The sequence below is a fragment of the Lemur catta genome, chromosome 19, assembly GCF_020740605.2.
Source record: "Lemur catta isolate mLemCat1 chromosome 19, mLemCat1.pri, whole genome shotgun sequence".
Taxonomy (NCBI): domain Eukaryota; kingdom Metazoa; phylum Chordata; class Mammalia; order Primates; family Lemuridae; genus Lemur; species Lemur catta.
In genome coordinates this window covers 24,986,586-25,114,667 of record NC_059146.1, presented here as the reverse complement: position 1 = coordinate 25,114,667, position 128,082 = coordinate 24,986,586, and the positions used below count along the sequence as shown (strand labels likewise).

General features: G+C 51.7%; 6 protein-coding genes and 1 non-coding gene across 16 annotated transcripts; 5 read left to right on the top strand and 2 right to left on the bottom strand.

The window, feature by feature from the left end:
• Positions 1–9,029: 9,029 nt before the first annotated feature.
• BBC3 (BCL2 binding component 3) lies at positions 9,030–18,003 on the bottom strand. Of its 3 annotated transcripts, none has more exons than XM_045531325.1 (4): positions 17,826–18,003; positions 13,677–13,965; positions 12,048–12,238; positions 9,030–10,116 (listed from the first exon to the last, which is right to left on the bottom strand). In XM_045531325.1, the coding sequence occupies exons 1-4, from the start codon at positions 17,911–17,913 to the stop codon at positions 10,016–10,018; spliced, it is 669 nt and encodes a 222-aa protein (XP_045387281.1). In that variant the 5' UTR covers positions 17,914–18,003; the 3' UTR covers positions 9,030–10,015. The 3 variants fall into 3 exon arrangements, with proteins under 3 accessions (XP_045387281.1, XP_045387282.1, XP_045387283.1); XM_045531326.1 differs by lacking the exon at positions 17,826–18,003 and adding an exon at positions 16,545–16,570; XM_045531327.1 differs by lacking the exon at positions 13,677–13,965 and having other exon boundaries at positions 17,826–17,990.
• A 16,302-nt stretch (positions 18,004–34,305) lies between these two features.
• CCDC9 (coiled-coil domain containing 9) lies at positions 34,306–46,374 on the top strand. 4 transcript variants are annotated; one of them, XM_045531320.1, is made up of 15 exons: positions 34,306–34,454; positions 36,103–36,176; positions 36,321–36,425; positions 38,035–38,136; positions 38,261–38,509; positions 40,046–40,129; positions 40,220–40,393; positions 41,102–41,283; positions 42,729–42,778; positions 42,877–43,012; positions 43,393–43,486; positions 43,566–43,971; positions 44,317–44,409; positions 45,580–45,629; positions 46,204–46,373. In XM_045531320.1, the coding sequence occupies exons 2-15, from the start codon at positions 36,174–36,176 to the stop codon at positions 46,219–46,221; spliced, it is 1,746 nt and encodes a 581-aa protein (XP_045387276.1). In that variant the 5' UTR covers positions 34,306–34,454; positions 36,103–36,173; the 3' UTR covers positions 46,222–46,373. The 4 variants fall into 4 exon arrangements, with proteins under 4 accessions (XP_045387276.1, XP_045387278.1, XP_045387277.1 ...); XM_045531321.1 differs by lacking the exon at positions 34,306–34,454 and adding an exon at positions 35,374–35,452; XM_045531323.1 differs by lacking the exons at positions 34,306–34,454; positions 36,103–36,176 and having other exon boundaries at positions 36,387–36,472; positions 46,204–46,374.
• A 481-nt stretch (positions 46,375–46,855) lies between these two features.
• INAFM1 (InaF motif containing 1) lies at positions 46,856–47,816 on the top strand. The gene has a single exon (XM_045531324.1). The coding sequence runs from the start codon at positions 46,920–46,922 to the stop codon at positions 47,451–47,453; it is 534 nt and encodes a 177-aa protein (XP_045387280.1). The 5' UTR covers positions 46,856–46,919; the 3' UTR covers positions 47,454–47,816.
• Positions 47,817–54,970: 7,154 nt separating this feature from the next.
• Positions 54,971–55,074, bottom strand: LOC123624873. Its single transcript, XR_006730239.1, has one exon. It is a non-coding gene; the product is annotated as a U6 spliceosomal RNA (small nuclear RNA).
• Positions 55,075–71,796: 16,722 nt separating this feature from the next.
• Positions 71,797–84,924, top strand: C5AR1 (complement C5a receptor 1). The gene is made up of 2 exons (XM_045531318.1): positions 71,797–71,895; positions 82,805–84,924. Exon 2 carries the CDS (start codon positions 82,811–82,813, stop codon positions 83,855–83,857), a length of 1,047 nt encoding a protein of 348 aa, XP_045387274.1. The 5' UTR covers positions 71,797–71,895; positions 82,805–82,810; the 3' UTR covers positions 83,858–84,924.
• A 6,048-nt stretch (positions 84,925–90,972) lies between these two features.
• On the top strand, positions 90,973–96,731 carry C5AR2 (complement C5a receptor 2). 2 transcript variants are annotated; one of them, XM_045531316.1, is made up of 3 exons: positions 90,973–91,057; positions 91,847–92,277; positions 94,814–96,731. In XM_045531316.1, the coding sequence occupies exon 3, from the start codon at positions 94,829–94,831 to the stop codon at positions 95,846–95,848; it is 1,020 nt and encodes a 339-aa protein (XP_045387272.1). In that variant the 5' UTR covers positions 90,973–91,057; positions 91,847–92,277; positions 94,814–94,828; the 3' UTR covers positions 95,849–96,731. The 2 variants fall into 2 exon arrangements, with proteins under 2 accessions (XP_045387272.1, XP_045387273.1); XM_045531317.1 differs by lacking the exon at positions 91,847–92,277 and having other exon boundaries at positions 90,974–91,057.
• On the top strand, positions 91,000–125,017 carry DHX34 (DExH-box helicase 34). Of its 4 annotated transcripts, none has more exons than XM_045531315.1 (17): positions 91,000–91,057; positions 101,241–102,233; positions 102,986–103,297; positions 105,637–105,891; positions 106,980–107,082; positions 108,523–108,740; positions 111,736–111,910; positions 116,009–116,202; positions 116,874–116,975; positions 118,407–118,649; positions 118,901–119,074; positions 119,403–119,520; positions 120,427–120,533; positions 122,764–123,042; positions 123,521–123,697; positions 123,928–124,066; positions 124,706–125,017. In XM_045531315.1, the coding sequence occupies exons 2-17, from the start codon at positions 101,529–101,531 to the stop codon at positions 124,837–124,839; spliced, it is 3,435 nt and encodes a 1,144-aa protein (XP_045387271.1). In that variant the 5' UTR covers positions 91,000–91,057; positions 101,241–101,528; the 3' UTR covers positions 124,840–125,017. The 4 variants fall into 4 exon arrangements, with proteins under 4 accessions (XP_045387271.1, XP_045387268.1, XP_045387270.1 ...); XM_045531312.1 differs by lacking the exon at positions 91,000–91,057 and adding an exon at positions 97,528–97,567; XM_045531314.1 differs by lacking the exon at positions 91,000–91,057 and adding an exon at positions 97,532–97,558.
• The last annotated feature ends 3,065 nt before the right edge of the window (positions 125,018–128,082 follow it).

Genomic DNA, 128,082 nt, shown 5'->3' with positions numbered 1-128,082 from the left:
ATGATTCAGCTAAATAGTGTCTATTTCAGTGGCAAGAATTATAATAAAAAGAAATAAAACAGATGATAACTGATACTACCACCTATTTTTTTTTCTTTGTTTTTTTACTACCATCTATTTTGTGAGTTCTCTATATGTCAGGCATTGTCCAGAGTAAAAGTGGGTGATGGCCCCATATGAGCTGGGTGCGGTGCTGGCAGGATTGTTACTCAGGAGGCTGAGGCAGCAGGATGGCTTGAGCCCAGGAATTTGAGATCAGCCTGGGCAACATAATGAGACCCTGTCTCAAAAAAAAAAAAAGTGACGCTTAACATGCCCCAAAGAGCAACGTGCATTGGAACACCAAGTTTGTCTTGACTGGGCAGCCAGAGTGCGTGCCGTTCCCCTCAGTCTTGCTCATGTTTCTCCTTGATGTAAAATGGTGCTTGGTTTAAATAGTCCCTTTCCAGTTTCAATCCTGCTACAGTCAGTGGGGAAATATTAATAAATGAGTCTCCATGGGAAGAAGGAACTTGATTCCCCAACCTTCCATCACCCGTGCTTCTACCCTGGGTGGGGCTGGGGCTGCATTTCTGGAGGAGGTCCCTGTCTGTGCGCCATTAGTGCCGGGGTCAGCAGTTTCATCGCTGTGTGAATCTCCTGTGGTCTTTGAATTTTGAGTTAATTACACTCTTGACTTTGCAATGTGTGGCCTTGGTCACAAGGGGGAGCAGGTGGGTCTGGATGGATAAAAACAAAATTGTCATTGTAGAATCTTCTCTGAAGCTTTTTAAACTTTTCCACCCTGTACCTCTCGTGGCACGGTTTGAGTCATCCAGAGAGGACCCCTCGGGACTCAAGGGGAGATAAGAGGTAGTGCTTGAAGCGGCCAGCCCAGGCAAGAAATGAGTCTAGTTTCTTCAAATGTCATAAACTCCCATATTACATGTTTGTTCTAAGAACGGATTTCTGACTGGGCGCGGTGGCTCATGCCTATAATCCTAGCACTCTGGGAGGCCAAGGTGGGAGGATCACTTGAGCTCAGGAGTTTGAGACCAGCCTAAGCAAGAGTGAGACCCCATCTCTACTAAAAATCGAAAAATTAGCTGAGTGTGATGGAGCCCAGGAGTCTGAGGTTGCAGTGAGCTATGATGATGCCACTGTACTCTAACCAGGCAACAGAGTGAGACCGTCTCACAAGAAAAAAAAAAAAAAAAAGAGCCAAGCATGGTGGTGCATGCCTGAAGTCTCAACTACTTGAGAGGCTGAGGCAGGTGGATCGCTTGAGGTCAGGAGTCTGAGGTTGCTGTGAGTTGTAATGACACCACTGCACTCTAGCCCAGGCAACAGTGAGATCCTGTATCTCCACCCCAAAAATGGATTTCCATAAGTCTTCAGCAGGGTACACAATGATTTATCCTGTGGTTTCTAGTACCTCCAGGAGGTATGTAGCCCACTTGGGAAGGAGGACCTAATCTGCAAAGGTGAAAATACTTTTGGGATGCTGGCGTCACCAAATGAAAGCAAAAGTGACCTGCCTTTGCGGCTGCCAGGTTTCTCCAATCCATACCACAGCTCTGTTGTCTCTGGTGTGTGTAGTAGCCAAACTCTGCCAAGTGCTCACTGTGGTGAGGTCATTGAAGCCTCAGAACATTCTAGGGGAATAGGTGCCACTCAAGTAAATAATACAGAGCTATAAAGTTACAACACAATGAAAAGTTCTCCGTCCCATCACAGCTCTACATTCCATGGTTTCCCTTTGCCGTGCAAACCCCTTTGCCACTTTTATTATTATTATTTTTTTTTGAGGCAGAGTCTTGCTCTGTCACCCCAGCTAGAGTGCAGTGGTGTCATCATAGTTCACTGCAACCTCAAACTCCTGGGCTCAAGCAATTCTGCCTCAGCCTCCCAAGTAGCTGGGACTACAGGCTCGTGTCACTATGCCCAGTTAATTTTTTCTATTTTTTGTAGAGAGGGGGTCTCACTCTTGCTCAGGCTGTTCCTCCAACCTCAAACGATCCTCCCTTCTCCAGGCCTCCCAGAGTGCTAGGATTACAGGTGTGAGCCACCGTGCCCGGCCTTTTTTTTTTTTTCTTTCTTTTTTGTGGTAAATATAAATGGATATCTATTGACATATGTCCTGTTAGCCCATTACAGGTGTGGAAGTGGAGGCGTAGGTTGCAGCTGACAAGTCAAAAGTTCAATAATAGGCCAGGCGCGGTGGCTCATGCCTGTAATCCTAGCATTCTGGGAGGCCGAGGCGGGAGGAACGCTCGAGGTCAGGAGTTCGAGACAAGCCTGAGCAAGAGTGAGACCCCGTCTCTACTAAAAATAGAAAGAAATGATCTGGACAGCTAAAAATATATATAGAAAAAAAATTACCTGGGCATGGTGGCACATGCCTGTAGTCCCAGCTACTCGGGAGGCTGAGGCAGGAGGATTGCTTAAGCCCAGGAGTTTGAGGTTGCTGTGAGCTTGACGCCACGGAACTCTAGCCCGGGCAACAGATCAAGACTCTGTCTCAAAAAAAAAAAAAAAGTTTAATAATAATAGCTAACATTCATTATAGCCATGCTACCTGCCTGATAGCTTTCAAATTCCTTATACTTCAAATTGTCTGAATGCCCACAGCAACCCCACGGGGGCAGATACCATTGTCTTGCCCATATTGCAGACAAGGAAACAGCCTCACCCCACAAGTAGGGGCTGGAATGGGGGCTGACTGGGGAGTCTTCTCTGCAGGATGCTTAGTAGATATTGGTACTCCGTGGCACTGCTTCTGATAGCTCAGTGAAAACCAGGAGATTCGGGCATTACTTTCACAAGGCCCTGAGACCCAGTAGTCACTAGAAAACATTCAGGCCCAGGTGCTGAGAGAGGGTCTTCAACCTGGTCCAGAAGGGCAGGTAGATTTTACTTTTAAGCTTTTAAAACATTCAAGCAATCTACAAGCCTAACGAGTAAAAGGATGCCTCTCCAACTTCTTCTTGCAGCCTGTCAGCTCAATGTTAGCCACAAAACAGGAGCAGCTGATTTCACAGCTAAACTCTGTTTTTGGAGAGAAACATGAGATGCTTTTTGAACATGTTAGCTGTATCCCCTTTCATACGTACTCCTGGAAGTCAACCTCTGGCAACTGTTGAGAGTCAATCCTTCCAGACTACCAGGTTCAAACGTAGACTCTACCACTTAGCTGTGTGACCTTAGGAAAGTGATGTTTTTTTTTGTACTTTTGTTGCCCCATCTGTAAAACGGGGTTAAGAGCAGTACATTCCTCAAATGTGTGGGGATTAAATGAATTAATTCATTCTTTGAGTAGAAATTGCTCAATGTTAGCTACTACGATGCATATTCATAAATAACTATTTTTCTGCAACATGTTTGTTTCTCAGTATGTCTTGGACATCCTTGTGAGTGCCTCACGCATCAAATTCCAAAACCGCAGATGAACCATAAGCTATTTAATCAGTCTGCTGCTGAGTGATGTTGAGCTTGTTTTCTTTGTGCATACTTAGGAAAGACTCCCCAAAGCCAAATTCCAGGGTTAGAGAGTATAGAAATGTGTTTTAGGTGTTGCTTTTCAAAAGGCTGTAAGGTGGCAGCATTCGCAGTGACCAGTTTTGGTTTTTGTTTTTTGGGTTGTTTTTTTCTTTACATTTTTGTTGTTGTTTGGATACATAATTCATGTGGTACAGAACTGAAAGGTTGACAGAGATACACAGTAATATTTTTTAAGGTGGGAAAAGTGAACGGTGAAAAGTCTTTTCTTTCCAGAAGCAACCTTTGCAGATTGGGAACATTTGGAGGCAGACTGAGGGTGCTGGTTCCAAGGTGGGATTGGTTTACTCGAGGTTGCGTGGTTTGCAAGTGGTAGTGGCTTAGCTGAGGGCCTCACTGCCAGGTCCTCTGCGTGTCAGCCCTACTAAGTTGCAGAACCACTCAGCACCTTGGTTCCAAGGGAGATGGCTACATAGATAACCTAGGTGTTTCCCTTTGGAACAACTGATCCCTCCTTTTTGTTTTTCTAGGAGCCTTTTGTTTTTATTTTTTTGGTTTTTTTTGAGACAGAATCTCACTCTGTTGCCCGGGCTAGAGTGCCGTGGCGTCAGCCTAGCTCACAGCAACCTCAAACTCCTGGGCTCAAGCGATCCTCCTGCCTCAACCTCCCCAGTAGCTGAGACTACGGGCATGCGCCACCATGCCTGGCTAATTTTTTTCTATGTATTTTTAGCTGTTTGGATCATTTCTTTCTATTTTTAGTAGAGACGGGGTCTCGCTCTTGTTCAGGCTGGTCTCGAACTCCTGACCTTGAGCGATCCTCCCGCCTCGGCCTCCCAGAGTGCTAGGATTACAGGCGTGAGCCACTGCGCCCCGCCTCTAGGAGTCCGTCGGACTTATAAAATGTGGCCTTCTGTGGCTGTGACTGTCCCTGGATCTCTGCCTCTTTTTAGCTAACCTAACCGGTGGGGTGGGATTTCCCACTTTTAGTCCTAGAATATGATAGGTTCCATTCTATAAAAAAGGAAGAGGTAAAAGTTCTATTTCTGGTATGGTAGAGCAAGTTTCTAACAGACAAGCACTCCTGCAGATAACTATAAATTCTAGACAAAAAAAAAAAAAAAAAATCCAGGTATTTGACAGCTCCAGAAAGTGAAAACAAGCAGGTAGATTTTGGGAAGGAGTTGAAAACTGCAAGAGCCCAACACCCGACGAGTTTCTTTTATTTGTTTTTCTGACGGTTTTAACCTGAGGACTGTAGCCCCAGCACAGTACCAGGTAGCTAAAACTCAGGTAGAAAACCAGCTATCTTACTAGCCTGAAGAACCAGAGGACAGAGCCTGGAGTAACCATAACTACTAGAAAAGCAAGGTAGACCTGGAAAGGATAGCTCCAAGGACGGGAAACCCAAGTTATGTGTATACATTCAGGCTTAGTATCTTGTTGACTCTCGGACTGGGAATGCTTGGGGCAGATTCAAAGCCAGACTGATGTGGACTGGGATTTGGGCTGTCATGCACTGCAGGAGTGTGCAGTTTGAGTCTAACAAAAATATTAACACTCTTTGGAGGAATATAACAGCATCCAGAGGGCCTACAACATAACATGCGTAATATCCAGGATATAATCCAAAATTCCCTGATATACTTAGAATCAGGAAAATGTGACCCATTCTCAGGGGAACTGAGAGGACCAAGAAGACCCAGATGCTGGAATTAGCAAGCGCTTTAGAGCAGTTATTACTACTATGCCCATGAGGTAAAATAAAATATGTGTGTAGTGATGAGAAATAAGTAGTCTCCACAGAGAAATAGAAAAAGTTAAAAAAAAAAAAGAACCATATGGATGTTCTAGGACTGATAATTTTTACCAAATGAAATTTAAAAATTTACTGAGTAGACCTAATATTAGAATGGAAATGAGAGAGTAAAGAATCACTGAACTGGAAATAGATTAATAGAATTTGCTAGTCTAAAAGGAGGGGAAAAAATTAAATATCAAGAGCCTCGGGGTCTTGTGGGACACTATCAACAGGTCTAACACCTGTAGTCAGAGTCCCAGAAGGAGAGGAGAGAATGGGGAAAAACAAATATTTGGATAAATAATGGCCCCCAAACTTCTGATGTTTGGTGAAAGAGAAATTAACAGATTTAAAAGACTCAGTGAATCCCAAACAGGATAAATAGTAAGAAAACCATATCTAGACATATCATAGTCAATCTAAAAACCAAAAATGGAAAAAAAAAACCTTGAGAGCAAAGTAACAAAAATGACATCACAAACAGGGAGCTCTGATTCAAATGATCCTGGATTTCTTGTCAAAAATAATGGAGGCCAGGCTGGGTGCCATGGCTCACGCCTGTAATCCTAGCACTCTGGGAGGCCGAGGCAGGAGGATTGTTTGAGCTCAGGAGTTCGAGACCAGCCTGAGCAAGAGTGAGACCCCGGCTCTACTAAAAAAATAGAAAGAAATTAGCTGTAACATTAAAAAAAAAAAAATGATGGAGGCCAGAAGACAGTGAAACTGTCTACAATGCTGAAAGAAAACTGTGTCAGCCTGTGAAAATGTCCTTCAAGATGTTGAAATAGATACTTTCAGATAGACGAAAACTAAGAGAATTTGGACAGCAGAAATACACTGTAAGAAATGCTAATGGAAGTTTTTCAGGCTTAAGAGGATGACAATGGGAGAAACTTGGAACATTAGGATGGACTGAAGAGCACTGGAGATGGAAGATTAAAAAAAAAAAACAAACTTTTGCCTGTGTTTCTTTCTTTTCTTTTCTTTTTTTTTTTTTTTTGAGACAGAGTCTCACTCTGTTGCCTGGGCTAGAGTGCTGTGGCATCAACCCAGCTCACAGCAACCTCAGACTCCTGGGCTCAAGCGATCCTACTGCCTCAGCCTCCCGAGGAGCTGGGACTACAGGCATGCGCCACCATGCCTGGCTAATTTTTTCTGTATATATATTTTTTCGCTGTCCAAATAATTTCTTTTTATTTTTAGTAGAGACGGGGTCTCGCCCTTGCTCAGGCTGGTCTCGAACTCCTGACCTCAAGTGATCCCCCCACCTCGGCCTCCCAGAGTGCTAGGATTACAGGCGTGAGCCACCGCGCCCGGCCTTGCCTGTGTTTCTTGGAAATTTATATGACTATTTAAAGTAAATGTTATTACACTGTCCTGTAATAATGTGTATAGACATGGACTGGGTGTGGTGGCTCATGCCTATAATCCCAACACTTTGGGAGGTGGAGGCGGTAGGATTATTTGAGGCCAGGAGTTCGAGACCAGCCTGGGCAATATAATGACATAATAAGACTGCCGTCTCTAGCAAAAAAAAAAAAAATTAGCTGGGTGTGGCGGTAGGTACCTGTAATCCCAGTTACTTGGGAGGCTGTGGCAGGATGATCATTTGTGCCCAGGAATTTGAGGTTGCAGTGAACTATGATTACACCACTGTGCTACAGCCTGCGTGACAGAGACCCTGTCTCTAAAAAAAATGATTATGTAGATGTAACTCATATGACAGGTATAACATTAAACAAAGGATGGGGGAGCAGATGGTAAACAGACCTATACCATCTAAAGGTTTCTACGCTCTAAGTGAAGTGGCACCATATTAACTTTAAATAGACCTTGAGTCGGTGAGGATGTGTTTTTGTAACTCCTAGTGCAGTACTAAAAAAGAAATGCTGGCCGGGCGCGGTGGCTCACGCCTGTAATCCTAGCACTCTGGGAGGCTGAGGCAGGAGGATCACTCAAGGTCAAGAGTTTGAGACCAGGCTGAGCAAAAACGAGACCCTGTCTCTACTAAAAATAGAAAGAAATTATATGGACAACTAAAAATACATACAGAAAAAATTAGCCGGGCATGGTGGCGCATGCCTGTAGTCCCAGCTACTCGGGAGGCTGAGGCAGGAGGATTGCTTGAGCCCAGGAGTTTGAGGTTGCTGTGAGCTAGGCTGACGCCACGGCACTCATTCTATCCTGGGCAACAGAGTGAGACTCTGTCTCAAAAATAAATAAATAAATAAATAAATAAATGAAAGAAATGCTAAGAGATATAGTTAAAACACCAAAAGATAAATTTAAATGGAATTTTCAAGTAATCCAAGAAAAGGCAGAAAAAGAGAAATGGGACAAATGGGAAACAAAATGGCAGACCTAAATTCACCCATATGAATGATTCCATGAAATATTATTCGGAATGAGAGGCAGTGATGGTTACAGGTTGCATCCTCTACCTAGGGGACAAGCATGTGTCACAGGGAGGACCGAGCAGGTCTTTGTTGCCAGGTATCCTGGGTGTGGACACTCGCTGTGGCCTTGGCCCTGTTTACAGTGCTTCAGCATGAACACAGACAGAAGGCATGATAAACACCCAGGTTCCCACCATCATTTGGCCGCTCGCATATTTTTGATTACCATTGTTTGTTTTCTCATGTTGGTAGAGTTCTAGGTCATTCCAGCTAACTACTGTCGTATGACTCGATCAGTCATTCTATCGTATGACTAGATCAGACTTTACCCTCTCAAGTGACGTTGGATACTTATATGGTTGGTTTTGTGTGTTGACAACACTTGGCTACTCGTACACATCCATTTTTCTTGTAAGGGAGACACCCAGGAAGGCATTTCCTGGTGCAAAGTATGTGTATTCTCAGCTTGACGCGGGGTGTTAGTCTGTTTTGTGCCGCCATAGCAGAATCCCACAGACCGGGTAGTTTATAATGAACAGAAATCTACGGGCTCACGAGTCTGGAGGTTGGAAAGTCTGAGATCGAGGGGCCAGCATTTGGTGTGGGTCTTCCTGCTGTGTCATAACGCGGTGCAGGGCAGCTCCTGGGAGAGGGAGGTGGGGGATTAAGTTTTCAGCACATGAACTTTGAGGGACACACTTAAACCACAGCACATGGTTTTGTCAAATTCCTGTCCAAAGTGGCTCCTGCTTACCGTGCCCTGGCCTTTCAGACGGCCCATTTCCCCTGAGCACCCCATGAGCAGTGAGACAGCCAGGAAGGGGCAGAGCTGGGGTCGGAACCTATGTCTGTACATATTACACGCCCTGCTGCTCACTGAGGTCTGTGCCCATCAGCTGTGGGAAGGGCCCAAGGACAGCACGTGGCCAGTCGCCCTGTTTTCAGGAAGGTAACAGTAGGCGCTGCCCTTTCTGTAGTCACTCAGCACCGCGTCCTCTGCCAGGTGGGTGCGAGGCCTCGCTCTGATCTTGGCTCCAGGTGCCCCTCCAGCTGGACAGGCAGCCCAAGACGGATCCCAGAGCAAGGCCGGATGTCCCCTTCTGCCCCGTGAGGGGGGGGACGAGGTCTGTCTCCTGACCAACACATCTCCAGCACTTGTCACAGTGGTGCCTCTGAGTACATTAAGGGTCATTCATTCATTCACTCAACATCAAGCCCCCTTTGTGCTCCTTCACCTTCCTTTAGCTACAGCTAGGGCCACCTGGGGAGCACCTCTCCCCCACCAACCTCCCCCCACCGGGCTCACGGAGCCTCCCCAAGGCCGTGCCGTGCGCAATGTGAGCAGAAGGAGTATCCACTGTTCCAATCTGATTTTATTGAAAAGGAAACATACAAAAATCATGTACAAAAAAAATTAACCAAACATGTACAGAAAATTCATTCCGGTATCTACAGCAGCGCATATACAGTATTTTACAGGCTGGGCCATCCCTCCCCGCTCCCAGACTCCTCCCTCTTCCGAGATTCCCCCCTCCCTGACTCCCGGTCTCCCCCCCAGCGCTTTGCCCTGGGGACTAAGGCTGGGGCGGCTTCCGCCAAAATCTCCCACCCCCCAAATGAATGCCAGTGGTCACACGTGCTCTCTCTAAACCTATGCAATGGGACTGATGGGGCGGGGGGTGGTCACGGGCAGAGCACAGGATTCACAGTCTGGGCCCCTCCTGGCCACCCCCCATGAAGGTGAGGCAGGCATGCCCACCACCCGCCGCTGGCTCAGGGAAGATGGCTGGGCGCTGGGCTGGGGCAGCCGTCAGACGCACCCCATTCTGTCTCCAGGAGGCTAGTGGTCAGGTTTGGCTCATTTGCTCTTCACAGGCCCCCTCCCCAGGAGGAGGGGGCAAAGCACCAGGGGCCTGCGGCCAGGCCCGAAGTGAAGGAACACTGGGAGGAGACCCCCCCCCAGTGTCACCCCTGCAGCTGGAACGGGCAGCCAGCACCAGCAGCCTTTCCTGAGATGGTGGTGGGCGGCAGAGGCGGGCGGCTCAGTCCCCACCCCCTCGGTCACCGCCGCCTTCAGATGCTGAATCCGTCAGCCCTCCCTCCCCTGGCTTCTTGCCAGGGACCCAGGAGTCCACATCTCCGTCAGTGCACCCCAGGCTGGGCTGGGGCTGGAGTGGCTGTCTCGGCCCGCCCCTGGGACAGGCAGGGCTGGTAGTCCAGTATGCTACATGGTGCAGAAAAAGTCCCCCGTGCTGGCCAGGGTGTCAGGAGGTGGGAGGGTCCTGCCCCCCAAGTCTCCGACGTCCACCGGGCGGGTGCAGGCACCTAATTGGGCTCCATCTCAGGGGCTCTGTGGCCCCTGGGTAAGGGCAGGAGTCCCATGATGAGATTGTACAGGACCCTCCAGGGCGAGGGGCGGTGTCTCTGCTGCTCCTCTTGTCTCTAGGGAAAGAGAGAGAAGGGGAGGTTAGCGTGGGCCTGGGCAGTGACAGAATGTGGGTGGTCACGTCGAAGGGCAGAGAGGGGCAGGTTACACCCTCACCAAACTTATCCCGGCTCCTCTGCCCCCCTGGTGCTCCGCACATGTTAGCTGTGACCACTGTACAGATGAGAAAGCCACCCACCCGAGTCATGCCAGGGCTGAAGGATGGGGCTGGACTGCAACCCGTCCTGCCCTCCCCTCAAAGGCTGGTGAGATGGGAAAAAAGGAGCAGGGAGCCCACAGTCTCAGCAGTTCTAGAACAATCTCTGGAAGGAGGTGAACAGGGAACAGTTCACCCACCACCTGTGCTGAGGCTTCGCACAAGGACTTCCAGGCAGAGCTGGGATGCGTGTGACCTCTCGGAAACCCCTGCCCTGTCCCCAGCGGCAGGATGAAGACTATGGGTAGGCCCTAGGACCCGCTCAGCTCGAAAACGCCAGGCAGTGGGAACGGAGGAAGGAAGCCAGGCACGGGGAAAGATTCCCCACCAGTAAAAATGAAAAATACTAAGGAATGTCCGAATAGCTCCAGCACTCTGCCAACACAGGACACACTGAGTGCAGAGCCAGGCCCTGTGCGAGGCAGGGTCCACCTAATCCCCCTTGGGACACAGAGCAGAGGAGAAACCCATTTTACAAGACAGCTAAATGTCCTAAAGGTTCCTGCAGGCCTGGCAGTGAGAGGATTCCTCAACACTCCCACCAACTCTTGCGGCCACAGGGCGGCCATGGGGCCAGATCAGATCGGCAGAACTTCAAAAACCTGCCAGTCACGCTGCTGCGGGCTGCCACCTGGCATCGCCACCCTGGCGAGCAAGCCAGCAATGGTCTAGTAAGGCTGATGGCAGGCAGGCCACCCAGGGGTCCACCCTGGAGACACACGCGGGGGCTTCCCCCAAGATGTGCATGGGTTGGAAGGCGAAGAAGCCCATGAATCAAATCTGAAATATATTTTAAACTATATCCTAAATATCCATCGACGGGGATCCTGTGCCCATCCAGCAGAATACTACGTAGCAGTGAAAATGGATGCCTGAAGGCGCCTCGGCCCACAGGGGTGAAGCTCAAACACGACTCCCAGGGGAGAAGCAGCTGGCAGAGAACAAACACTGCAGCTTTGCACGTTCAGCTAAAAGTGCCCCGTAATCCTACGCATTGTTCCCGGCCTGGTAAATGCGCAGTAAGAGAACCAGCACCTGCAGGGGGCCCAGGCATGCCAAAAACTTGAAGGTTTCCTTTGCAAGGAGAGAGGGGACAGGGATGGGGAGGGGCACAAGGAGCTTCACGACATCCGTATTTTTGTTTTGTTTTGTGTCTTAGGGAGCAAGAATGCGGCTGCAGTGCAGCCCGGGCGGAGCGGGGCGGTGGGCTCAGGCTGTTTGTCACTCTCCGCCGCTGCAGGCTGCCGATGTTGTTTTAAAGAGGCTGCCGAGGGTTTGGGGGGAGGGGCCCTCGTGGGGCGGGGCTCCCGGGCCCTCCCCGCAACCCCCCCCGCCCGCCCGGCGCCCGGGAAGCCGAGAGCGCGCTGCGGCCGCGCGGGAGCGGGAGCCGGGGGCGGGCGCGGCCACGCCGCCGCTGCTGACTCACCGGCTATAAATAGCCCGGGATATATGAGCTGCTCCGCCGAGCGCCGCCCTCAGTCCCCGCGGCCGCGGGCCACGGGCGCGGCGCGGCTCTCGCGGCGGCCTCCGTCCCCGCTAGGGCCGAGCCAGCCGTGTCGCAGGGCCCACCGGCGGCTCCGCGGGCCCGCCGCCCCCGCCCCCCACCTGCCCGTCCCCGGCGCGACCCCCGCCGCGCAGGGCAGCAGCTGCCGCACATCTGGCGGGGCCCGCCTGCAGCCCCCTCCCCGGCGGGAAGTCCCACCTGCCGTCTACCCCTCCCCCAGCACTTACCCGCCGCTCGTACTGCGCGTTGAGGTCGTCCGCCATCCGCCGCAGCTGGGCCCCGATCTCTCGGGCCCACTGCTCCTCCTCCCCCCGGACTCCCGGGGCCGCCTGGGTGGGACCGCCCGCCAGGGCCCCCGGGGCGCTGGGGACGGGCGACTCCAGGTGCTGCTCTGCCAGTGAGAGTGATGGCTGAGGACCTTGGAGAAGCAGAGGGGCGTGGTCACCACCCACCAGCCTTCAGGCCCTGGGGTGTCCAGGAGGAACCCCGGTACCTAGGGCCTGCTTCTCCCTTTCCCGGCCACCTGCGTTCTCTGTTCCCCGCCTCATTTCTAGCGATTCCTTTTTTCCCCTCTTGGAGCCAGATTTCTCGGCTCCTCCTCCCCAAGCACTAGAAAGCAGTAAGGGGACCTGGGAAGGCCTCTCTGGGGTCACCTGTCTGACCCCAGCTGACTCCCCACTGCCCGTGTCAGGCTGCAAGTCCTTTGTCTTCTCCGACCTAAGGACCTCTATTCCACAACGGGAGCATATGTTGCCTGTTCCATTAGACAGACAGGGAAACTGAGGCCTGTCGTTAAAAAGTGTCCCAAGGTCATTCAGGGATACAGCGACTGACCCCACCCAGAGTCACAAGCCTCAGGTCTCCTTCCCTCTGGTGTCCAACCACAGTGAAGCCACACCCCCGGATGTGGCAGAGTCCTGGAGACCAGAAAGCCAGACTGTGGCGGCTTCAGAGCACGGGCCTGGGGGCTGGGACCCGGGAGAGGCCTTCCTGCCCCACCCCCACCCCCTTCTGAGCTCCCCAGAGGTCTCTCCGCGCCATCCCCGACTCCCCGGCTTGCGGCTTGTCCCACCACACCAGGTCCTAGCATGAGGGGTCACTAAGGCCCAAAACCAGGGCCTCAATTTCCACGTCTGTGACTCTGGTCTGCAAATCGGGGTCCTTATCCCCCGCAGCCAGTAACTGAGTTTTCTCTTTTCTTACACCCCTGGGCTCCGGGGACAGGATGGGGGATGGGGGAAACCAGGACAATCGTTCCCCTGCTGCAGTGTGTGCTGGCAGGGATGAGGCTCCCCGGGCACCACGGGGTTAACAGCCCATCAGGCAGGGGACCTTTAACCCTTCCCTCCCCAAGACTCACCCACTCCCCGAGGGGACTTTCCCAACACAATGGCCCCCTCCCCCTCTCCTTCCTCCTCCCGGACCCGGGAAAGGGCCAGCGCGGGCCAAAGAGATGCAAATAAAGGCCGGGGGCCCCTCGACCCCTCCCCAAAGTCCAGAGGTGACAATCCTCCCACTCTGCCCACACTCTCTTCCACTGCAATCCTCCAGGGGGTCAAGGGGACCCAGACTGGGGGAGGGGAACTGGGAAACAGCTGTTGCCTGAGGCCCGGAAAAGGCAGCGGGCTGCCACTCGGGGACTGCAGTCAGATTCCAAGAGGGACTTCCCACTCGACCTGGCCCCTCCACCCCCAGCCTCCCACTCCGTCTTCCTGCTTCTTGCAACACAAAGACCACATTGGCCACACCCTCCCAGTGGCCCGGCCGGGCTCCCCCACCCCCCTCCGCTCCCACTTCTCCAGTTCCTCGGTGGCTTCCCCAGCTCCCTGCATCCCGGGCGTGGGGCGGGCACTCACCGTCCGGGCGTGGGCCTCGGGGCCGGCTGCGGGGACCCCCAGGCCAGCGGGGGCCCCCCAGGGCGGCGGTGACGGCGGGCGGGGCGGTGGGGGCGCAGAGGTAGGCAGCGGGTAGCAGGGCGGGGGCGGCGGGGGCAGCGGGCAGGCCGGGCTCGCAGAGGCCGCAGGACACTGCCGAGGGCACCAGGCGGCCGAGCGGGAAGGGGCGCGGGCCGTCGCGGGCCAGGCCCTCTACGGGCTCCGGGGAGCTGCCCTCCTGGCGTGCGCGGGCCATGGCGCTCCCTGGGGCCTGCGGGACACGAGGGAGGAGCAGGTCAGCAGGGAAGTAAGTGCAGGGGCGCCAGGGCCCCACGGTGCACCGGACCGGGCTCAGATCCTAGACGGAGGGAAGGGCAGGTGTGTGTGATGCGGAGGGGTGATGGCCCCCCCAAGACACACCCAACTGGGATGACACGGGGATCGGGCTGGCCAGGACACACGGAGATGGGCACACGAGGGAGCAGGAGGTACAGGACCCGGACGGAGGGGTCTGTCAGGTGTGTGTGTGTGAGGGTTGTGGCAGCCCCACAACACAAATCCACTCTACCCAGGACCCACACAGGGCATGGGCTGGTGGGACTAACTTCCCAGACACAGTGATGGGCACACAGGGAGGGCGGGAGGCAGTGAGGGCTCCACGACACACACGGGGGCTCACACAGGACCCAGATGAGAAGACTGTTGGGGGTGTGTATGGGCAGTGTGTGAAGAGTTCACAACACATACACACAGGACTCGCAACTGGCCAGCCCTCCCACCCTGTCTCCCACTTGCACAGAAACGCTGAGATGATCCCATCTTAGACATTGCTACTGACTACACAAGACACACACACAGAGACCAAAACAGGGACATGCACACACAGACAAACCGTCACAAGCACTCTAGGTACACTGCACACTGGCTGGCACAACCCATCCCCTCTGACCCCCAACACACGTATACAAACTGTCAAAGTCTCACACACTGACCCACTATGGCCATGCCCAGAGACACACAAACACACAGAAACCCACACAAAATAGGCACTGCCCGAATTCTCCAACAACATGCCCCCCCCCACATACAAACCCGAGAGGTAAGACCTACGACCCTCAGGACTCACCTACATATCAACACGAAACAGACACCCATGGACACACACAGCTCAACACCACCAAAACACAGCCACATGCCACCAACTCTCGGAGCTCAGGACACAGGTAAATCGGGCACACAGGGGCACATGCCATCAGACACCGACGCATCACCAATGACACGCAGACACCAACCCACCCTCCTCTCCTAACCCCAAATCACCATCAGCAACTGTCAGCACGGACACACACATGCACACACACACACACACACACACACACACGCGCGCGCGCGCCCGACAGCCAACTCTAATCCCACACAGCCCAGCAGCACACACACCTCGAGCTCCGACAGAAAACACTGGTCTCACGTGACTGACATAAACACTACACACACGCAGCCCACATGACACACATGAGCCAGCGAGCACAGAGACAAGCCCCTCAGACCCAACACACACACACACACACACACACACACGCACGCACAGGGACTCAGACACAGCTCCATCCAGGAGCCTGTCAGCAGCACCCACCGCCTGCGCTGCACAGACCCCACAGAGCCTCGGTCCTCAGTTCCCAGACGCTGGTGCCAGACGCACCAGCCAAACACAGACTGAGACAACCCCCCGCCACGCACACACACCTGACAACTCACACAGTCACCTGGACAGAAGACAGCCAGCGGCATGCAGCAGGTACACCATCAGATACACCATCAGAGAGGAAGGGCAGAGGCACATGCCCCGGGGACAGGCACAGGGAGACAGCCACAGACAAGCCAGTACACACGGGACAGGACACACAGGCACACACACACAACACACTCAGGAAAGACACACACACATAAACACACAAACAGCTCACTCAAGCAACACACAAACACACCACGATCACACACACAGGCGACACGGACTCACAAAATCACCCCCGAACAGCACACACAGACAACTCTGACGGAGAACACACACACAGGTACACCCACCCCGCGGGCACGGCATGCGCGGACAGAACCCCACACAAACACACGCGGGGACTCACGCCTACACCCCGGCGGGTCAGAAACCCCAACATTCCTCCGGATTGACACAACCACTCCCTGCAGACCCCAGCACAAACTCGGAGCCAGACGCACGCACACACCCAGGCGAGACACCTGCAGATCCACAACCCCGCACACGCGCGCTCCCACGGCGGTCCCAGACGCCCCCCTCCGCTGTCACAGCACCCCCCCCACCGCCGCCACGTGCGCCCGCCCCGCCCGCCAGGCGAGCGCGGGGCCAATAACCGGCTGTTGCTGGGGCGCAGCCCCCGCCCGCAGAAGCCGCAGACTCCGCGGCCCACGAGCCGCCCCCTGTCGCCGCCCCCAGCGGGTGCGCGCCCTGGGTGTGGCCGCCCCTCTGTGCCGCCCCCCCCGCCCCTCCCGGACTGGGGGGCTGGGGCAACCTGGGGTCGACTCTCTTCCCCGGGCCGCACTGGCCACCAGGGGGCGCTGCCGAGCCCGCACCCCATTGTTTGTAAACAAACCCGCCAGACCGCTGAGGCACCTGTGAGCCCAGACTGGGCGCCCGGCTGCCTAAGTGCCTCCCGCCCAGCGACCCCAGTCCAGGCACCCTCAAGGGGGTGGGGGGAGGCAAGGTGTAGGAATGCAGGGCGCCCGCACTGCTATGAGTGCACTCCCGTCACCTCCTCCAGGGAGCCCACCGGGCCTTAACGATCGCCACCGGCGGGGATTCCGGGTGCTCACACTCACCCCGGGGGCATGAACACGCTGGAGGGGGCGGTGATGGAGGGCGGGCGGCTTCCTTCAGGAGGGCGCGCCCGCCGAGCGCCGCTCGCTGCGGCGGCTGCTGCTGCTGCTGCTGCTGCTCTAACTGCAGTGGCGGCTGCTGTTGCTGTTGCTGCTGCTGCTGCTGCTGCTGCTCTCCGGGCCGCAGGCGCGTCCGCGTCGTGGCCGCCGCTGCTGATCTCGCTAGTGCTGCCGCCGCTGCCGCCAGCCGCCCGCTCGCATGTGGCTCGCGCCGCGTCTCAGGCCGCCCGGCGGATCCCGGGCCCGCTCCGCGGCCGCCCCGCCCCGCCCCGCCCCTGCCCGGCGGGTCCCACGCCCCGCCCCCGCGTGACGCCACGGCCCCGCCCGCCGCCGCGGACAAGTCGGGACTTGCAGGCGCGCGCCGCGCCCCCCCGCATCCGCGCGGGGGGTTTCCCTGCAGCCGGGGGCGGCCCGGGGCCTGGCCCGGGGCGAGGGGGACCGAGGCGCGCTGGCAGGGACGCCCGGACACCGGGACAGTCGGACACACACGCTGACACACTGACACACTGACTGGGACCCACAGATCCACACCCCCAGAGACCAGAGGCGTGCACACCGACGGACCGACTGGCGCTCCAGGGTACACAAAGTCACGTGCTCACAGAGCCAAGGGGACATACCGATTCACAGACACAAGGCCACAGTCACACAAATGCACCCTATGGACAGGGCCATAGCACACAGACTCACACACTGATGGGACCCACAGCTAGACCAAATACACAGACTGACTAGCAGACAGGGTCTCCCAGACAGGCAAACTGACCCAATGACAGGCCACAGATAGTTGTACAAACGCCCAACTGATGAGCACAGGGAGACCCACAACCGTGTTCACAAACATCCGCGCTGAGCACTCACGAAACACACACAGAGTGATGCACCCGCACAGACTCTGGCTGCGTGCTTACCAGGAAATACAAACTTCCTGATAGGCGCAGCTGGAGACAGGCGCACACACACACACACCTGTTACACGGGACACCTGGACACACAGCCTAATCCAAACCATACTCCCACAGGGACACGCACAAACACACCCCTGCAGTTTCCGTGCTAGCACATTGAAACTATCAGAAAGTGACACTCAGAACGTAGATCAAATCAGACATAGAAGAAACTGACCCCCGACACATAGTCACAAAGTCACACCTGTGATGGGTTCCTGCTAACTGGCCCACCGACAGGACACACTCTGGAGCATGCACACCTGGCCACACTCACCACGAATATGGCCCGGGACCCATCGCGAGAAGGAAGCCCCGGGCACCTGGCGTGGACATGCCCGGGCAGACCCCGCACCAAATTTCATTCTGTCTCCTGGCTTTCTGTTCCCTTTTCCTTTTCAGTTTCTCACACTGTCACTTCCCTCCCCCGGTCTGATTCTATGACTTTTGTCCTTTCTTCCCCCAAAGCCCTGGACTCCTGCCTCCCCTTCACTCTATTTTCCCTGGATCTCACCCAAACCAAATCACCTCAGGAGAGGGTGAGTCACCCTGGAGTGCCCAGCGCTGGGCTGGCTGAGAAAGCAGGTCGGATCTCTCGAACTTGGCTCCTGCGGGACCAGACCCTTAGATTGCCTAAGAGAAGCAGGAAATCCAAATCTCATGTGAAATCTCCCTAATTTAAATATTGGGGACTGATCCACTTTCCTCCCTCCTTCCCTTTACTCATTCATTCATTTCCCTTTCCTTCCTCCCAGTGTTTTCCAAACTGTGGGTCATAAGTAAACCACGGATTATGAAATCACTTTTGCGGATCTTGCTTTTATTTGAGTTTATTGAGATGTACTTACACACAATACAGTTCACTTTTTTTTTTTTTTTTGAGACAGGATCTCACTTTCTCACCCAGTCTAGAGTACAGTGGCTTCATCGTAGTTCACTGCAACCTTAAACTTCTGGGCTCAAGCGATCCTCCTGGTTAAGCCTCCCAAGTAACTAGGACTGCAGGTGCGCACCACTACAGCTGGCTAACTTTTAAAAAAAATTTTTGTAGACACAGAGTTTCACTTTGGTGCCCAGGCTGGTCTTGAACTCCCGGCCTCAAGGGATCCTCCTGCCTTGGCCTCCCAAAGTGTTGGTATTACAGGTGTGAGCCCCTGCACCCAGCAAATTCACTCTTTTTAGGTGCATAGTTGATGAGTTTTGACAAAAGCCCACGTTGCATACCCCCACAATTGAGGTAGAGACTATTTCCATCACCCCAAATAATTCTCTTGTGACCATTTCTAGTCAGTCCCTTCTATTTGTGACTTTAGTGGCCCTTGAGAATTTATTTATTTATTTATCTATTTATTTATTTTTGAGACAGAGTCTTACTCTGTTGCCCATGCTAGAGTGCCGTGGCGTCAGCGTAGCTCACAGCAACCTCAAACTCCTGGGCTCAAGCAATCTTCCTGCCTCAGCCTCCCTAGTAACTGGGACTACAGGTGTGCACCGCCATGCCCGGCTAATTTTTTCCATATATATTTGTAGTTGTCCATATAATATCTTTCTATTTTTAGTAGAGATGGGGTCTCGCTCTTGCTCAGGCTGGTCTCGAACTCCTGAGCTCAAACGACCCACATACAGTGAGTACACACCGGGTTGCAAAGCAAGTATATTTCTGACTGTTGATCGAGTTCAAAGACCTTTCTTTGAGCAATGCTGCTTTAAACACTTGTTACATGAGATCATGCGTGGAAGTTATTTAGTGTAGAATTGGAAACGTAGTCAGTGCCTAATAAATGTTAGCTATTATCACTAATATAACTAATTACTGTTGGTGTTCGCTCTGTGCCTGACAGTGGGGAGGGGGCAGGCTCTAGCCCTCTGCTAGTTCATGGCCCAGTGTACACCCTCACTCACCGATCAGTGCCCTCAGGCTGCCCAGTGCAGGGCTAGATACCAGGAGGCCAGATGTGCTGGAGTGTTCTTCTGAGAAGAAAATGAGTATGAAGGACAGTGAGAATCTGGCTTGATGGCTAGAGGTGGGAGAGATGGGTAGAGGCTCAAGAGTCTACTAGGCCTTAAGCATTGTCACCAGTCAAGATCCTCCCCATTATCTAGTTCAGACCCCGTCCCGAATTCTGGCATCATATCATGCCAGACGAGGGTCTCAAATGCAAGAGCCATCATTAAATGAACGAGAGAAATGAGTCCAATGTGAGACAATAGGGAGTAGTGGGGATTGTGGCTAATTGGAAAGTGTGTTCCTTGTAGAGGCATACAAATTCAAAATTTCAAACTGTGTGGGCAAAGAAAAAAAGTTTATGGCTGGGTCAAGGGCTGCCTTTTTAAGACCCCTCTACCCTAGTGGCACAGGGAGAGAGCAGGCATCTTCCAGGTTACATCTCCCCACCCCTCCCCTAGCAGGTCTCCTGAGGGATCTAGGGACTCCCTACCTAAGTTCCTGGAGGAGCATTCTGGGCCTCCCTCCAACCCTGCCTCTTGTCCCTGCTCCCTGGAGAGGGCACCAGGGGCTCTGTAGTTTTAAGGGGTCACAGACATCTCTGAGAGGTTGAGAGACAGAGGGAAACAGACGTGTAGACAGAGAGGAAGACTCAGATCAGGGGAATGGAGTGAGTCCCAAAGAGCCTCAGAGACCAAGGGGCCAGAAGATAAGGGGCGGAGAGGGAGAGGGTTGGGCTTAGCTTACATCAGGGTTTCTCAGCCTTAGCTGTATTGACGTTTTGGGCTGAATGACTCTTTGTTGTGGGGGGCTGTCTTGGCCATTGTAGCATGCAGAGCAGCATCCCTGACTTCTATCCAGTAGATGCTAGTAGCACCCCTTCCCTTTGTGACAACAGAAAATATCTCCAGACATTGCCAAATATTCCCTAGAGGAGGCAAAATCGCCCCAGACTGAAAGCAATTGCCTAAGACAAATCAATCAGAGTCCCCAGCTGTGACCCATCCCCCCAAGCCTGCATGCAGACCTCACTAAAGAGCTTGGGTTCTGAGTCTAGATGGCTTGAGTTAGAATTCCCAGCTCTGCCACCTGCTGGCCGTGTGTGACGTTGGGCAAGTGGTCCCATCTCTGTGCCTCAGTTTCCTTATCTGTGAGTTGGGACAGCAAAGGTCCCATAGGATTTTGCAGTGTAAAGACAATAAAAATAAAGTACTGGGGCATACTGGGTGCTTAATACATGCTCCTACCACCAGTGGGAGGTCCCCTGACTCTCTGAGAATCCAAACATGGACCCGGAGCTAAGATCCTCAGGTTGGGGCAGGGGGCTAAAACCGGTGGCCCGCGGGCCAGCCACTAGTGTGTTTCTTTAATCTGTATATTTCTCATTTTGAGTCTTGATGCCTCTCACCGGGGCTCACGGCACAGAGGAGTGATAAAGCACCCAGACTCTGGAGCTAGTCCGCCTGGGTTCAAATGATGACCTTGAGCCAGTAGCTTGCCCTCTCTGTGCCTCAGTTTCCTCATCTGTACAAAGGGGCTCTCCATGGGACCAAAAATACTGTGATGATTAAATGAGTTAATATTTGTAACAACAGACTTAGAACCGCGCTCGGCAGTAGTGGGCCCGGTTGTGAAGTGCTGGTTAAAGAGAATAGATGTCCTCGCTAGTTTACTGCAGACCAACGACCGTCCCCAAGATCTTGTCTGCCATTCCGGGGAAGGAGATTTCGCAGCACGGGAAGAGGGAGTTGGGAAGGACTTAACTTTTCACTGCAGGGCCTGAACCTGAGTCCCGGCTTTCCGCGGTGGGGAAGGGGCCTCCTGGGTCCCCCCTCCGCGCGGCGGCCCTGCGGGCCTGGAGGCCGGACCGGAGCCGGGTGGGGGCTGGGCGGGGGCGCCGGCGTCCGCAGGGTCCGAGCGGCCGGCGCGCGTGTGAAGGTTACCGCTTCCCGGCGGGGCGGGGGCCGCGCGCTGTTGCTGGGGTCTGCGGGGCCTGCCTGCGCCCGCGCCCCCCCTCCTTCCCGGCCAGCCAGTGAGCGGTACCCGCCGCCGTTGCCAGGGGAAACTCGCCGCCCCGTTACCCAGCAACAAGCCTGGCCCAACCAGGCGCGAGGACCCTCAGGCCCCGCCCGCCGCTGCCCACTGCGTGCCCAATGCCAGGCGGGCAGAGCCGGCCCGGCTCCCGGAGACGGCGAGCGCGCTCATTGGCCGCCGCTGCGCCCGCCCGCCCGTCCGGATCTAGGGGAGCCCTCGGCGCGGGGGGCGGGGAGCCGGGCCCCGGGGAGCTGCCGGGGCGCGGCCTGCAAACCTGCGACCGGCTGGGGTGAGACCGGGGCTGGGCACCGTCCACCTCCCTACCCCCCGGTCCCGCACCCTTGGGTGAGGATGGGCACTTGGGATGGGCTGGAAACGGGGATGCACATCCTGTCTCTAACCCCAGGAAGTTGGCCTTGTGAAATAAGACACCAAGTGTCCCCCTTCCAGAAGGAGACCTGGGCATCCTGACCCCAGGAAGACGGGGACTGGTTGTCCCCCAGAAACAGGCTTCAGGCGTCGTGGCTCTTGAAAATAGGGGCTGAGGATCCTTCCCAGGAGAGAACCCAGGCGTCTTGACCCCATAAAAATAGGGTGCCCCTGCCCCCTCTAAAAGAAACCAGGCATGTCTGCACCTGTGAAAACTAGGATGTAAGCCTGCTCCCCCAGGAGATGCTGATGTCCCGGCCCCAAGAAACAAGGACTGCAGGTGCCCCCCAGAAGGGAACCCAGGCATGTCTCCTCCTGTGAAAATTAGGACTGAGCATGCCACCCCCACAGGAAACATGGACTCAGGCCTTTGAGCCCCAGGCCCTAAGATGCCTCAGAGCTCCCTGGCATCCTGGTCCTCACCATGTTGATACTGGAAGACACTCCTGCCCCCAACAGCCACCAGACGCTCAGGTGTCCAATTCCTCCAGATGACCACCTGCCCAGCCCCAAGGTGCAGACCTGACCACTTCCCCTCCCTCGGAGCCCTTTCCTCCCCAGGGTCCGGTTTGTTCTTCTCCCAGGAACTAGGCGTCTGTCTTCAGAGCCACTTTCTCTACTCTACTCCTTAGCACCTGACCTCCCACCCTGTGCCAGGGTCCCAGGCCTCATAGTGCCAAGGATTCTGTAGTCCAAACCCAGAGTCTCAGATCCTCCAGACACTTGGCAAGACAGTGGTGTGGCAAGGGAGGGAGGAAGGGGGCACTGGGTTTCCCCCAGTCCCAGACCCCTGGGATGCCCAAGACCCCAGGTCTGGAAGACCCAGCCTCCTCGCACCGGTAGGTGGCCACCGTGGATCCAGGGTTGGGAGCCCTCAGCCTCAAGAGACCTGGGTATGCGTCCCTAGGTCACTTCCCAGAGGCCCAGATTCCTCAGCCCCCTCCCTCCCCAGGGAGACCCGAGGCAGCAGCCGAGCCAGCAGCTCCAGACCCCAGCTCCAGGCTTGGTGAGCCCAGGTGCGGCCCGCCCCTACCCTGGTACCTGGGGGGGGGGCGGAGTCGAGGATTACTCAGCCTCCAGAATGAGGCGATGACATCATCCTGGGGGGGGTTGACTAATGGCCGCGATGGGGGGGGCGGGGAAGTTTACCCGGTAACAGCGGCTGCCGCACGGCCCCGCCCCCGGGGAAGGGCCAGGAGGGGGAGGCAGAGCACACACACACACACACACACACACACACACACACAAGCCCACCCAGCATCGCTCCCCCAGCGTCCCACATCCCACAGTTTCCTGGGGCAAGGGCAGGGATGGGGGTGTGTGTTTGCGTGATTGTGTTTGTGTACTGGAGAGGCCTCTGTAGGTCTGTGGTCAGTGTGCTGTTGTGGCAGGGTGTTGGCATATCAGAGTGGTGGTTGTGTCAGTATGCTATTGTGTATCACTTGATTGTGTGTCCGTGTGATGGTGTCAACATGCTACATTTTACAATGCTACATGTGTCATGGGGCTGCTGTGACCATGTGATTGTGTGTCGGTGTGCTATTGTGTGGTGTTCTGGTGTGCTGTGTGTGAATGTGATGGTGTGACAAGTGTGCTGTTCTATGCAGTGTGCTGGTGTGTGTCCACGTGGTTGTGTTTGCGTGACACTGGATTGTATGTTTCAGAGTGGTGTGTGTTAGTGGGAAGGTTTATGAAGCGCTGTGTCACTATACTGTTGTGTTAGTGTAGTTGTATGTATCTGGGTAATGCTGTGTGTCAGTGGCATTGTGTGTATGTCATAGTGCTGGTGTGTGTGCGCTCAGTGCTGTGTGTGCATGGGACTGTGTGTGCCACTGTGTGTGTCGGTGGTATTTGTGTTATGTTGTGTGTGGTGGGACTGTGTGTCACTGTGACAGTGTGTGCCAATGTGCTTTACAGTGTGTTGGGGAGGATTTGCATGCATGTTACTGTTATTGCGTGTGTCTGGACAACGTTGTGTATGGTGGGATTGTGTGTGTGACATTGTGATTGTGTCTGAAATATGTGCCTGTGGGACTGTGTGTCACAGAGGGTGTGTGCATTTGTACAATGGTGTATGTCACTGTGGTTGTGTGCCACCTCTGTGTGTCTGCACAGTATTGTCTCATTGTGATTGAATGTATCATTGTTGTGGTTGTGTCACTGTGATAGTGTGTCAGGACCAGTTGGCTGTGGGATTGTGAGGGTGTCACTGTGTTGATTGTGTGTCACTGATATTGTGTGTCTTAGGGTGATGTGTCCTAGAGACTGTGCGTATGTCATGAAGATTACGTGTGCCTGGGCAATGCTGTGTGTCACTGTGATTGCGGGTTGGGCAGTGCTGTGTGTGCTGGGACTGTGTCTATGTCACTGAGATTTTGTGTGTCTGTGTGATGCTGTGTGTCACTGCATGTTCCTGGGGCCGTGTGTATGTCACTGTGTGTGTCATTGTGATTGTGCGGGGGGTGTCCCTGGGACAGTGTGTGTGTGTGTGCGCGTGCGCGCCGCTGTGATTGTGTGTCGGCGCGCTTCTCTGGGTGTCGGGGGAAGGTGCGCGTGTCTCCAGGCCTCCTGCCCGAGAACAGCAGCGCTGCTCTCTGATTGGCTGTGGCCTCACCAGTGAGAAGCTCCCGAATCCTGCGGTAACTTGGTAACTCGGTAACTCGGCCCGCGCCGCAGCCGCGGGGCTGGGGGCTGGGGGCGGGAAGGGCCCCGCCCCGATCGCACAGGGTCCGCCCCTGCGGGCGACCCCTGGCCCAGGTGCCCCTCCCGGCCCTGCCTCGCCCCTGCCTGCCCTCCTCACTCTGCGTCCCAGTGCCCTACTCTGACTCCATCTCCCTCACCTCTGCGTCGCTGTCCCTATCTCTGCCACTCGCTTGGTCTCTCTGTCTCTGTCTCCCCCTTGTTTATCTCTCCCTATCTCTGTCTCCCTGTAGCTCTCTGTCTCCCAGGTCCCATCTCTGTTTCTTCCTTCTCGGTCTCATCCATCCGTCGTGCCAGGACTGTCTTTCCCTTCTCTGCCTTCCCTTTTCTGTCTATCTCTGTCCCCACCATCTCTGTCTCTGTCTCCCTCTGTCTCTGTCTTTCCATCTGACTTTCTTGGTCTGTCTCTCCCTGAGTCTGTCTCTGTCTCCCACTTCTCTGCCTCAGTCTCTCCACCTTTGTCCCCTCTTCCCACTTCTTGTCTCTGTCTCTCCTTCCCACACTCTCTTCCCCCATCCTCTCTCTCTGTCACTCCCATAGGCCTGCTCTGAATTCACTTTTCATTCTTTGGAGACAGCCAGGGGACCGTTCGCTACTTCATCCTCGCCCACAGGCCCGGCCGTCTGGCAGCAGGCCCCACGCAGGGTAGACTTCAGGAAGGACTTCCCGCCCTGGTTCAGCACCCGAGCTTTATCGCTTGGGCCAGGCGGAGGCCAGGCGGCCCCATGGCTTCCGGAGCGCCCGGGCGGGATGAGCTCACTGCAAGTTGGCTTGGATTTCATCAGCTTCCTCTGGCGGAGGTGCCCCCACTCCTCTCCAGGCGCGGGTCGCGCGGGCGGATCCGCCAGGCGCCTGCTGCCCCCGAGCGGCGACAGGCAGAAGCGCAGGCGCCACGCAAAGAGCCACCTTTGCTCCGGAGGAGGTGGCCAGCTCAGGAATGCCGCAAACACGAGCCCAGACCCAGTTAGTCCTCAGCTCAGCACCAGGAGACACACTGTTTTCAATCCCGTTTGCAATTGAGGGTGTGAGGTCGGAGAAGGGAAGCCGGTCACCTAAGGTCACATAACTGCTGAACCCAACCTTTCCGGGCTTATGAAATGGGGGGCAGACGGGATGCTTGTTACCCCCAAGATGTCTCTGGGCATTTATTCTTATATTCATTCATTCGGCGTCTACAAGCGAGGCCTCCTCTGTGCCAGGCCCTGGGGATACCGCTGTGAGCAAAACAGACAAAAATCCCGCCGTCGTGGGCTGGGAGGGGACAGACAGTGAAGCACATGGACAACAATACAAAGTGAGTCTTCAAATAGGAAAAAGAAGCAGGGGAGGGCGCTCGGGAGTGTTGAGGGAGGGTCTCCCTGAAAAAGTGATATTTGGGTAAAAGCCCCAAAGGAGGGGAGGGAGGGAAGAGTGCTCCAGGCAGAGGGAAGAGCAGGTGCGAAGGCTCCGAGGCCAGAGTGGGCGTGTCCAGGATAGTGAAGGGACACCGCGCTGGAGGGGCTGGAAGGGAGTGGGAGAGGGGAGAAGGGCGGGAGGGGATGCGGGAGCCCAGGGCGGCCTTTGAGCGGAGGAGGGATGCGCGCTGACTTAGGTTTTAACAGGCGCCCTCTGGCGGCCAAGTGGGAAACAGGCTGTGGGGCAGAGAGCGGGGAGCCCAAGGACCCTGTCGTGACTCATGGCTGGAGGTGGCGTCCACTGGACGAGGGTGGAGGCTGTGGGGTCAGATTTGGGACATATTTTGAAGATGGAGTTGATAGGACTGGCTGAGGCCCTGGGTGTGGATGTGAGGGGCAGAAGGGAGTTTAGGGGGCTCCAGGTTTTGGCTTGAGCGGCTAGAAGGATGAAGGTGCTGACAGACCAATCATCGTCGTCACCATGGTTGCACCTCTCACATTCTGTGCACCTGCTATGTGCTGGGCACTGTGCCAACTCGGTGCTTTACATGCGTGACCTGGTCAAACCCGTAGGACCATCCTGAGAGGCAGGAGGTGGAGCGGGGAGATGTGGTAGGATTCGGGGTTTGTTTAGATTTATTCATGTTGAAAGCAGAGCCTACGTGATTCGCTCGACAGTTATTTGTGGACTAAATGGATAATAGATAATAGTAATAATAGCGGGGTGCGGTGGCTCACACCTGTAATCACAGCACTTTGGGAAGCCAAGGCAGCACTTGAGGCCAGGAGTTTGAGACCAGCCTGGGCATCATAGTGAGACTCCGTCTCTACAAAAAATTTTAAAAATTGTCCAGGCATGGTGGCGTGCGCCTGTAATCTCAGCTACTTGGGAGGCTGAGGCGGAGGATCGCTTGAGTCCAGGAATTCGAGGCTGCACTGAGTTATGATTGCACCACTGCGCTTCAGCCTGGGCGGCAGAGTGAGAACATGCCTCTTAAAAAACACCCCCCCCAAAAAAAACCCCAGATAATAGTAGATAGCACACATAGCATTCATCTGGCATTGTTCTTGGCACTTTGTTTCATTTAACCCTCAAAATGTGCTCTCATTAGTGCCGCTTTACATGGGGGAAACTGAGCCACAGAAAGGTTAAGTACTTTGTCTAGTCACAACACTACTAATAACTATAATAATTTATTATAGAGGCAGTGTAGTGGGCTCTGGGAATCAGAAAGACTGTTCTGGGTTCAAATTCCAGCTCACAGTATCTCTGGGCTTTGGTTTCTTGCTGTGTTAAATGGGGATTAGAAGCATATCCTTGACATGGACTTGCAGGATGGGTTGCCGAGATAGCACACGTCACAAAAGTGAGCCCGAGATCTGGAGAGTGCTCTTTAAATGTCGATACAGACAGGGCTGGGGATACAGTGATAATCAAGTCACACAGGACCTTAAACCAATCATGATAAAATAATACACTCATTCAATCACCTGGAGAAACCTGTCAGCTTTGAGTCTCGGGCTGCCTCCTCCAGGCAGGACTGGAGGATTGCCTCCCTGCCTTCCCCCCCGCCCCCAGCCTCATAGGAGCTCATCTGCTTTGTACCCTGCCCTGAGCTGTTTCTGTTGGAGAATGTGCTGCCTTTTGCCTCCTGCCTGCCAGGCCTGGCAGGGCCTGCCTCAGTCTCCCTCTCCAGGTGAGCCCTAAGGCACTGCCTCTGTCCTCTCCACCTCCCTCGACTGTCCCCTGGCCAGGCCAGCATCCTCAGAGCCTTGGGAAGGCCCATATTCACCTGGCTTGTCCCCGTCTTTCACTCAGTTCTGTGCCCCAGTGTCACCTCCTCAGAGAGGCCATCCCGGACCATCTCTGTCCCCCCACTCTGCCTTATTTCACTCCACAGCGCTCCTACTTCATATTCATTTCTCTAGCTATTTATTGTCTGTCTCTTCCTGGAGAAAGTGAGCCCCATGGTGGGGGAGACATGCTCATTCCCATTTCACAGATCGGAAAACCAGAAGGAGGCCTGGCACAAAGTGGGTTTTCAGTTTCAGGACCGTTTGTGGAACAAACGAACGTCTCCCTCTCAGGCGGCAGGGAGAGCGCCGCACCGCCCCCTGGTGGCGGCGGGAAACGCTTTCGCCCGCAAGACTCAAATTTCCCCCCAGAACCTCAGCAGATACGTACTTTTTTTTTTTTTAAATGTATCTCTGACCAAGGAAGAACTGCAACTATGTACTAATGCTAGAACTTAACTCCATTCCATGAGCAAACACAAAGTACTTTTTATGATTATTTCTTGAACTTTTATTTTGTAGAGTCCTGAGACCATTATTGAAACTCAAGCATAACTTACATGCTTCTCTAAAGCCCCCTAAATTCTTTTTTTTTTTTTTTGAGACAGAGTCTCGCTCTGTTGCCCGGGCTAGAGTGCCATGGCATCAGCCTAGCTCACAGCAACCTCAAACTCCTGGGCTCAAGCGATTCTCCTGCCTCAGCCTCTAGTTGGGACTACAGGTGTGTGCCACCATGCCCGGCTAATTTTTTCTATTTTTAGTAGAGATGGGGTCTCCCTCTTGCTCAGGTTGGTCTTGAACTCCTACCTCAAGTGATACTCCTGGCTTGGCCTCCCAGAGTGCTGGGATTACAGGCGTGAACCACTGCACCCGGCCTGCGGACATTTGGGGCTGGACGAGTCTTCATTTTGTGGGCTGTTCTGTGCATTGGGGGCTGTTCAGCAGCTGCCCTGGCCTCTCCCCACCAGACGCCAATAAAACCCTCTCCCCAGTCGTGACAACCAGAAATGTTTCCAGACATTGCCAAGTGTCCTCTGGGGGACATCATCAACCCCCGTTGAGAACCACTGGGTGAGAACATGGAGTGTGAGGATCTGAGAAAGGGAGCGAGGGTGGCCAGAGGGGTCAGCAGATGTCACACCACACAGTGCCAAGATCCAGGCACAGGCAGGACAGCTCTGCCCAGGGCGCTCTGGGCAGCCTCTTTCCATCTGAAGGACTCTGTGTAGGGCTGGGCCAGGTGGAGGCTGGCAAATGTGACCTCATCTGGAATAGGGCTGCTGTCGTCTGAGTGTGTCCTGCAAAATTCATGTGTTGGAAACTTAATCCCGAACACAACAATGTTGAGAGGTGGGGCTTAGCAACAGGTGGTTAGGTCATGAGGGCTCTAATGTCATTATTGTGGGAATGGGTCAGTTACTGAGAAAGTCTGGCTCGCTCATGCACATGCTCTTATACCCTTCCGCCCTTCCGTCATGGGATGACACAGCAAGAAGGCCCTCATCAGACGTGGCCCTTTGATCTTGGACTTCACAACCTCCAGAACTGTCAGCCACGTAAACTATTGTTTATAAATTACCCAGTCTGTGGCATTCTGTTACAGCAACAGCAAAATGGACAAAGACAAGGGTCTTTGCAGATGTGTTTAAAGTAAGGATCTTGAGATGACATCATCCCAGATGAGAATGGGCCCTAAATCCAATGACTGATGTTATTATAAAAGACAGAAAAGGAGAAGACAGAGTCACAGAGAGGAAGGCCCTGTGAAGACAGAAGCAGATATTAGAGCCATGTGTCTACAAGCCAAGGAATGCCAGCACTTGCTGGAAGCCACCAGAAGCCAGAAGGCATGGAATGGATTCTCCCTCAGAGCCTGCAGAGGCGCCAGCCCTGCTAACACCTTCATTTCAGGCTTAGCAACAGGCTCCAGAACCGTGAGACAATACATTTCTGCTATTTTAAGTCACCCAGTCTGTGCTGATTTGTTACAACAGCCCTAGGAAAGTAACAAAGTCACTCAGTGGCTGTGCTGACTTGGGCAGGGGAACCTTGATGAACCCGTTTCCCAATCTGTAAAATGGGTATAAACTAGGCACTTACATTTTAGGACTGTGATGCCAGTTGAAGGAGAACATCCCTTTCCCCAACACCTTCGCAGACATTTGCGGCACATTGCTTACAGGCAATGAGCTGGAGTTGTTTGGGCTTCAGGTAATAATAATCATAACAGTTAAATGCACTTACTGTGTGGCAGGCACTGTTCTAAGAGCCTGTTTCTGCCATAAAACAACACACCATCAATTATCTTGCAGGTCTGGAGGTCACAAGCCCAAAATCAATTTCACTGGGCCAAAATGAAGGTGTTGGCAGGGCCACACTTCCTTGGGAGGCTCCAGGGAAAAATGGGTTTCCTTATCTTTTCCAGTTTCTAAAACTGTATTCTTTTGTTCTACATGTTTGCCAGAAAGGCAGGGAAAAAAAAGGAAAAAAAAAAAAACCCACAAAAAACAACAACAAAAAAAGGATAAAGGTACATTCTGTGCATTCCTTGGCTTGTGGCCCCTTCCTCCATCTTCAAAGCCGGCAGCCTAGCATCATGCTTGAGTGTCACGTGGCCTTTTCCTTTCCTTTTTTTTTTTTTTTAAGACAAGGTCTTGCTCTGTCACCCAGGCTAGAGTGCAGTGGCGTCATCACAGCTCACTGTAGCCTCAAACTCCTGGGCACAAGCGATCCTCCTGCCTCAGCCTCCCATGTAGCCGGGACTACAGGTGCAGACCACTCATGCCTGGCTAGTTTTCCTATATTTTGTAGACACAGAGTCTTGCTATGTTGCTCAGACTGGTCTCAAACTCCTGGCCTTAAGTGATCCTACCACCTTGGACTCCCAAAGCGCTAGGATTACAGATGTGAGCCACCACCTTCACATGTCCTTTTTCTTCTGTGACAAGTCTCCCTTTGCCTCCCTCTTACATAGATCCTTTCGATTCTGCTGGGCCTAGCTGGATAATCCAGAATAATCCCCCTTCTCAAGATCTTTAGTTTAATCATGGCTGCAAAGTTCCTTTTGCATATAACATTCACAAGTCCTGGGATCGGGACATGGGTATCTTTGGGAGTCATTATTTAGTCCACTACACCCCCCACCAATAACCCAATGAGGTGGGCACTATTATTATCCTCATTTTATGGCAGAAGACGCTGAGTCCCAGAGAAGTTAAGTAAATTCCCCAGGGTCCCACAGTACAGGTGGCAGAGCTGGGATCTGAACCCAGGCAGCCGCGACCTGAGTCCATGAACTCACCTGCTCCCTACGGTGTCTCTCTGAGGTCAGGCAGACCTGGGTTCAGATTCTGGGCTGGCTGCTGAATAGGTGGGTGACTCACGGCCAGTGCCATCCACTCTCTGGGCCTGTGCCTTCCTCTCTAAGACAGGCATGACAGCGCCCACCTCCTTGGCTGGCTGGGAGTGGCAAAGAAATGGAGAGTGACACTCCAGGTGCCACACTTCCACTCTGTCCAGCAACCAGGGAGATGCCCTTGTGGTCTTATTTTACTTCTTTATTCTTTTTTGTCCAAGAGTGCTTCCAAATTTGATAAGCTTCAAGCCCCACATAACCTGGGTCTGTCTCTGTCCATTCATTGAGAACTTATAATGCGTCAGGCCTTGTACCTAGTACCTTATGTGTATTAATTCAGTAATCCACTGAATTTTGCACACTGCATTTCAGAGAGAGGTGTTACCATTTGTATGAGGAAACTGAAGTCCAGGAAAATTTTGTACCTTATGTTGCCCAAGGTTACACAGCTGGTAAGTGACAGAGTCGGAATTCAAACCCAGGACTTCTGGCTTCACAGTCCGCACTGTTAAATTTGACATTATGTGCCTTTAAATAAAAGTTTTTATTTTATTTTTTTTTTTACAGACAGGGTCTCTCTCTGTCGCTCCGGCTGGAGTACAATGGTGTGATCATAGCTCACTGCAGCCTCCAGCTCCTGAGCTCAAGTGATCCTCCTGCCTCAGCTTCCAGAGTAGCTAGGACTACAGGCATGTGCCACCACCCCTGGGTAATTTTTCTGTTTTTAGTAGAAATGGGATCTTGCGATGTTGTCCAGACTGGGCTCTCCTGGCCTCCCAAAGTGCTGGGATTACAGGTGTGAGCCACCATGCCTGGCCATATTTTTATTTTTATAGAGACAGAGTCTCGCTATGTTGCCCAGGCTGGAGCACAGTGATGCCATCATAGCTCACTGCAGCCTCTGTCTTCTGGCCTCAAGTGATTCTCCCGGCTCAGCTTCCCAAAGTGCTGGGATTACAGATATAAGCCACCATGCACAGCCTTACGTGCCGTTTTGAGCAAGGTTACAGATCATGCTCTCAAAAAGATGTGTGTCTACAGAAGTTCAATGCAGCATCGTTGGCAGTACCCCCAAATTGGAAACAAAGCAAATGTCCATGAGACGAAGTGGGCCAAATTATGACCAATCTATAAGATGCAATATTACACAGCAGCTTAAAATGTTGTCAGCCATCCATTGTTAAGTTAAAGATATGGAATTCCAGTATATATATGTTTTATTTTATAAAAGGGGAAGAAAACAGTAGTAATAAAGATTCATTCATTTAACAAATATCTTTTTTTTTTTTTGGAGACAGAGTCTTGCTCTGTCCCCCGGCCTAGAGTGCCATGGTGTCAGCCTAGTTCACAGCAACCTCAAACTCCTGGGCTCAAGCGATCCTCCTGCCTCAGCCTCCCAAGTAGCTGGGACTACAGGCATGCACCACCATACCTGGCTAATCTTTTCTATATATTTTTAGTTGTCCAGCTAATTTCTTTCTATTTTTAGTAGAGATGGGGTCTCGTTCCTGCTCAGGCTGGTCTCAAACTCCTGACCTCAAGCGATCCACCTGCCTCGGCCTCCCAGAGTGCTAGGATTACAGGCGTGAGCCACCAACAAATATCTTTTGAAAGTCTACTATGTGTGCCAGACCCCGTTGGAGGCACGGGGGACATATCATGTATAAAACAGATAACATAGTGGAGGAGACAGACGGTGAACAAGATAAATAAATAAAAGATATGGTAGTTTAGAGGACGAATGGTAAAATGGAGAAATAAAGCCGCGAACAGGAAAAGGTATGGGAGGTTTTGTGATTTTTAAATGGGTGGTTTCACAGAAGGCCTCTTTGAGGAGGTGACCTTTGAATAAAGGGCCCAGGTAAGTGATCTAGTGAACTTGGCAGGTATTTGGGCAATTATAAGAGGATTAAGTTGTATGTGTAGAGATCTCTCAAAGGCTGTTAACAGTAGCCATATAAGGGGCAAGGGATTACCAGGTACTTCCACTGTCAATGTTTTAAATCACAAAATAAAATTACCACCACCTCTGGGACTCCACTTATAACTGTTATCACCTCTGGTGAAGATATTCCATAGCATTGATCATCTGTCATAATGGGTTTATTATGTCTAAGTTTAGTTAATGCATGCAACCCCTAGGGATTCTGTAGCCAAATCCAGCTGCTGCTTTGAATGTCTTCCAGTTCCCGGAATGCACCAAGCTCACTCACCACAGGGCCTTTGCACAGGCTGTGTGCATTGCCTGAACAGTCAGCCCCTCTCACCCTCAGGCCTCTCCTCCTGCTCCTCTGGTAAGGCATCTTCCACGGTAGCTGTTATTTCACATTTACTTGTGTCTTCCCTCATGAAGGTAGGGCTAGGGTCTCCCTTCCTCCTCATCTTTTTTTTTTTTGAGGCAGAGTCTCACTCTGTTGCCCTGGCTAGAGTGCCGTGGGATCAGCCTAGCTCACAGCAACCTCAATCTCCTGGGCTCAAGCGATCCTCCTGCCTCAGCCTCCCTAGTGGCTGGGACTACAGGCATGCGCCACCATGCCCAGCTAATTTTTTCTATAGATTTTTAGTTGTCCAGCTAATTTCTTTCTATTTTTTTTTTTTTCAGTAGAGACAGGGTCTTGCTCTTGCTCAGGCTGGTCTCCAACTCCTGAGCTCAAACGATCCTCCCAGAGTGCTAGGATTACAAGCGTGAGCCACCGCGCCTGGCCCTTCCTCCTCATTTTGACTCCCTCTCCACCTTTTCCCCAACACAGAGCCTGGCACTTAGTGTTGATTTAGAGAATGAATGAATAATTCTAGCGGTTGAAAATTTTTAACTTGTAAAACTGACTCCAAGGTTTTATTGGTAGGAGGGGGTCAAACCAAGTCAGGCTTCCAGTTGTCACCCGCCCAGTGCCTGGCCCCTACTTATTGGAACCAGGAATGAGGGTCTAGAGGCGGAATTAGCTTCAACAAAGAGGTAGAGGGCAAAGAGTGATGTATGTGTCTTCTCTTCCTGGAAGGAGGTAATTCAGAAAGAAGGAAGTTGAATAAGCTTCCGGATCCCCAGAGGAGACCAGGTCTATCCGCTCCGGCCTCCACCCGAAGGGGCGCGGCTCCTTTAAGGCTTCCGGAAACGGGCCGGCAGGGCCGGAAGTGACCCTCTTTATTTCCCCTCCTCACGTGGTGTGGGCAGGAAATGACGCAAACGGCCCGGGAGCTGCGGACGCAGAGGCCGACGGAGCCGGAGTCGCGGACGCCGCGGGGTCTCCGGGACAGGTGACCGGGGGACGGGGCCAGGAGCGCGCCTAGAGAGGGCGGGGCCTAAAACCCCACGTGGGGGGAGCGGGAGCAGGCGCGGGCGGGGTAGTGAGCAGCCGGCGGGGGCGGGGCCAGAATAGTCTGCGGGGGGCGGGGACAGGACGCCCACATGGGAAGCTGGCGGGGTGCGACGGGCCAGGCTGCGGGCGGGGCCAGGGTATGGGTGGGCAGCTGGGGGCGGGGCCTAAAAGTTGTGTCCGTGCTGTGGGCGTGTCCAGGACGCCGGCCCAAAACGCTGGGGGCGCGGCCAGAAAGTTTTGCTTCATCGGGAAGTGGATCCAGATCATTGGCGGGAAGTCGGGGGTGGATCCAGAGCGTCACGCAGAGGCGAGGGCGGGGCCAAAATGTGGCGGGGCGCCAGGGGGCGGGGGCGGGGCCAGGGTCTTGATGGGGAATGCTGGGGGTGGAGCCAGAAAGTTGTGCCTGAGCAAGGGACGCGACCAGAGCGTTGACGGGTAAGGTGGCAGATGTGCCGGAACATTGGCTGGAGAAGCCGGGGGCGGAGCCAGATGCTGGCGTTACGGGGCGGGGGCGGGATCGGGGGCGTGACCAGAAAGTTGACAAGGCAAGTCGGAGGCGGGGCCAGGGCGTGGGCTGAGGAAGCCGGGGGCGGGGCCGGAATAACATGAGAAGGCGGGGCCGGGCTCAGTCTGCGCCTGGGGAGCCTGGGGGCGGGGCCTGGGAAGGCGGAGGCGAGGCCAAGCTAAAGACGCAAGGGTGTGGGCGGGGTCCGAAGTCTGGCGGGAAAGGCGGGGCCAGAAAGTTTTTTCCCTGGTGGGGGCGGGGCCAAAGCGGTTTCCAGGATGCCGGGGGCGGGGCCCTGGCGTTCCCAGCAGGCTGGGCTAGGTTGGAGCTTTTCACTGAAAATCCGGGGGCGGGCCCAGGAAGTTTTGTTTTCGTTGGGGCGGGTGAGGTATTCACTGGGGAGGTCAAGCCAGGTCCTGGAAGCCTCGCCGGTGGGTACTGGGTCCGTTTTCAGTATCTTTTCGAGGGATGTGGGAGGCTGCCGTAGCTTTCTCAGGATGCTGGAGACAGGGCTGGGACAGAGAGTATGGAGTTTGAACTTTGAGTATAGGATTGGGGATGGTTCTGAAGCTTACCAGGAAGAGCTAGAATGTTCACTGGATGTGAGCGACACCAGAATGGACACGGGAGGATGGGTTAAGAACTTGCTTGTGCAGGTTGGGAGGAACTTTCTTGTGCAGGTTGTGCAGCTTGAGCTCTCCTGAGGTAAGGAACCCAGGCTAAAACTCTTACCACAGGCACGTGGAGGGCTGGACTAGAGTCTTCCTTTGGAGGAGAGCAATGTGGGATGTTTCCTTAAGCGGTTGGGTGGGGCCAGAACATTCCCAAGGTGGGTTTGACAACGATGTTTACAAGGGAAGTGGGTGAGTCCATAAAGATCATGAAGGAGCGGAGTCTGCATTTTTCCAGGGGCAGGGCTAGCTCTTGAAGAGGGAGTGAGAGTGAGGGCTAGAATTCTCTTGTAGTATAGGGTTTTTTTTGTTTGTTTGTATGTGTCTATGTGAGGATCTCCCAATACCAGATAGGATGAAGCAGATAGAGGGGCCATTGGCCTTAGTCCTTCTGTCCCTTCTGCCCTCAGGAATCCTCAGTGCTGCATCCTGATTCTGCAGGGGAGATTTGCTGGGACCCTGGCCCTGCCCAGCCATCGGAATGGTGAGACTAAAAGTGGGGTCTCTAGAATTTGAGCTTTGGGGAAGAGGACAGTATGTAGGGGACAGACTCTCAGATTCTGGATTGAATGGCCCTGGTGTGGGTGGAGGGTTTTTTCCCCATCCCTCAACTGCCTCCCGGTCTCAGGCAGCCACACTGGATTTGAAATCAAAGGAGGAGAAGGATGCTGAGTTGGACAAGAGGATCGAGGCTCTTCGGAGGAAGAATGAGGCCCTCATCCGGCGCTACCAGGTGCCCTAGCCCTGCCCTGGGAGACCCCATCCCCTCTCTTCCCCGCAGTGAGTTTTTCTCACCTCTCCCTTCCTTAAAACCTTTTCATGGCTCCGCATCATTGTCAGGATAAAAGCCAAAGGCCTTAGCCTGTCATTCCTTCCTTCATTCCATTATTCATTCATTCATCTGCAAATGTTCACCAAGGTGTCACTGTACCAGGCCCTGTGCTGCTAGGGATATAGCCTTGACTGAGACAGCCCTAGGCCTGCTCTTCCAGGGTTCAAGTCTAGTCAGGGAGACAGCCCTGTCTTCATTCATTAATGAGCCACCATGGACAAGGCTGAATAAGGGACTTTGCGGGTGTTTGGGAGTCCAGAGGGGGGCTCCTGACCCAGCCTGGGGACATGAAGGAGGGCTTCTTAGAGGAGGGCACTCTGAGGCCTGTGTGGTGAGTAGACATTAGCCAGTTGAAAAGGAGAGGGGAGCGTGTTTCAGGGAGGGAACAGTTTGTGTAAATACTTGGAAGCAAGAGAGAGCTTAGAGCTTAAAGTTGGAGCGTTCGTTGGGGGTAATTGCCTTGTAGAGGTCAACAGGGCTGGGCCATGGAGGGCCCTGAATGCCACCAGGCTGAGAGTTTCGGACTCTCCTGAGCACACTATGGAGCCATGGAGGGCTTTATCAAGGGGGACTAAGTCAGAATAGCTTTTTAGGAAGACCTCTCTGGCCTGCTTTATGGCAGTGGATGGGAGGAGGCAATACTGGAGACCAGAGACTAAGGAGGAAGCTGGGGCAGAAACCCTAGGGGAAGAGGTGGTGTCTGGCTCAGGACAGGGCTGTTGAGGGGGATGCGGTTACCGATGGGCAGCTGGGGGGAGAGGGAGGGTCCAGGACAAGGCCCAAGAACAGGTGGTGGGCTGTCCCTGAGCAGGATCCAGAAGGAGGCATGGGTTTCATTTATTCATTCTTCATGCATTCATTCATTAAAAAACAATTGAGTTTCTATTGTGTGTCAGGCAGTGTTTTAGTCTTGGAGTATATGTCAGTGAACAAAGTAGACACATTCCTGTCTCAGGTAGATTGTCGCAGTGGGGGAGGCAGACAGTAAGCAAAATGCACATGATGCCGGGTACTGGATGAGAACAGCGAGAACAGTGGGGAGCTGGATTCTACAGGGTGGCTGGGGAGGCCTCGCTGGGAAGGCAGCACTTGAGCAGAGACCCGAGGGAGGGAGAGGTTGAAAGCTCTCTGGGGAAAGGGTGTTCCTGGCAGAGGGATCAGCCAGTGCAAAGGCCCAGAGGCAGGTCTGAGCCTGGTGTGTTCTGGGGAGAGTGAGGAAGCCAGAGTGATCAAGGGGGAGAGGCTGAGAGAGGAGGTCAGGGAAGTAACGAGGCCAGGTCTTGGAGGGTCCCACAGGTTGTGGGGAAGGCACTTAACTCTGAGGTGGGCACCACAGGAGGGTTCTGAGCAGGGGAGCAACGTAACAGAGGTTGAGGGACAAAGCTGAAATGACCAGTTTTGAGAGAGGCCTGGGCTGGGGTCAGACTTAGGAGGGATTTGGGGAGACTGTGGGAGTCCAGATGGCAGACAGGGTACCTGATCCCTGCCCCCCACCCGTGCTTGCTCCCAGGAGATTGAAGAGGACCGCAAGAAAGCTGAACTCGAGGGAGTGGCAGTGACAGCTCCCCGGAAGGGCCGCTTGGTGGAGAAGGAGAACATGGCCGTCGAGGGGGTGAGCTCATCTCCAGGGCCGGTGGGTGGCCTCAATCCTGGTAGCTGCCCTCTCTGGGCATGGGGTATCCCATCCCAGTCTCTTTGCCCCAGTGACCGTACTTTTTGCCTTTCCCGTCTTCCAGGAGAAGAGCCTGGGTCCTTCCAGGAGGTCTCCTGGGAGCTCTCGGCCCCCGGGGGCCAGCAAGGGAGGCCGGACTCCTCCACAGCAGGGAGGCCGGGCAGGCATGGGCCGGACCTCCCGCAGCTGGGAGGACAGTCCCGGGGAGCAACCTCGAGGAGGAGCTGGGGGCCGTGGCCGGAGGGGCCGTGGCCGGGGGTCCCCTCATCTCTCTGGAGCTGGAGACGGCTCGACTGCTGACCGCAAGTCCAAGGTAGGAGCTGGGCAGGGCTTGAAGCCCTGGGCTGGGTCTCCCTTGTCTCGTTTTTCTCTGTTCCTACTCTCAAGTGGACTGTTTTTCCGTTTGTCTTTAGGGGGGTGTGTGTCTTTCTCTCTCTCCCCCTTCCTCTATCTCCCCACCATGTCTCCTTCCCTCCCCCTCCCCCCACCAGTGCTCTGTGCTCTCCCTGTGTCTCCTTCTTTCTCCCTCTCTCTGGTGTGTGCTCACTTGCCTGTCCTCTCTGCCCTTCTCTGTCTCCTCTGTCAGGCGCCCGCTGACTGCTGTGCTCATGGCAGTGCTCTTTCTGTGCCTGTCTCAATCCCTGAGGATTGTCTGTGGGGAGCAGTGACCTCACCAACGTCACTCCCCATGAGCTTCGGTTCTCACACTTATGCAGAAATAAGAATGAGATTTAAAGATATTGTAAGCGTTCTGTGACATCGGGCATCAAAGGGCTCAGAGTAAGCACTCAGTCAGTGTGGATGTTTGCTGTTTGGGCACGCTAAGCTGCTGTCACAGAAAGATCCCAGTGTGACGCGGCCCAAGTAGAGTGCAAGTTTATTTCCCTTGTGTGTGTTGAGCCCTGTGGTGCGGTGAGTGGTCCAGGTGGGGAGACCCTGCTCCCTGATGTCCCTCAGGGACCCAGGTTCCTGCCTTTTGTTGCTTGTTGGTCCCCTAGGGCATGGTCATTGTTTGCATGGGGAAAACTGGGTCCGCTGACACAACTGAGGTCCAGTTCCCAGGGAGGGGAAAGAAGGGTTTTATCACTTCTCTCGGGCTGTTGGTGAACTTCAACACCTGGCCACGCCCAGCTGCAGAGGAGACTGTTGGCCTTGTGCTCATCTGAAATTGTGTTGCTGTGGAGGCAGGGGTTGCCGGGGGTCCCTCAGCCATCTGCCAGGTTGTTACTGTTATTACCACCATTACTACCGTGGCCACCATGGTATGTCCCCAGCACCCTGACGCTGAACTCCCAGGTTCAGTGATTTGCTAGAAGGACTCACAAGGCTCAGCATGTGTCTGAGTCACGACTTAGATTTGTCACAGTGAAGGGGCACAGAGCAGATGCAGCAAGGGGGAAAGGTGCCCGGGCTGCAGTCTGGAGGAGAGTAGGTGCGAGCTGCCGAGTCCTCCCTGTGGGGTCACAAGGGATACATTTAATTCTTCTAGTACTGCATTGTGACCACACGTGTCTACCGGGATGCTCGTGAGGAGTTTTTAATTGGAGACAGTGGCGCAGGCTCCCTCTGCCTAACACATACCAACGTTCCAGACCCCAAGGAGGACAGCGGGCGTGCAGTGTGTACCGTGCTGTAGGCACAGTCTGGGCACAGTGAGCTGCCCTGTCAGGTCACCGTTGGCTGGGAACACCGTGTGGGCACATTGCCAGACGCCAGCCAGGGCTCGCCTTGCCAGCAGGCCTGTCCCAGGAGAGTGGTCTCGGGCCTCCTGTGCCAGCCCTCTTCTGCACAGGGGCTGAGTAGTCTCCTGATGCCAGGCGTCTCCATCTTTGTCCCCCCTGCCCCCCAGGAGTGGGAGGAGAGGCGCAGGCAGAACATCGAGAAGATGAACGAGGAGATGGAGAAGATCGCAGAGTACGAGCGTAACCAGCGGGTCAGTAGTGCAGGCGTCCCTGTCCCTGAGGCGGGGCAGAGCTGCCCGAGCTCCTGGGGAGCCCGCCAACCCCTCCTCCCCCGCCCGCAGGAAGGGGTGCTGGAGCCAAACCCCGTGCGGAACTTCCTGGATGACCCTCGGCGACGCAGTGGGCCCCTGGATGAGCCAGAGCGGGACCGCCGGGAGGGCAGCCGCCGGCACGGGCGCAACTGGGGGGGGCCTGACTTCGAGCGGGTGCGCTGCGGCCTCGAGCACGAGCGGCAGGTGGGTGCTGGCAGCAGGGGCACCCTGGGCACTCAGTGTTGTGACAGGGCCTGAGTGCACAGCAGACCGAGACAGACGGGGACCACAGTGTCTCTCTCTCTCGCTGGTAGCAGAGTTTTAACTGTTAAGGATTTGGGGCATGCTTTGATTCCTGGTAGGGGGAGTCTCCCTCATCGTTGATAATTGGAGCATTTATGAGGTACCCTCCATGTGGCTTTGTGAGGGGTAGGGATCCGGCCTAGGAGAGGAGGGACAGGCACCAGTGGTTCATCCCCAAGTTGCCTGTCAGCTCTTCCGCTGGTACCACACTGCTGCAGTTGTAGCTGTATGGTTTTGGGGTTTTGCCTTGTTACCAACTAGGCACCTACTGTGTGCCGGGCCCTGTTTGGGATGCTGGGGATGAGAGTTATGGGGCAAAGCCCCTGCCCTGGTGACATCTGTCCCGGTGGGAGCTAAGTAAGCGAAAATGCAGTGAGATGTCAGGCAATGCCAAATGCTTGAAGAAAAGTCTGGCAGGGTGAGGGGGTGGAGGGGTGCTTCTTAAGAAAGAGAGGGCTGGGAGGGCCTCTGTGAGGAGGTGCCACTTGAGTGGACCTGGTTCTGGTTTCTGCTTTGTGACGCTGAGTGAGTGGATCCATCTCTCAGTTGAGGGGTGGGCTGGGGTGGGTTTGGATCCCCCGGTGACTGCCTGTCGCTGGGGTGGGGCAGGGCCGCCGGGCCGGCCTGAGCGGTGCTGGAGACATGACGCTGTCCATGACGGGCCGGGAGCGCTCAGAGTACCTGCGCTGGAAGCAGGAGAGGGAGAAGATCGACCAGGAGCGGCTGCAGAGACACCGCAAGCCCACCGGCCAGTGGCGGCGGGAGTGGGACGCTGAGAAGACCGATGGGATGTGAGTCTCCTGCTGGCCTGCGTTGGGCTCCTCCTTGAACTTGGCCCCGACCCCTAATTCCTTTGCCTCTCTCTGGTCTCTTCGCCTGTATGGCAGTGAGTGAGTACGACATCCCATTGGTGCTGCATGACAGCCACCAAATCTCAGTGGCACGTGAAAGCATTTCTGTCCCACATGCTCGGGGTGAGCTGGCTTCTCCTGTTAGCTGTGGGTTAAGCTGTGGGTCCCACTGGGGTTGGTCCCTCCGGTCAGGTTGGACACAGTCTGCTCCTTTTCGGGTCCCAGGAAACATCTCAGTTATTGCACCATTGTCCTGAGGATCAACTTCCATAGTCAAGAAGGTTCTGGAAGAGCCGATGAAAGGCAGTCTTTAAAATTCGGCAACTTTTGGTTTAAACCCATCCTTTATTTTTTGCTGCCTTGAAAGTTTGCTTACACCTATAACTGCTATTTTTGGCTCTGGTTAAAGATAAGGATTTTGTCTGTTTGCCTGGTGGTCAGGAGCATTTTTATTTTTTTCCTTTTGAATTGTGAGCCAAGCACACGCAGGTGGGAGAAGTATTTTGCACAGATACTATAGCCATTGTTTCTAAGGAATAGCTTTTTGGGGGAATGCTCTCAGGGTTTAGGATGAGAAAGTCATTGTTTTTCTTTCGTGTCCCCAAAGCAGTCTGCAGCAAGTCTAATGAACGACATTGCTTTTGTCAGCAAATATTTTTTCTTTTAAAAAATTTTTTTAAAAATCTTTTTTTTTTTTTTTTTTTACCATCAATACCATGATGCTTAATATTGTCAGCAAATATATATTGAGTCTCTTCTGTGTGTCACGGAAGGTTCTAGGTGATGGAGAAACAGCAGTGAGCAAAATGTTTCTGCCTTCATGGAACTTAGTGTCTGATGGGAAGGACGTGCCGAGTATCAAAGCAGAGTGAGGAGACGGGGCCGGGTTGTTATTTTAGATTAGGTAATATATGTAATGTTATTTTAGGTGGGGTTTCAGGCAGGTCTCTAAGGTGGGGCCTGACAGGTGAGGGAGCAAGCCTCACCAAGCCCCTGAAAGGTTGGGGAAAGAATGTTCCAGAAACAGCAGGTGCGAGGGCCTGCGGCAGAGAGCCTGCTTAGCAGGGGAGCTCAGAGGGTGACAGGGAGTGAGGTCAGGCAGTGAGCTGGGGGCCATGCACCTTGGCAAGGGTCTGTGGTACCCCCTCCCAAATTTTTGGTTTTGGGACCAGTCAAATCTTTTTCTTTCTGTTTGTCACTTGGATGTCATACTTGCCTTTCCACCTGGTCTCTTGCCATGTCTAACCAGTGTACCCTGTCTAGCTGATCTTCTGTCTCTCTGATCTGATTATGGACCCTGATCTCTCCCCTTCTCTCTCCCCAACCCTCCTGCTCCCTTGTCCCCCCAGTTGCCTACTCACCCTGCTTTCTCTGTCCCCCCGCAGGTTCAAGGATGGCCCAACCCCTGCCCACGAGCCGTCCCACCGCTATGGTGGTAGGTTGGGTGGGAGGAGGCAGCTGGCTGGGCTGGGCCTAGGGGTGGAGAGGTGGCTGTGCCATATCCCCTCCCCTGATTCTTGGGTTCTGTTGCAGATGACCAGGGCTGGGCCCGGCCCCCCAGGCCCCCAACTTTTGGGGAGTTCCTGTCCCAGCACAAAGCTGAGGTCAGCAGTCGCAGGAGGAGAAAGAGCAGCCGGCCCCAGGCCAAGGCAGCCTCCCGTGCCTACAGGTGGGGGCACCCTTCTCCAGCATTTTCGCCCCTCCAGGGCTGTCCCCAGGGTGTTCTCTGACTTGCCTGTGAATGTATGGGTCCATCTGTCCCTGTCTTGGTTGTCTCTCAGGGACTGGGTTTTAGGGGGTTGGGGTATGGCTCTTGGCTGTACCCTCATTTGTCCTCTTTCCCCTTCCCACCCATCTCCCCTCCTGCCACCTGCCCCCCTTCTATTTCTGTCCTTGACACTTGGGGACACACGTCCACCACTCCCTCAGCGCTCCAACATGCTGGGTCCTGTCTGGGCAGCTCCTCCACGGGGAGAGGTGGGAGGTATGCAGCCCCTTCCTCCTGTCCCTCTCCACCTGGGCCTCACCCTTTTCCTCCGTCCCCTCCAGTGACCATGATGACCGCTGGGAGACGAAAGAGGAGGCAGTGTCCCCGGCCCCGGAGGCCCCACAGCCCACGTCCCCCACAGAGACGTCCACGCAGGTGAGGCGGGGCTGCTGCGGGGCAGGGGTGTGTGGAGGTGCCTGGGGCTGCGCCTCCCTGACCCACCCTGTTCCCACAGCCACCCGAGACCCCTGCCCCTGCCCACCGGCCTCCTGAGGATGAGGGGGAGGAGAATGAGGGGGAGGAGGATGAAGAGTGGGAGGACATGAGTGAGGATGTGAGTGAGGATGAGGATGAGGAAGATGTCGAGGAGGAAGTCGAAGAGGAAGACAACCGTGAGGAGGAGGAAGAACCAGCCCAAGACCACCCCCCCCAAGAGGCTGACCCCGCTGGGAACCCCACCAGTGAGCCCGCTGACAGAGCGTCCTCCAGCCCCGAGGAGCCCCTGCCGCTTCCCCAGGCCCCTGCCACACCTTCCAGCCCCTTCTCACCACCTGGCGGCCACCAGCCTGTGTCCGACTGGGGTGAAGAGATGGAGCTGAATTCTCCCCGGACCGCCCACCCGGCTGGCGCCCTCTCTTCGGGTGAGGCCTGGCCTTTTGGGAATGCATGAAGCTTGCTGCCTGTCGCATGTCCCAGGGGTGTGGCTGGAGGTGGGGATGCTTGGGGGCTGGGCCCCAGGACCCTGTATGCCCCACAGCCCTGGCGGCTGGGGAGGACAGTCCTTTGTAGTGTTATGCCCGTCTCTGGAATGCCCACTCCCAGAGCCCGCCCTGGGCCATTCAGAGCCCCCTCCCCAATAAAGAATTCACATCCTCAAATGACATTCCCCTAAGTGTGTCCTTCAGCCCCCTCTAACTCCCCCTGGGCCTTCTCTCTTGGGGTGGGGAGATGTGGGAGGGGGCTTAACTGGGCCTCCTCTTCCCTAGGAGGTGACCAGCCAGCCCCTGCCTCCCTGGAGAGTGGGCCCAGCCTCCTAGGAACCCAGAAAGCTGAAGAGGAGGGGTCTGAGGCAACTCCAGGTGGGGGAGTGCATGGGGTGGGGGGAGGTGGAAGTGGCCACCTTCCTCTTCCTCTGGGGCCCAGGGGCAGAAGGGCTTGGGTGAGGCTCCACCAGGAGTATATGGGGGTAGCATTTGGTGAGGTCTGAATGGGGGCCACGCTGTGGATGGGATTGCTGCAAGAGCTAAGGCCACGGGGGTGGGGCTAAGAGGTGGAAGCGGTGAGGAGGTGGAGGGAGGATGGCATTAGAATTTAGAGGTCCAGGCTACGCAGAGGACAGAGGATTGAGACAGCGGGAGACCTTGTCTCCACAAAAAATAGAAAAATTAGCCAGGCGTGATGGCGCGCACCTGTAGTCCCAGCTACTTGGGAGGTTGAGGCAGGAGGATCACTTGAGCCAGGAGTTTGAGGTTGCTGTGAGCTATGATGATACCACTCCACTCTAACCCCAGCGACAGAGCTTGTCTCAACAACAACAAAAAATTGACCCCAGGGCTTTTTGGAAGCAAGATACAGGTAATGGGGTGGGGCTGGTACTAGGGTAGGAGCTTAGGACTGGACTTTGAAATTTGAATTGGCCCATAAAGGTTAAAAAAGGGCGAAGGGATGGAGGAATGGATTTAGCCCTGGGTGGGATTAGAGTTTTGAGGTGCAAACAAGTGGGGTGGCTAAATTAGAATAGATGCTGACCCCATTAGAATTTGGGACCAACAGAATGGGAGCAAGAGGTGGAACCCCTAACCTCACTTCCACTGGGCAGGGGCCAGATTTTGAACCAGGGACCCCCCCCCACGTGGGATTAGGATTGGGGCACAGCGAGGAAGGGCTGGTTAGAATGTCTGGTGGTGGGGAAGGAAATGGGAGGGCACATGCTGTAGGGCCCGCTTCATGGAAGTTAGGACTGGGAGATGGGGCTGGGATAGGAGGGGACATCTTGGGTAGGTGGGTGGGCGAGGGCCCCAAGCTCTCTGCTTTTGGCCACGTGTTGGCTGGGTGACGGCTACCCCAGCGTTTCCTCGGGGGTGTATGCTGCTTCGTGGATCCACTGAGAGGATTAAAGGAGTCTGAGGCCGGTAAACCGCTTAGCGCGGGGCTGCAACAGACTCGATTGGGATGGGCGTGGCTAGATGGGGGAGGGGGAGAGGTGGAAAGATTGTTCCTCCTCTTCTGATCCTCCCTTCTTTCCCCAGAGGCAGGCCCCGAGGGCCAGGAGACAGCGGAGATCACCGACTTCCAGAGGGTGCGTTTCTGCAAGGTGGTGGCGGCCGCTCCGCCCCCGGGGGCCGCCCGCTGACCGCGCCCGCCGGACCACGGCCTCCGGCCTCCGCGCTCTGCACTAACCTCCCGCCGCCTCGCTCCTCTGTCCTCTGCTTCTGCCACACTCCAGCCAGGAGAGGGTTAAATGTAAGGGGGGAGGAGCCAGGGTCAGTGAACGGGGTGGGGCCAGGGCAGTAGTCTGAATTTTGTGAGGACTCGGTCCAGGCCCTACACGTGGGGGACATCGTCTCCGTGTTAGCCTCCCATGGAGGCCGTGGGGGGGGGGGCTAGGTGCAGTCCCCAGGCCTAGTTTCCCGCCTCCAGGAGCTTACATCTGGGGCATGGCAAATAGCCGGCGACTCTTCCGAAGGGCTTGAATCACTCGGGCGTCAGCCTCGTCACTATTAAACGCAGTGCTTCCGCTAACCCTCGAACTGTGTTTCTGGCGGGGGCAGGCTGGGTTGCTGTGCTTGGCGGGCTTTTCCGTGGCGGATAGAGGCGGGAGGAAGGGGTCTTCCTTTCTCCACCCACCCTGATACGTCTTCCCCCTCCCGCAGGCCTCCCCGAATTCCTGAAGACGCTGCTGGGAGGGGACTGAAGCTTCCCCGCCTTGATGGGGAGGGGGCGTCAGGAGGGGGTTAATCTGGATTTCCAGCCTGTGTTCTTCTCCCCAGTCCTCACTCTGCACCCCATGTCTCTAAGGAGAGGGAGAAATTGAGGGGAGTGGGGGAGGAGCTGGGGGAAGGGGCGCGCTTGGGGCGAGGGGCGGAGCTGGAACCTCTGGAGGTGGGGTTAGATCTCGGGACCCCTGAGAGGGCCGCTGACTGCGTGGAAGAGGAGGCACCTAGTACCAGGAGGGGCGGGGTTAGGGTGCATGGGCGGGGCCAGAAATCTGGCAGGCGGAGTTAGAACATGGGGCGGAGCTAGCATGTGGGGGTGGGGCTAGGCCTGTACGAGCCGGTTTGGATGGGGGCTCCTAACGCTGATGGGGGTGGCCACCGGTGGGGGCGTGGCCAGGATGCTGTGCGGGAGCCTGTAGAGTGAGGAGGAAAGGGGGGCTCGAACTGCAATGTGTTGAGGCCAGAGGGGGAAGAGGGCGGGTTCGAGTGCTGGAGTTGACAGGTTCATGGGGAGAAAACGGGGTTGAGGCTGAGGGGCGGGGCTACAGCGCTGGGCGAGGCTTGAGAGTGTAAAGGGGGTGGGCTTGGAGGCGGGGGCGGGGCTGGGGCGGGCCCATGCCGCAGGGAAGGCCCGCCCCCGTGGGGGCGTGGTCATGCCTAGCGGGGGCGGAGTCGGGGGCTGTTCAGACCGCGAGGCGGTCCTGGGGGCCGTGTGGGGCGGGGCCTGTGCGGCCGTGGTGCTGGCCGAGTGGGCTGCGGGGATGCGGGGCACGAGCTGTGTGGGCGGTGGCGGCGAAAGCCCCGGCAGCGCCGGGCTGAGCGAGGGCCCGCGGGGCCGCTGGCTGCGCCTGGCTCCGGTCTGCGCCTACTTCCTCTGCGTCTCGCTGGCTGCCGTGCTGCTCGCCGTGTACTACGGTCTCATCTGGGTCCCCACGCGGCCCCCAGCGGGCCCCGCCGGTCCACTGCCTAGCGCGCCGTCCCCTCCGTGTGCTGCCCGCCCGGGCGCGCCGCCTGCCCCGGCGCCCGCCGCTGCCTCCATCTCCTGCCTCCTGGGAGCCCCTGGCGGGCCGCGACCCCAGCTCCAGCTGCCACCGAGCCGCCGCCGCCGCCGCCGTCGCCGCAGCGACCCTAGCCGTGGCCCAAGCCGCCAGACGCCCAGAGAGACGCCAGAGGCTGCAGGGGGGTGAGGACCCGGGTAACCCTCCCTTCCACCCCAACCCGGACCATCAGCCCTCGAGAGCCCGGCGCTCCATGCCATGGATGCGCCGGCACCGGGTGGGCCCGGGCTCCCTCTTAATGACATCGCCCAGCGTCTCCGGAGCCGTCATCCTGAAGAATGGGGGGTAAGGGGGTGTCGGCTCGGGGCCTCACCCCTTGCAGCTCCTCTGCTGTCAGGCCGGGTCCTCCACCATCTGGCGGACCCCATCCCGACTTCTGCCTCCTATCCTCCCACTCTAGGATTCTGAGCACAGAGCCCGCAGCTCACCCTTCTCAACTCCCCGAATCTCTGTGTCTGTCTGTCCATCTGCAATAAACTCCAGCCCCAGGTGCCTCGTGCTGTGTCTGTCCTGTTGTCTGCAGAGATGTCTCCTCCCACGTTTGTGAGGGGAAGTCCCTGGGGTGTAGCCTTTGTTTTTCTTGCCCCTGGTGGGCTGTGTGGGCTTTTTCCTTTCCTTAGGAAGCCGTTCTCTTTCATCGCCCTCATGTAATTTTCGGTTTGGAGCGGGGAGAAGAGGCTTATCAACAACAGGGCCTTTGAAGGTCAGACAGTATGAAGGACTTCTTAGTGTTTTATGTGCTTGGGGCAGAGGACAAGTGTCTTTCTGGAGAGAAGCAGTTGTCTCTGTGACATGTTACTTCTCACTGTAACATGCCCTCGTGTTACAGCGTGGGAGACAGGAGGAAGGTGGGATGATTTGGGGGCAAGAACTGAGGTTCTGGGGGTTGCTGTTAGTATAATTAGCATGACAGAGGGTAAATCATCCTGAGATCTCAGTTCGCTGTTATGAGGGAATGATACTTGTCTTCTTTCTGGGGCTAGAGAGATGGAGGTAGACGAGGGTGGTGACACTTCTCTGCCTCTGGAAACCTCAGAGCAAGTTACCAGAGCACTGTGCTGCCTTTGAAGATTAGTACAGCCTCTCTGGCCTGCAATGCGGAGTAACCAAGCCTGAGAAACTCAGGTCTAGCTTCTGGGGAAGGAGTCAGAGGTAGTTGTGTCCATATTCTTTTCTGGAAGACTGAGGCCTGGCCCTGGGCAGGGCCTGGGATCTGGCATGCAGGAAGCGGTTTTCGTGTCCAGCCAACCCCCTTGAGCTGGAGCCTCTCCAGGGAGAGGGAAGCTGAGCCTCTTCTCTCAGACTGGGAGAGGTGACTGTAGACAGTGGAATTTAGGGAGCCAGCACCTCTTTACAGTCAGTAATAGGTGGTGGTTAGGAGCACTGACTTTGGGGCCAGGCTGCCCAAGTTCAAATCCCAGCTCTTTTTCTCATTGCCTGTGTGACTTTGGGCAGGTCACGCCATCTCACTGGTCTTGGAAAATGAAGACAGGGAGAGTGCTTAGAGAGAGGCTCCGAGGAATAAATAAGCTAGTGATCTAAAGCCCTGAGAACGGTGTCACATGTCTCTCCACCACCTCTGTCCCTCAGGACTTTAAAAGCCCCAGCTTGGATCTCAAGGGATATCAAGTCGGCCCAAAGCCCTGGACATCAGTACAAGCTGAGTTAGAGGGAGGGACCTCTCTGTTTGTTCCCACGCCACCCCTTAGAGTTTGCAGCTGTCCCCACCCAGCCCCATTTTTCCTTTTTTTTTTTTTTTTTTTGAGGCAGAGTCTCACTCTGTTGCCCGGGCTAGAGTGAGTGCCGTGGCATCAGCCTAGCTCACAGCAACCTCAAATTCCTGGGCTCAAGCCATCCTCCTGCCTCAGCCTCCGGAGTTGGGACTCCGAGCTGGGACTACAGGCATTGCGCCACCATGCCCGGCTAACTTTTTCTATGCATTTTTAGTTGTCCAGTTAATTTCTTTCTATTTTTTAGTAGAGACGAGGTCTTGCTCTTGCTCTTGCTCTTGCTCTTGCTCAGGCTGGTCTCGAACTCCTGACTTCGAGCGATCCACCCGCCTTGGCCTCCCAGAGTGCTAGGATTACAGGCGTGAGCCACTGCGCCTGGGCCCCATTTTTCCTAATCGTTCTTTTCTTTGTTTCTGTATCTCTTTTCTCTTTTTTCTTTCTGTGTTTGTCTCTCTGCATCTCAGTGTTTGTGTGTGTGTCCCTGCGTCTGTCCCTGACGTCCCTCAGTGTTCTCTGTCTCTTCCACCATCTGTCTCACCTCTATGCTCGCTTGCTTTTCTCTTCCACACTTCTCTCTCCCATCTTGCCTGACATCTCCCAAGTTGCTCTCCCTTTCCTGTCCCCAATGCCGCCCACTTGTGTCCCCACCCCTTTCCCTACCCCCCGCCCCAGTCTCAGCCTCCCTGCCCTTCCCCTATCTCCTTCTCTTCCTTTTCCTCCTCCTGTTTCTCTGTCTCTCTTTTGGTCTCCATCTTTTAATCTTTCATTTAACAAATATTTTTTGAACACCTATTGTGCACTGGGGTTATTTTAATAAAAACACCAGGGACATGGCAGTGAACGAAACAGGCAAACATTTCTGCCCTCAACGGGACTACATGTTAGTGGGGTAACAGACAAGACATATAGTTAACAACTTGAATATATGGTATGTCAGTTAGTTATAAGCACAAAGAAGAAAAATGAAGCAGGGTCAAGTGTAGGGAGTGATGGAAAAGCTGGTTTCTGGCTAGATGCTTGAGGCAGGTGAGGATAGGGCAGTGGGAACAGGAAGTGCAAAGGCCCTGAGGCTTGTTCAGGGACCGGTAAAGAGGCCACTGTGGCTAGAGCAAGACGAGTGAGGGGGCAGGGGGCGAGTGGGAGGAGGAGATGAGGGGAGAGATAATGGCACTTTGGTCAGGGCTTCATGGGCCATGGTGTGGACTTGGGTGTTGGCTGGGGAGGAGGGAGAAGTGGTTGGTCAACATGTATAGTGGTAAAATGCACATAGTGTAAAAGTTCCCATTTTAATCAATGTAAAGCGCACAGTTCGGTGGCATTAAGTACAGTTACAGTGCTTTGCAGTCATCACCACCAGCCATCTCCAGAATGTCTTCATCTGCCCAAAGTGAGACCCCATACCCACTGAGCACTAACTCTTCCCTCGGCCGCTGGCAGCCACAGTCTGCTTCCTGTCCATGGGAACTTGCCTATTCCGGACATTTCACATAAAAGGAATCATAGATTATAGAGCTTTTTGTGTACGGCTTCTTTGACTCAGCATTGTGTTTTCAGGCTCCATCCATGCTATAGCCTGTATCGGTGCTTCACCGCTTTCTGTGGCTGAGGAACATTCCATCGGATGTGTATACCACGTTTTGTTTATCTGTTCACTATCTGATGGACTTTTGGGTTGCTTCCACCTTCTGGTTGTTGTATATAGTGCTGCTATGAACATTTGTGGACAAGATTGTGTTTGAACGCCTGTTTTTAATTCTTATGGGTACCCAGGAGTGGAATTGCTGAGTTCTTTGATAACTTGTGTTTAATTTATTGAGGAATCACCAAAAACAATATATATTTTGAAGATACACCCGACGGATTGGCTGTGGGGTGTGAGAGAGGGTCACCTGGGGGGATGGGGGAGACCCTTGCTGGGTGCATCGAGAGACTGGGGAGCATCAAGTTTAGGGTGTTCAGTGCCTTCTCCTTTTCAGGTCTCCCCGTCTCCTGCAGACTCACTGTGTTTTCTCCCCCATGCTTCTATGTCTCTCTTCTCTCCCACCTCCAGTTCTAAATTATATTGGTTAAAAGGGACATGCCCCTCTGCAGCCTCTCACTGTCTTCCCGCCTTTAACAGTCCAGGGGAAACTTGAAGAGATCCATGCCTGCCCTTCATGGATTTTCAGATTTCAAAAAGGTTCCAAAAATTCTCTTGTAACTTCACTTCTCTGCCTCAGTCTCCTTATCCATAAAAATGGATAACAACAGTCCCAGCTTTCAGGGGGATTGTGAAAACTCAAGGCAAGGCCTGTATCTACCTTTAGCTCAGGGCTGGGAATAGAGCCCCGAAGATGGTAGTGATTCCTTGGTGTCACTTTGAGCGCAGCCCTGTGGGGGGCAGTGCTGGGGACATGGGGTGACCATGACAACCTTGGTCCGGCCCTCATGGGTTTCACATTTCAGTGGAGGACAGATTTGTCCCCAGACGTTGATCCAGAATGGGTGGGGCTGGAATGAGGGAGTTCAGTGGGCTGAGGGAGCCCAGAGGCAGGGGTCAGGGAGGGCTTCCTGGGGGAGGCTCCTTAATCATATTCTTTGAGTTGTTCTTTCAATCCAGGTAGCTTGACTTGGGGGCGGGCAGAGGGTAATACATGAATCAGGAAGGGTTTGGTTACAAGTAACAGACATGCCCAACTCTACCTGGCTTAGACAACAGGAAACTCTATTGGCTCACGTACCCAGAATGGGCAGAAGATGGGCAGGCTTTGATAGAGCAACCAGACCTCATTCCAAGCGCTTCATTTATCTAACTCTTGTGACTAGATTATGAGGCAAGTAATTATTATCATCTCCCATCTACCAATTTGGAAACCGAAGCTCAGAGAGGTGGCGCAAACGAGTGGCAGAACAAAGACTTGAGGGTTGGGCAGTCTGATCCCAGATCCTCTGCTCTTAACCTCTATCTGGTGTCAGTGGGGACTTCGTTATGATAGTTCGGGTACTGTGGAAAGCAGATGGTAAGACCGGATTAGATGTGCAAAAAATTTGTTGAGGAAAACACTTGTGACAGTTAAAAGGGAAGGAGGGAGAGTGTGTGTGGCAGGGAGAACCTTCGGAAATGGCACGGGCGTGGGAAGGAGGGACTGTGTGGACGAGCCTCAGGCTGCAACACAGTGCTGAGAAAGCCTGGCGGGGATGTTTACGAGTGGGGCCCTGAGCACCTGAGTCCGCGGCGGGCAGCAATGGCTGCACTGACAAGCACCCGTGTTCTGTCACTGGCTGAGAGCAGCCCAAGGGAGGCATGGGTGGCCTTGGCACCCACGCCATGGGGCTGCCAGACAGCTGTGATCAGGGCCACAGGATCTCTTTAAAGGACAGCTGAACAGGTCCCCAGCATGGGGATCTAAACTGTTTCCAGTCCTTTCTGTGTGCAGAGTGGGCCTCATCGCAAGCTGCTTCCCCTCAAGGCAGCAGGCCAAGCGCCCAGAGATTCGGAAACCTGAGAGCGGCTGTGAGATAAAGAGGCCTGAAACCTACCGGTGACCAAAAGGGCTTTCCTTCAATCTGATTGGATCAACGTGGGTCACATGACAAGCTCGGAAACAATGCCTGTACCAGGAGACTGTCAGGTGTTGGTTGGTTAAGGCTTAGGTTCCTGAACCACTCACAGGCAAGTGAAGGCGGGATTACTATGAAGCTTTGGACCAATCAGGACCCAGCGGGACCCTGGATCTGGCAGCCCGTGGACATCCCAGTTTGGCAGCCCAACTGCAAGGGCCGGGGCTGCCGATAGAGGGCGCTCTAGGACCACCGTTTCCCTGGATCCTACCCCCAGCCCTACCCCCACCCCCGCTTATCCCCCACCCCCAAACCTGAAATGGAAAATTTACAATTAAAGCAGGGGTATATGTGGATGTAAACGTAAGGAGCCTGCTAATCAAATCTCGTGTCCAAAATTCCGCATTCCCAAAATCTCTGACCACGAAAAATTCTTTTGGGGGTAATTTTGCTCCAGTCTCACATGGTGGCAAATCAAATAATATGAGCTATTTATACTCTTTATTTATCTCCTTTACTGTGAATATTCACATACTTTGCTGCAAAAATATTAACACGTCTGATGGGGGGGTGCCTGCCATAGGCCTCTGAGATCCATAAATTACATAATATACGGCATTTGCTTAGAATCACCTTTCTAAAATTGGAACGATTCTTTTTCGTTTTTTGACTAGTCAAGTGCAGTAGTGGGAAGGGGAAAAGAGTGGCACAAGGAGTTCAATCTGCGACTGACTGTGAACAGTCACTTGAGATAACTCACTGCCTTCTGACCAGCCTAACACTGGAGCAATTCTGAGTTCTGAAATACATCTGTCCGCAGGGACTGCAGCTAAGGGATTGTGGACTTGTCATTTGGCCCGTTGCCAAACCTAGATTCATCTTAATTATTTGTTCAACATTTATTTAATGGCTTTGGGAAAAAAACCAATTTTCCATTACAGTTTTTTAAAAAATAGACAATGACATTGATTTACTAAGTTCGCTTTGTTAATGACATGCTCTTTTTAGTGTTGTGTATGTGAAAGTGTGTCTGTGTGTTTGTATGAGTGTGTCCGTGTGTGAGAGTGTGTTTCTGTGTGACAGTATTTCTGAGTGCATACGTGGGTCTTAGTTTGTGTGTGTGTGTGTTTCTGTGTGTGTCCGTGTGACTGTGTGTATGAAAATGTGTACGCATGTCTAGTTGAGTCTGTGTGTGATTGTGTGTACATGTGAGTGTTACACTGTGTGTGTGTGTGTGAATGTGCATGAGTGGAGGCATGGTGCAGGTTTAAAGTTTTGTGGGGGATTTTGTTTTGTTTTGTGTTTTGGTGACAGGGTCTTGCTCTGTTGCCCCCGCTATAGTGCAGTGGTGTCGTCATAGCTCACAGCAACCTCAAACTCCCCGGCTCAAGCGATCCTCCTGCCTCAGCCTCCCGAGTAACTGGGATTACAGGCGCGCACGACCATGCCCAGCTAATTTTTCTACTTTTTAGTAGAGACGAGGCAGAGACGGGAGTGTCTCCTTCTTGCTCAGGCTGGTCTTGAACTCCTGAGCTCAAGCGTTCCTTCTGCCTCAGCTTTCCAAAGTGCTAGGATTACAGGCGTGAGCCACCGCGCGGGGCTGGTTTAAAGTTTATATGCTCAAAGAAAGTCTTCATTTCAGCAACCATCTGCACCTCTACTTGGGAATTTCAGCGAACTGTACAAAATGACTTATTAGAGAGATTTTGTGCTGTCAAGCAATACCTTTATTGCCACTAGAGGTCGCCCGTCTACTCCTGAGGAAACTGACCTACGTTTTTGCATTTAATTCCTGGGAGTTTGCAAACTCTTCCAGAGATGGTGGGTGGGGGATAGGGGTTGGGGGTTGGGGAATTGGGAGCGGGTGGAAGTAGGTGGATGAGAGGTGCAGGAGTGGAGGGTAGCAGGGTAGCTTAGCCGCTGCCTTCAGACTTACCCAACTGTACATAAAGCAGTGGTCCTCAAACTCTTGGTCATAGGATTCTTTCATGTTCTTGCAAATTATTGAGGTCCCCAAAGAGTTTTATTTTATTTGTTTATTTATTTTTTGGAAACAAGGTCTCGCTTTGTCACCCAGGCTGGAGTGCAGTGGCTTGATCGTAGCTCACTGTAAACTCGATCCTCCCAACTTGGCCTCCCAAAGTGCTGGGATTACAAGCGTGAGCCACCAGTCACGGCCAGGTCCAAAGAGTTTGTTTTTAATGTGGGTTGTAGCTATCAATATTTAGGTATTAAATTAAGACAGATACATTTTTTAAAATTATCAATTCATTAAAAATAATCATAATAAATCCATTGCATTTTTTGGTGATTTTAAAGATTGTGCTAAAATATATATAACATAAAGTCTATCATTTTAACCATTTAAAAACAATTTTTTATATAGAACACTTCATGAGTTTGCATGTCATCCTTGTGTAGGGGCCATGCTAATCTCTGTATCGTTCCAATTGTAGAATATTTGCTACCAAAGTGAGCACTAACCATTTTTAAGTGTACAATTCAGTGACATTAGTGCATGCACATGGCTGTGCAATCGTCACCACCATCCAGCTCCAGAACTTTCTCACCTTCCCAAATTGAAATCTTCAATCCGTTAAACATCAACTCTCCATTTCCCCTTCCCCCAAGCCCCTGAGAACCTCTAGTCTACTTTCTGTCTCTGTGAATTTGCTTATTTTAGGTACTTCATGTAAGTGGAATCATACAGTATTTATTTTGTGTCTGGTGCATTTCACTTAGCATAATGTTTTCAAGGTTCATCCATGTTGTAGTGTATGTCAGAATTTCCTTCCTCTGAATGTTTGCTACGAGATTGTTATACATATACAGAGGAGAGGTGACACATCACCAGTGGAGTGAGGCCATTAAAAGTGTACATGCTTCCTCCACCTCTCTCTCCTAATGCACCAACATCTTTTTATTTTTTATTTTTTTTTATTTTAGACTTCTGGTTTGACTAAACCACCATCTTAAAGGCCACGTGTTCCTGAAGGCATAGCTACATGGTGGAGAAGGCTGCAGGACCTGCACCCAGCTTTACATAAGTGATAAACAAGTCTTTACTTTTATTTTAAGTCTTTGAGACTTGTGGACTTGTTTGTTATAGCCGCTAACATTAAGGACTCTAAGTAATGTGTATTAAACAATTTAGCCTGGTTGCCTACTGGGGCTAAAAGACAATAAATTCAACAAGAGAGAGGCCTTGCTTAGGCCAGTGAAGCATGCCATGAACTCAACTGTCCACACTTGATGCACTATTGAAAAAATTCAGCAGTGGATGAGGGGATTGCTGCTTTAAAGAAAGAAGTATAACTCCTAGTATCAGCTTGCTACTGTTGTGTAACAAATGACCCTAAAACTCAGTGGCTTAAAACAATGAAGTATTTTTTATGAGTCTGTATGTGGGGTGGGGGTTGGCTGAATTAGTTGGGCTCAATTGGCTGTGGCTCTGCTTCTTGTATCTCTCATTGCCTTCTGGGACCAGTGGGCTAGACTGCACATGTCCCTCTTATGATTACGAGAGAAGTAAGAGAATGCAAGTGAAAGTGAGCAATGCCCCCTGAGGCCTGGGCTCAGAATTGGTAACACTTTACTTCTTTCTCTTTCTATTGGGCAAAGCTAGTCACATGGCCAAGCGGTGTCAAGGATTGGGAAGAGGTACCACCCACAAAGGGAGGGCCCTGCAGAATTACATGGCAAGGGTGTGGATACAGGGAGGGGTGAAGAGCTGGGGCCAATAATGTCACCTACCCTAAACCCCATATGGAGCAGTTCCACCATCTAGGTTACTGTCCTATCATAACGGTGCACAAAGGTACATGTACAAGGATGCTCATTGCTTCGTGCTTTTTCTCTCTTCTTTGTTGTTGAGATTGTTTACCAGAATGTATTTATGAATCACTTGACTAATTTGTAAAAGGAGAAATGCCCTGTTAATTGCTAGATATTCAGTTTCTCTTTAACTCCAATAATGCAAAAAGAATAGCAGGAAAATCAAACTCCTGCTGAGAGGATGCTATTCGCAGTTATAGGAGATGTCTGGTGAAAGACTTGGATATGGGCTGCTCAGATTCCCACTGGGGGTTGCCATGGCTTGAATGTTTGTCCCTCCAAAACTCATCTTGAAAGTCGGTTGCCACTGCGGTGGTTCGGGAGGTGGGACATTGGGAGGTGGTGGGGACATGAGGGCTCTGCCCCCATGGGTGAGATTAATACCATTATAAAAGTGCAAGTTTGGCCCTCTCTGGCCCCTCTGCCCTTCCACTGTGGCGATGTAAAGATGAAGCCTTCCTCCCCTCCAGAGCATGCAGTGATCAAAGAGCCATCTTGTTTTTTTTTTTTATTCTAGAACAGAGAAGCACTCATCCCTCAGATAAGAGAAAGGTAGATACACATCTTGACGTGGAAATGTCTGTCCTGGGTAAGGTAATAAAATGATTGTGTCTTCTCCTTCCTGCTGGAACAGTCACTCTGTTTCCCCCTTCGGGGTTGACCGTGACATGAACACACAGCTGATCCACGTCTAACTGAATTATTTAGGATATAGATTCAATTGCTGTCTTGGAGACTCAAAGTAACAGTGGCTTAAACAAGATAAAGCTTTGTGTCTCCCTCACCTCACATCTCAGTGGAAGCAAGATGGCAGGATGGTGGCTGCATATGATTAGAGCCCCGCCTACCTTCTGTCGCGTTGCTGTCTGTCTGTAGGGGAATGCTTTCATCTACGTGGTCCAAGACGTTTCATGGATGCAACCAGATACCAGCCAATATGAAGGGGAAGAGTGAACCCACTCAGAAGTTGTTAACATCATTTCTGCTCACATTATATTGGTCCTACATGCTTCAATGGCCACACCTACTTGCAAAAGAGGACGGAAGATGTAATCTTTGGTTGGGTGCCCGTGTGTTTAGCTGGATGAAGGGGAAAATGGAGACTTATGGACCATTATTAATATCTCTCCATCCCCAAGTGGGGTTTGGTGCTCTTGGATTGTTTGAACTGATAGTGGGATTCCATACTATTAGAGCCCGAACAGGGTCCCCTGTCCACCGCCCAGTGAAGGCGGATATACTGAGACAGCAGGGTTTGCAGCAGAGAAAGAGTTCTATTTTGCAAGGTGCCAGGCAAGGAGATGGGAGTAATTTCACAAATCTATCTCCCCAAGAATTTGAGAGAAAGGGATTTTAAAGATAGTTTGGGGACAAAGGGCTAGGGAATTGGGTCTGCTGATTGGCTGGGAATGAACTCATAGAGTTGGGAAGCAGAGATTGTCTTCTCAGTTGGGAGATTTCCTGGGTAGGGGCGTCTCAAGGCTGTCGGATCCGTTTCCACACCTGTCCATAGGTCGATTGGCATCAGTGGGTACCCCCTCCGTCCCCCAGAATGCAGAGTCTGAAAAATACCCCAAAGACCCAGTTTTGGGTACAAGTCCTGGGATTTGTGACAGCAATGTTATCCGTACATGTAGTGAGGGAGTCACAAGCCTTGTGCCTGTCAGGGAGGATGGTGTCATTAAGGAGTGACCAGTTACAGCGGCAAGGAAGTTAGGGAACAATGACTGGTTAATTCTGGCTATATCTATTCTTTTATAAAAATCAGACTTTGATTACTATTAATATTTATACCTTGTGGCTCTACATTATTTTAATATGGATTGTTTCAATATGAATACCACTGAGTCTCGAAATTGATGGGGAGTGATGTGGCAGCAAAAGTCTTTTGAGTGGCCTCTCTTCCTTGTGTCCTGATTGGTAGTTGAAAGAATCTAAGTAAAAATCTGGCTCAGCGTTGGGGGCCAACTTTTCTAATTTTGGCATGGTTGCAAGTCATCACCCCTGGAGGGTGCCGGGGCGGGCAGTTGGGATGATGTTAAAGGAGAATGGAAGCTTCTGCAGCAGAGAACTGGCTGATCGTAGAAATCAGATAGGATTGCAGAATGCAGAAGTAAAGGTTATTGAGCATTGAGTGAGCGTGTCACCAAACTGTCCCGCTGTCATCCTGTGTACATAAGCTGTCTATAGAGAGTATACTTTCTCATCTCCCTCCCCCCAGGCCAAGTCTGATATTAGTTAGTGTGGGTAAGTGTAGAAGCTGTAACAGATACATCTCAAAGTCTCTGTGGTATAACATAACAGGATAGAGCCGATGCTAATGCTCCCGGTTGGCAGGGGACCTTCCATGTAGTGACTCAGGGACCCAGGATCTTCCATCATGGCTCTTGCATCTCATGGGGCCATGGTGGTCTCCACTAGATCCTCTGTATTCAGGTATCAGAAGGGGAAGGTGTCATGTGGGGGAGATTCACAGGAGGTTTCTAATGGATGAGCCTGGAAGTGGCATATATTACTTCTATTCACGTTCCATTGCATGGAACTCAGTCACATGGCCACACAGAACCGAAAGGAAGGCTGGGAAATGTAGTCCAGGTGGTGCCCAGGAGGCAGAGGAAACAGGTTTAGATGAACACATAGCAATTTGGCTCTGCCAAACCCTTTCCTTCCACTCTATGGTGCATCCAAACTGGCCTAACCAGTTTTACAAACGCCCTACCTATTACCCAATGGACTCCTTTGAACCCTTATATTGCTTTGTTTCTGGGAGTTTTTTGGTGTCATTGATCTTTCCTTTTGCCTTGACATTCTTCTGCTAGTGTCTAAGGTCCATTGTGATTTTCTCTTCCCCTCCAAGCTCTTTCCTTCTGATTATGATTGATTCCCTGAGAACACACAAGATTATGCCTCTGCCCACTGACCAGCTGAATAATAAGTTTTTCTTATTATAATAATAGCTTCCAATTATAATAATAGCTTCCAATAACTGAACATAACCACGTGCCTCACACCACCACTACTCCTATCCCTCCAGCCGTGCGATCTCACTCGATGTGACAACCACCCCATGGCGTAGGCTTCAATATACCCATTTTAAGAGTGAAGAAACTGAGTCTCAGCGAGGTGAAATAAATTGCCTAAAGGTCATGCAGCTCATAGGTAGAATCTGAAGCAGGCATTCTGGCCCCAGAATCTGTACTTTCAGATTTTTGAAAAAACATTTTACTTTTATTTTCCAGTTTCTGAAGCAAAAGAAAGAAAGAAAAAGAAAGAAAGAAAGAAAGAAAGAAAGAAAGAAAGAAAGAAAGAAAGAAAGAAAGAAAGAAAGAAAAGAAATTAAAATTCACAGCACAGTAAACCCAGTTTTTTGTTATCTAACATTTTATCAAGCCTGACATTTGGAAAAAATAAGATGACTCAATGTAGGTGTTTTAAAACTTCCTCTTTTAGAACATTTTTCTTTAGAGAGAAAATGGCCCACACATATGTCCATATACTCATGTCCTCTAATGAGCTGTCTTCTTTTATTATTTTAGTGTCTGGTATGACTGACATATTACTGCCTCTCTTTTGAGAGGATTGAATGATTATAGCTGGAGTCACCAACTTCACCACTGAGGAATAAAATTCAACTTTGTTCAGCTAAAATACATGATCATCCATCACATAAAATTCAATGCAATGTGCAGTTTAGAAAACAAAATTTTGGCAATAATTGAGGATACGTTCTAACTGTGGAGGAACATTCTAGAACAGCATTGTCCAACAGAAACAAATACAAGCTACTTAGGTAATTTAAAATTTTAGTAGCTGCATTAAACAAACAAAAAGAAAAGGATGAGGCCAGGCATAGTGGGGTGTACCTGTATCCCAGCTACTCAGGAGCCTCAGGTGGGAGGATTGCTTAAGCACAGGAGTTCAAGGCCAGCCTGGGCAACATAGCAAGACCCTGTCTCTAAAAAAAACAAAAAACAAACAAACAAAAGAAAAGTGTGAAATTAATTTCAATAATATGTTTTATTTAATTCACTATATTTAAAATACTATCTTTTAAATAGGTAATCAATAAACAATTATTAAGGAGATATTTTGAATTTCTTTTTAAACTAAGTGTTTGAAATTCAGGGTGTATTTTATACTCACAGCCGATTTCAATTTGGAAAAGCCATATTAGCCATTAATGTGACACTTGAAATGTGGCTAATGGCTGTCACATTGGACATCACGGAACTAGAAACTGCCTGGAAATGTTTGGGAAAGTAATTAGCCTGTGCTGTTGGGTTTTTCCATCTCAGAGAGAGAGAGAAATGGCTGAGGTTGCATGGCAGGACCCTGGAAACTCACAACAGCTACAGAAACATTTCTGCTAAATTAATCAAAATGCATTATTGAATTCTCAATTCCTGGAAAGCCAGCTGTCTTGTTCCACATCTGGAACAAGTTAATCTTAAGCAATTAAGAGACTCTGGAAGTGAGAAAAGTTCATTACTGTTAGGTGATATTGTATTTTGGGTAAATGTTTACTGAGTATGATATGCATACAGAAAAGTGCTCACATCATGAAACTGACTCAATAAATTTTCACAAGCTGAGCACTCCTGTGTAATCAGCACCCACATCAAGAAACAGAACTTGAACAACCCCCAGAAGTTCGCTTTGTCCTCTCTTCCAGGCTGTCCCCTACCAATGATAACCACTAACCTAACTTCTTTGTGTGTGTGTGTGTGTGTGTGTGTGTGTGTGTGTGTGTTCCAATAAAACTTTATTTGCAAAACAGGCAGTGGGCTGGATTGGGCACATGGGTGACCTCTGATTGATAGTTTAGGGCTGATGGTAGAAGATGGTACAGAACTGAGCTTACCAGTAGCACTGAGGGTGATAAAATTCTGAAGTAATAGAAGCCAGGCAGTGGCATTTAAAAATCAGAAGCAAAGTGAATGCAATTATCCAATAGGGCCTGGCTTGCAGAGAGGTTTGGAGATGGTTAATAAAAAAACCACGTACCGAAGGGCAAGGTGGATGGGGAGCCTACAAGGGTTTTGCTCAATTTATACAATCAAGAGAAATCAAAGATAGATCTTCAAGAGACTAGGAGCAGCTGCCCTAATATACAATCATGGTGCCCTGCCCATTTAAAAAATTATTATGGGTACTTAATAATTGTATATCTTTGTAGGGTACATGTGATGTTTTGAAACAGGCATACAATGTGAATTCATCAAATCAGGGTAATTGGCGTATCCATCACTGCAGGCATTTATCATTTCTTTGTGATCACTAACCTGACTTCTGACGCCATTGATTAATTTTGCTTGTGTTTGTACTTCATAAATGGGATCATGCAGTGTAGACTACTTTTGAATAACTGGTTTCTGTTGCCCAACATAATGTTTGTGAAATTGGTCCATGTTTTGTGTTTAAGTGTAGATCATTCATTCTCATTGTATAATATTCTACTGCGTGATATATCCATTTATCCATTCTGTTGTTAATGGATATTTGGGCAGCTTCCAGTTTCTGGTTATTACAAATGAATTCTGTGAATTATAAACTATGCTGTGAACATTCAGTACATGTCTTTTGGTGCCCACAGATGGGAGGTCTTCAGAAAGTTCACGGAAAATGCATACTATGAAAAAAACCATGCAAGGATTTAAAAAATGTTTTGCACCAAAAAAAAAAAAAAAAACCAAAAACTCATACTAACTTGTTATAAGACGTCTGAACAGGATCTAGTTGGAGGCATTAAGAAGGATAAGGCATCAGTTTGAAAAGTGTCCCTATCAGAGCAACATGAATTCTGCTAAAATTGAAGCAAGAACAAACATCAAATTGATGGTGAAGCCTGCATGGAAGAATGGTGAAATCATTGATGCTTTACAAAAAATTTATGGGGACAGTGCCCCAAAGAAATCAGCAGCTTACAAATGTATGACTCATTTTAAGAAGAGATGAAATGATATTGAAGATGAAGCTTGCAGCAGCAGATCATCCACATCAATTTGCAAGGAAAAAATTAATCTTGGTGCCCTAATTGAAGAGGATTGAAAACAGCAGAAACAATAGCCAACACTATAGGCATCTCCATTGGTTCAGCTCACACAATTCTGACTGCAAAGTTAGAAGTTGAGCAAACTTTCCACTCATTGGGTGCCAAAACCATTGCTCCTAGGTCAGCTGCAGACAAGAGCAGAGCTTCCAATGGAAATGTTAAACAAGGGAGATCAAGATCCTGAAGCACTTCTTCGAAGAATTGTAACAGGAGACAAATCATGCCTTTCCCAGTATGATCCAGAAGACAAAGCACAATCAAAGCCATGGCTACCAAGAGGCGGACGTGTCCAGTCAAAGCAAAAGTGGACCAGTCAAGAGCAAAGGTCATGGCAACAGTTTTAGGAGATGCTCAAGGCATTTTGCTTGTTGGCTATCTGGAGGGCCAAAGAACGATCACATCTGCTTATTATGAAACCGTCCATATTAAAATAATGTAGAGCTACAAGGTATAAATAGTAATCAAAGTCTGATTTTTATAAATGTATAGACATAGCCAGAAGTTAACCAGCCATTGTTCCCTAACTTCCTTGCTGCTATAACTGGTCACTGCTTAATGGCACCATCCTCCCTGACAGGCACAAGGCTTGTGACTCCCCCTACTACTTCTATGGATAACATTGCTGTTGTGAGTCCATAGACTTGTGACTCTATAGATAACATTGCTGTTGTGAGTCCTAAGACTAGTCTTTGAATTATTATTCAGACTCTGCATCCTGGGGGCTGGGGGGTACCCACTGATGCCAACCGGACCCATTGACAGGTGTGGAAATGGATCCAACAGCCTTGAGACCCCCCTACCCAGGAACTCTCCCAACTGAGAAGACAATCTCTGCTTCCCAACCCTATGAGTTCATCCTCACCAATCAGCAGACCCAATTCCCTAGCCCTTTGCCCTCAAACTATCTTTAAAAGCCTTTTCTTCCAAATTCTTGGAGAGATGGATTTGAGAAATTACTCTCATCTCCTCGCCTGGTGCCTCGTGAAATAAAACTCTTTCTCTGCTGCAACCCCTGCTGTCTCAGTGTATTTGGCTTCCCTGGGGGTGGGCAAGGGACCCAGTTTGGGCTATAACAATTATGAGAGTGTTTTGAGAAAGTTAGCCAAAGCTTTAGCAGAAAAACACGTGGAAAGCTGCACCACAACAATACTCCTGATCATTCCTCTCATCAAACAAGGGCAATTTTGTGAGGTTTTTTTTTTTTGAGACAGAGTCTCGCTTTGTTGCCCCGGCTAGAGTGCCGTGGCGTCAGCCTAGCTCACAGCAACCTCAAACTCCTGGGCTTAAGCAATCCTCCTGCCTCAGCCTCCCAAGTAGCTGGGACTACAGGCATGCGCACCATGCCCGGCTAATTTTTTCTATATATGTTTTAGTTGTCCATATAATTTCTTTCTACTTTTTTAGTAGCGACGGGGTCTCACTCTTGCTCAAGCTGGTCTCGAACTCCTGAGCTCAAACGATCCACCCACCTCGGCCTCCCAGAGTGCTAGGATTACAGGTGTGAGCCACTGCGCCTGGCCAAGACCCTGTCTCTTAAAAAAAGAAAGAAAGAAAGAAAGAAAGCCCCTGTACGGCCCCCCAAATCTCTGTCTCTGATAGTCTTTCTTGGGAGATCTTTTGGGGCATAGAACCCTTGTTCTGCTCTCCTGGTGACAGTGAATTTTGTCTGAGCTATTTTCTGCTTAAAATTTGCGGCAGGGACTGGGGCACTCTATTTGCCTCCCTGTCCCTGAATCCTGGAGGACACCCCAGACTCACGGGACTCCCAAGACTCATTTTCCCTCATCACCTATGTTCCTTCCTTTAAATACCACAACCTAGGCCACACAGAGACCGTCCCCAAATCAGAAAAATGGCAAAATCAAAGAGAGAGCTGAGGGCGGGGCGTTTCCTGTTGTCTCCCCTTTTTACCTGCTTGGTCACTCTTTGATACCCCCTATCTCTTCCTATCACCCCCCTCCCACCCCGTCACCTCCCATCTCTCGTGACCTCTTTTTCTGGGTCTCTTCTCTGCCCTCCCTCTAAAGACGGCATTCTGATTAATGTCCTCACGAGTATACAGTTTCCCCTAAGCACCTGTCTAGTTGCATGTGTATATTTTGATCAGATTCTTATGCTTTTGTAAGTAATCCATTTTTTTCCTTTCTGGAGTCTTTTGTGATTTTCTCCAGTTCTTGGATATTTTGAAATATTACTAATATTTGTTTGGTTTCGTTATTTCCCCCTGAATCTATCTTGTGCATCATGCAGCAAACATTTCAGTATGAAGGATTGTGTCCTTAGTCCTCAGAAATTGTTAGTTAAATTTTTTTTTTGCATACTGTTTCCTTAGTTACCCTCTCTTTGCCCTTTCTCGGGGAGATTCCACTGGATGGAAGTTGGAACTTTTATTTATATCATTCACACATCTGGATTTTTTTCCTTTCCGTTTCCCTCCCTCTGTCCCTTCCTGATGCTTCAGGGATAGTATTGTCACCTTGCTCGTTCATCTTTCAGCTCTGTCTATTCTGCTATTCTTCACAGTTATTGAGTTCTTCATTTCAATAATTATACTTTTCCTATCCCTTAACTCCAGTTAGGTTCTGCTTCATAACTTCCCCTTCTTGCTTCAGGTTGGCAATATCCTCCCTTATTTCTCTAAGGATACTTATTATGCTTATTTTACACGCCTTGTTAGCTCTACTTCATTGGGTATAGTTTCTCCTAAGCCCAATTGAGATATTTCAGCCTCCTGGGCATGCTGACAATTTCGTGCTTCAGAAAATGTAACAATTCAGTGCTCCTTAAACATAATAGTTTATATATATATATTTTTTGAGTATTGATTTAGAAGTGAAGTAGAGAAACTGGTTTCTATTAATTAAAAAAGAAAAACTATGGGCAAAAAGAGAATTACTACTTCTGGCCAGAGCAGAGATGAGTTTCTGGCAAAAACGATTGTCAAGGGTTGTCCTTGTGTGGTGGACACTGTTGGTGCCCTTCTGCACGACCCTTTGGCCGGCCTAGGTTCACCTGCACCTGGGGCTGGCAGTTTCCAGCCCATGGGCAGCCTCTCAGCCTCTCAACTCAGCACCCACATCTCTGACACTACTGAACCTACCTGGACCCCAGATGCATCCCAAAAGCGTGGGGGAGTTTGATGTCCCGTGGGGCAAGTCTTTCCCAAAGGGGGGTGGGAATTGCTGTGTCAATTCCCCAGCCTCCTCATCCTCCCGTGGGAAGATGCCAAGGCGTGTTCTGCCTGGTTCGTCCAAGGATCTCCCAGCAGGATGGAGCCACAGTTGCCCCTAGCTGTAGCCCACTAATTAACACACTCTTTTATGGCTTTTTTTTTTTTTTTGCGATGGAATCTCTGTCACCTGGGCTAGAGTGCTGTGGCGTCAGCCTAGCTCACAGCAATCTCAAACTCCTGGCTTAAGCAATTCTCCTGCCTTAGTCTCCCGAGTAGCTGGGACTACAGGTGCACACCACCACATCTGGCTAATTTTTCTATTTTTAGTAGAGACGGGGGTCTTGGTCTTGCTCAGCTGGTCTCGAACTCCTGATCTCAAGCGATCCTCCCATCTCGGCCTCCCAGAGTGCTAGGATTACAGGTGTGAGCCACCACACCCGGCCCCTTTATTGGCTTGTCTTTATTCTCTGACTCAGTTCTCTACTAAATCCCTCCTGTTTGCTGGTCACCCCCCAGATAAACTGCCATCACCCAAGTCATTGTCTCAGAATCTGCTTTTGGGGAAACCCAAGCAAAACTGCCATTCTTCTGCAGATCTTGTTCTATTTTCATTTTTGTCATGTGGTATCCACCCCCGCCCCCCGCCCCCGACCTTGTCATCTTCTCGGAGGGCATATTAAACAGTTGAAAGTGAAAGAATAATATAAGTTGCTTATTTCCAAGAAAACCTCTCTGCTTTCATTTCAGATTTTCAGCTGATTGCAAATGCACGCGCCCACGGTCAAACTCAACCATAGAGACAGACCCCCGCTAAAAAAGGCGAGAGCTTAAAACATCTCCACAGGGGGGCGCCGTCTGCACGGTGAGAGCAGGACAGGGACCTTTGGATCAATTTCTCCCAGTGACGTTCTCATGCAGTGTGCCTTAGCCTTTAAGGTGACCAGAGATCACCTGGACATCTTGTTAAAATGCAGGTTCTATAATAATTCAGCAGGGGCGGGGCCTGAGATCTTGCATTTCTAACACACACTGGAGATGCCCAGAGGACTCTTACCAGATCCGGGAACCACATTCTGGGTAGGCAGGGGCTATGGCCTTAAAGTTGGACAACCAAAGAGAATGTCACCCCACCTCACCCTGACTCATTTCTCCTTGTTCCCCAACCCAGTTCAGTTTATGACCTTGTTTTTTTGAGACAGAGTCTCACTCTGTTGCCCGGGCTAGAGTGCCGTGGCGTCAGCCTAGCTCACAGCAACCTCAAACCCCTGGGCTCAAGCGATCCTCCTGCCTCAGCCTCCCGAGTAGCTGGGACTACAGGCATGTGCCACCATGCCTGGATAATTTTTTTCCTCTATACATATTTTTTTAGCTGTCCAAATCATTTCTTTCTATTTTTAGTAGAGACGGGGTCTCACTTTTGCTCAGGCTGGTCTGGAACTCCTGAGCTCAAACAATCCACCCGCCTTGGCCTCCCAGAGTGGTAGGATTACAGGCGTGGGTCACTGCGCCCGGCCCTGCATTGTGTAAATTTTAAGCCCCTCCGGACTACTTTTTTTTTTTTTCCCCTAAGAGAGGGTCTAGCTATGTTGTCCAAGCTGGATTCGAATTCCTGGGCTCAAGCAATCCTCTTGCCTCAGCCTCCCAAGTAGCTGGGACTACAAGCACGCACCACCATGCCCAGTTAATTTTTTCTATTTTTAGTAGAGATGGGGTCTCACTCTTGGTCAGGCTGGTCTCGAACTCCTGACCTTGAGCGATCCTCCCACCTCAGCCCCCCAGAGTGCTAGGATTACAGGTGTGAGCCACCGTGTCCCGCCCTGTAATAGAGTTTTAACAGGACACAGAGTCACCCAGCTAAAACCTGTGCTTTCCAGCCTCCTTTGCAGCTAGGTGTGGCTACATTCCAGCCAACGGGCTGTGAGTGGGAAGCAAGGTGTGACATTTTTGAGTCTTACTTATTGGACATCTCCCTTTTCCCTTCTGTTGGCAGAGAAGGAGAGCTCAAACAGCCAACTTCGATTCAACCCCAAGGTGGAAACCGTGAGTTGAGCATGGTATGTGAGAAAGAAATGAATTTGAATTTAAGGTAAAAGTCAGAAGTGGCTCTCCTTGTGACATCGTGTGTGTGCCCCGGGCTCTGGCAAGGGCACCTCATTATAATTCACATGAAGGCTCCAGGTGGGCTGACGGTGGCTCTGGGGCAGAGCTGTTCTGTTGGAATCCAGTACACGTGTTCTGCTTCCAGCCCATCTAAATTTGGACTCACTGTATTTCCAGCGCTCTGTGGCCACGTGTGTCTGGTGGCAGCACAGGTCTGGATCTTGGAGACAGGGATGAAGGGACACCAGCATAAATCGTAGAGAATGGTGCGGACACACTCTGCCCCGCCATTTCATTTCTGGAGAGTCATCTGCAATAAATGTCTGTGAGTTCCAGGATATACGTGCAAGGGTGCTCGCAACGGTATAACCAGAACACTGGAAACTACCTAAAATTCTACCAAGAGGGAAGTGATTAAATAAATACTTTTCAAACTAACAAAGGATTTATTACACTGTTAACACAGAACAAGGGGTTTAAAATGTATTTACAAAAAACATTCCAAAAAGAGTGGTAAAAGGCCGGGCACGGTGGCTCATGCCTGTAATCCTACCACTCTGGGAGGCCGAGGCAGGAGGATCACTCGAGGTCAGGAGTTCGAGATCAGCCTGAGCAAGAGCGAGACTCCGTCTCTACTAAAAAATAGAAAGAAATTAGCTGGACAGCTAAAAATATATAGAAAAAATTAGCTGGGCATGGTGGTGCATGCCTGTAGTCCCAGCTACTTGGGAGGCCGAGGCAGGAGGATCGCTTGAGCCCAGGAGTTTGAGGTTGCTGTGAGCTAGGATGATGCCACGGCACTCTACCCCAGACAACAGAGCGAGACTCTGTGTCAAAAAAAAAAAAAAAGATAAATAAATAAATAAATAAAAAGAGTGGTAAAGGACATTGTTGGTACAGTTGATGAAGTTTCAGTGAGGGTGCAGATGCCTTATTGTGACCATTATACTGTGGTGGTGACAAAGAATAGCCTTGCCCTTAAGAGATACACAGTGAAAAATTTAGGGTAAAGGGACATGACATTTCCAACTTTCAATGATTCAGGGGAAAATACAAGTAGATACATGATACAGACATAGATACACACCTCCTCCACTGGTTTCCTAGGGCTTGCCAGCCCCTGCAATTGTGTGAAATATTTAAGATATTTTTTATAATCTCTCTATCTCTGATTGGTTCTGTTTCTCTGGAAAACCCTGATTTCTAACCCCCGCCCCCGCACGCCCAAATACACAGGCGAAGCGTAGTAACGCGCGTCATCAAGTGGTAGCAACGAGCCAGTCTGGACAAGAGAATGCAGCAATTGCTTTCACTATACCTGCAAGGTCTCTGATTTTGACATTCTATCAACACAAAAAGTTACAAAAAATTATTCTGAGAAAGGGTTCGTAGCTTCATCAAAGGTCCAGGGCACAGAAAATGTTGAGAACCCATGATTTAAGGCGGGATGCAGCTTTGGTCCAAAGTCCTAAAAGTCAAGTGGACGTAGCCTGGCCTCCTGAGCCTCCCCGCTCAAGCGCCCCCTAGAGGTCAAGGTCAGAACAACACCATATTCCTATGACGCCCCCAAATCCCACAAATTGACCTTCAAAATCCTGCTGAGTAATGTATACATGGCTTCATTAAGCGGAACTAAAACTTGCTGAACATCGCATCACGCACCTGCGTGTCCATCTCCCACTACAAACACCACATTTGTGAAATTCTGGGTAAATACACTCCAGACTGAATTCAGAAGAGTGGTGAGTAGGGACTTTTCAGCATTAGTCTTTTCCTTCTTTCTTTTTTTTTTCTTCCTTTTTTTCTTTCTCTTCTTTCTTTCTTTCTTTCTTTCTTTCTTTCTTTCTTTCTTTCTTTCTTTCTTTCTTTCTTTCTTTCTTTCTTTCTTTCTTTCTTTCTTTCTTTCTTTCTTTCTTTCTTTCTCTTTCTTTCTTTCCTTTCTTTTTTTTGGGGGGGGGCAGGGAAGGAGTGCATTTCTGGATTGGTTGCATGCTTGCAATGAACATAGATTGCCTTTGTAATGAAAAAGAAACCAGATTTTTAAAAGTTGAAGGTTGTGGTAGAAAAGTACCGTGGGGGAAAGATGTGGGTATACTGCAAAGTTGCAGAACAGCATGGAAAAAAATAAGACTGTTTCTTAATCATCATAAGTTTTGCAACTCACCTGTGGGAGGGTTCTGAGCTAGGGTTGCCAGATAAAATGCAAGACCCCCAGATAAAACTGAGTTTCAGAAAAACAACAACGATACAATTTTTTTAGTATAAATATGTGCTAGGCAATTTTTGGGATATGCTTATACTAAAAAAATTATTTGTTGTTTCTTTTTATTTATTTTATTTATTTATTTATTTATTTTTTTTTTGAGACAGAGTCTCACTCTTGCCCGGGCTAGAGTGCCGTGGTGTCAGCCTAGCTCACAGCAACCTCAAACTCCTGGGCTCAAACGATCCTTCTGCCTCAGCCTCCCGAGTAGCGGGGACTACAGGCATGCGCCACCATGCCCGGCTAATTTTTTTTGTTTCTATATATATTTTTAGCTGTCAATATAATTTCTTTCTATTTTTAGTAGAGACGGGGTCTCACTCTTGCTCAGGCTGGTCTCGAACTCCTGACCTCGAGCGATCCTCCTGCCTCGGTCTCCCAGAGTGCTGGGATTACAGGCGTGAGCCACCGCGCCCGGCCTGATTTAGATTTTAATAGCATCCCTCTGGTTGCTGGTGGAGGTTAGACTCTAAGGGGGAGTGGAGCGCCCAGTGGGGAGGCTACTGCAATGGTCCCAGCAAGAGGTGGTAGCAACTTGGATCAGGGTAATATGGCCGAGGCGGTGAGGGGTTGACAGATTTGTGGATCTCTTTCAGCTTTTTAGCTTTTAGATTTATGGATCTATTTTAGGCTCCTTAGCTTGTCACACAGGGCTTTTTGCTACCAATGGGCACACTTGTTCTGTACCCTCTCAGACAGAATAATGGCCCCCAATGAAGTCCATGTCCTAATCCCCTGAACCTGTGAATATGTGACCTTACATGGTGACAGGGACTTTATAGATGTGATTAAGTTAAGGATCTTTCGTCGGGGAGATGATCCTGGAGCACCCGGGCAGGCCCCATTTGATCCCAAACGTCCTTCTATGAGGGGGGCAGAGGGAGATTTGCGACACACAGTGGAGGAGGGACGGTGTGACCACAGAGGCAGAGATTGGAGTGAGGCAGCCACAAGCCAAGGACCCCAGCAGCTACCAGGAGGTGGGAGAGACAAGAAACAGATTGTCCCCTGGAGCTTCCAGAGGGAATGTGGCCCCGCTGACATCTTGATCTTGGACTTCTGGCCTCCAGAACTGAGCAAGAATCAATATCTGGTGTTTTAAGCCACGCGTTTTGTGGTAATTCGATACAGAAACCACAGGAAGGAAATATTGCACCCTGCCTTGCCCAAGGCTCTAGCCTGTCTCTAGAGGACGCAGAGTAAACATGGAAGGGATGACATGCGGATTTCGTTTCCAAGTCAGATGGTTGTGGCTTGGCAGGAGGAGTGGATGGGGGGGGGTTGGTGGCACCTTGTCCTGCCAGCTTCAAAACTCTAAAAGGAAGATTTATTAATAACAACAAAATGTACCCTAGCGCTGTGCCATCTCCACAGACCTGCTTGGCCTCTCTGAGCTTCAAAGCAGCCTGGCTGGGGGGGGGCTGAAGGTCACAGTCCCTGCTCTCCAGGAGCCCCAGGGGTATTTTGGCCAACTGGACCCCTGAGCTTTTCCCCAGAAGCTTGGGGCTCTAGAAGGAAAGAGAGCTATGGCCCCAAGTGGGGAAACTAAGGCCGGGCGAGGGGCCAAGCCTGGGCTGGAGCGCCTTGCACCCAGCTTCCTCGCTTCTTGGAGCAGGAACTTCTTCAGTTTTCTGCACCTTGGCTTCGCTTCTCTGACTGGGAGGAGGTGTTTCGAGTCCCCTGGGTGTGTGCCCCACGGAGGGAGCCCCGGCCGCAGGGCCCAGTGCGCGGACCAATGAGAACTCCAAAGAGGGAAGACTGGTCATTTCCTCTCTGGTGTCTCCATCTTCCCTGCGGCTTTAAAAACCACAGCCCATGGGCAGGAGGGACCTTCGATCACCCATCGATCATCTCTTCGGGAGCCCCGAGCCCAGAAGACGGTGAGTCTCGAAGGGGAGTGGGTGCAGGAGCCCTTTTCCCTAGTCCCCTGTCTCTGCCCCCGGGGGCCCTTTTCTCTGTCCCCAACTCTGCCTTCTTGCTCGTGTCTCCCGTTCCTTCCTCCCTCTCCTCGTCCCCCCTCTCCTGCAGCCCAGACTCTCACCTCCAGGGCTGGGATGTGGCCGTGGAATAAGACCGTCCAGGGTTTACAAGAGCCACAGTCACCACACAGGGCTGGGGACCCAAGAAGGTTCCCAGGAGGGGAGACCCTTGAGTTGAGTCTAGAAAGATCCACCTTGACTAAGAAGATACAATGAGTACGAATTCCAAAGACACAGAGAAATCCAGAAAGGCCTCCCAGCCTGCAGGCATGGCAGGGTCTTTAGCTGAGTTGGACGAGAACAAGGTCAAGGTGAAGACACGGTACGTAGGAGAACAGAGTAACAGTGGCCAAGCTTTGCTTTAAGGAACGGAGGAAGGAGCTAGTTGGGAAGGATGGTAACGTAATTCACATGGCATTTCCGAGGTTCTGAATGAAAGAGGTGGGGAAACTGAGGCCCAGGGAGAAGCAGAGCTGGCCTGGGTCCTGCCATGGTAGGGGCAGAGCCAGGTCGCCCATCCCAGGCTAAACGAGGGTCCCCCTTCCACCCAGAGCTGCCAGTCAGCACCTGCAGTAACACGGCCTCTGGCCTTGCTTCATCCACATGAAAGGGGAAACGGAAGACGAGTTGGAAGGACCATGAAGGGGCGTGAGGTTGCTCCATCCCCCTCATCCCGCCCTGAGATCTGATTTGGGCCAACGAGACTTTCAGCTTCTATTTTTATTTCTTTCCATAAAACATTCCAAAGTATCAAGGAGTATTCAGCAAAAACTCCCTCTTCCTGCCCTACTGCAATGGTCCCACCCCGGAGCCTCTTTGACTGCTTGTCATTGTCCCCAGAGGCACCATGGGGACCAGTGGATCAAGGTGGATCTTTCTAGAAATAGTCTACAGATGCCCAAGAATAGATGCTTAGGGAACAAAGTGAGGACTAGTTGATATGGGGGGACCCCAAAGCCAAGTTCAACTTCTGCTTCTACCGTGTAGTAGCCAAGGAGACTTGTGCATTCTGGGCTTCCTTTTCCTTATCTTTAAGGCGAGGCTAATACTAGAACCCACATCAATCATGGGTTAGCAGAGAGAATTAAATGAAGTAATACATGGAAAGTCTGTACAACAGTGGCTGGCATACAGTTGGTGCTCAATGTGTGTAACATGTCAATGCTTTCTCTTGCAAATAGCAGTGTGCTTTATACATTATTTTGCACCTTGCTTTTTTCCAGGAGTATTGGTATTATTAACCAGCATTTATTGAGTGCTTACTGTATGCCAGGCATTGTGCTAAGTAAGCACTGTACAGAGCAAATTTCATCTTAAGCAACCTATGAAAAAGGTACTTCACCCGCATGTATTTCAAGGGAGCTGCCTCTATCTTTTGATTAACTGTGAAATATTCCAATAGGAGTTTTCACGCCCATCATTGGAGATTTAGATTGCTTCCAATATTGTCTTTAAAACTAAAACTGTCCCTCTACTTATGTCTTTGGACTAATGATTTGTTTTGTCTTTGTCAACTTGAGAGGGAGTTCATCACATCCCCCAAAGATCTGAAGGCTTGTGTTTTTCACTTAGTTTTTTTTTTTTTTTTGACAGAGTCTCACTCTGTTGCCCGGGCTAGAGTGCCATGGTATCAGCCTAGCTCACAGCAACCTCAAACTCCTGGGCTCAAGCAATCCTCCTGCTTCAGCCTCCCGAGTAGCTGGGACTACAGGCATGTGCCACCATGCCCGGCTAATTTTTTTCTATATTATTTTTAGCTGTCCAGATAATTTCTTTCTATTTTTAGTAGAGACAGGGTCTCGCTCTTGCTCAGGCTGGTCTCGAACTCCTGACCTCGAGCGATCCTCCCGTCTCGGCCTCCCAGAGTACTAGGATTACAGGCGTGAACCACCGCGCCCGGCCCTTTCACTTAGTTTTTAAAATGTGAGTGTTTCTGTTTTTTAATGCTCAGGGAGCTTTCATTGCTAAGATCATGGCAATTTAAGAAAATAAATGAGTCAAAGTGTCTGACCCCACCTTTGAACCCAGTGTCTCGGGGGTCACAACCTATCATGGCTTTATGTGCTTCTGTGTGTCGTGTGGGAACAGGGAGCAGGGATTTTCAAGGGAAAAGCAGACCTCACCTTCTTTGTTATTACTGGCTTGGAAAGTGTTCCTAGGTGGGTCTGTTATCCTGATTTTAATGGCGGACCATTGACAGAACTTTCCTTATTGGAAAGATGGGGAAACCGGAGCCCAGACAGGAGGGAAGAGGCTGAGGTGAAGTTTGTCAGCTGCTCTTTCCGTACAGCCGCTGCCCACATGTGGCCAGTCGTGCCTCTTTTCTGTGATCTCCTCTTCCCACTTTTCTTCCTTCCTTCGGCCATCAGCCCCATCCAGATCCCATCTTCACTGGCCCAAATCACAGCCCCAGCCCCCTCTCCGGTCCTTCTGCCTCTGGTCTCGTCTCCTCACAGTGGCTAGAGGGACGTTTGTAAACTGAAACTCTAACCCAATCCCTCTCCAGCCCAAAAACCATGCATGGCTCCCCATTACCCCAGCATAAAATACACGTTCTTTAACATGGCATCTGCAGACATGTCAATCTCATCCTGGCCACCTGCCAGCCCTGCTGACCTTTCATTTTCTGGTGTGGGGCTTGTGGCTTCCCTCTTACCCGAGAGCATTTCTACCTAGAATGCTCGCCTCTCACTCCCACTGCACTTTAGGCCTGGGAGCTACTCAAACAGAGGGCTCTGCAGGTCGACTTTCAGGAGATCTCTCCCATCTCTGTGCTTGCTAACTGTGGGGACTTGGAAAGGTCTCTTAACTTCTCTGCAGCATCAGTTTTCTCATCCATGAAATGGGTGTTGCAATTGCAACAACCCTCCTAGGGTTATTATGTGGATTAAATGAGATAATATATGAAAAGGGCTTAAAGCAAGGCTCGGCAGCTATTACTGCTGTTCTCATAAGTACCTCTCCTTCACCCTGTTCTCATCTGATCCATTTGTGTCTCCTCACTGCAGCCACCCTATTCTAAGCCACCATTGTCCCTCGCCTCACCTGGACAATTCCAATCTCCTCTTCCTCCCAGCGTCTGCTCTGCACCCCTTTTTCCATGACCAGACAAGGGTTCTTCTTAAAATGAGCACGTGAACTTAGGAACAATGGTAGTACCCCTCTTCATGTTGTGCAACTTAGATATGTATTGTTATTAGGAAATTAATGAGGCAACACCTGGGACACACCTGGAACAATGCCTGACACTTAGGAATCCCTAAGTAGCTCTAGACCTGCACTGTCCAATATGGTAGCCACTATCCACGTGCGGCTCTCTACATGTAATTAAAATGACAGAAAATTAAAAGGTCAGTTTTCCAGATGCACCTGTATTTCAAGCACTCGGCTGTCACACGTGGCTGGTGGCTGCCATCTAGGACACACAGATATAGAACCTCTCCGTCATCATGCAGAGTTCCATATATTGGGCAGCACTGCAGCTGTATAGTTGTTTTTTTTTTTTTTTTTTTTTCTGAGACAGAGTCTCTCTGTGTTGCCCGGACTAGAGTGCCGTGGTGTCAGCCTAGCTCACAGCAACCTCAGACTCCTGGGCTCAAGCGATTCCCCTGCTTCAGCCTCCCGAGTAGCTGGGACTACAGGCATGCGCCATCATGCTCGGCTATTTTTTTTTCTATATATATTTTTAGCTGTCCAGCTCATTTCTTTCTCTTTTTAGTAGAGACGGGGTCTCACTCTTGCTCAGGCTGGTCTCGAACTCCTGACCTCGAGCGATCCTCCCGCCTCGGCCTCCCAGAGTGGTAGGATTACGGGCGTGAGCCACCGCGCCCGGCCATAGTTTTATTTCTTCAGGATGCTTTTCCTGACCCCCCACCAGGCCGGACTCTCTATTAAACACCCTCCGTTCTTGGCACAGTTGATTAATTTCTCTCTCCCTGTAGACTGGAACCTCTCTGAGGGCAGGGGCCAGGTATGTCATGAACGAATCCCCTTTCTAAGGGAGCTAAGACCCATTGGTTCTTACAAATAAAGAAATGTTCTTAGAATCTTTCTTAGACCCGTAGTGTTGTCGAACCACAGGCTGTTTGATATATTTTATGTAATAGTCAGTTTTTTAGAATGGGCAGCACACTCATGTCTATTCATTCAAGAACAAAAGCACATGTAGGGAGAAGCTGATGGCAGTGCTTGTCCCCTGGTCCCCCACCTCCCTTCCTCAGGGGCAACCACTGCTACAGGTTTCCAGAGCTAGTCTGTGCATACACGGAAGCAACACACATGCACACACACACGTGCACACACTCAATCTATCTATGTATCTATCTATATATTGAGAGAGAGAGAGAGATGCCCCTTTTGCAGGTAGAATACTTTACACACTCTTCGGTCCTATCCTTGCTTTTGCTGTCCCCTGTCCCCCAGATCTTGGAGATCTTTCCACATCAGTACACAAATCATTTCCTCATTCATTTTGATAGTTGTGTAGTATTGTCACCTGGATGTGCCAGCATTAATGCAGCCAGTCCCCTCCCCTCTTGCTGGCCACTTCAGTCATTTCCAGTCTTTGTTGGGTGCAGCACTGGCAAAACTTTGTGAGCCATTAGCATCTGGAAGATTCTGGAAACCACAGGGTGTTAGAATCAGCACTTTTTTCCTGCCTCCATGAAGTCAACCAGAGGAAGATAATGGAGTGAGCTCATGGCAGGAAAGGAGCTCTGTCAGCTGATGAGGGGAGGGACAGGGCAGTGAGGGATCGGTGGCTGAGGGGCCTCCTCTTTTGGGGAACTGAGTTGTTACTTCTGCAGCCAAGGATTGCTGACAGCTTGTGAACCCGCAGAGGCTTCATGCGTCACATCCAAGGGGGACGTTCCAAATATTTAACAATCTGCTAAGGTGCAGAGTCTGGGGCCTCCCGCTGTGCTGAGCATTAACCATTTAGTGACTTGAGCCTGGGGACCTTGAGTTGGGAGTGTCCCCAAGTAGGAAATGGGAAGCCAGGGTGCTGGGGTGGGTGGCTGAGGGCAGGGGCTACTTACTAATAGAAATATTCCAAATTTTAAACTGTCTGTTTGGAAATATTTTCAAACTTGTAAACAAAATTACAAGAATAATACAAAGAACTGTCATATAGTTTTTATGCAGATACTTTAAATTTACCGTATCGATCATTTATTTATCCATGAACCCATCTGCCCATCCATCCATCCATCTGTATCTGTCATCTGTGTATCTCTCGTCTTCTTTCTGAACATTTCTGAGAGTAAGTTGCAGGCATGAACTCCCTTTACCTCTACACACTTCAGTGTCTGTTTCTCAAGTACAAGGACATTCCACTACACGAGCACAGCAGTTATCCATGTCAGGAAGCCTCCCCTTGGACACGACTCTGTCATCTAGTCCACACATCATCGTATTCAACCACGCCTGATGGTCCCCTTACGCCCACGACAGTGGCTTTGTTTCCTCTGCTCCAGGCTCCGGTGCAGGACCCCATGCTGCCTGTGGTTGTCCCGGCTCCTTAATCTGGAACGGTTCCTCAGCCCTTTCTTGGCTTCGTGACATTGGCATTTTTTATTGAGCAAAATGAATCGAATGCTATAATTCACCATTTTAAAGTGTACAACTCAGTGGCATTTGGTATGTTCACAGCATTGTGCAACCACAGCTCTATTTCCAAAGCCTTTCATCACCCCGAAAAGAAACCCTGCACCCATTAGCTGTCACTTCCCCATTCCCCTGTCCCCAGCCCCTGGCATCACTCCTCTATTTTCTGTCTCTATGGATTTGCCTATTCTGGACGCTTCCTGTGCGTGGGATCAGATGACATGTGTCCCCTTTTGTCTGCACTTGGCATCAGGTTTTCGAGATTCGCCCAAGTTGTAGCATGTGTCAGTGCCTCATTCCTTTTCGTGGCTGAGTAATATTCCACGGCACGGTGAGACCACGCCCTGTTCATTCACTCATTAGCTGTCGCTGACATCCTCCCTCTTAATAATTAATGACAGGTATGGCTCACAATAGGCCGGGCGCGGTGGCTCACGCCTGAAATCCTAGCTCTGGGAGGCCGAGGCGGGTGGATCGCTCGAGGTCAGGAGTTCAAGACCAGCCTGAGCAAGAGTGAGACCTCGTCTCTACCAAAAATAGAAAGAAATTATCTGGCCAACTAAAAATATATATACAAAAAAATTAGCCGGGCATGGTGGCTCATGCCTGTAGTCCCAGCTACTCGGGAGGCTGAGGCAGGAGGATCGCTTAAGCCCAGGAGTCTGAGGTTGCTGTGAGCTAGGCTGATGCCACGGCACTCACTCTAACCCGGGCAACAAAGTGAGACTCTGTCTCAAAAAAAAAAAAAAATTAATGACAGGTATGGCTCACAATGATTAATCACTGGCATGTGCCCACTGATCACAGCTTGGCTGAACTTGGGACAATGTAAGGGGACAAGAAATAAAAAAAAAAAAAAAGACTGGTCCAGAGAAAGATGTGGCTCCGAGCTTGTCGATAACCAGAACATCGATAAATAATAATAGCAGTGGCTGAAGTTTCTTGTCCCCATCCTGTGTGCCAGGCACTGTGCTAGGTACTTAGGCATTGTTTATCTTATAGACCCTTCCAGGTGGGTGTCTTAGGGCTATAAACCTCAGTCTGCAAATTCAAGTGCAAATTCAACTATTTAGAGCTGTAAATCTAGCTCTAAACATTTCTATAAGGATTTCTATTTCTTGCTGTCCCCTTTTCCCTGGCTTGGTGTCAAAGTGGCCTTCAGGGATGAGCTAGCTCCATGGGTCACAGAACTCGCCCCTGAAGTGTCCTTACCTTGTCCACAGCCCCCCTTGGAGGCGGTCAGGGGCAGCCCCTCTGGGTTTGCATCCCAGCCTGCATGGGTGTGAATTCCTAGCTACGTGACAGTGACGTGGAACAGCCTATGTCACCTTGTGGTGCCTTGTGCTTCCTGATCAGTAACATGGGCGTATTAATAGAACCTGCTTGTAGGGTTGGGATCAGGATTGCAAGAGCAAATGCCCTGCCCGACACGGACAGAGCAGGTGCTCAGTAAGTACTGGCTGCTTTAGTATGATGGGTCATTCAGTGGGCTGCATGGGGGGCGGGGGGGTGGAGTTTCTATGTCATATGGTGCCTCTGGGCACAGATTTGCCTGTAAGGCTCTGGGCAGCCCAGATGCCACCACCAGCAGCTTTTCTCTCCTGGGGGCATGACAGTGTCCTGCAGCTCTGTTTGGGAAGACGTGCTAAGGACCTTTCTGTTCTTTATTTTACTATGGAAAATTTCAAACACGCGAAAGTGGAGAGAACGATAGTACGTGCCCCCATGTGCCCATCCCCCAGCTTGGACAGTTAACACTGCCATCCTTAGTCATCCGCACCCTGCCCTCCTCCCTCCCTCCTTCCTTTCTTCCTCTCCCCTGCCCCCCTACCTTGCTCTCACTCCCTCTCTGCCTCTCTCCCCTTCTCTCTCCAGCCATTTCTTTTGCTATTTCTTTCGCTGGAGTGTTTTTTTTTTTTTGAGACAGAGTCTCACTTTGTTGCCCGGGCTAGAGTGAGTGCCATGGCATCAGCCTAGCTCACAGCAACCTCAAACTCCTGGGCTTAAGCGATCCTCCTGCCTCAGCCTCCTGAGTAGCTGGGACTACAGGCATGAGCCACCATGCCCGGCTAATTTTTTCTATATATATTTTTAGTTGTCCAGATAATTTTTATTTCTATTTTTAGTAAAGATGGGGTCTCGCTCGGACTGGTCTTGAACTCCTGACCTCGAGCGATCCACCCGCCTCGGCCTCCCAGAGGGCTAGGAATACAGGCGTGAGCCACCACGCCCGGCCTCGCTGGAGTGTTTTAAAGCGAACCCAAGACATCCTGTTTCACCTGCTGGTAGCTCCATTGCAGAAGGACCTTGCCTGTTTTTTTTTTTTTTTTTTTGACAGAGTCTTATTCTGTTGCCTGGGCTAGAGTGCTGTGGCGTTAGCCTAGCTCACAGCAACCTTAAACTCCTGGGCTCAAGTGATCCTCCTGCCTCAGCCTCCCGAGTAGCTGGGACCACAGGCATGTGCCACCATGCCCAGCTAATTTTTCTATATATATATTTTTTAGCTGTTCATATAATTTCTTTCTATTTTTAGTAGAGACAGGGTCTCGCTCTTGCTCAGGCTGGTCTCAAACTCCTGAGCTCAAACAATCTGCCCGCCTCGGCCTCCCAGAGTGCTAGGATTACAGGCGTGAGCCACAGAGCCTGGCCTGTTTTTTTTTTTTTTTTAAACATAAACACAATACCATTTCACACTCCTTAAAATTAGCACTGAATTTTTACTGTCATCAACTATCCAGTCCATTTTTAACGCCCTCAGATCATCTAAAAAAATGTCTTATTTTCCCATTGATTATTCAACGATACGCTTCTTAAATCTCTTTTAATCTACTGCAGTTCCCCCTCGTTTTTGAAAATGCCATTGATTCGTGGAGGAAACTAGACCTTTTTTTCCTTTAGAGTTTCCCACAGTCTGATTTGGCCGATTGCGTGTCCCTGTTGTGTTATTCGACCTGCTTCCCCTCTCCCCGGGTTTTCCCGTAAAGTGGTAGTTTGAGGTCTGGAACCTCGACTAGATTCTCAGGTAGTGCCATGTCCCTCCTTCTGCCTCACATCAGATGGTGCAGAATGTCCGGTCGTCTCTCTTCCTGGGATGCTAAGTGATCAGTGAGTTCATGGTGCTAGCCAGACCCATTTATTATAATATGAAATTTCCTGCTAACTCTTCACCTAGATGGTTTTACCAGACATTGGTGATCATCATGCAGATCCATGCTTTCATTAATTCTGTCACCCCCCCACCCCCTGTATATGTCACTTTTAGATTCCTCTTTAAGAAGAGCTTTCCCACCTTGACTCTATTTTACCCCGAAATTGACTTTGTGCAGAAATGGCAGAATAAATGATCCATTCTTTTCCTTCCCAGAATAAGAAGGCGGCCAGTGAGTTTGCTTGTTTTAATATCATTATGAACTCACAGATCTTTATATACTGATGTATTTCATTCCATTACACTTGTATTATGTGATGCTCAAATTGTCCCATCTTTGGCTAGTGGGAGCTGTGTCAGGCTGTCTCCTGTGTCCTTTTGATGTGATCCCATCATTTTAAAAGAATTTCCTCACCAGCCTGAGCAAGAGTGAGACCCTGTCTCTACTAAAAATAGAAAGAAATTAGTAGGACAACTAAAAATATATAGAAAAAAATTAGCCGGGCATGGTGGCACATGCCTGTAGTCCCAGCTACTCAGGACACTGAGGCAGGAGGATTGCTTGAGCCCAGGAGTTTGAGGTTGCTGTGAGCTAGGCTGATGGCATGGCACTCTAGCCCAGGCAACAGAGCGAGACTTTTTGTCTCCGGAAAAAAAAAAAAAAAAGAATTTCCTCATGTTCTAGCACAAGATGTCGTGGGCTCATCTTGTATATTTCCTGTCTCAGAACAGGAATGAAGCTTTCTCCAAGGAGCTCTGGTTCCTCTGAATGACAAATGGTATTTAGAGACCAGATCTGGGTGCTGAGGTCCCTTTTGTTCTTGCATTTGCTATTCTTCTGTCTTCCTTTCATCCCCCCAGCAAGGAAAAATCTGTTTCTTATTCCTGTTTCTTAGTCTTCCTCTTGCTGCCCACAAACATTTTGTCTCTGCCCAGACTGAAAAGTCCTCCTAATGGCTTAGGATTTGGGAATGATGACAGTTAGAACTGTTGGCCTGCTAGGTGCTCTACGGGAGCAGTGAGGGGACTTGCAGAAAGGCCACTGCAGGCTTCACGCAGGGCAGTGAGGATCTGAACCCCAGGGGACTGACTCCAAAGCTAGTGCACCTAAGCCCAGAGCCATACTGAGCCAGAACTAGTGCCCACGGCAAAAGCATACATCTTGTGCCCCCCATCTACACTTCCAAAATATCTTCCCCTAGTTTGAACCAAGTAGAAAAAGTTAATAAAACTCTAGCCCCTGTCAAACCCACAAAACAGCCATGACTATACATAAACCCCCCAAGTTGCCCAATATGTTTGCATGCGTGGTCACATTGTGACCCTCCCTAAACCTGCCCAGCTGGGACTGCAACCCGTGGCCTGATGGGAAATGACCCTCTCCAATTGCATGATAATGCAGGGTTGTAAAACAAACAAAAGCTGGCTTTTGTTTGAAAATACAATTTGGATTTTTTTGCATTAATTTTGATTCTTCAAAATATTGTATTAAAATGTTATTTATCTTGATGACTGAGTGTTGAGATGCCCTTCCTTAAATTTTGTGCCCAAGACGAGTGAGGCACGGCCAAACCACTGTCTTCTCTGGGTAGCCACTCGGACATGGGACACGGAGCTGACCGGTGGCTTCAGCGGTGGAAGGCAGGGTGAGGGGGTGGGGGTGCGTGCGTGGGGCAAGCTATCCATTCATATCATCCCCATTTGTAGATGATATTAGATATATCTAACAAGCAGCGTGTCATGTGCACTGGCCAATCGGAATGGGTAGCGGCTACAGGGTTGCAGCAGGGGTAGGATTTAACCACTGGCTTGCTGGATTTGTGGGGAAGCCCAGGGGCTTTGTAGGGAAGGGACAGGGTGACAGGGACCCCTATCAGCACGGAAGCGTTTCAATATTTTAATGAATATATGACATCCCAGCTGACTCTCAGCCCTCAGCATCCCCATTTCCCTGGAGAAACGTGAGGCTCATGTGGGCAAAAAGCCACATGCTTGTGACAGGCCCCTCAGCAGGGGTCTGCAGACTTACCCTCTCCCGGCCTCTCTGATTCTACTTAGGACCCCATGGAGAATAGCACCGGTTTTGATTATTCCTCCTATGACAACTTCGACCTGGACCCGAACGTCTCTGTGGATAACCGTTCCGACACCCTGCACCCTTTGAACATCTTGGCCTTGCTCATCTTCGCAATTGTCTTCCTGGTGGGAGTGCCAGGCAATGCCCTGGTGGTCTGGGTGACGGCATTTGAGGTCAAACGGGCCGTCAATGCCATCTGGTTCCTCAACCTGGCGGTGGCCGACCTCCTCTCCTGCCTGGCGCTGCCCATCTTGTTCACGTCCATCATCCAGCACAACCACTGGCCCTTCGGGGAGGCTGCCTGCCGCGTCCTGCCCTCCCTCATCCTGCTGAACATGTACGCCAGCATCCTGCTCCTGGCCACCATCAGCGCCGACCGCCTGGCACTGGTGTTTGACCCCATCTGGTGCCAGAACTTTCGGGGCGCCCGCTTGGCCTGGGTGGCCTGCTCCGTGGCCTGGGGCCTGGCCGTGCTGCTGACCATCCCGTCCTTCCTGTACCGCACGCTGCACGAGGAGCACTTCCCCCCCAAGACGATATGTGGCCTGGACTACGGCGGAGACGGCAAGCACAAGGAGCGCATCGTGGCCTGCGTCCGGCTGGTCGTGGGCTTCCTGTGGCCGCTGTTCACCCTCACCTTCTGTTACACCTTCCTCCTGCTCCGGACGTGGAGCCGCAGGGCCACGCGGTCCACCAAGACGCTCAAGGTGGTGGTGGCAGTGGTGGCCAGCTTCTTTATCTTCTGGCTGCCCTACCAGGTGACAGGGATGATGATGGCTTTGCTCCCCCCGTCCTCATCCACTTTCAAGCAAGTGCAAAAGGTGGATTCCTTGTGCATCTCTCTTGCCTATGTCAACTGCTGCATCAACCCTGTCATCTACGTGGTGGCCGGCCAGGGCTTCCACAGCCGACTGCGCAAATCCCTCCCCAGCTTACTCCGCAACGTGCTGACCGAGGAGTCCGTGGTGAGGGAGAGCAAGTCCTTCACCCGCTCCACCGTGGACACCCCGGCAGAGAAGAGCCAAGCGGTGTGAGCCGAGGCCACCTGGGCTACCACGGCTGATGTCCCCCTTCCTTTGCGGCCACTCCCGCTCGGCTTGTTTGAACTCCGCTCTTGGCGGGGTGGTGTCATCTCAGCGAACCCTTCCTCATTCCTCTTGTCTTTCTCGGACTTGTCGCTCCTCTTCCAGGGTGACCGTCCTCATCCTTCCTCACTGCCAGGAACTAACACTTCCTTTCCGGGAGCCCCAACCTGTCCTTCCATCCCAGACTTTTGCAAAACAAACAGAAGCCAAGGGGACTATGTCCTGTGTGTGTGCAGAGAGCGTGAACGGAGGACATTAGAATACATGCAAATAGAAACATTCCCATGTAAAAAAAAAAAACCCCAGGTATGTATTTATTTTATGAAGAGTTGGAAACAATGTAACTGGCAACTCTAAAGTTATTATTCTCGGTTAGGACAAAGTTACGTGTTCCTATCTAAGCTCTTGTAAGTGAGTTGATTTAAAGAAAAACATTAAGTTAAAATGTTCCTTGGAGTTTTTTTTAAGTATTAAATAAAAAGATAGTATGTGGTATGGAAAAAAGACGAGGAAGTCATGCCAAAGGCTAAGGTTGGAGAAACATTGGCTGGGTAGATGCTGAGTGTCTGATTGTAAAAAAATGCTTTTTACTTGGAAAACTGTTACTTTGTTTGTACTTTTTTAAAAAAAATTAGAGTTTTTATTTTGAGATCACTGCAGACTCCACGCAGTTGTAAGTAATAATACAGAGGGCTCCTGAGTACCCTTTGTCCCATCTCCCCCAAGGGTGACACCTTGCAAAGCGGCATTGCATTCTCCCCACCGGGATGTCAACATCGATGCAGGCAGCATTCAGGACATTGCTGTGGCCACGAGGGTCCCTGGGACAGCCCGTCCCTCGTCCTCCCCAGCCTCATCCCTAGCCCCTGGCAGCCACTAATCCACTATCCATTTCTGTGCTCTCGCCATCACAAGAAGGTTATCCAGTGGAATCGTGCAGTGTGCCACACTTCGAGCTTTCAAAAACTAGTATGTATGACTTTAATGATGAAAATAAATTATATTAAGTATTGAAATGTTGACCGTGTTATTTATAATGAGTAATTGACTTTACGATATTTCTGCTTAGAGCGTGTGCATGTGTGGGCATGTAGATTGTCCAGAAATATTGTACCGGCCAACACCGTCCAACTGAAATATGAGGTGAGCCACACGTTTAGTTTTAAATTTTCTAGTAGCCACATCGAAAAAGTAAAAAGAAACAGATGAAATAATAATAAAATATTCAATAATATAATCATGTTATCATAAGAACAATGTAATGATCTATTAATTTTATTAAAAATAGTATATATTATGTGAATATCAATATAGTATAGAATTTTTCTTTTTTTTTTTTTTTGAGACAGAGTCTCCCTCTGTTGCCCAGGCTAGAGTGCCGTGGCGTCAGCCTAGCTCACAGCAACCTCAAACTCCTGGGCTTATGCGATCCTCCTGCCTCAGCCTCCCGAGTAGCTGGGACTGCTTGCACCACCACACCCGGCTAATTTTTTTCTATTTTTAGTTGGCCAGCTAATTTCTTTCCATTTTTTTAGTAGAGACGGGGTCTCGCTCTTGCTCAGGCTGGTCTCGAACTCCTGACCTCAAGTGATCCTCCCACCTCGGCCTCCCAGAGTGCTAGGATTACAGGCTTGAGCCACCACACCTGGCCTGTAGTATAGAATTATATTATATAACATATAAAGTATATAACACATAACATATTAATGTATATATATTAATACTACAGTCATATTAATGCTATTAACATATTTATATTATGTTACTATATGATACTTAATATATAAAATAACAATAATATAATCAATACTATATTTTATTTAATCGAATATCTCTACAATAGTATTATTATTACTATTTTGGTACTAAGTCTTTGAAACCCTGTGTGTATGTTACACTTGGAACACAATTCAATTTGGACTCACCCGTTTCAAGCATTCAGTAGCCACACGGGGCTGGTGGCCACCGTATCCAAGGGCACAGGTATCGAGTCCCCTCTTTGAGGGAACAGGCTGAGAGTCTAGGAAAAATCACCTTCCACACTGGGGGGGCAGGGCACTGGGCCAAGGTTTTGCCTGATTCTGGTGCAAAAAGTAACTGGATCCTGGCATTACAGTACTGTCAGGGCTAACTTGGCTACAACTCTTTTTTTTTTTTGAGATAGAGTCTCGCTCTTTTGCCCTGGCTAGAGTGAGTGCCATGGCATCAACCTAGCTCACAGCAACCTCAAACTCCTGGGCTCAAGCGATCCTCCTGCCTCAGCCTCCCAAGTAGCTGCGACTACAGGGATGCACCACCATGGCCGGCTAATTTTTTTCTATATATATTTTTAGCTGTCCAAATCATTTCTTTCTATTTTTAGTAGAGATGGGGGTCTCGCTCTTGCTCAGGCTGGTCTCGAACTCCTGACCTCGAGTGATCCTCTCGCCTCGGCCTCCCAGAGTGCTAGGATTACAGGCGTGAGCCACCGCGCCCGGCCTTGGCTACAACACTTATTAAAAGATACTGTCTAGCTGGGAACGGTGGTGAGCACCTGTAGTCCAGCCGCTCAGGAGGCTGAGGCGGGAGGATCACTGGAGCTCAGGAGTTCGAGGTTGCGGTGAGCTATAATCACCAGCCCTGCACTCATGCCTGGGTGACAGAGCAAGATCTCATCTCCTAAAAAAAAATTGAGTGCCTAGGACAGGTGACACACCCTGTTGAGCTTCCAAAAGAGGCTGTGCATGGTATCTGTGCCCACTTGAGAGTAAATGTTGGCACCTGAGACAAGATTTGCTCCGAGACTTTGCATTCACTGGTGCAGACCCCCTGGCGTTGAGGTCACTGGGGAGGACCTGAACCCTACGTCCTCCCTGGCTGCTCCTCACCTGGCTGGTGCTTCTGCCTCTTTGCTCGCTCCTGCCTCCTTTGCAGAGTTTCTTCGTCTTCAGTGTTTGCTTTCCTGAACTCTCTCTCCAACTCGCTTCACGCGCACGCTGGTGACTTCACCCAATACCTTCAACATCTCTGTCCACACCTGGCCTCCCCACCCACTCACCACGGCCAAACTGACCTCAGCATTCTCCCCCAAACCTCTTCCTCCTCTCCTTGCCTCCCCTTCGCAGGGACAACCCCACTGTCTGCCCAGTCACCCAGACCTGTTCCTGGGACCCATCCTGGATGCCACCTCCTTTCCACCCCATGCCCTGCATGGTCCAAGCCCTCCATCCTCTCCCCCTGGGGTCCCTGCCTTTCCTCTTCCCTGATCTCCTGGCTGCCCAGCCTGTTTTCCACAGACCATGCCTGCCCCCATTTACCTTCCTTCAGGGTGCAGCCTCCTCCAGGAAGTCCTCCCTGACTGCCTCCTCTGCCTCCCCAACCCTTATACTCCATCTCTGTTCCTGGTCATCATCTAGCTTTCCTGGTTTGGGGAGTAGGTTGTAGGCAGTGAGTATTTCCCCCCCACCCTGATTCAGGATACAGATACTGTCCCAAGAGCTGGGCCACACAATGGTCTTTTAGAAACACCTGAAGGCCGATGAGTAGCATCCAGGTGGCCTTCCCGAGGTAGCCTCCATCCAGTGTTGACAAGTCTTGCCCAGGAAGGAAGTGGGCCAAGGGCTAGAGGATTGCCACATCTGCGGCCTGGAGAATCTGCTGGGTCAACAAGTGCCAAAGGGGAAGTGATAGGGAAGGGAAGTGAGAGATGGGCTTGGCCAAGCCGGCTGTGCCCCTCAGTTCTCCTCCTCTGCAATGGTGCCACGTGACCTTTCTGAGCCTCACCGCTCTTAGAGCCAGGAGGGTATCACTCTAGACGGGCACAGCCTAATGAAAATATAGTGTGAGCCTCCTACGTGATTTTATATTTCTCAGCAGGCAAGCAAAAGACAAGCACAAAGAAACAGAAGCAATCAGATAAAATTAATTGTAGTAATATATTGTATTTAACCCTATATATTTCAGAGAGTATCATTTCAATATGTGGTCAGTATAAAAATATTCTTGAGAGATTTAATATTCTTTTTTCATTCTGTACTAAGTCTTTGAAATCCGGTGTGAATTTTTCACTTAACAGCATTTCTGACCTCAGACCTGACATATTTCAAATACTCAGTAGCCTCATGCGGCCAGTGGCCGTGAGTGTCAAAGCACTCAGGGCTAGACTTCCTTGACTAATGTTCCAGAATGTCTACAAAATTCTAACATCTAATTGCTGGAGCTCTGTGCTTCTTTTTTTTTTTTTTGAGACAGAGTCTCACTGTGTTGCCCGGGCTAGAGTGAGTGCCGTGGCGTCAGCTTAGCTCACAGCAACCTCAAACTCCTGGGCTCAAGCGATCCTCCTGCCTCAGCCTCCCAAGTAGCTGGGACTACAGGCATGCGCCACCATGCCTGGCTAATTTTTTCTATATATATTTTTAGTTGTCCAGATAATTTCTTTCTATTTTTTTAGTAGAGACAGGTTCTCGCTCTTACTCAGGCTGGTCTTGAACTCCTGAGCTCAAACAATTCACCCACCTCGGCCTCCCAGAGTGCTAGGATTACAAGCGCGAGCCACGGTGCCTGGCCAGTTCTGTGCTTCTAATCCTTCAAGGCTCCAGAATCTGGAATCTAGAACATTCTAGAATCATGTGATTCAAGTCATCTGTAACTCACACTGTAGGCTGTGATTCCAACATTCTAAGAGTCTGTGATTCTAATACTCTAGCCTTCAGAGCCTTTGATTTAGATCAGGGGTCAGCAAACTCTGGCCCGTTGCTTGTTTTTGTAAATAAAGTTTTATTGGAACACAGGACATGCCCATTTCTCTATGGAGGCTTTCATGTTGCCAGGGCAGAGCGGAGTCATTGTGACAGACCTCAAATGATATCTCAACTGACAAAAGTGAAAATATTTACTCTCTGGGGCCCTTGACAGCAAGTATTTACCAATCCTTGATTTAGATAATCGAAGATTCTAAGAATGATGGTGATTTCACTGATATTCCTTTTATGGTTGTGCTTTATGATTTGCAAATATGTTAAGACATCCTTTTCCATGCATCATATGTCACATAATATATATTGTTTTATATTATATTGTTCAAAAGAGAAAAAAGACTTTGGCTCCCTCATCTTAGACATTCATCCTGTCAGGCTGCTATAATTTCATTAGGTTGAACTCTATGAAATTGCCAAAATTCAACCTATTTTGAGGTCAGGGGGTGTAATTATTTATTTATTGCTTTTGCAAATTGTGGTAAAATGCACACAACATAAAATTTACCACTAGTGGCATTTTGCACATTCACAATATTGTATAACTGTTTCTGCTGGCTAGTTCCAGAACATTCTCTTCACTCCAAAAGGAAACCCCATACCCACGAAGCAGTCACTCCCTATTTCCTACCCCCTTACCCTCTGGTGACCACCAATCTGCATTCTGGTGTCTTAAGGATTTGCTGAAATTCAACCTTTTTTGATCTACAAAAATGGCAGTGTTATATGGATAAACTTAATAACTTTCTAGGTTGTTCTCATTCAAAGAACTGGAAATGGCCAGTGAGTTGAGGGACTGGTACTCAGCATTTCACGGGGGTTGCGGAGACAGAACCCCCCCCCACACACAGACCACCCCCTCTCCTGCCTTCTGAAGCCTGCAGAGACCCTGTCCTTGGCCCACAGCAAAGCCCAGACCCCCAGGCGAGAGCCCACTCCTCCAGCGACACCAGAAAACCTTTGCCTCCTAGAATAGCTGAGACTTATGCCCAGAGACTTAGTGGCTAGGTGAGGAGTTTATTAAGATCAAGTGAGCTGAGCAACAGGCCACTGTAAATGCCTCGGGTAAGAGAAAGTTTGAGCTGTTGAAGGACAGCCTCCCTCCCTGGTTCTTCCTTCGGAGTCTCTTTCCAATCAAGATGAGTTCCCGCAGGGGCCTGGGGCTGGCAGGATGTGGGTGACAGGACAGACAGGGGCGGAGAGGGAACTGAGGGTATGTTTGTCTCTACCCAGGGCAGGGTCACCCTGTGTCGGATACGAGCCCTGGCCTCTTGCCTCAGAAATAAGTTCCTCTAACAACAGGAATTTATTCCCTAAAACAACAACAAGATAAATGCACAAATATATCCCCTCAATCCCTAAAGTATGTGCAGAGAGAAGCAGCAACGCCGAGAAGTGCTGAGCAGTGAGATTCCGAAGCGGGAGTGAGAGCCGCTTCCTCTCGCTAGGCCTGTGCCGTGTGGGTGTGTATTTTAAGAATTTATATGATGCTCTTTGTTGTTGTTAACAAACACACACACCACGTATCCTGTGTGCCAGGCGCTGTTATTCGTGTTTTCAATCAGTGCAGTGCACATTGCAACCGTCCACTTCACAGATGAGGAAAGTTGAGGCTCAGAGCGGCCGAGGCCCTGAAACTTGATGAGGGTGGAGCTGGAGCACGGATCTTACCAGTGTGGGCCTCGAGTCCTTGTTCTCAGCCACTGTGCTGCGCTGCGAGAGGAGGTTAAGAACCACTACAGCCAACATCTTCCCATTTTGTAGATGGAAAATTGAGGCCCAGGGTGGGGACAGGACTTGTCTGTGTTTTGTCTACTATTGAGGCCTCAGGCAGGGCGCTCGGCTGCGTTGGCCTTTTTGTGGAGGTTGTGACCCTGGGCTGCCTTCCTCAAGGCATATGAGGAAGGAGGAATATTTCATGTGTCTTGCAGAGGGCAGAAGGGTGGCCAGGCCAGGACCAGTGGGCAGCGGTGTGCTGTGGTGAGACCTCATCCAGGCCCAGCCCTCTAGGCCTTGAAGGTCAAACCACAGTAGGTCTGGCTTCCAGGAAGCGGGACTTTGAGATTAGTGTTGGGGACACAGGGTCAGCTTTCCCGCCACCAGAGCCCTCTCCAGCCTCATCGGCTGCCCCATAATTTTGGGCTATGTGAGTCATGGGAAGAAGCCAGGACAAACACACCCTGGGACTGGGAAAGGCCACTCCTGTTTTTTCCTGCTCATGAAGGCTCACTAGGGCCGGGGAGGTGGCAGTGCAAGAAGTGTCCCATAGGAGCCCTGGCACACAGGGTGGATTCCCAGGACTCTACCAGCTGCCAGACACGGGGAGAGACCCAAGACTTCCTGGGCCCTGGCCGGGGGCTGGGATTGTGGTCTGAAGTGGCATTTGGCAAAATTGGGGACCTTCTTGGAAGAGACGGTAAGGATGGAGGGAACAAGGGAGGGAAGGAGGAAATGGGAGGGATTCCATGATCTTGGGCTCTTAGAATCGTTACTTTCAGAATCTAGGAGTCAGAACTAGACTCTGGGAAGTGGAACCTTATTATTAATGCCAACATGTTGGAGTACAAGCCAGAGTCCCAGAGTCTCAGAATTAACTTGGGCAGCCCAACAGCAGAGCTTTGGTCACAGGATCCAAACGGGCTGGGCACAGTGGCCCACACCTATAATCCCAGCACTTAGGAAGACTAAGGCGAGAGGATCGCTTGAGGCTGGGAGTTTGAGACCAGCCCGGGCAACAGAACAAGACCCCATCTCTACAAAAAATAAAAAAAAAATCAGCTGGGTGTGGTGGCACAAACCGGTAGTCCCAGCTACCTGGAAGGCTGAAGCAGGAAGATTGCTTGCGTCTAGAAGTTCAAGGTTACAGTGAGCTATGATCGCACATCTGCACTCCAGCCTGGGTGACAGAGCGAGACCCTGTCTCAACCCCACCTACCCCCCCAAAACAATACAGTGTTGAATATCTCACATAAGTTCTTAAATACTGCACTGAAAGTGAAAAACAGAATAGCTGTATGGGTACCTGGAGGACGGTTTCTTGTGAATGCATATCGCTTTGGCACCGTGGTAAAGACAAAAAATCATTCAGCCGATCCATCGTAAGTCGGGGACGATCTGTATGTAAACATATAAAGGGACTTTGTTTATTGTAAAAAGTAATACAATAATAATGCTTCTCATGATTATCTTTACCATTACTATTAAGTGTCCTTTAGTCTGCGGCTGGTTAGTAAGCATGACCCGTGCAGCCGGTGGACCACTTTTGAAGCTTTTGTGAAGAATCGGATCGGTGCGTGTACAGACAGGTGGATAGGAAACCAGATCTAAAACGCATTAAGTGGAAAAGATGAAGAGATGGAACAGCGAGTGTGGAAAGCACCCATTTCGGGTTAAAATACTACAAAAGAAATGCCATGGACTGATATCATCGCTGATGCACAGAAAGTTTCCTGTTTCCTGGACTGTTTATAATCAGAAGAGCTGGGCAGGGCGGGATCTGAGAGAGGAGAGAGAGGCAGCGTGGGGACAGTGATAACAGAGCTGGCACACATGTGACGCCACTGCGGGCCAGTGTTGCCTAGCTCTCCTGTTAACTGGTTGAATTCTTACAACACCCTCCAAGGAACACCCTCTAAGGTAGGTCTATTATTATTCCGATGTTTTGGAGGCACAGAGAGGTTAGGTGATGTGCCCAATGCCACACAGCTGGTGGTGGTGGGGTTGAGTTTTTAAATCCTGCACTTGTTTGACTCTAGGGGTGGAAATAATATAAAGCAGAGTGTCACACTCTAAACACACACAGAAAGTGGCTTGGTTTCCTACGCTACCTGGCAGGGCGGAGGGCGTGTGGAGGAGTGTCCCAACTTCCTCTCTGTCCTTCCTGTGTGTCAACACCAGCTGGAGCTCTGGGCAGGGCCAGCCAAGCCAGAAGAGTCAGCAGAGAGCCAGAGGGCCGGGCCACTCTGACACTGAGGGGCGGGGGGCGGGGACTCCGGAATCCTGTCCTCCCCAAAGCTTCATCTACCCAAAGCCTCATTTTGTGCCACATGCTTTCCACCTACTCATTCCCCAGGGCTCCCCAAACCCGTGAGGTTTGTTCACCTCGATGACTTTCATTTCTCTGATGAGGAAAGTGAGACAGTCAACTGCCAGTGTCTGTCACTCATGGTCACAGAGCCGAAGTCTGCTCAGGGCCACTGGCTATACTGCCTCCCAACTCCAGAGTCTAAGTGTTTGGGATCACAATATTCTAGGGCACAGGGCTCCGCAGTGGGACTAACACAGTTTAAATTCAGCTCTGTTGCCTACTTAGCTGGGTGATCTTAGGTAAGTTACTTAACTTCTCTGTGCTTCAGTTTGCTCCTCTGCGGAAGGAGTATAACAATATTGTCAAATTCAGTCAGTGATAGACATTAAATGATACAATGTTTAAAGCTGCTTGGAGCAATGCCTGGTGCATAACACAAAGTGTTCAAGACATGGTGGCTTGTCATAATGACAATGATAATAATGTTATTATTACTGCTATAATATGATAGATTATGTCACTTCTCTGCTAAGCACCCTCCGACAGCTCCCGTCTCATTTGGAATAAGAGATAAAGTCCTTAAGACACGCCATGTGGCCCCACGTGATCTTGGCCTGATAACTCTGTTCTTACCTCCTACCTTCTCCCGCTCGCCTACTCCACGCCAGCCACACTGGCCTCCTTGCTGTTCCTTGAACATGACCATCATGTCCCCATCCCTGGGGCTTTTGCACTGGCTGTTCTCTTTGCCTGGACCGCCCCCCCTCCCACATCTCCACACATCTCCCTCCTTCCATTTCTTTAGGGTTTTATGCAAATGTCACCTTCTCAGCGAAGCCTTCCCTGACCACTCATGTAAAATTCCAACACAGCCAGCTTCCTGTGCGATTTTTTCCCATACATTGTTCACCTTCTAAAATACTAAGGCTTTTGTTTATTTATTTCTTTACTGTCCGACTCGTCCCACTGGAGTGCCAGCTTGTCTGCCTTGTCCTCTGCTGTGCCTCAGTACCTGGAACAGTACCTGGAACAGAAAAGGGGCTCAGGAAGAGTGCTGAATGAATGAATGAATGAATGACAGAGAATTCATTTTATTTTCCCTACTTTCCTAACATTATTATTACATTTTGTGTTTTTGTTTTATGTTTTTGGGACAGGGTCTCTCTCTGTCACCGAGGCTAGAGTGCAGTGGCATCATCATAGCTCACTGCAGCCTCAAACTCCTGGGCTCAAGCGATCCTCCCACCTCAGCCTCCCAAGTAGCTGGGACTACAGGCACCATGCCCGGTCATCACTACTTTTTAAAATCGCTCTAGTAGGATTCTAGAATGTTCTGTGTCTCGATCTGGGTGCTAGCTACAGATGTGTTCAGGTTGTAAAACCCAGTGAGCTGTCCCTTGTGTGATGTGTGCACTTTGCTTCTGCATGTTTTACTATAACATGCAGACAGCAAAGTAATAGTTTATATAAACAAAGATGAAAAAATTGCTTTAGAGGTACATTATCATTGCACCAAGATTAGAAAATACAGATGAAGAGGAATCAAGACAAATACCCTTGCTGTGAATACATATTTACCTTTTCCCTGTTTGATATTTTAGATATTTAATAATTTGAATTCTAGAATTCCAGGTTGCTAACATACTGGTGTTCTAATATTTTAATGTGCTAGAACTTCACAGTTCAATAAGTAGCCACTGGTCACAGTAGCTATTAAAATGAAGCAAAATCGATGAAAATGGAAAATTCAGTTCCTCGGTCACACTTGCCGCATTTGAATAGCTAGCGGCCACATGTGGCTGGCAGCTGGCACACTGGACAGCACAGATAGAGAACATTGCAAGTCCTCTTGGACACTGCTGCCCTGGAACTCCAAATAATATATGGCTAGGGTCCTAATAGTTTAATATTTTGGAATTCCAAGAGTTTTATCAAGATAGAGTTCTAACATTGGAATATTCTAGAATTCTGAGATGTTCCAACACTTCAGCACTGTAGAATTCCAGTGCTCTGATGTGCTGCAGTTCTAGCATCGTGCTATTCCAGTCTGCAAGGTGCCGATGGGCTGGGCTGCCGACACCCCAGGGCTCCCAGGGCCTTAGCATCTCCCTCACTGGGTCTTCGTCCTGTTTCTTTCCTGTCCAGGCGTCTGGGGCCTGAATGGAGAACGCGTCTCTCAGCTACGAGTACGAGTACGGGGATTACAGCGACATTGGAGATCTCCCCGTGGACTGCCCGGACGGCGCCTGCCACTCCATCGGCTCGCTCCGCGTGGCCTCGCTGCTACTGTATGCTGCCGTCTTCCTGGTGGGGGTGCCAGGCAACGCCATGGTGGCCTGGGTGGCCAGGAAGGAGGCCCGCCGGAGGGTCGGTGCCACCTGGCTGCTCCACCTGGCCGCAGCGGATCTGCTGTGCTGTGTGTCTCTCCCCATCCTGGCAGTGCCCATTGCCGGTAGGGGCCACTGGCCATATGGGGCAGTGGGCTGCCGGGTGCTGCCCTCGGTCATCCTGCTGTCCATGTACGCCAGCGTCCTGCTCCTGGCTGCTCTCAGCACTGACTTCTGCCTGCTGGCGTTCAGGCCCACCCGGTGGGCAGCAGCTCAGCGGACACGGGGGGTGCAGGTGGCCTGTGTGGCAGCCTGGATGCTGGCCTTGCTGCTCACTGTGCCCTCTGCTGTCTACCGCCGGCTGCACCAGGAGCACTTTCCTGCCCGGCTGGAGTGTGTGGTGGACTACGGGGGCTCGGCCAGGACCGAGGTCGCAGTGACTGTCACCCGTTTCATTTTTGGCTTCTTGGGGCCTCTGGTGGTGGTGGCCAGCTGCCACGGTGCCCTCCTGTGCCACGCTGCCCAACGCCGTTGGCCACTGGGCACGGCCGTCGTGGTGGGGTTTTTCGTCTGCTGGACGCCCTACCACTTGCTGGGTCTGGTACTCGCCATGGTTGCCCCGAACTCTGCGCTCCTGGCCCAAGCCCTGCGGGCAGATCCCCTGGTCGTGGGCCTTGCCCTGGCTCACAGCTGCCTCAATCCTGTGCTCTTCCTGTATTTCGGGCGGGCTCAACTGCGCCGGTCACTGCCCGCTGCATGTCATTGGGCCCTGAGGGAGTCCCAGGGCAAGGATGAAAGTGTGGCCAGCAAGAAATCCACCAGCCATGACCTGGTCTCGGAGATGGAAGTGTAGGCTAGAGGGACTATTCCATTTCACAAAACGGGCTTCAGGCATAGCTGGATCCAGGGGCTCACCAATGTCTTCATTTTATTCCTTCCTTCATTCAACAAACATCCATTATGCACTGGCAAGGCCTGGTTATAGGCACTGGCCATATAGCAGTGACCAAGACAGACACAAATCCTGCCCTCGGGGGCTGACGTTCTAGTGGAGAAAAATAGACAATAAACAAAGGAATGTGGAGTATTTCAAGTGGCCATAAGTGTTAAAAAACCTAAGGGGATAGAGCAGGCTGGGTGGAGGAAGGGAGGGTTTAGCCAGGCGAGGCCCCCTAGGTAAGGTGACATTTGAGCCAAAACCTGAAGAAAGAAGGGGAGTCATGCTTAAATTTGGGTGATGGGCGTTCCAAGCAGAGGAAACAGCAAGAGCAAAGGCCCTGGGGCAGGAGGTACTTGACGTTTTCCAGGAACAGTGGTGAGGCTGGCATGGGTGAAGCAGAGTGAGCGAGGGGGACAGTGGTGCGAGACGAAGTGGGGGGCAGATTTGGAAAGCCTTCTAGGCCACACCACATGTTTGGGGGCCCATGGAAGGGTTCTGAGCTATGGTTACCAGACAAAATGCAAGATTCTCAGTAAAAACTTAAGCTTCAGATAAACAACACATTTTTTAGTGTTACAATGTCCCAAATAATCACATGGGATATACTTATACTAAAAAATTGTTGTTTATCTGAAATCCAAAGTTAACTGGGCCTTCTGTAATTTGTGTGCCTGCTAAATCAGGCGACCCTATTCTGAGCACAGGGATGTCTTGGTCTGACTTAGATTTTTTTTTTTTTTTTGAGACAGAGTCTCCCTCTGTTGTCTGGGCCAGAGTGCCGTGGCGTCAGTCTAGCTCAGAGCAACCTCAAACTCCTGGGCTCAAGCGATCCTCCTGCCTCAGCCTCCCGAGTAGCTGGGACTTACAGGCATGCACCACTGTGCCCAGATTCTTGTTTCTTTCAGAAATATTTTTAGCAGCCCCCTTTATTTTTTACTCAAACAGTCTTGGGTATGTTGGAAAATTCTTTATGACTACTTTGCTACTTTAAAAAGTAAACTCTAGAACACTGAACTTTCACATGTACCTTATGGTGTTGCTTTCCTATATTGAAGAGGACTCACTTTTCTATTCATTTGGTCATTCATTCAACAAACATTTCGCGACCGTATACCCGCATCAGGCCCTGTGGTGGACGCGGGGGAACAAAGGATGACCAAGACAGAAATGGCCCCTGCTGGGAGCTGGCGGCTTGACTTGGATTATTTATTAGTAAATTATACATTAATAGAGTGATCACGGGACTGTTTTAATAGTGCCTGTGCGCCGGCGACCTCTCTTGGGGTAAAACCCCAGCGTCCTAGCGATCATGCGGTGTAGGGGGGCCGCAACTCGGGTAGGAGGCGGTGGGGCCGGGGAGGCGGGGCTTGCATGTCTCCACCGCAACACCTCCACGGTCCTCTAGAGGGCGCACGGTCACTTGAGGCTCCGCCCATATCGAGGCGGGGCGGGAGCGCACTGTGCGCAGGCGCAAGGTGGGTCTTGGGCCGCCCTCAGCTCCCAACTGGCTCCTCTTGTCGGCGGCGGGGCGGGGTCAGGCCGAAGAGCGGCGTGCGCAGGCGCAGGACTGGCTACGGAAGCGAGAGGGGCCTCTTGGGACCGGAAGTTGAGGCGTCCGCGGCGGTTAGTGAGGTGAGGGAGGTGGGGCGGACGCAGAGACGCGGACCGTGAGGGTCGGTGTCGGACCTGGTGGGAGGTGATGAAGGACAGAGCCCAGGAACGAGGGATATTCTGAGATGAGAGGGAATGGGGGAGGGAGCCGAAGGGCGGTTAGAAGCGGACGGAGATGGATCCTGAGCGTCTCTGAGACAACGTGGGGGTTAGAGAAGCCCCAGACAAATGGAGGCACGAGAAGAAGCTTAGAGAAACTGAGGGGCCGAAAGACGGGGAGCGTGAGAGAGGAGGAAAGCTGAAAGCTAGGGAGACCGTGGGCAAGAGGCTGATGGGTTCCGCCGAGAAAGGCTCGCAGAGAACACGAGGTCAAGAGGTGTGGTCACACCACGTGGAGGGAAATGTAGAACGGCTAGCTTGGACACTAGGGTACAGAAATAGACTGAAGAGGGGAACAGTTTGTCTTAATTTAAAAAAATTGACAAAGGTTTATTGGAAGTCAAATGTGAGGCCGACTGGGGAGACACACCAGCAAAGTGGGTGTGTTCCCAGAACAATTTAAATGGAGAAGCAAGACACTGATGGATAAGGATGGAGACAGTGAAATAGGGAGAACCCAACAAAGGTGGTGGCGAATCTTGCGAAAAATGGAGAAGGCAGGAAGTGGAATCCAAATCTCTAGATTTGAATTCTTTACCTGCCACTTACTACTTACCTAATGTCTCTGTGGCTCAGTAAAATAGGGAGCCTTATAGCACCATCTCAGGGTTGTGAGAAAAGTGTGATGTGTACATACATAGGATTTAGAACACACACGTGTAAGCAAGTAAGTAGGCGCTGGTTGTTGTTAAAGCTTCAGACGGTTGGGAGACAAAGTATTAGATGGAGAAATGGAGGGAGACAAAAATGGGGAGCCAGAAAAAAAGATTTGAACAGAAAAGGAGAACGAGATGGAGAAAGACGAGTGGAGAACTGAAGAGGGATGAAGAGAGAGACAGTTGGGTGACAGAGAAAATCATTCTGAAACATGGACTCAGGTAAATGAAGAGGGATGAGACCAGACTAGGCAAGGGAAGAGAGATGAGAGTGGTGAGCAAGATGGGCTGAAAGAGAAGGGGAGGAGAGAGGGAAACAAACCCACAAACGGCCACTGGCCTAGGAGAAATAGGCCAAGAGATGGTGAGAGACACAGAAACTAGAAGATCTAGACAATCTAAAAGTCTAAGAGACTCTTTGAGAGGCACGGGATGCTCTCAGTTGAGCCCAGCATGTGTGGGCAGTTTGTAGCCTGAGAGGAACGCTCTGCTTTTTGTTGTCCCTGTCCTTTTCTGTGAATCATTGGCTCATGTCATGGTAGCCCTCCAAGGCCTTCTCATTCTCCCTCCTAGAACAGGAGGGTGATGCAGCCTTAGCCTCACCCAGCCCAGGTGTTTATCAGGAAGTGATGTGCACTCCCCATAAGCTGGTGTTTCGGTGGGAAACAACTCTGCCAGTTCACAAGTTCTTCCTCACTCGAGACCTGAAGCCTGTATACCTGGCTCTAGTAACTTCCAGGGTTTGCCTGAGTGTCCCCCCCACCCCCGGCCACCCCCTTCCCCCAGAGATTCAGTCTCTGAACTGTTCCATGATGGCCCTTGAGAGATTGAAGGCGGAGTAGGTGGAGCATTGCTAATACCATTAAGAAGGGGAATTGTGGCCTTGTGAGTAGAATTTTTTCCAGATTATATACCACAGTTCGTCCTGCTGTTTTCCCCATGTTTGTCATCTCTTGTGGTAGGGGAAAAACTAGTTACTATTTAGCTTCTTTGTACCAGGCTAGGTGATAAACATTGCAATGGTTTGACATTGGATATTGTCTCTTTTTTTTTTTTTTTTTTTTAAATAGAGACAGGGTCTTGCTCTGTCACCCAGGCTGGAGTGTAGTGGTGTGATATCATAGCTCACTATACCCTTAAAGTCCTGGGCACAAGTGATCCTCCTACCTCAGCCTTCTGAGTAGCTGGGACTACAGGTGTGCACCACCACGCCCAGCTAATTTTTCTTATTTTTATGTAGAGGTGGGTCTTACTATGTTGCCCTGGCTGGTCTGGAACGCCTGGCCTCAAGTGATCCTCCTGCCTTGGCCTCCCAAAGTGCTAGAATTATAGGCATGAGCCAGTGTGCCTAGCCTGTCTCCATTTCATAGATGAAGAAAACCATCCCAAGTTAATTTTCCAGTGGGCACACACCTAGTAAATGTTGAAGCTGAGATTCAATCCCAGATCTGCCTGATTCCAAGGCCTTTACCAAGAAAAGCTTTGAACCCTTTTAAGATTATAAACCCCTTTTAAGAATCTGAGTGATGGACTCCAGAAAATTGCACATTGAGGGTATGCTCTTTATTAATTAGGACTTTTTCAGCTGAAAGTCAAATACCCAACTTTAAGCAAAAAGGCATTTTGTTGTGTAGCTGAGAGGGGAACTAAGCCTTAGGCACTAAATGATGCTGCCAAGCTTCTGCCCCCTCCGTCGTTCTCCTTTCTCCCTGTAGTTGCACAGTAGCCATCTCTGGTTGTGCCTCACTGTGCCCATGTGCAGGCTTTTCTCTAGAGTAGGTTTCTAGGAAAGACTATAATGTTCCAGAACTACTGCAAACAGCTCCGGGTTTATATTAAACTTGTCACAATAAAGTGAGAGTTTTTTTCTCCTAGTAACCAATCGAAATTCCAAAGAAGAGCACTGATTGGTGCTGCTTGGGTCATGTGTCCACTCCCCAGACCAATCACTGGTTAAAGGGGGAATAGAGTACACTGATTGGCTAGGCCTTTGTCGCCTGCCCAAATAGTAGGGGTTCTCTGGCTTAAAGGCCCTCAGAACTGTGTGGAACTGAGGAAGGGTTGTTCTCCAAAGGAAGGTGGGTACTGTTCTCAGAAAAGGGGTAAGGGGTTCTGTCAGGTAGGCAAAAATAATACATACATAACACTTGCAAAATTTTGCATTTATTTATTTAGAGACAGGGTCTTGCCCTGCTACCTGGACTGGAGTGCAGTGGCATGATCAGAGCTCAATGCAACCTCAATCTCCTGGCCTCAAGCGATACCCCTGCCTCAGTCTCTCAAGTAGCTGGGACTACAGGTGTTTGCCATCGTGCCTGGCTAATTTTTTATTTTTATTTTTTCGTAGTGATGGAGTCTCACTCTTGTCCAGGCTGATTTAGAACTCCTGGCCTCAAGCGATCCTCATGCCTCGGCCTCCCAAATTGCTAGGATTACAGGCGTGAGCCATTACACGCAGCCAAAATTTTGCATTTAATCTCAATGTTCTGAAGCTTTGTGAGCCCTAGGTTCAGAACCCTTGCCTTATTCTTTTCATTATATCACACCTCTCTCGTGTTATTTCCTCTTACAGCAAAGTTCTACTGTTTATTGGCCACTCGACCCATAGTCCTCTTTTAGGTGTCAGGTCAAACGTCCCCTCCTTTGGGATCCTTCCCTGACTCCCAAGCATGGGCAGGCACCTCCTTCGGACTCCATGGCTCCCATCACTGTGTTGTCAGTCTGGGAGTGTGTGTCTCTTTCATGTGACCATGGCCACCTGTGAGGACTCAGGTGGTCTTATTCTTTACCTCCTTTTCCTAGTCCAGTGCTCGAGAAACAGCACGCTTTTAACAGATATTTCTAAAAATGATCGAATGTCTTCTGTTCTCTTTCCCAAGCATCCAGAGCCTGAAAACCCAGTATAAACTTGTGCCCATCCCAGAGTTCACTGCAGGAATCATGAGGTACCCTGTGCAACACCAGCTCAACCAGGCCCCTGGCCACTTAACCCTGTCATCTACGGTGGTCCTGTACCGTGAACGAGGAGGAAAATTAGCTTTTTGAAGAGAAAGTAATTCCTTATCTCAGGCACTGGCCTCCTACTCTGGAGGTGGGGGACAGATAAGCTATTTTGTCCAGGTGACTGGAACTGAGGCCACATTTGTGGTAGCATTGTGACTAGCAACATGCCTCCTCCCCGAATGAGGGAGGGTAGGGGTCACCCAGACCACCACCAGGCTCCCAGTGAGGAAAAGGCCCTGGAGAAATGGGACTGGAATTGTCCAGAGACGCGTCGCCTCTTGGAAGATGCCTTCTTCGGTGAAGAGGGTTGTATCCGTCAGGGTTCTGAGGAGTGCCAGAAGTTTTGGACCTTCTTTGAACGCCTGCAGAGATTCCAGAATCTCAAGACCTCCAGGAAGGAGGAGAAAGACCCCGGGCATCCCAAGCACAGTATCCCAGCCCTGGCCGACCTCCCTCGCACTTACGACCCTCGGTACCGCATCAACCTCTCTGTCCTCGGTCCCGACGTGCGGGGCTATCGGGGGCCGGGCGGGCGCCTGCCCCCAGAGAGAGTGTCTGAGTTCCGCCGAGCCCTGTTGCACTACCTGGACTTTGGCCAGAAGCAGGCGTTTGGGCGGCTGGCCAAACTGCAGCGTGAGCGGGCAGCACTTCCCATTGCCCAGTATGGGACCCGCATCCTGAAGACGCTCAAGAAGCATCAGGTGGTGGTGGTGGCTGGTGACACGGGCTGTGGCAAGTCCACTCAGGTGCCCCAGTACCTGCTGGCTGCTGGCTTCAGTCACGTGGCATGCACCCAGCCCCGTCGAATCGCCTGCATCTCACTGGCCAAGCGTGTTGGCTTTGAGAGCCTCAGTCAGTATGGTTCGCAGGTGAGTGGGACATGCCAGGTTTCCGATTCTTCCAGCGTGACCTTGGGGAATAGATTGCTTGTCCACATGGCAGTTTCAGTAAAAGTTAAGCACTTATCCTTTGACCCAGTGGTGATTCTTCTAGAACTTTATCTATAGATTGGTTTCTATGTGGGCCAAATGACAAAGGTACTAGCAGTACAAGGATAGCAATTTCACAGCCAAAATTGGAAATGTCCTAAATGTTCATCAATCTTTTTTTTTGTTTCTTTAAAGAGATAGGGTCTTGCTCTGTCACCCAGGCTGGCCTGCAGTGGCATAGCTCACAGCAGCCTCAAAACTCCTGGCCTCAAGCAATCCTCTCGCCTCAGCCTCCCAAAGTGCTGGGATTACAGGCATGAGCCACCGTGCCCAACAAAAAGCATTTAGAGTAGTTCCTGGCACACAGTAAGGAAGAACGTTGATTACAAAGAAAGGTTAATTACTGTTATTATAATTAATATTATATATACACCAGGCACTGTGCCAGATACTTTAGGTGCATTATCACATGGAGTTCTCACAGCACCTAGGAGAAAAAAATAGGTCTTTAAGGGATGCCATTGCTTGCCCAATGTTGCAGGGGTGAGATTCAAACTCAGGCCCGTTGGACTGCAGAGTCTGATGCAGAGGCATGGCATTTGCTCAGATTTTCTATTTGGGCAGGGTGGGGGGCTAGTGCCCAGGCTCTGGGTCCTCTCCTGACAGCACTGTGGGCCTTCCACACACCCTAGGTTGGCTACCAGATCCGCTTTGAGAGCACGCGTTCAGCAGCCACCAAGATTGTGTTCCTGACAGTCGGGCTGCTTCTGCGGCAAATCCAGCGGGAGCCCAGCCTGCCCCAGTACGAGGTCCTGATCGTGGATGAAGTCCACGAGCGGCACCTCCACAACGACTTCCTGCTGGGTGTCCTCCGGCGCCTGCTGCCCAAGCGGCCTGACCTCAAGGTCATCCTCATGTCGGCCACCATCAACATCTCGCTCTTCTCCAGCTACTTTGGCGATGCCCCTGTGGTGCAGGTGCCTGGCCGGCTCTTCCCCATCACCGTGAGTGCTTCCTCCTCCCACTCAGAGCTCCCACCTGGTCTCTGGCTGTCTCTGTCTGTTTAGTGTTGCTATAAAGGAATAACCGAGACTGGGTCATTTATAAAGGAGAGAGGTTTATGAGGTCACAGTTCTGCAGGCTGTAGAAGCAGCATGGTGCTGGCATCTGCTTGGCTTTCTGTTTAGGCCCTCAGACTGCTTCCACCCACAGTGGAAGGTGGAAAGAAACTGGCTTGTGCAGAGATCACATTGTTGGGGAGGAAGCAAGAGAGGGGAGGGGAGTGCAGGTTCTGTTTAATAACCATCTTTCAGGGGAACTGATGAATCAAGAACCTGTGTACCTTGAGGTGGCACCAAGCCATTCATGAGAGATCCTTCTGCATGACTCAAACACTTTCCATTGGGCCCCACCTCAAACACTGGGGATCAGATTTCATCATGAGGTTTGGAGGGTCAAATATCAAAACCATAGCACTGGCCAAACCTGGGCATGTCTCTTCTCTCTACTGCTATATTTTGCATCTCTTCTATTAAGGACATTCTCTCTTTTTTTGAAGCTGTCATTTATTCTGACCATTTACAATGTGCCAGGTAGGGTGCTAAGTGCTTGTTAAGAGTGAAAGCTAAATTGCTATAACAAAAAAACCTAAAAATATAAGGGCTCAAATAAGATAAAAATTTATTTCTCTTATGTAAGAGTCTGGCCAGTCCAGGCTGGTGAGCAGCTCTCTTCCATGTGGTCATTCAGGGACCCAGGCTCCTTTTCTTTTATTGCTCTACCATCTCATAGGGCAGGATTTCTTAAAGCCAGCAGTATTGACATTTTGGGCTGGATGATTCTTTTCTCCCACTTATTTTTTATTTTTATATTCATGTGGGTATAAGTGAAATTTTTTACATTGATGTAATGCATCGTGGTGAAGTCAGGGCCTTCAGAGCATATGTCACTGAAGCAACACACATCATACCCACCAAGCAACCTCCCACCATAATCCAAGTCTCCATTGTTCCACACTCTGCTCCCACATGTACACATTGTTTAGCTCCTGCTTATGAGAACATGCAGTATCTGTCTTTCTGTGTCTGAGTTGTTTCATTCAAGATAATGGCCTCCAGTTCCACCTGTGTTGCTGCAAAAGACATGATTTCATTCTTTTTTATAGCTGCATAGTATTCCGTGGTGTGCATACACCACCTTTTCTTTATCCAGTCCTCCATTGCTGAGCATTGAGGTTGATTCCATGTCTTCACTATTGTGAATAGTCCTGTGATACACATAACAAGTGCAAGTATCTTTTTTATATATTGATTTCCTTTGGTTAGAAGGGCTGGAGAATTCTTTGTGGTCAGGGCTCTCCTGTGTGCTGTAGGGCATTTAGCAGCACCCCTGGCCACTGGATGCTAGTAGCGTTCTCGTCCTCCAGTTGTAACAACCAAAAATGTCTCCAGATGTTGCCACATATTCCCTGGGGGGCAACCTCTGGTGGAGAACTACTGTCCCAGGAAATTGTCCTCATCTGTATGGGAGAAACTTCCAGGAAGGACTTCATTGTCCCTGTGGTTTCTAGTTCTAAATACCCATCAATCTGTCTTCCAAGCAGCTGTACAAAAAGAATGAGGATGCTTCCTGAGAAGTGATTTCTAGGATTTTAATACTGGTTCTATCATGTAGAATTTTTCTTGTCATAGAAATTACCATATTCTAAACACAAAAGAATGTATTAATACATATCATAAGAGTATAGGCCGGGCGTGGTGGCTCACGCCTGTAATCCTAGCCCTCTGGGAGGCCGAGGTGGGTGGATTGCTCGAGGTCAGGAGTTCGAGACCAGCCTGAGTGAGACCCCATCTCTACTAAAAATAGAAAGAAATTATCAGGCCAACTAAAAATATATATAGAAAAAATTAGCCGGGCATGGTGGCACATGCCTGTAGTCCCAGCTACTCGGGAGGCTGAGGCAGGAGGATCGCTTAAGCCCAGGACTTTGAGGTTGTTGTGAGCTAGGCTGACGCCATGGCACTCACTCTTAGCCCGGGCAACAGAGTGAGACTCTGTCTCAAAAAAAAAAAAAAAAGAGTATAGCTCAATTAACTTTCACAAATGAAATACATCTATGTAGCCAGCACACAGATTCAAAGAAAATCAAATATTGCAGCACCCCCAAAAGCTCTCCAGTTACCTTGCTGTTGTCTTTTTATTACATCCGCTAAATTATGCAGTTGGAGTGTGCTGTCTGCCACCCATCTGATCCACATCTTCTCCGTAAGCCTGCGGCCTCCCTGTGCCACTGCTCTGAGCCGGAGGGACAGGTGTGCTCCTGCCTGGGGCTGTCTCCTCGCAGGTCGTGTACCAGCCGCACGAGGCAGAGCCGACTGCATCCAAGTCAGAGAAGCTGGACCCTCGGCCTTTCCTGAGGGTGCTGGAGGCCATTGACAATAAGTACCCCCCTGAGGAGCGTGGTGACCTGCTCGTCTTCCTCAGCGGCATGGCGGAGATCAGTGCTGTGCTCGAGGCCGCCCAGACCTATGCCAGCCACACGCAGCGCTGGGTGGTGCTCCCGCTGCACAGTGCCCTCTCTGTGGCCGACCAGGACAAGGTACCGCGTGAAGCCGGGCAGAGTAGGGCAGGCAGTGGTCTGTGCGGACCAGAGAGGGGAGGGGGTCAGGGCGGTTCCACGCAGGACGGATGTGACTCCACAAACGCTGGTCAGTGGGGCTGCAACTTAGCAAAGTCACATAGCCACTAAGTGGCAGAGCCAGGCTATGAACCCAGGCAATCTGGCCCCAGAGCCCACACTGGTAACCAGAGATTGGCAAACCTCCTGTAGAGGGTCAGAGGGTAAATATTTTCAGCTTTGGGGGCCACAGGCTCTCTGTCACTGCTGCTCTGCTCTACTGTTGCATCCCGAAAGCAGCCATACACGGAATGGGCCAGGCTGTGTTCCAATGAAACCTTATCCACAAAAACAGGTGGCAGGCTGGATTTGGCCACAGGCTGTAGTTGTTGACTCCTGGTCCTAACCACTATGCTTGACTGTCTCTTAGAGCCAAGAGAAGGTCATGTGCAAAGGGTCCACAGTGAGAGAAAGATGGGGTCACTGGGAAACAGCATGTAGGGTGGCGGGGCCCAGCTTGTGAAGGGGAAGTCAGGAGAGATGGGACTGGAGAGGCAGGCAGGGCTGGACCACAAGCGGCCTTGAAGACCCAGTGTGGTGCCTGCCGTGGGAAGCTTCTGGGCAAGGTCAAGGGCAAGGCCAGCTGGCGTGCTAGCAGATCCCTCTGGCTGCTGTGTGGGGGGTGGGTTGGAGGGTGTGAGACTAGAGGCCACAAATGAGAGGGGAAGCTAGAGCAGGATCACAGCGGGAAGGAGGGGCCTGGACCAGGGCAGGGGTCAGGAGTGTGGGGAGGAGAGAAGGAATTCATAAAATTTCAAAATGTTCAAGTGTGGCTGTGGGGCTGAGGGGTGGAGGGCCCGGGACGGCCCAGGTGATGGGCTGGAGGGTGAGCTGGAGGGTGAGCCATCTTCAGGATGAGACCTCTGGAGGAAGAAGAGACTCAGGGGAGGCTGCCAAGGCTGTTTTAGACACGAGTGTGAGGTGCCCATGGGACATCCAGGAAGCCAGTAGACGCACAGGTCAATCAGGGCTGAGTTTAGTCCCTGATGCTACCTCTTCCCTTTCCCCAGGTATTTGACATGGCGCCCCCTGGAGTTAGGAAATGCATCCTTTCCACCAACATCGCTGAAACGTCAGTCACCATTGATGGGATCCGCTTCGTGGTAGATTCTGGTAAGGGGCCTCCAGCCCCACCCCCGACCCCAAGGACCTAGAAGGAAGTGCGGGGTCTCGAGACGTGCACATACAGTGAGGAGCTCCAGGTTGAAGCAGGAAGTACAGGGTGAACAGCCCATATCCGAGATGCTTAGGACCAGAATGGTTCCAGATTTCAGATTTTCCAGGTTTTGGAATATTTGTATTAGACTTACCAGTTGAACATCTCAAATCTGAAAACCTGAAATCTGAAAGGCTCCAACAGACATTTCATTTGAGCGCCATGTCAGCACTCCAAAATTTTCTAATTTTGGAGTGTTTTGGATTTCTGATTTTCAGAATTGGTATGCTCAGCGTATAGGTGGCATTTGGGGCTGTGGAGCAGTGGCCACAACCTAACTTTTGTCAGACATTCCAAGCTAGCTTCTGCCCCAGGGCCTTTGCACTTACTGTTCTCTCTGCTGAGAGCTTTCTTTCTCCAGATATCCACATGGCTCACTCCCTCACCTTGTTTCATGGCCTGTGTAAATGTCTCCCCATCAGAGAAGCCCACCCTGTCCATTCTAAGTGGTATCCCCCTTCTGCTTCCACTGTCACTTCCCATATGAGTGGGACTAGTATTTTATATTTGTTGCTATATTTGTTTTATTTTCTATCTTCCCAACTAGAATGTTCTCTAGAAATTCAGCATAGCATAGTGGTTAGGAGACACTGGAGCTTGCCTGCCCAGGTTCACTGCTGGCTGTGTGATCAGGGTCATGTTACTGACGTTCCATGTGTCAGTTTGCTCGTCTGTGAAGTGGCAGTAATAACAGCACCTCCCTCAGGCTGTGAAGATTCAATGACTTAATACACTTGGGTGCTTAAGACAGTGCCTGGCACAGAGTGAATACTCAGTAAATGTTAGCATTTACCTTATTATATTGACTCTGGGATGCCATGATGGCATTCCATAATTTCATGTATGATTAAGAAAGTTTAAAAGTATTGCCAAGCTTTGACATGTTATTGATTTTAAGGTGTGTCCCGTTTTCAGAAACAAGAAAATGCGAAAAAGTTTGGTCTTGCAATGAATGAAGGATGGTGCTCTGTTCAGTCCTGTGAAACCAGGGCCTTTGTTTCCTTTGTGGCTGTATCTCTCGTGCCTAGTACAGTGCCTGGCACATAGTAGGTGCTTAATAAGTTATTTGTTGAGTGACCAAACCTCTGAAGGAGCAAAGACTTGAGAAAATAAATGAAAATATGTGTGAGTGAGGAACTGAAAGAATAAATGAACAAAATGTCAGGGTTGGGCCCAGAATAAGCTCTCAGCGTTAGGAGCGTGAAGGAGTAGTGAGAGCGTCAGTGAACAAGGGAGTGGGTAGAATGCCAGGCGTGTGGACGGCGTGGATGCTGCAGGTGACTGCTACGCAGACTCCTTCCCTCATCGTCCCCTCTGCCCCGCCCCGCCCCGCCCAGGGAAGGTGAAGGAGATGAGCTATGACCCGCAGGCCAAGCTTCAGCGGCTGCAGGAGTTCTGGATCAGCCAGGCCAGCGCGGAACAGCGGAAGGGCCGGGCAGGCCGCACGGGCCCTGGGGTCTGCTTCCGCCTCTATGCTGAATCAGACTATGATGCCTTCGCCCCCTACCCAGTCCCGGAAATTCGACGGGTGGCCCTGGATGCCTTGGTGCTGCAGGTGAGGCATGGGCAGGGAGGGGCTGGATCCTAACTGCTGGTACAGGGAGGCATCCAGACAGGACTGGTCCCAGGGTTCTGGGGCAAGGTGGGCCACGCCACTGAGTGGAACTCAAGCCTTCCACGTGTCAAAACCCATGTTGAGGCCGGGCGCCGTGGCTCATGCTGTAATCCTAGCACTCTGGGAGGCTGAGGCGGGTGGATCACTCGAGGTCAGGAGTTCAAGACCAGCCTCAGCAAGAGCGAGACCCTGTCTCTACTAAAAATAGAAAGAAATTATCTGGCCAACTAAAATATATATATAGAAAAAATTAGCCGGGCATGGGGGCACATGCCTGTAGTCCCAGCTACTCGGGAGGCTGAGGCAGGAGGATCACTTGAGCCCAGGAGTTTGAGGTTGCTGTGAGCTAGGCTGACGCCACGGCACTCACTCTAGCCGGGGCAACACAGCGAGACTCTGTCTAAAAAAAAAAAAAAAAAAACCCATGTTGAGGGGTGAATCGTTCCTCAAATCCTCAGGGCCAAAGCAAGAACCCATGACTCAATCAGAATGCTTTCAACAGAAAGTAACTTTTAAAATCGATGTTTCTCAATGTATTTTATGTCATGATGTGTCATTTCATTAGTTAGTTCAGCCTAGATAGACTCAATCACTAAAATGACTAACACAGCAGAGTTTTAGTTTTGAGGTTGGCAGGCAGTTTTCTTTGTGCGCCTAGGCCCCTCCCCTCTTGTGCCTCCAGCACCTCCCTGGGGCCTTTTAACGTGTGCACTCAGCCAGCTGAAGGGGACAGAGGGTGGGCGAGGAGCAAAGGAGGGTTTGCAGCCCAGGCCTGCACGTAGCGCACTTGCCATCTGCTCACCTTCTCCTGGGTAGAGAGGGACAGTGTCTGCCATGGGCCACGTGTGGGAGTAGCACAAACCAGCCCCTCCTGTCGTAGTGGTGCATGCTGTTTTCTATTCTGTTTGATTTCATCTTTTGAAAAGAATGCTGGGCCGGGTGCGGTGGCTCACGCCTGTAATCCTAGCACTCTGGGAGGCCGAGGCGGGCGGATTGTTTGAGCTCAGGAGTTCGAGACCAGCCTGAGCAAGAGCGAGACCTCGTCTCTACTAAAAAATAGAAAAGAAATTATACGGACAGCTAAAAACATATATAGAAAAAATTAGCTGGGCATGGTGGTACATGCCTGTAGTCCCAGCTACTCGGGAGGCTGAGGCAGGAGGATTGCTCGAGCCCGGAGTTTGAGGTTGCTGTGAGCTAGGCTGATGCCACGGCATTCACTCTAGCCTGGGCAACAGAGTGAGACTCTGTCTCAAAAAAAAAAAAAAAAAGAAAAGAAAAGAATGCTGATTGTGAGCCACTGCTTGGATTCTCTGACCCACTAGTGACTCATAGCCTGCCGTTTAAAATAATACTGGCTTAAACGATACAGAAAATCTGTTTCACATAATAAGAAGCCCTGAGTCAGGAAGGTTCCAGACTTGGTTATTGAAGTGGATCAGTGATGTCGTATAAGGCCTAGATTCTTTACATCTTTCCAACCTCAGTCAGCAGCTTTCTTGATGATGATGATGATGATGATGATAAAAAACAGTTATCTAGTGCCTACTCTGGGCCAAGTCCTGTTCTAAGTGTGTTCTGTTTATAATTGTTTTGATCCTCATAAAAGCTCTATGGGGTAGGAAATCTTACCATCCTAATTTAGGGATGAGGAAAAGGATGCACAGAGAGGTAAAGTGAGTTGCCCCAGGTCACGCAGTTGGCAAGTGGCAGAGTCATGATTCTGTCTGAGGCCACTGGGCTCCAGAGCCTGCCTCCTGACTGCCACCTGGCTCTGGCATCTGTGGGCACATCATCACCTCCCTCTTTACCATCCAGAGGCAGAAGCAAGGAACTGTCCTGCGTGGGTCTAATTTTTATGGCCGTGGGAACCTTTCCCAGAAGCCCCATGGCCAATCTCCCATCCTGTCTTGTCAGCAGAACTGGATTGTGTGTGTCCACCCTATGATCAGTAATTGTGAGGGGCTGTGGTATTGGCCGACTGGGTCAGAGCAGTGATGCTCAGTTGCATATTGGAATCACCTAGAGATCTTAAGAAATAATCCATGCCCTGCCCCCCACCCAGAGCTTCTCACTTCTAACTTAAAGGTCTTTTAGTGAGTATTGGGTGATCTCCCAGAAAACATCAAGGCTTGGTTAGCAGGAGCAAGGTGGAATGCTGGTTGCTGGGGTAGATGGCCAGAACTTTTAGTGCCCTCAGATCAGGGCCAGGTGAGCAGGCTTTCTGAGCTTTCTCATTCACTGGCAGTCACATGAGCTGCCACGCCAGCCTTTTCTTCTAGTCACCAGAACCCTTCTAGTCATCTAGTGTTTGCTTTTGAATGTCATGTTAGGCCTGGTGATGGGTGTGTGCTGTCACTTCTTTTTCCCCACGACCTGCTGCCTAGGTGGGCCTCTGAATTAATTGGGATTCTTTTAATCGCAAGTGAAAGAAACATGTCTCAAACTATTGTAGACAGAAAGGGGGCTTTTATCAATTTGTATGTAGATGTGGTGGGTGTGTGTCTAGCGTAGGAACAATCCAGGGATTTCTCCATCTGCTCTAGATGGGCTAATTTCCAGGCAATGGTAAAAGTAACTGTGGCAGTTCTGGGCGTCTATCCTGGCCACTTAAAACTAGAGAGGATGCTGGAACTGCTCTCTCCCAGCTTCAGTTTGCAAAGTCCCAGGGAAGGCTTCTGATTGGCCCAGCTCAGGTCATGTGTTCATTCTGTGGTCAGTTGCTGCGACCAGGGACTGAGGAACCGTGATTGGTCCAGCTCAGGTCATGTGCTCCTCCTCCACAGTCAGGGTCTGGGGGAAGGTGTGCTGGGCACAGACAGACACAGGCAATGCCCCCCATCCTCCAACCTCTGTACAATGGATCTTGACACTGGGAGTTTTAAAATTTCATAGTTTGTGATCCCTGATCCCAGAGGTATGGTTCTCATTTCAGATGAAGAGCATGAGCGTGGGGGACCCCCGAACCTTCCCTTTCATTGAGCCCCCACCAACAGCCAGCCTGGAAACTGCCATCTTCTACCTCCAGGACCAGGGGGCCCTGGACAGCTCAGAGGCCCTCACTCCCATCGGGTCCCTGCTGGCCCAGCTGCCTGTGGACGTCGTGATTGGTGAGGACCCCCCTCTGTGTGATCGGACAGGGCTCCAAGAGCAGGTACAGGGCACTGCTCGCTTTCTGAGTGACCCGAAGGCAAGTCTGTTCTTTTCCAGGGCCCATTCGTTCATTCATGAGTGCTCTGTGCCAGGCACTGTTCTGCGTGCCAGGGGTGTAGCAGTGGACAAAACAGACACAAATCTCTGCCTTCAGGGAGGTGACATTCTGGTGAAGGAGTCCAGCAATAAATCAGGAAAATAAGTAAAATACATAGTAGGTCAGGTGGTCCTAAGTGTTACGGAGAGGAGAAAGCAAGAGGGCGGAATGGGAAGTGTCGGGCCTGGTTGGGGCATTGCTGTTTAGAATACAGGCCTCGAGGCAGCCTCACTGGGAAGGTGACATTTGTGCAAAGAAATGGAGGTGAGGGGCGGGAGCCGTGTGAACACTTGCGCGTGCTTGCCAGTAGAAATATAGGAATGTGATGTGAGCCCTGTAATTTAAAACTGTCTAGTAACCAAATTAAAAAACCAAAAAGAAACAGGTGAAATGAATGTTGATAATCTAATGTATCCAGAACATAATTTTAACATGTAATCAATATAAAAATTTTTGTATTATTTTTCATACTAAGTCTTGCAAATGCAGTATGTATTTTACCCTCACAGCACATCTCAGTTTGGACCAGCCACATTTCAGCTGCTCAGCAGCCACACGTGGCCAGTGGCTGCTGTATTGGACAGTGGGGATGTAGCAGAAGGGCATTCTAGGCAGAGGAGACAGCCAGTGCAAAGGCCCTGTGGTGGGAACAGTGCGGAGGTTGTTGTGGCTGGAGTGGAGTGAGTGAGAGGGAAAGGGCAGGAGATGTTAACTGGTGGTCCCATCATTCATTCATTCATTCATTCAATAGTTTTTGATCACCTGCTCTGTGCCAGGTCCTATTCTAGATGCTGGAGATATAATCATGAAGAAAACAAAACTCCTGTGCTCACAGAGCTCACATATAACGAGTTAGACAGACGATGAGCAGGACAGATGAGTGAGCCGTGCGGGCTGTCAGCGGGTGCCCCGTGCTGAGCAGAGGCAAAGCGGGAGCAGAGTGGGAGTAGTGGGGACTGGGGGCGGTGTTGTGTGGCCATCAGGAGAGGCCTCGCTGAGATGGTGACATCTGGGCAGAGGCCTGAAGGAGGGCAGGGGCCATCCGGTCCCTCTGGCCCTGGGTCAGGTGAGGAGCTTTGGGTCAGATGGGAGACTGAAGTGTTTGAGTGGAGCTGGGTTTTATGTGACGGAAGGTGGCCAGAAAATTAAGGAATCAATCTGACGGTTCAGTAAGGGTCTGCAAAGGCCAGGTCCACGCAGCCTGACAGGGACAGCTGTCAGTTTCCAGCCCTCCCGAGATCAGACCTGGAGTGGCCAGTGACGAACAGATATGCTGCTGCCCGTCTTCACCGGGTGTCATCAGGAATGGGGCTTAATCAGCAAGGATTTGGGGCCAGGAGACCCTCTGACCCTGCTGTCCTCACCACTGACCTGTGACATTAGTGTCTTAAGGCAGCAGTCCCCAACCTTTCTGGCACCAGGGACTGGTTTCATGGAAGATAATTCTTCCACGGACCAGGGGGTGTGGGGCAGGGTGTTGTGGGGGGCGGTGCGGAGCTCAGGCAGTGATGCTCGGCCTGTTTCCTAACAGGCCACGGACCTGTACCTGGCCGAGGCCTGGGGGGGGGGTTGGGGACCGCAGTCTTAAGGCCCTTACCTGAAATTGCAGGAGCCACTGCTAGAGGCTGGGTCTGGCCTGCAGGGTCTGCCCTGCAAGGCTATTGAGAGAACATGATATAAATCACTGATTGTGCACGAGCAGCTGAAAGACAAGCTCTCCCACTTGGATTCCTTAGCACCTGGGGCATTGAGGAGCCTCCCTGGGGAAGGAGAAGCAGGTGGGGTACCCAAGACCCCCCAAGCACAGGAGCCCTGGGTTTTCCACAGCTCACCCGTCCCACCTCTCTCTGCACAGCCTGCCCCCAGCTCCGCCCTGGGGCCCCTCTCTTGCTGGCTTGAGGATGTCACAACTCTTCCTCTTGCTCATTTCTGAGTCATCCTTGCCCCTCCCGAGGAGCCGGCTGACTGAGGCGTGTTCATCTGGCCTTGTTCTCCTGACTCCACACGTTCTGTCCCCTCCAGCAGCCCGAGGCCCACACAGCCACCGCCCGGCGCTGTTTCCCCAGCACGTGCGCGACAGAACCTACAGAACCTCTCATGTGTGTTCACACCTTTAAAGTCCCCTTTGTTGCAACACTGTGCTGCTGCAGTGTGGGCGGGAGGCTGGACACGATGGGCTCTGGGGGCGTCTGGGCTAGGAAGATGGTTCATTTTCGTTTGTTTTGTTAATGGAAGGAAAGAGGGCTAGAGCAAGGAGAGTTAGGGCCGGGAAGCGAAAGAACCTTCGGTGACACTTGCTGTGGCCAGTGAGTGGACACTTGCTGTGGCCAGAGCTCTGTGGACTCTGTGTCACCTCATCCTCACCTACTGGGGGGGGGCTGCTGCCCCCTACCCCCATGTACCAATGAGGAAAGCAAAGCTGGGCCAGGGAGGGGACCATGCCTGCGGGCACGGGGCAGGCCAGCGATGGATGCTGAGTCCCCAAGGGGTGGGAGTGAGCACCTGTCACTTTCCTCGCCAGGACAGCAAGGCTCAGAGAACAGCTGCTCAGGGTCACACAGCGGCGGGGTGGGGGGGGAGGGGCACAGACGACCTGTGCCGGAGTGTCCTCTGTGCCAGGGGCATTCCGAGTGCATGACAGGGTGAGACATGGTTAATCCTCACGGCAGCCCTGAGAGGAGAGGCAGGTGCTGCTGTTACCCCATTTCACAGATGGGGAGCAGAGGCGCAGCGAGGCGGAGGGATGCCACAGGCTGCTGGGTCTGGCCCTGGGCCTGGTTTACTGCCCACCCTCACCTTACCAGGCCAGCTGGGTGACAGGCACTTTGTGTAAAGTCAGTCAGGGGACCGGTGAGGTCAGACACGTGACATGCAAGCCGCTGGCCACGGGCAGGTGGGCAGGCCTGAGCTCCCAGGAGGTGCAGCGTTTGCTCCGGCTCCCAGAACCAGGGGAGGTCGAGATTCCCACTCTTTTTTTTTTTTTTTTGCAGACACAGTCTTGCTCTGTTGCCCGGGCTAGAGTGAGTGCCGTGGCGTCAGCCTAGCTCACAGCAACCTCAAACTCCTGGGCTCAAGTGATCCTCCTGCCTCAGCCTCCTGAGTAGCTGGGACTACAGGCATGCGCCACCATGCCTGGCTAATTTTTTCTATGTATATTTTTAGTTGTCTGGCTAATTTCTTTCTATTTTTTAGTAGAGACAGGGTCTCGCTCTTCCTCAGGCTGGTCTCAAACTCCTGACCTTGAGTGATCCTCCTGCCTTGGTCTCCCAGAGTGTTAGGATTGCAGGCGTGAGCCACCGCGCCTGGCTGAGATTCCCACTCTGAGTGCTTACAGTTGGAGATGGTGTTTTACCAGCTCTTTGGCCATGTTGGGATGCTGTTCCTGTCACTTTCCTTCTCCACATCCTCCCTCTCCTCCCTCTGCCCCTCCTCCCTCTTTCCCTGCCTCTCTGCCCCAACCCCACCTCTGCCTTTCTCCCTCCCCGCATACCCTCCCTCCTCCCTCTTCCTCCTCCACCCTGGAATTAAACAAGGATGGCAGGAGATTCGTCCTGCCTGTAGGCACAAAGGCAGTACCTGCTGTGTGCCAAGCAGAACGAGTGACAGGTTGAGTGCAGGTCACACTCCAGAGGGAGGGGAGACATACACCACGGCAGGTCGGGTTGTAAATAGAAGAGCAGGGAAGTTGGTGACAGTAGCAGCCAGTACTTAAACAGTGCCCTCTGTGTGCCCGATGGGAAACTGAGGACCTTACCTGAGGTCATGTGACCAGAGAGCACAGTGCGTGTGGGTTTGAATCAGCCCATCTGGGCCCTGAGACCGTTAGTGGGTGAGATGGAGGGAGGTGGAGGCAGGACTGGGGGGTGGTAGGAAGGGTCGGGGGGCCCCGAGAGCCCCAGGGGTGAGGGGTGTGGCTGTGCTGGAGCCCAGGAGGCTCAGCCTGTGCCCGCTGCCCCAGGGAAGATGCTGATCCTGGGCTCCATGTTCAACCTGGAGGAGCCCGTGCTCACCATCGCGGCCGCCCTCAGCGTCCAGTCGCCCTTCACCCGCAGCGCCCAGAGCAGCCTGGAGTGTGCGGCAGCACGGCGGCCGCTGGAGAGCGACCAGGGTGACCCCTTCACGCTCTTCAATGTCTTCAATACCTGGGTGCAGGTGAGGCAGGCGCCGGGGCCCTCCTGCCTGTCCTTCTGTGCAGGGTCAGGCCGCCTGCGCTGTGGCTCCTCCTTGTGTCCCACCCCCAGCCCACCCCACGAGGCCTGCCTGGGGAGGACCTAGTCTCCACCACTCGTGCCCGGACTGAGGGGACAGAGCGTGCCCAGGCCCAGGGTTGAGGCGGGGCCTGGGGCCTGGGGCCTAGGGCGCTGATTAGAACCAGCGCCATCTGGAGGAAGTCCAGACGCCTTCGGCTGGCATCTGTGTTTCCATACAGGTTCCCGGAGTCCCTGCTCTGGGTCTGGCCCTGTACTGGGCAGTACTGGGGACCCAGAGGCAACTAAAACTACCCTGGCCCTGTGCTCCTGGGGCTCACAACCCAGTGCAAAGAGATGGGCTACTGATGTGACAGTGGCAACCCAGAGAGGGCTGGAGTGGGGAGTCCAAGGGGCTGGGAGAGCCCAGAGGGGCTGCCTGGCCTGGTGTAGGTGTCTGGGAGGGCTCTCTGTACGGGGGCGTGTTGGGGCTGAGACCTGGGGAAGGTGAAGGCCTCCACCGCCTTGCGTCCTCCCAGGGGTGGTGTTTGGGCCCACGCTGAGTGGTCAGCCCCTACCCCCCACCCCCCGGAGCTGGCCAGGCCCCGACACCCTGTTGTCTGCACCTCCGCCCAGGTGAAATCCGAACGGAGCAGAAACTCACGCAAGTGGTGCCGCCGCCGGGGCATAGAGGAGCATCGGCTTTATGAGATGGCCAACCTGCGGCGTCAGTTCAAGGTGAGGTTCACGTGGAGGGGTGGGGGCCAGGCCTGCCCAGACAGACATCTCGTCAGCACCCTCCAGAGCAGTCCCCCTCTCCTTCCCAACAGCGACCAGACCAGAGTCCCACCCTGCATCCACCCCTCCCCCAGCAGATGACCAGGCGGGGGGCAGCCTGGGCCATGGGGCATAGAAATCCAGGAGGGCTTCCTGGATGGGGCAGACAAGGTCAGCAGTGACATGCCACATCCTCATGAAGAGCCTGGTCCTCTGGACCGGGGTTGCTGAGCTGGCGGCCCATACTCAGTGCTGGGAGGCAGCTTAGGGTGGTGGTCGGGGCCGGCACACCGGAGCTGGACGTCCCAGTGGCAGATCCTGGCTCCGCCACGTGCTAACAGTGTGACCCTGGGCATGTCACTGCTCACCTCTGGGCCTCAGCTTCCCCTCAGAAAACAGAGAAGGTGACAGTGGCACCTGCCTCACCGGGAGGCTGTGGGGATTAAATGTGTTAACATGCCTAGCACATTTAGAATGGGGCCGAGCACGTAGGTGGGTCTATACAAGTGCTTGCAGTGATTTTATTATTATAGGTGAGTGGGTGGAGAGATATTTTTCTTTCAAAAAAACCTAAAAGATTTGGATTCCTCCTATACCCAAACGGTTCTGCAGTTTGTTTTGTTAATATTCCATGGACGTGTCTCCATCTGGGTACAGAAAGATCTGCAGTTACATAGTTCTCAGTGGTCGTGTAGTATTCATGGAATGAAAATAAAATAAAAGTCCCTGTGTAATCTATCCCCTTTGGTCGCAGATGGACAAATTGAGGCCCAGAGTGGGCGACCAGTCACCCAGCCAAAGCCTCCCGTGCAATTTCTGAGGTCCCCGTGTTGGGGCCCACTGATGTCCCACTGCTCTCAGTGTCCCTTTTGACTGATGTCTCCAGCTGCTAGAGCAGCGTTCGGCCTCTGTTGGTCCCCAGACACTTTGGAAAGTGTGGGTCCCTTTCGCAGGCACACTCTAACACATGCACGTGCACGCCGTCTGCGACCTCCATTGTCAGGGCTGCAGGAAACGCAGGGTCCAATCAAGTCGGGTCATTTGGGGATTGTTTACAATGGGTGGGCAGGGTGGAGGGCAGAGGTCTCTAGTTGAATGTTTATTAGAGTTGCCTGGAGGGTCTGTTGGATAAAGATTCCTGGCCCCAGCCCGGAGATTCTGACTCAGTGGCTGTGGTTTGGGCTTAGGACTTGGAATTTCTATCAAGTCCCCAGATGTCCCAGATGCTGCCGCTGCCAGGCCACACTGAGCAGTGCTCGTGTAGGAGACCCACAGGGCCGTGCGGCACCCGGGACCAGGGAAGAGGGGCCTTCCCCAGGCCGGTGGGGCAGGAACCGAAGCCTGAGCCCACTCACTGCCCTGTGTCCCTCACTCTCGCCCGCCCTCCCCCAGGACCTGCTGGAGGACCACGGGCTGCTGGCCAGGGCCCAGGCCACGAAGGCGGAGGACAGCTACAGTCGGCTGCAGCAGCGCCGTGAGCGCCGGGCCCTGTACCAGCTGAAGCGCCAGCACGAGGAGGGCGGGGGGCGCAGGCGCAAGGTGCTGCGGCTGCAGGAGGAGCAGGAGGGCTGCTCCAGCGAGGAGGACCGGGCCGGCCCAGCCTCCCAGGGCACTGCTGACAGCGTGGACATCCAGGTGGGGTGCCAGGGCTGTCCGGGCTGCGTTGGGTGGGCGGAGTTTACCAGGGTAGGCCTTGGCCTACATTGGGGGACTTTGAGGACACAGCCCTGCCCCGGGGTCTGACGGGACACAGCCTGCCCTCACCCCAGGAGCCAGGTTTCCGGGGACAGGATCAGGCCCCGTGGTTTACAGAACCCCTAAGGCACATGCCCCTTAGGTAGCGGGGAGGGCCCCTCAGGAACCCACCTCCCCCGTGTTCCCACCAGGATGTGAAGTTCAAGCTCCGGCACAACCTGGAGCAGCTGCAAGCGGCCACCAGCTCGGCCCAGGACCTGAGCCGCGATCAGCTGGGCCTGCTCAAGCTGGTGCTGGCCCGGGGTCTGTACCCGCAGCTGGCCATCCCCGACGTGTTCAACAGCGGCCGCAAAGACTCTGACCAGGTGGGCCTGCTGCAACACACATTCTCCGAGGGCCTGCCCTGTGCTGGGGACACAGTGGTGACCAAAACAACCCTAGCTTTGCCCTCATGGGGCTCACAGTCCAGTAGGGGGGACAGACGTGATCCCAAACAGAGAACCAGAGTGGACAGGGATGGGATGGGGGAGCCCAGGGGACTGTGGGAGCCCAGAGGGGGCACCTGACCCAGCCTGGGAGGGGGTCAGGGAGGGCTTCTTGGAGGAGGGGACCTGGCCGGGAGGGCGGAGGAATAGCACCCTGAGCGGCAGAAGAGCAGATCAGAGGCTTCTGCCCCACCCTGGGTCTCTCCAGATCTTCCACACCCGGGCCAAGCAGGGCACCGTGCTGCACCCCACCTGCATCTTCGCCAGCAGCCCCGAGGTGCTGCACACACGGGAGCAGGAGGCTGGGGGCCACGAAGGGAGCCGAGGTACAGTGAGCCCGAGCAGGAGGGAACCCCCATCTGGGATGTGAAGGGTGGGACCTCAGGGGCCCCTTAGCGGCTGGGGTTCCGCCTTGCTCCTTCCCACACCCCACTCATGCTGGCTCAGGAGGGGAGGTGCCAGGGCCAGACCTCCCCGCATGGCCTTGGGTGAATCACCCCCCGCTGAGCCTCACCTGTCCCACGGCGCTGGTGGCTGACTGAGCCCGTGTGGCTGTGCCAGGCCCCGCAGGGTGTAGCCTGTGTGCTGGGGCAGGGACTGGACTCTTGCGACCTCAGGTGTCTGTCTAAGCTCGGCAGGACGCCGCCCCTTCCGCCAGTGTGTAGAGAAGACAGCCTGCTTAGTAAAGGGGTAGATACTAGCCTGAAACATAGAGTCTGTCATCTCAGATATTAAATGTGAAACTTTTCTCCCTAATCTTTAACAGCTGCAAATTCCTAGTTTGTTTACCCTCTTCCTATTACTTTTTCTCGTTTTTTAAATTTTGAAATATCTAAACATCATCCGAGTGGAGAGTGATGAGCCCTGGGGCGTCCCCAGCGTCAGTGACCGTCTGCATGTGCCACCCTCGTTTCTTCTCTGTCTTCTCCTTCTGTTCCTTCTGGATGGAGCATTTTAAAGCAGATCCCAGATATCATGTCATTTAGTGATAAAATGACAAGGGCCATTTTTTACATTACTCACAAAATTAACTGGTTTCTTAATGTTGCCGAATAGTTCAATTCATGTCTGTTCTGGCAAAGTATTTGAAAACAAGTTGCAGACATTCTGTCGTTACTCACATGAGCACATCTTTGTCCAGATGTGTAAGCTGACCAGGTGGGACGGGCAGCCCTCGGGGCGAATGGGTAGGGGTGAGGGCCGGGCCTGAGCCGCCCTGTTCACCCTTCCAGAGGACAAGGACAAGATGAGCAGCAAGCACCAGCTCCTCACCTTCGTCTCCCTGCTGGAGACCAACAAGCCGTACCTGGTGAACTGCGTCCGCGTCCCCGCCCTCCAGGTAGGTCTCAGGTTTGGTGGCTGCTAGGTCGCTGGGCCGGGGCACCAGGGCAAGCCTGGAGGAGCCTCCTTCTGCCTGGGCTGGCTGCAGCCATGAGCCGAGGACTGTTGGTGTGGCTGCTGGCTTTTCTTTCATTCACAGATTTGTTCAAGTTACTTGCCGAGTGCCTGCTGTGGGCCAGGCACTGCTGCGGGTGCTAAGGACGCAGCAGGGAACTGGGCAACGAGCCCTGCCACTGCCTTCCTGGGGTTCCCTGGCAGGGAGGACAGCGGATAGCAGTAAAGGCAGTAGAGCACTGAGTGCTGTGTGAGAAGATGGGAAGAGTCAGGGGAGATCAAAAGAGCAGGGGGAGGGGGTGGAGGGAGAGGGAGGGGAGGGCAGCAGGTGTGGTGTGAGGTGAGGCAGGGTGGGCCTCACTGAGCAGAGACTGGAAGGCAGGGAGCCATGTGGACCCCAGGGGAAGAGCATCCTAGGCAGGGGGCGGGCACATGCAAAGGCCCTGGGGCAGATGTGCCTGGCATTTGCGGGAGCAGCTGGAGCAGAGTCGGTGGGGGCAGCGTCGTGGAGACAGGGTCGGAGAGGCAAGTGAGGCACAAGCCCCAGGAGGGCTCTGAGCAGGGCTGGGACTGGTCTGACGTGGGGCGGGAACACAGAGCCCAGCCAGGAGGCGACTGCAGCCGTCAGGCGGGAGGGAGAGCGCTGGCCTCGGGTGGGGGCCGAGGACGCTCAAATTGCAGATGCATTTGCATGTGTGCCTGCGCCAGAGAGTAGCTGCCATACCTCGAGTGCTCCCTGTGTGTCACCCTGTGGTCCCAGGCCTGGCCCCTGAGCCCTCGAGCAGCCTGCGATTCCCACTTTATAGAGGAGAAGACTCAGGCTCGGGCAGGGGCGGGGGTCTGTCACCTGCCTCGGTCACACAGAGAGCAGATAGGGCTGAGCCAGAGCTTCAGGCTCACACACCACACCCTCGTGCCACCGCATTGGTTGGATGTCCCCGGGACCAGCACCCTCCCAGTCAGTCCTGGGGAACGTGGAGGAGAGAGAGAAACCCTACGGGCTCCCAGAGCCTCCAGAGGTTTTGCTGACACCATCCCTGATGCCACGAAAACTAGCCCTACTCTCTCCATTCCTGTCGTCGTTGAAACGCTCCTGGAGCGCCTGTCTTGCGCCAGGCACTATCGCCTCCGGGTGTGGGGTCGCAGCTGCGGTCCAAGTGGGCAAAGCTCCCCGTGCACGTGTTGCTGGTGGACGCTGGGGGGCAGCGCAGGCGACCACACAGGAGTGAAAGGCAGTGCAGGTGCTCAGACGAAAGCAAGCAGGGCGGGCGGGGGAACTGCCCCGCACGATGGGGACGACGGCTGCCAGCCAAGGTGCTGCCCCTCCTCCCCCTTTATGGCTTGTCTGTGATGGAGAATCTTTTTTTAAACTTCCTATTGATACGTGATAGACGTATAAACTTTCAGGGTGCGTGTGACTTTTTTTAAACAACACTAAGTTGGTACCAATGCATGTGATACTTTGATGCATTCATATGTTTAAAGATCATGTCAAGGTAATTAGGAAGTCCGTCACCTTATAGAGTCACCTTTTCTTTGGAGACTGTCACACACGCAAGTAGGTAGAATGGTACACTGAGTCCTCTTGTACCATCCCCCAGCCCCCGAAATATCACCCTGGGGCTGATCCCATCCCATCCTCTGCCCCCACCCCAGAGAATTTCCCCGCATACTATCATGAAACACAACGTCGGGGATTACAGCCCTGACCCTGTCCCATAGTGAGTGTGCGTGCAGGTCTGCGTTCTTTCCTCCACGTTATGTCTGTGAGTGGCAGTTGTCCCTTGGCCACCCTGTTTTAAAATGCAGCCTCCCTTTCCCAGCATGCCGCAAAATCTTCCCCCACTACTCCTGTCCCCTCCCCTGGCTTTGCGGCTTCTTAAAACACAGTGTATTGTATTATTTAATCTTGTCTGTCTGAGTGAAATGCCGGTTCCTGCGGGCAGGACCTTTGTCTGTCTTGCTCACAGTTGTATCTGCAGCATCTGTGCCTGGCACAGTGCGGGTGGGCAGATAGTGTTGGGTGGGAGGATCCTCAGACAGACAGGTGGAGGGGGCTGTGGACAGGTGGAGGGTGGGTGGGCGGATGAATGGGTGGGAGTCCCGGCAGGCCTCTTGGAGATGGCACCCTGCCCCTCACAGCCACTCCCTACCTCCCGCCCCCTGTCTTCCAGTCCCTCTTGCTGTTCAGCCGGTCCCTGGACACCAATGGTGACTGTTCCCGCCTGGTGGCCGACGGCTGGCTAGAGCTGCAGCTGGCAGATGCCGAGAGCGCCGTGCGGCTCCTGGCAGCAGCCCTGCGGCTCCGTGCACGCTGGGAAGGCGCCCTGGACCGGCAACTGGCTCAGCAGGCCGGGCCGCGGCCACAGGAGGAGGAAGAGGAGGCTCTGCCGATCAGTCCCAAGGAGGTGGCAGCCCTGAGCAGGGACCTGCTACAGTTCATGGCATCCGAGGTACTTGTCACCGGGGCTGCCTGTGGCCAGAGGGAGCATCCACCACAAAGCTTAGAACCGGAGAGGGTCTGCGGGGAGAAGGGTACAGTCCTGGCTGACTTCCTGGAGTAGAGGGGCTTGAGGACAGGGCCAGGAACCCAGTGAGCCCGGGAGAGGGGAACAAGGCTGATGTGCCAGCAGGAGAAAGGGCGAGGTGGCCAGACTGGAAGGCCAGGCCCAAGGTCTGGATGTGGTCCCCCCTGTGACAGGGAGCGGAGTGGGCGTCTGGGGAGGGCAGTTGAGATAGGATGGGGCGTCAGGGCGTGTTTTAGACGGGCCTGTGCTCATGAGTGTCTGCAGCCAAGTTGTGACTGGCTTAAGCACTCGGCTCCCACAACTGGAAAGTCCAAGGGAGGGCTTCAGGCACAGCCGGATCCAGGTGCTCGGGTGGCGTGTCCCTGAGGCCATCTCCCTCTATCTCCTGTGTCTCTGTCTTTAGGTTCCCTACAGTCTTCGGCGGCTCACGGGGCTGGAAACCCAGAACCTCTATGTGGGACCCCAGACCATCACAGCTGCCCCCAATCTCCCCGGCCTCTTTGGCAGCTCCACCCTGTCCCCCCACCCCACCAAGGGGGGCTACGCAGTCACTGACTTCCTCACCTACAACTGCCTCACGGTGAGCATGGGTCCCACCTCGGCCCCCCTCACCCTCCCGTCCTGACGGTGGGGTTTTAGGAAGCCCCCACCCCCGAGCCCACCAACCACATTCCAACTCAGTCGAGGGGTGTGGTTTCCAAATGGGGCCTGCAGTCCTGCAGGCTGCTGGGAAGGGTCCCCGGCTGGCGGTGGGGGACAGGGTGGTGGGGGACAGGGTGGTGGGGCCCAGCCTGACTCCTGCCTGCGCAGAGCGACGCGGACCTGTACAGCGACTGTCTGCGAACCTTCTGGACCTGCCCCCACTGTGGCCTGCACTTGCCCTTCACGCCGCTGGAGCGCATCGCCCACGAGAACACCTGCCCCGAGGCCCCGCAGGACGGCCCCCCAGGCAAGGACAGGGCTGTGGGGGACCCGGGCCACCGCCGCCTGTCCAGCTGTGTGTCCATCCCACGGGGGTTTCCTGTGTGTCTGGGCACTCGCTGGACCCTCTGAGGACTGGTGACCTCAACCATCTGGCTCTGACTGGTGCCACGCACAGGTCTTGTCACAAAGACTCAGAGCCCAGGACAGGAAGGGCCTGGAGCACCACCTCTTGCGTTCTGTCTCTCTTTGGTCTGCGTCACCGTCTGTGTCTCTTTGTTTCTGTTTCTCTGTGGCTATGTCTCTTGCTCTTTTTCTCTGTCCCACGTCTCTGCCTTGGGTACGTCCACCCCATTGTCACCCAGGGGACTCCACAGTGTCTGAGCCACACACAGGCATTCAGTGGGGGGATGGCAGCAGGGCTGCACACCCCCTCCCTCCCAGGGCTCGCTCTGCCTGCCTCTTTCAGTCTCTGTCTCATCGTTGTGGATGAAGAGTAAAGACTGGGCTGTGTGTATGTATTAATCAAGGAGAGCTTCCTGGAGGAGGCAAAACTGGACTCCTCAAAGGCCGGGAGAGAAGCTGAGCCCCATGAGTGCCCAGGATTTGGGTGGGGGGGAGCATGCAGTGGCACGCCCCTCACGGCCTCCCTCTTTCCCTTCCTTAGGGGCTGAGGAAGCTGCCCCCGAGCCCCTGTGGAAGGCATCTGCCCTGCAGCGGCCCTACCACTGCGAGGACTGCCAGAAGGACTTTCTTTTCACGCCCACGGAGGTGCTGCGGCACCGGAAGCAGCACTTGTGAGCTGGGCTGGGAGCCCTGCCAGGAGCAGGGGGTGCCTGCCCACAAGCCTGTGTGTCCCCCAGCCCAGAGCCAGGGCCAGGACTCCTGCCTGAACTCCTGGCCTGGGCTCAGCACAGTGGTCCAGTCCCAGCCAGGGCAGAGAATACATGTGCCAATAAAGCCTGTATCCCGACTCTGACCTCCAGGCCTGCTCCTGCCCGTTCTGAATGCAGCAGCTGCCCTCCGTCAGTCCTCCCTGGGGTCTGGCTTCCATCCGTCCTACTGCAGTGTGCCAGCTGAGGGAGCCTGGGTGGGCTTGGGGAGTTAGAGCCCAGCAGGGACTTCCCCCTGATTCCAGCTGCAGGATCTTACCGCGCCTTGGCAGCCGCTGTCTCCTGAGTCTGTCCTCGTAGTCTCTGCTTCCCCTTGAACTATGGAGCCCAGAATTTGAGGTCACAGTGAGCTATGATGACGCCATGGCACCCTAGCAGGGGCGACAGAACGAGACTCTGTCTCAACAAAACAAAATGGGAAAACAGTGGAGAAAATAAATGAAATAAAATGCTGACATTTTGAAAAGAGCAATGAAATGGATCAGGGGAAAGAGAAGGTGCAGTATGGGAATGAAAATGGCACCACCACGGAGGTGAAAATGTTAGGGGAATACTGTGAACAGCTCAATGCTGATAGACTCATCCACTCAGTTGAAATGGAAGTTTCTTGAAAGACGCAAACTACTAAAGCTCACTTGAGAAGACACGGAAAAATTGTACAACTCTACTAAGGGAATTTAATTCATAGTTAACAAAGCACAAGCTCAGGTGGGCTCACTGGCGACCTCTAGCAAACACGGAAGGAAGACATGATACCAACCCAACACGACCCTTCCACGATGTAGAACACACGTCCTGACTGGTAACAAGGCCGGGCATTACCCTATTGCCAAAACCAGACTAAGACAGAACAACAAAGGAAAACACTAGGCCGATATCCTTCATGAACATAGGCAAAAAAATCCTTAATAAAAGTTCAGCTGGGAGGCCAAGGCGGGAGGATCGCTCGAGGTCATGAGTTCAAAACCAGCCTGAGCAAGAGCGAGACCCCGTCTCTACTAAAAATAGAAAGAAATTAGCTGGACAACTAAAAATATATGGGAAAAATTAGCCGGGCATGGTGGTGCATGCCTGTAGTCCCAGCTACTCAGGAGGCTGAGGCAGAAGGATCGCTTGAGCCCAGGAGTTTGAGGTTGCTGTGAGCTAGGCTGACCCCACAGCCCTCTAGCCCGGGCAACAGTGTGAGACTCTGTCTCAAAAAAAAAAAAAAAAAAAAAAAAGAGGTCTCAAACCAAAGTTTCAGATTACCCTAATCAAAACAGGATGGAGACAAGTTCCAATATGATAGCAAACACTCAAATAATGCCTACTGTGTGTCAGGCACCATTCTAAGCACTTTACATGTAAGGATTCATTTAATCTTTGAAAGAACTCAGCAAGATAAATACTATCATTACCTCCATTTTCCAGATGCAGGCACTGAGGCACAGAGAGGTTGAGTAACCTGCATGAGGTTACACAGCAAATACATAACAGAGCTGGGATTGAACCCGGTCTGCCTGGCCCCCAAATCCATATGCTTAGCTACAGTTCTAGGCTGCCTGCAGAGGTTTCTTCTTTTTAACAGCCAAGTAGAGCTCCACAGCATAGATAGAACATAATTGATTTCAGCTGTTACCCAACTGTCTTTCTGACTTCCAATTTTCTGATCTAATCATGGGTGGATCCAGGTTTTGTGGAGCCGAGGCTCATACAATTTGGGAGCTTTCTTTTGGAAATAATATAGAACTACAAGCAAAATTAGGCTCAGGGTCTTGGGAAAGGCCTGTGCAATTGAGAGGCTCTGAAGCTTGGTCTGTGTTAGCGTCACAATCAATCCCCCGTGCTCACCGCATTAGCCATGGCGGGTTGCGGAGAATATCCTCGCACAGCTCTGTGCGCATGAGCAAGTGTTTCGGGAGGTAGGATGCCTATAGGTGGTTTGCACTTTCCATCCTCAATGACTACAACAGTCTGCCTGGAACATAAATAACTAGTTGTTGACTATCTTGAACAGGATGCAAAAATGCTGATCATATAGGTGAAGAGGAGCACACGGAGTATATTAAGTAAGAACTGTTCATCATAAAGCCAACAGTAAGGGCCGGGCGCGGTGGCTCACGCCTGTAATCCTAGCACTCTGGGAGGCTGAGGCGGGTGGATTGTTTGAGCTCAGGAGTTGGAGACCAGCCTGAGCAAGAGCGAGACCCCGTCTCTACTAAAAACAGAAAGAAATTATATGGACAGCTAAAAAAATATATATAGAAAAAATTAGCTGGGCATGGTTGCCACACACCTGTAGTCCCAGCTACTCGGGAGGCTGGGGCAGGAGGATCGCTTGAGCCCAGGAATTGGAGGTTGCTGTGAGCTAGGCTGACGTCATGGCACTCTAGCCAAGGTGACAGAGTGGGACTCTGCCTCAAAAAAAAAAAAAAAAAAAGCAACAGTAAGGTGTAAAGGGGCAACCTCACACAGGGAGAGATTCGCTGTACACATATCCAACAAGGATTCATACCCGGAGTATGCAAAGAACTCTGACATTTCATGAAAAAAAGACAACTTATGGAAAATGGACCCCTTAGACCTTCACAAAGAGAATATATATCCAAAGCATCAGCACCCGGAGAGATGCTCAGCCTCGCTGGCCCTCCGGGAAATGCAAAGGAGGACCCCAAAGTGGATCCCCCGGAGCAGATGGAAGAGCTACTTGGGAAAGCGTTCAGCAGTTTCCTTTAAACTTAAGCATCCACTTAACCCTACGACAGCAGTTCCACTCCTACATATTTACCTAAGAGAGATGAAAACATGTCCACATGAAACCTCACACGTGAATGTTCTTAGCAGCTTAATTGTAATAGTCTGAAACCAGGAACAACCCAGGGGGCCATCACTGAGAAACTGAATAAATAGTGGCACATTCAGACGATGGATACTACTCAGCAAAAAAAGGAACAAACTGCTAATGCACGCGACAGCACAGATGAACAGCAGGAATGTGATTTTGAGTGAATGAAGCCCGAAACAGAGTATATATACAGTATGATTCCATTTGTGTGAAATGCTCAAAATTCCAGAAAAGGCAAGTAAACACAGACAGAAAACAAGCCAGTGGTTGTCTGGTGCTGAGGGTGGGGCCGGGCATTGATTAGAAGTTGGATGGGTGATCGGGGAA

Excerpts from the sequence above, each read along its gene's own strand:
- C5AR2 (XM_045531316.1), top strand. The coding sequence starts at position 94,829 with ATGGAGAACGCGTCTCTCAGCTACGAGTACGAGTACGGGGATTACAGC.
- C5AR1 (XM_045531318.1), top strand. The coding sequence starts at position 82,811 with ATGGAGAATAGCACCGGTTTTGATTATTCCTCCTATGACAACTTCGAC.
- DHX34 (XM_045531315.1), top strand. The coding sequence starts at position 101,529 with ATGCCTCCTCCCCGAATGAGGGAGGGTAGGGGTCACCCAGACCACCAC. Across the intron at positions 116,203-116,873 it reads TCTTCAATACCTGGGTGCAG|GTGAAATCCGAACGGAGCAG; the intron begins GTGAGGCAGGCG and ends ACCTCCGCCCAG. Across the intron at positions 123,043-123,520 it reads TACAGTTCATGGCATCCGAG|GTTCCCTACAGTCTTCGGCG; the intron begins GTACTTGTCACC and ends CTCTGTCTTTAG.
- BBC3 (XM_045531325.1), bottom strand. The coding sequence starts at position 17,913 with ATGAAATTTGGTGCGGGGTCTGCCCGGGCATGTCCACGCCAGGTGCCC. Across the intron at positions 13,966-17,825 it reads GGTCCCGGGCCATATTCGTG|GCCCCAGGGAGCGCCATGGC; the intron begins GTGAGTGTGGCC and ends CGTGTCCCGCAG. Across the intron at positions 12,239-13,676 it reads CCGAGGCCCACGCCCGGACG|GTCCTCAGCCATCACTCTCA; the intron begins GTGAGTGCCCGC and ends TGCTTCTCCAAG.
- CCDC9 (XM_045531320.1), top strand. Across the intron at positions 38,137-38,260 it reads AGAACATGGCCGTCGAGGGG|GAGAAGAGCCTGGGTCCTTC; the intron begins GTGAGCTCATCT and ends CCCGTCTTCCAG. Across the intron at positions 42,779-42,876 it reads GCCGTCCCACCGCTATGGTG|ATGACCAGGGCTGGGCCCGG; the intron begins GTAGGTTGGGTG and ends GTTCTGTTGCAG.
- INAFM1 (XM_045531324.1), top strand. The coding sequence starts at position 46,920 with ATGCCTAGCGGGGGCGGAGTCGGGGGCTGTTCAGACCGCGAGGCGGTC.